The following is a 114,306-nucleotide window of genomic DNA, read 5'->3' as shown; positions in this document are numbered from 1 at the left end:
GACGAAGACCCAGCCAGGGGGGATACGAACGACTCCCGTTCCCAGAGGTGCTCACGGCGCCCACAGACCACCAGACAGCGGGGTTTGCTGCCACTTCCCGGCAGCCCCGCCCATCCCCCCACAGCCCTGCTCCCCCAAGAAAGACGCTCAGGGCAGCGGGTTCGGTAGTGCGCTTTATTCAGAGCAAGGGCCAGCAGCCCCCCGGGGCCAGGACAGGCCAGAGGGACGGGGCTCGGAGCATCCCGGCCTGGCCCAGGGCTCCTCTAGATCAGCTCCTGAGACACAGAAGGGCAGGGCCTCAGGGCGCGGCCTGGCCTCCAAATGCCTCTTGGGGCAGTGGTTAGGCCTGGGGGGTGGGGAGGCCTGTGTCCTAGCTGCATGACCGCGAGCCAAAGCCGCCCTGGGCCTCAGTTTGTCTACCTGCAAAGGCAGGGTCACCGTCCCCGAGACAGAGGGGATTGGGGGCCTGGCACCGGGTGGGACACGGGGAACCCGAGATGGCGCCCACAGGGCCTGTGTCCCCCCACTCGCCCCCCCCCGGGCGGGACGAGGGCCCAGCCTCCTCCCCTCCCTCTCCCAGCCCTGCCCGCGAGCCCCCAGCCTCATGGGTCCCCCTCTGGCAGCCCGGCGTCCCCACCCTGGAGGCCCAGGATCCAGAGTGATTTGGGGCCCCTGTCGGGGTGGGAGACTCAGCTTGGCGGGGGGCCCAGCGCAGCCCGGGGCGAGGCTCACCTCCTTCAGGAGCTCGGCGCATCTCCCTAAGGGACGGGGCGGCGTGAGGTGCGGCCGGACGGGCCCCTCGGACCCCCACCCGCCGCCCAGGCCCTGTGGCAGAGGGCAAGCTGGCCCAGAGAGGCCACGGCCCCACGTGCGATGGGGAGGGGTGCGGGACGGAGAGCCCAGGAAGGCCGGCCGGCCCCGGCTAAGAACAAGGAGGAGCTCACCCTGTGCAGCAAACTCGCGCAGCCCGCTGTGGACAAAGACAAACGTGGTCGGGGAAGCCAGGGCGCCACGGGACCGCTGGAGAGATGGGGAGCCCTGACCCAGAGGCCCGGGACACTCACTGTCCCACGTGAGAAGGTGCATGTCCTTTTCCGAGAGCCCGGACTCCCTGGCCACCTCATAGAACCTCTTCATGATGTCCTCCTTGAGTTCCAGGGTGCGGCCTGTGGGGGCAGCAGACAGGCTGGGAGAGCCCCAGATGTCCGCCCCGCCCCACCCCTCCCTGCCCAGGCCCACCCTGTCCACGCCCTGCCGGGTCCTGTCCCCGTCCCCTCCTGGCCCTGACCCCCTGCCCAGTCCCGCACTCCCCCCCGACCCATCCCCCCACCGCCCCGTGTCATCCCCCCCTTCCATCCCCCGCGGCCCATCCTGTCGCCTTCTGCCTTGTCTACCTCTCTGCTGACCTCCTCCCGAGCTGGGACCCCCCCCGGGGGGCTGGAGCACAGCTGGTGCGGCAGACCCATACCCCACCCCCGTCCGGTCCTGACCGGGGCTTACTGTAAAGCTTCAGGACCCTCTGGGCCGCTCCTTCTTTGTGGAAGGTGACGTCCATGATGGCGTAGGTCTTGTAGTCTGTGGCCAGCACCACCACGTCTTTGGCTCCTGGGACACAGAGGGGGCAGAGGTCCCAGGCTCCACCCTCGTTGCCCCTCAGCCCCTACCCCCGCACGCACACCCACTTCACACGTGCCCACACACACCCACGTGGGCACAGGGCACTGAAGCCCCCACAGGGCCTCCCTGAGGACAGTGGACGGAGCATCTGCTGATGAGGACCGGAGGACGCCCGATCAGACGTGATGTGAGCATCTCAGACAGGAGCCTGAGGACCCCCCAGAGCTTCAGGCGGCCAAGGGCAGCGTCGGGGGCTCCTGGGCAGAGCGGGCCCTGAGCCACGAGCCCGAGGGATACCGGAGCAGCCCATGGGGCCAAGCCCCCCTGAGGACAGAGAGTCCTCTCGCCCCACCAGACCGTGTCTCGGTGCCCAGCGTGGGCTGAGCGGGAGCCACGCCAGGAAGCCTCCCCCACCCCCACCCCCGATCCGGCCCATCCGCTGGGGGACCCAGACCTGCTGGGCAGCACGTGGCCTCAGGCCAAGCGGAACAGCCTGGGGAGGTAAGGGCCCGAGTGCTCGGGGCGGCACCCCTTACCGGTCTTCTTAGGGATCTTGAACTTCCCAGGGACGTCCCCCTTCAGGGCCGGGCTCTTCTCCGTCACACAGCGGCCCTCCCTGGGAAGAGCAGACGCCTGCCAGCCCGGCTGCCCTGGCCCCGAGCACGGCCGCCGTCCTGGACACGGGCAGCCCCCAGATGGCAAGACACCCTACGGTGGCCAGGCAGAAAGACCCCCCCAGTCCCCGGGGCCCCCGAAGTTGGGACGCCACCCCTTGCCACACACGTCCAGACGTGAGCGGGTCTGCTGCCGGCCGGGCCCGGAGGGTGGCCCCTGGCAGGGGTGGGCTCCGGGCAGTGGGACTGGAGGCCGAGCCCCACCCGGCACGGCTCCCGAAATCAAGGGTCACCCAAGGAACTGCCCCAGGAGAGGGGTCCCCAGCACCCCTGCTCTGAGGACCCTCCTGGGAAAAGGGTTTTGCCCCAGCTTCTTTCTGCCCCAAACCCATCTCCGTCCTGGCAGGGTGACGGTGTGGCCCGTGGGCAGGAGGGCTGGCCCTTCTTTCTAGCGCCCCACTCACTCTTCATAGGCGGCGATCAGGGCCAGCTGGCTGTCCTCCAGCCCCACCACCACGGCCCCCACCTTAGTCTCCTTCCGCAGTGAGCTCTGGGGCTCCAGCTTCGCAGCAAAGGCGATCTCGTACCAGAGGCCTAAAAACTAGGTTCACAGGGAGCTGGAGGGACCCAATGGGGCAGTGGTCTGGAAAATGCTGGAGGCACCCCACCCTGCAGACCTTACAGGGGCTCCAGACAGAGTGGGCCAGCATGTTTGGGGTGCCCCACCCCCCACGGCTGTGCCCCGAGACCCACTACCTTGGCAAAGTCAAAGTCTCTCAGCACCGGGTCCTGTGTGCCTGCGGCCAGCGCCATGGACAGCCCCAGCAGGGCCGTGAGCACTCTGCCCTTCATGTCTGGGCGGGTGGGCACTGGGGACCGGCTCCCCAAAGCCACAGGAGCTACGGCCTCAGAGCCAGTCCCTGGGCTTATATGTCTCTCCGTGGGCGCTGGGGAGGGGCCCAGGCTGGCCTCACTGAGCAGGTGAGGCAGCGTGTGGCAGACCAGCTGGCGGCCACCCACCCAGGAGACAGGCCAGCCAGAGGGAGAAGCACCCAGTGGGTGCCCAGCGTCAGTTCATGTCCATTTGTCTGCTCAGCTACCGTAGCAGCTGGGCCGTAGGCCCCCGGGAGGAAAGCCACCCTGGGCTCTCAGAATGCATGTCCCCGTGGCTGGAGGGCAGTGCCTGGCCTCCAGGATGAAGAGACAGGACAGGACAGGAAGGACGTGACCTGACACCAGGACTTAGCCACCCCCTGGAAAGCACTTTGGGAATACGTGCTGGGCGAGGCCTGCAGGCAGGGCCTGATCAGGGCAACGGGGCCAGACGGCCGCCTAGAATCCCCTCAGCTTTCTCCTTGGGTGGTGGTACTTCCTGTGGGGCCTGGTGTCTTTCCTCAGGGCCCTAGCCATGCCCCAGGCGTGAGAACAGGCACTCAAGGGCCCGCCAGCCGGGCCTGGACAGAGGACATGGAGGCCCACGCAGCACTGACGGAGAGCAGCCGGGCACAGCCCAGGGCTGTGAGCTGCCCAGAAGGGCTGGGACATCCAGACCCGGCGGCCCCTGCTGGCTGCCCGCCAAGGCCTTTGAAGACACACAGCCATCAGCAAACTGCCGGGAGCGGCGTCCTGCAGACTCAGGAGCCAAGGGCGGCCCCGCCACCCGGCTTTCTCTCTTCACCCAAACCTTTGCACCCCCGCCCCCAGCAGGGACAGTCCCCGTCTTACAGGGGAAGAGCTGAGGGCAGAGGGTGTGAGGCTCCTCCTGAGCTGACCGGGCAGGCGGGTGCCGTTGCCCTGAACCCCACCCCCACCCCCAAGGGCTATTCCCTGTCCTCACCCTGCAGTCACGAGACAGGGGGAGGTGGGGGCTTCCCACCACATGGCAGGAAGGATCCAGATCGTGAGGGGGTGATTGAGAGAGACCAGAGAGCCAGAGACCAGGAGACGGAGCCAGGGAGATGGGGCCGGGGAGGTGGGGCCGGCAGGAAGGGGACCTGCAGCAGGAAAGGGACTGTCGGGTCCCAGCGCCGTGGGGACATGGGTGCCTGGAGCCCCGCAGCCGCAGCGGCCCGTCTGATGGGGGCTCGTGAATCCACCCACCTTCCCCACGACGGAGGCAGCGGGGCCAGGCGTCCTGACCGCAGGACGTGGGGACCAGCTGGCCCAGGCTGAGGGAGGGCCGCTGCTGGGCCCCTCCCCGTGCTGGTTGTTCCCTGCTGGCCCCGGCCCCCACACCCCTCCCCCCAACCTGGCACCGGGGCTCCGTGTTTGGGCAGAGCCCGGGCCATCACCCCACCCAAGTCTTCCTGATTGTGTCTGCACTGGCTGGTGCTCTGTAAGTGAAGTGTGGGGACAGTGGAGGTCCCACCCCACCCCACCCGCTGGCGCCCATCCCCCGCCCCACGCAGCAGCCTGGGGAAGGTCTCCCTTTGTTCCTCTAGCAGAAGTGGGGTGGGGGGGGCGCCTGTGTGGCTCAGTTGGTTAAGCAGCTGCCTTCGGCTCAGGTCATGATCCCAGCGTCCTGGGATCGAGTCCCACATCGGGCTCCTTGCTCCGCAGGGAGCCTGCTTCTCCCTCTGACTCTGCCTGCCTCTCTGTCTGCCGGTGCTTGCTCTCGCTCGCTCTCTCTCTGACAAATAAATAAATAAAATCTTAAAAAAAAAAAAAAAGGAAGTGGGGGTTCCCAGCACCCGGGACCACCCGGCCCCCAGCAACCCCCAGAGCAGGGCCCGCTTGGCTCTGTCTCCACCGGACAGACGCTGGGCCACCGAGCTCCTGAGGAACCTGGCCTGTCCGCGCCGGAGTTGCAGAGCAGGGCGGCATCCCCAGGATTCGCTAGAGCCAGCCATGGCCAGGGAACCTTCCGCAGACCCCTGCAGGACCCTGGAGGGGAGCCTTGCCGTGTCACCCAGGAGACGACAGACCAGAGGTCTGCCCAGGTCCAAACACCGTTTAATGTTCTGGAACTGGAGGAGTCCAGAAGGCTCCAGCGTGGTTCCTCGTATAGGACGTCCCTCCTCGCAACCATCCTGGTCGCCCACCAGGCCATTCAGCCCACTGGCTGCCTGCTCTGCCTGGGGCCGCTCAGGCTCTCCGGGAGCAGGACGGCAGCCTGGGACGGATCGTGGGGCCCACGCACCCGGGAAGCCTGGCCTGCGGGCTCTGAGCCGGGCAGGGCTGGGCATGACCGCCAGCGGGAAGAGGGAGACGGCCCGTCCTCCTGCACCGAGCAGTGTGGTCCCCGGGCTCCCCGGGAAAGAACCAGGGAACGCACCAGAAGCCAGCCCGGCCAGTGGCCTCCCCCAGCTCAGCCCTCCCGGGACGAAGACCGGGCCGGGGGGGATACGAACGACTCCCGTTCCCAGAGGTGCTCACGGCGCCCACAGACCACCAGACAGCGGGGTTTGCTGCCACTTCCCGGCAGCCCCGCCCATCCCCCCACAGCCCTGCTCCCCCAAGAAAGACGCTCAGGGCAGCGGGTTCGGTAGTGCGCTTTATTCAGAGCAAGGGCCAGCAGCCCCCCGGGGCCAGGACAGGCCAGAGGGACGGGGCTCGGAGCATCCCGGCCTGGCCCAGGGCTCCTCTAGATCAGCTCCTGAGACACAGAAGGGCAGGGCCTCAGGGCGCGGCCTGGCCTCCAAATGCCTCTTGGGGCAGTGGTTAGGCCTGGGGGGTGGGGAGGCCTGTGTCCTAGCTGCATGACCGCGAGCCAAAGCCGCCCTGGGCCTCAGTTTGTCTACCTGCAAAGGCAGGGTCACCGTCCCCGAGACAGAGGGGATTGGGGGCCTGGCACCGGGTGGGACACGGGGAACCCGAGATGGCGCCCACAGGGCCTGTGTCCCCCCACTCGCCCCCCCCCCGGGCGGGACGAGGGCCCAGCCTCCTCCCCTCCCTCTCCCAGCCCTGCCCGCGAGCCCCCAGCCTCATGGGTCCCCCTCTGGCAGCCCGGCGTCCCCACCCTGGAGGCCCAGGATCCAGAGTGATTTGGGGCCCCTGTCGGGGTGGGAGACTCAGCTTGGCGGGGGGCCCAGCGCAGCCCGGGGCGAGGCTCACCTCCTTCAGGAGCTCGGCGCATCTCCCTAAGGGACAGGGCGGCGTGAGGTGCGGCCGGACGGGCCCCTCGGACCCCTGCCCACCCTCAGGGTCCCCAGCCTAGCACCCACCCAGAATGCCTGGGGCTCACCATGCCGGGCCACCAGATAGAGCCCCATGTCTGCAGTCAAGTCCCGGAATCTCCGGAAGCCTGGTCCGTATTCATCCTCCAGGCTCCGAGCTGCGGGGGGGCACGGGGTGGGCTGGGCTGGGCTGGGCCGTCCCCGGGGGGCAGCAGCAGGCCCAGCCCCTGACCCTGGCTTGCGCTTACTGAAATACTTGAGCACATAGTAGTCCTTGCCTTGCCAGCGGAGGGACAGCCTCAAAATGGCATACTGCTCGTAGTCCGTGTCTATCACGTGGATCTCCCTGTGGCCTGGGAGCAAGAGGCACCGGAGAGGCCGCAGGCATGCCGACAGCTACCTCGCAACCTGGCAGACCTCGGAGGCGGGGTGCAGGGTCTGACTCCATCCTCTCCGCACCCAGGGCCCGGACCCTCCCGTCATGCTGGGCAGGGCGTTGGGGGGACAGGTAGAACAGCCCTTGAAGGATGACCCACTTGGCGGTAAGAGAATGGGAGCACCTGGGGCTTGAGGAGGAGTGCAGGGAACAGCATGGGGAACAGCACAGGAAAAATAGCAAAGCAAGTGTAGCTGGTATGCAGGGCCAGAGGTCTGTAACTGTAGCGACAGGACAAGGTTTCTTACCAGGAAAAGCAAATGTCCCTGAAACGTCTATTTCTGAGCCCACTATTTTTTCTGTCTCACAACTTCCTGAGCTGAAAGACGGCAGGGTGTTCATCAGGAAAATACCAGCCTGCATTCTCTGCCAGGCACATCCCAGGCGTGCGGGGGCGGAGAGGCCCGGCAGTGTGTCTGTACCCCAGAGAGCTCGGGCCAGGGCGAGGCTAGGGGAGGTGAACAGCGGGGCCCCTAGAGAGCCCCAAGGCTTCTTTTGTGTCTTACAACCTAATGGGGCCTTATCAAAACACTACACTTCTTTTCGGGAGAATTGAAGGTCTAGGTCTACATGTAACAGCTCCAGGATCCTGGGGGTTCTGGTGTTGGGGATGGGGGTTAAGGTCTGGGGGTTTGGACACAGCGGGGCTGACCCTGTCCAGTCCCCACAGCCACAGCTGATGGAGCTGCCCCCGCCAGGCCCTCGGCTACACCTGCCTGTTCCTACTGGAGCTCCCAGGGGCCCCAGGACCCCTCACCTGTTATATGCAACCTTCACAGTCAGCTCACGTCCACTCAAGGTCAGGAACAAGGCTTCTAGCCTCTTTGGGGTCTTCAGTGCCAGGTTTTGGCTGGAGGCCACCCCAACTTCCCGCCAGAATCCTGCAATCTGGAGAGAGAAGCCGTAGCCCTGTCCTCGGTGGCAGACCCTCCGGGTGGTCCCTGAAAGGTCAGCATGTCTTTGTGGCAAAACAGCATTCACCATCCTTCCGAGGAGTTCCTTCAGCCCATTAGACAGCAGGGCGCCTTCTGTGGGGCCCGGACGCCAGGGGCAGCGGTGGTTGGAGCTCCAGAGAGGGGAAGCAGCAGCCAGCGGCCCTCGGGAGGCTTGTACCCACGGGAAGTACAGCTTCTCTGGGAGCTGGGGGGGGGGGGGGGGGCTCCTGCCTTCAGAAATGCACCGCAGCCCAGAACTTCTGTCTGAACCCGGAAACTGCTCGTTTTGTGAGAGGGAAGCACACACGTCCCCAGCGCCTGTCCTCCCTGAGCCCTTCTGAAGCGCTCCTGGCTCTGCTGCCAACACAGACCTGTGAAGAAGGGACTCGGGCAAAGCCCCCTGCGAGTTCCCCGCACTGGGAAAGTGTCCTCGGGTCGCCACACAGTGCGGCCCCATGAGCCCTGGTACAGCAGGGCTGCTCCCAGGCACCTGGCCTGTGCCTTCTGGAGCTCCCAGGGGACGGACCCCACCGATCCGGGAGCAGGAAGGATCCACGCTGAGCCCCAGACGGATCAGCCGGCTGCCCACGGAGAAGCTCAGGGAGGGCTCTGGCCCTGTCGGTCCCGGGTGTTTGCTTCCCTCCCAAGGACCGGGTGACAGCCAGGCTAGGCTCAGACCCTCAGCCACCTGCTCTGTCCGGGCTGACCTGGGGAGGGCTGGTCCTGGGGCCCCTGATGAGGCTGCTCTGGCATCGGCTGGGGGGCAGGGGGGCTGGACACTCAGGCTCCTCCCTGCCCAGACCTCCCCACGTAAGACAGAAAGGGCACCTTCTGCAGGTGCAGGTCCTGGGAGGCTGTGTGCGCCTGCACCACGACAACGCCCAGGACGACAGTGAGGAGCCCAGCCTCCATCGTGGCTTGCGGTGCCTCTGCTCCCCGGAACCTGGGTTTTTAGTGGGGGAGCGTTGCGCAAGAGCCAGAGACGGTCATCAGCACAGGTGGCCGAGACCCCTCCGGGAAGTGGCCCTGGGGACACCCACAGCCACCGGGGTGGGGTCAGCCCACACGAATGCCAGCTTCCTGGCCTGGGACAAATGTGGGCATGGCGGGGGGGGCGCCGCCTGAGCAGAGGGGGACGAGGCCCCCACCGTGGGGCAGCTGGGACCACAGCTCCAACCCCATAGGGGCGGACAGACGCACCCAGACCCACGGGCTCGGAGCACCTTCCTCACCCCGCATATGGCGGCTCTCAAGCTCTTCCTGATCAGCCTTGGGGCAGGAGAGGCTCCGAAGGCCTGGTACGGCTCACTGAGCCGAGGGGGGGAGTGAAGGCGGGGTCTCGTCTCCCTGCGGAGGTCCCTGTGGGAGAGGAAGCTTGGGAGCAGCATAGAAGAGGCACAGAGGTCCCTGGGGGGGTGGGGCGGAGGTGGACGGCCACGTCTCAGGGATCTCGGCACACACTGGGGAGCCGCCTTCCTGGGGCCCACGTTCTCGTCCACCGTCTGCCGTGACAGGACACAGCCCCATCCCCAGGCCAGGCCCCATGCCTGTCCTCGCCTGGATCACTCAGGCAGGCGCACAGCCAGGCACGACCCACCGCTCAGAAGGCTGGCCTGAGAGCGGCCCCGTCCTGCTGGCCCCTGACCTGAGGAGCAGAGCCAGGACATGAGCCAGGGCAGTGGGAGGCCAGAGCCGGCTCTTCCCCAGCCGGGGCCCCCGACAACAGTACGGCTGGGCCCCCCTCAACAGTAGATTTTGTCCCAGATTAAAAGCCTGGCAAGAGGAGCCCCACCTCAGGGACAGGGGCCCTGGCCCGACCAGCTGTGTGGCTCAGGGCAAGCCATGTGCCTTGGTTTCCCAGCCGTAATGGCCACAAAGCAGGGGGACGGGTGCCACGTGGCCAGGAGGGGTCCGAGGGTGCCCAGAGAAACTCCTGCCAGGACCAGCATTTGTGGTTCTAGACCAGTAAGAGGCAAGCCTCCCAGCTTCGGGGCCAGAAAAGTACCCCCTGGAAGGGCTCCAGGCTTGGTCCAGTACAGAGCAGCTCCCGTTCCGAAGGGAGACAGGCCGCCTCGGATCCTGGATGCTGCACTGTCCTTCCACCAAGGCTGTCAGCTTAGGGTCCGCCAGGTGTGGGAACGTCCAGGCAGGACAGGGAAGCCCAGAGTTGGCCAGCCCGCCAGAGACCGAGGGACCCACCACACCACAGGACCAGCAGCGCCCCCCCAAGGAGGCTGATCTGGGACTAGCTGATCCGAGCCCCAAGCTGGCCCAGCCCGGGTTGATGAGAAAGGGTCCCCCTGCCCCCAGTGCTTGGCCAGGCAACAGAGGGAGGACAGGAAGCGTGGGGGACGCTGTCTCTGGGTGACCAGGAGCAGGATGAGGACAGATGCCCTTCATCTGATCTGGCCGACCGCCTCCGGCTCCAGACCTGGGAAGGCTGCAGGGCACCTGTGATCAATGAGGCAGGACCCGCACTACCTTCCTGTCGCCTCCCCTGGCCCTTTACAGTGTGTGCACTGGACCGACCTGGACACGCTGAGTTCCTGTCAGGAGAGCGGCGGGCCCCCAGGGAGGGCTCTCTCCCCCAGCATCTCAAGGAGTGTCCGCATGCAGCCCAGGCCCTGGAGCCTGACCACTGGGCCTCAGCCTCAGCCTGGCCCCTCACTGGGCAAGTCACCAACTTCTCTATGCCTCAGTTTCCTGAGTAAGGAATGCAGCGAGCTCACTGTGTGTGTCCAGGGGTCCACCGTGGAGCATATGACATAGCCAAGGTCAAGGTCAGCCCAGCAGCAGGAGGGAACACCCCTGTGAGCCCTGCTTCGAGGCTCCTATGCTGCTGTGCCCCCAGCTCCTGCGGCCAGGGGGCTACATGTGCCCAGCGGAGCCCCCACGGCGAGGTGGTCTTCACAGGGCACCCTGGCTCCCTGAAGGTGCTGTGAGCCCATGAGGACCAGGACAATGGTGCCAGACACCACCTACGGGGACAGCCCCTCGCGGGTGCCAGGCTGGGCTGGAGCTTCCTGTCCCCTCGAGCCAGGAGCTGCCCAGTGGTCAGCGTCTCCCGCATGCCCACTTCCCTGCCTCGGTTTCCCCAGGAGTCCTGGATCAAGACGGGGCTCACCGTGCCCTCCCCAAGGGCCCCTGCAAAGAGGGGAGGAGCCTCTGGACTGCAGAATATGTTTATTGAGGGGAAGAGGGAGGCCCAGGGTTGGGGAGGAGGGGGTGACCCAGGAGGACGGTGGGTCCGGACAACTCGGCACGACAAGGTCTGCTGCTCCAGCTCGCCCTGCACAGACAGGAAAGGCCCGGTCACTCCAGACACCCATTCAACAAACACTCCTCGGAGCCTCTTGCTGCCCCCATCCCGGCACGCGTCGTCTGCAAGGCCAGAGCTAACTCTGCCATCGAAGCTTCCACAACTGCAGAAGCCCTCCACGGTGGCCCCAGAGGCCGGCAGCACACCGCGGCTTCCCGCGGTCCTGGGGACCCCAATACACTCTCCAGCACCTTGCTTGCTCCCTGGCCGGCATAGCAAGAAAGCCCCACAAGGGCCACTGAACCACAACTAAACCCCCAGACTCAGCCCCTGAGAGGGGGGTCCACATGGGACGCTTTACCCTGGAAGTTGGGGCGAGGCCCGCAGCAGGACCCCGGGGCTCCTACTCTCCAAAGGTAGAACCTCCCAGAGGCTGACCTGGCATGTCCCTCCCCCTCTCCTCCCACCGAGGACAAGCACCTGTGGGGCGCGGAGGGACCAGGGGTCGGCAGCAGCTTCTAGACACACGAGAAGTTGAAACAGCCCAAGGCCCCCTGGGTGAATAGCCAGCCGGGCCGGGAGAGCAGAATGCCAGGGGCGATAGTGGAGGGGGTGCTGGGGGGTGGCGGGGGGAGGCCAGGGGGGGATGCTGAAGGAGATGCAGAGGGAGATGCCGAGGGAGATGTTGGGGGGAAGGCAGGGGCATGCGGGGGGAGCAGATGGGGGGATGCCGGGAGGGATGGTGGGGCGCGCCCTTCGGAACGCAGAAGGAGCCCCCCCACACAGGCCAGGAAGGACCACAGGGCTGCCTCTGACACTCCTGTTATTTATTGTCTTACGTGGGTTCCCAAACTATTCATTGTGAACTTGGTAAGGGGCTGGACATTTTCTTAGCATCTACTTGGGGGGAGGGTGTCCCCAAGAGTCCACCTACTTCCATGTCCCGATAACCCTATAAGGGCAGGGACATGCAAGGTGGCGGCTCCCGTCTCATGGGACCCTCCGGGGGAGACCAGGTTCCTAGACAATTCCAAGGCCTAGTACCCCAGGGAGGTAGCCAGAGGCGGCAGGACACACAGCACACTGGATTGACAGCATCTCCCGGACTCACGTCCACCCAGGGCCTCGGAGCAGAACCTTCCCTGGAGACAGGGTCTTTGCGGACGTGACCAGTTAAGGACGGAGACGATGCTGTCGTGGACTTAGGGCGGGTCCGGCCCCCGTGACCGGTGTCCTCGTCAGAAGAGGGACATTTGAACGCAGACACACAGAGGGAGGACAGCCGTGTGACCATCGAGGCAGAGACAGCAGGGACAGGGCTACAAGCCAAGGGAGGCCGAGGCCCGCCTGCACCAGCAGGAGCTGGGAGAGGCCAAGGTTCGGCCCTGAGCCTCCAGAAGGAATCAGCCGGGCCCAGTCCTTGACTTTGGGCTCTGGCCTCCAGAACGGTGGCGAGAACAAACTTGTGTCATATGTGGTAATTTGTTAAGGCAGCCCTAGGAAATCAGAGGAGGCTTCCTGGAAGAGGTAGCATGTAAGCTGAGGCCTGAATCGTGGAAGCGGCCGGCTGGGCAGCTGGGTGGGGGCTGGGGGAGTGGGATCCACACATGCAGAGCAGCAGACAGAGCAGCGGCCCAGGGCTGTCCACGCAGGCCCTGGAGAACAGGACGGAGAGGCCGCCCTGCCTCGCGCCTACCTGGGAAGGGCTGAGGTGGGTCTCCACAGGTGTCAGGGAGCTTCCTTGTCCCCAGAGGAGCACGCATCTGCAGGAAGGAAGACAGAGAGGCTGAGCTCGCCGGACTGCCCACAGCTTCCTGCAGCCTGACCTCCTGGGCCCCCAAACAGCCCCAGCCCCTGAAAGCCTCTCCCTCCCGGCTGCCCATAACCTCCTCCTCAGTGTGCGCGGGCGGGAGGAGGGGGCTGCGGCCCGCCTTAGGAGAGACACCACCTGGTCTGGCTCACTCCCAGGGGTCGGGAAGGGGCCTGCGCACCTGACTTGGGCAGCATGACCATCATGTCGTCCTCGAGCCCCACCGTGGGGTAGAAGTCCCGGAAGGTCTTCACAGCTTGGGGACTTGCTTCCTGGGTCCGGCCTGAGGCAGAGCAGGGCCCCAGTGAGCTCTGTGTCCCACAGAGGTTGTGGGGTGGGTGGAGGTCTCCTGGGCTCACAGAGAGGTAAGGGGAAGGGGGCAGAGGTCTCTGGGGCTCACAGAGGTGAGGTGGGGAGGTCTTCTGGGTTCACAGAGGTGAGGGGACGGGGGGGAGGTCTCCCGGCCTCAGCGCTCTTCCTTGAGAGTTGACAGCCGGTCCATCACCCAAGACTGAGCAGGTTGTGCACTGCTCAAAAGTGCCTGCCTGGCCGGGGAATCAGGGGGACTGAAGCCGCCCGGAGGGGTGTCCTTTCCTAATCCACACAGGGTGTCTGGGAGACTGGCAGGCCTCGGGTGTTCCCCAGGGCCATGTCCCCCTGGGCCCCACACCCCTCAAGCCCCCAAAACCAGTCTCTAGCCCTCACCCCAACCTCTGCACCTCGGGGACCCCCTGGCCCACTTTGCCAAGGCCCTCAGAAATTACAGCAAAATGGAACCTCAGCCTCACTTCGGCTCTCAGGCAGCGGGGCCAGAGGGCGGCAAGGCCCCCAGAGGCCCCTCGCACCGACTCCTCCCCTCTCCGAAGAGCTGCGGAGTCCCGCCACCCCCCCCTTCTTGGCTGCCCATTGGGGTGACAGAGGAGGGGAGGCCGGGCCTGAGGGGCCGGGCCGGGGGGAGACGGGGCAGGGGGCGGCCCCAGGTGGGGCGGAGAGGCGCAGGGGGGCAGCAGCCAGCGAGGCCAAGGCGTCCGGGCGCTCACTGTAGAGCTGCACCATGGTGCTGAGGGCTCCCTCCAGCTCCTTGTAGATGTAGACCACGGCAAACGAGCTGTAGTCCGTGTCCGCGACGCGCACGTCCAGGTAGCCCAGGGCTGCAGAGGGAGGGGCAGCCAGCCGTGGGGGAGGGCCCGGGGCCTGCGCACAGACCCCCACCCACGCCGGCCTCCGCTCCGGGGCTCAAGGAAAGGGCAGAAGGTGGAGAGAAGGAGGGGTGGGGAGGAGGGGGGGCGGGGGCGTGGCCCCAGGTAGAAGGACCGTCCAAGTCACGCCATGGAAACGCTTTGTCAGGGGTCCCTGAGGGCAGGCGGGGCAGGACCTACCTGGGACTCTGAAGTGGCCCTCGGAGCCGACCCTCAGGTACTCGGCGTCCAGCAGGTGACAGCCGTCAGCCCTGGGGGGGCACAGCCCAGGGCTCACTCTCAGCTGCCGGCCTGCCCCGCCCCCACCGCCAGCCCCACCATACTCACCGAGGGAACTGCATGTGGACACTGAGGTTGCCCCCCGCCATGGCCTCGATGGTCCTAGTGGACATCAGCAGGTGGTCCTTCTTGCCCAGGAAGACCTTGCAGTCGGAGACCATGGAGACCACGTACCAGAGGCCTGAGAACTGCAAAGCAGCTCGGTGGCCGGCTCTGCCCTGGGACCGGGGCCACGAAGCCCACGGCCACACAGGCTTGTTGGACCCACGCAGCTGGGGGTCTCCGTGCTCATACCCCCGTTCTACCACCTACCTGGACAGGTCGCATGACCTCTGTTCCCCCAGCTGTGAAATGGGTCAGTAATTACCCCCACATGGTTGTTCCAGGATTAAGTGGAGAGAGGGTCCGAGGGTTGGCGGGTTCAAGGCCCAGAGCAGGTCCGCCGTGGGCCCCACCCTGTTATCCTGTGGGGCTCAGCCCCCATGTCCACCCGCGCCACAGCACAGGGGCCTTTGTTACCTTCTTGGCATCAAAATCTGGCTGCAGCAGAACCTCGGCCCCAGCCACGGACACCCAGAGCAGCAGCAGGACCTGGCCCAGCAGGACGCACTTCAAGGCCATGCCTGCCCCCCCGGCTCCCAGCGCGGGAATCCCAGCCCCAGGAGGCCAGGCTTTATAGCCCAGCGGGCTTAGCCGAGGGGCCGTGGGGCAGCAGATGCACTTGGCTCTGGAAACTCAGCCTCCATTGTCCATTGTCCTGCACAGCCACGCGAGGTCCCCCACCGGCCCCGGGGGTCATTTCCTGGAGGGCTCCAGAGAGGCGGACTCTCCCCTCTCACCTCTCCGATCCGCACCTGCCAGCCCGTCGCCGAGGACCAAGCAGAGACCTCACCTTGGCCTCCGTCCACCTCTAGACTGGCTGGGGCCGGGGGCCGGGGGCCCGGGGCACATGGGGGTGCTCCAGCTCACGGGCCCTACCCAGGGTCTGGGTCCCCAAAGTCCTCACTTGTCCATACCCCCCCACACACCGCACACAAGAGTGGAGTCACCATGGGTCAGCCCAGCTGTGACGGAGGGGACATCAGAGGCCTGGGTAACCCCTCACTCTAGGCCCCACTGCCACGCACCGGGTCTTGGGGCCGGTCTGGAGGGCGGAGCTGAGCCGCCGCTTAGGGTGGATTATGGCGTCACAAATGTCTTATCAAAGGTTGCATAAGCATGCGGGCCCGAGTGTCGCCAGGGCGGCACCGTGGGCTGCTGGGGGCTCACTGGCCAGGCCTCCCGCGTGACCTCTCCTGTGCAGGCAGATGGCGCCCTCCACGGGAGGACTACCTGCTGGCCTTGGGGCACACGACCCAGACACCTCTGATCGGGGGCGGGCGGCCCGGGCAAGGCCAGCGCTGCCAAGTGCTTGGCGTGGAGGGGCCTACAGGGCTCGAGAGAGAGCCTCACCCCCAGCGGGGAGGGAGGGGAGGAGGGGGGCTTCTGACGGCCGCCTGCGCTGGGATTCAGGGGATCCCAGCTCCCCGCCAAGTCCCATGTTTACAGAACGTGCATCTGATAAAGGACGTAAATCCTGAATCTACGAAGAACTCTCCAGATGCAATGATAAGAAAAACAAGCAATTCAACTTAAAAAAATTAAAACGAGCAAAGACTTGAAAAGCCGCTTCACCAAAGACGACGTCCAGCTGGAAAACCAACACGGGAGAACGTGATCAAGGGACGGACGGGCGAGGCGAGGCTGCTCTGAGACACGGCCCAGCTCTAGGGCTGCGGGTCGCCGTGCCCAAGTCCTCGCTGCCCAGGCATCAGAACGCGGGGCCGGGGCCCTGGGAACCCTGTGGTGGGTTCTCAGAAAGGGACACACTCATTTCCCGGACAATTTAACAATTGCACACCTCAGTGTTTACATGAGAAAAATGAAAAATTGGAAAAAACTCCTGCGCCTAGGTGTTTGGAGGGCTTTATTCAAAACTACCCGGAAGCAGAAGCCACCAAGTGTCCCCCATGGCCACGTGGATGACGAACCGTCCATGGCAGGAGGGCGTGGAAGGAGCAAACCATCCACTCAGGTAACGCGCTTGGAAAATCCCCATCGGTTCCTGGGTGAGAGAGGCCTTTTCAGGAAGACTACAGATGGGGATACCTTTCTAGAACCTTCCAGAATTCGCAAGTGCCCAGGAACAGGAAGCTGCTCGGCGGTGGCGAGCTGGGGGGTGGGTAGGCTTGGCGGCCAGCAGAAGGGCACGCGGCCACTGTCGGACCTGGGATTGTGGCCACGCATCTGTGTCTGTCTATAAACTCACAGAGCTGACAGCGAAAAAGTGAGGTCCGTGTGTGACTGAGACGTTGTTTACAACGCGTAAATCCAGGGCGCCTGGGGGGCTCAGTGGGTTGAGCTTCTGCCTTCGGCTCGCGTCATGATCCCAGGGTCCTGGGATCGAGCCCCACTTCGGGCTCTCTGCTCCGAGGGGAGCCTGCTTCCCCCTCTTTCTCTCTGCCTCTTTACCTACTTGTGGTCTCTGTCTGTCAAATAAAATCTTAAAAAAAAAATAATAAAACGCATAAATACAAGTGACAAATACGTACAAAATCTTCTCCCAAACGCAGCTCCCCGGCTGGGGGACAGGAAGGCCAAAGGAATCCGTCCCACGCCCTCCAAGGCCAGAGCTCCAAGGCCAGGGTGGGGGCAGGACAGGTGCCCCCGCCAACCGCAGGCCTGAGCAAGGCCCGGACAACCACAGCCTCGGACGGCCTGAGGAGCCCCCCAGGGGCAGGGCAGCCCCTCTACCCATGGAAAACGCACTGGCCCCCAGCACGTCCCTGCCCAGGGCCTTCACCGCAGCCCAGCCACCGTCGGCTCCCTGTGTCCTCGGCCTCACAGCGGGGGGCAACCTTAAGGAGAACAAATGTGACACGCCCCGGCATCTGGAGCCATCCCGGCACCAGGCAACACCCGGCCCGCTGGCCCCGTGGCATTTCCAGCACCGGCCCGGAGCCGGCCGCTCCCCGGGCAGCTTGTGGCTTCTGCCCCCTCCTCAAACCGCAGTCTACACCCCACTCCACCCCGATCTCTTTCCTCCGGGCTGTGAGCTTAATCTGCATATTCTTCTGTATTTACGTATTGTCTCTGCCCTGCACACTCTAAACTCCGGGACAGCCGGCGCTACCAGGGGCCTGACGGCTTCGGATTCCCCAGCTCCGGGTGCAGAAGGTGCTCGGTTCATAGCTGTGGATAAATGAGGGAGTAAGGTCACTTCGGCCTGCAGGTCCGCTAGAGCCTGGGGCCTCTCTGCTGCGCCACCACGTCTGCAGCCCGTGGCAGGGGTCTGCGTGCTGGCATGGCCTGGCTTGTCCACAGCCGCAGCTGAAACTCCGCCTGGAGTCTCGTCTGGCTTCCCTGCCTCACTGCCTCCCAGCGTCACACTGTGAAGACCAAGGGGCACAGGTGTGAGGGGCTGCCACCTTGCCCATCAGTCCCCCTGGCCAGCCCAGGGTTCTGAGCCTCCAGGAGGAGGGCTAGGACTCAGAGGCTGGTTGGCTCAGACCCAACACTTCTTTCCCTGGAGGTTCTCGTTCTGTTCCTGTTCACCAGACCGCTGAGGCTCCCCTGTACCCACTCTCTTGGTTCTCCAGCACCCTGCTAATCCAGGAGCCCCAGTATCCTTCCAGTAAACTCTCACTGGTTATGGTGGGTCAGGGCTGCTGACCACCTCTCCGCCAGGCCCAGCCCAGTCAGGTTCCTGCCCCCCCGGGGTGCTTCCTAACCCTGGGACCCGTCCTCAGGGGAGGAGAAAGAATCTCAGGTGTTCCGAGCCTCCACCTGCTGACCATGGAGGGAGCCCAAGCTGCACGGACAATCAAGGGCCCCCTGGCCCCCTGCACAGTTGGGCTCCACCCCAGGGGGCCCAGCAGGAGGTGGGAGGGGAATGGAGGTTACTTTGTGCTGGCCAGATTCCCCTACAGACCCCAGGGGTCTCACCTACACAGTTCCCCCTCTACGTGCTGGAACAGGTGTCCGCCCCCCCAACCTGGGGTGCTCTGAGCTCTAGGTTCCTGCCCCGGCCCTCGGGGTCTCCCATGTCCCACTCACGTCTGGGGAGTTGCTTTGCAAACACACTGTCCGCTTTCCCCTAATTTGCACGTGCCCTCTGTGTCCCTCCAGGGAACGGGCCAGGGCTGGGCACCTCTGCAGTGACTTCACGAAGGGCTCCTGCCCCTCAGGCAGCGTCAGCAATGTGCAGGCCAGTCAGGGCATGGCCTCCTGGGGTGGCATGTCCTGCACCTGAGGGCAGGCCACAGAGCTCTCAGTCACGTGGGCACTTACAGGGCAGGGGGGGTGCCTCAGCCGCCAAGGACCACACTTCCTGGCTCCAGTCAGCCTCTGGATGACCAGCAGCTGCCCTGCTGCAAGCTTCAGGCTTCCTCCCGTCTGCTGGGCCTCCAGTTTCATTGGAGCAGCCACAAGAATGGGACCGAGAAGAGGAAGGAGGAAGAGGAGGGAGAGTGGGACAGGGGAGGAGGCAGGAGGCGTGGAGGGAGGGGAAGGACAAGGAGGGGGGAGGAGGGCAGGGGGAGAGAGATGAAGGGGGGGGCAGGAGGGGAAGGGGGGTGGGGAGACCCCTGTCTGGGTAGGAGGGGCCGGCTCAGATGCATCAGCTTGCCCACACGCACCCCTCCAGGTGTGGGCAGGGGGGAGGCAGGTGGTGGGAAGGGCAGAAGCAGCTCATCCTGGCAAACGGAGTGTGGACAGCACAGGATGGCCTCCTTGTGCTGCCAGGGAAGGCGGAAGGGTACCAGCCTGCAGCCCACTCTCCCCGGTTGTGTGCAGACCTGAATCTAGGGCTCTGGGGGCTTGGGACAAGGCGACCATCCCCCAAGCTTGCCCTGGCTTTCCTGGCCCTCTGGGCAGCCAGACCACGGCAGGGAGAACCATCAGCCCCAGGCCCCAAGGGGAAAGATGTGCACTGTCTCCCCTACAAGAAACCGACCCCGGCCCGCACCACCCGGAGCGCTTGCTTCTCTCCAGCAGGCCTGGGTTCACAGCAACCCCTCCCACTCCTTCTCCATAAAGTACTTCCTCGTGGTCATTGGTTGGCCTCATCCCTGGTTTTGCTGTGGCTCGCATGTCCCAAATTGCAAGTCTCTGCTGCTCCCCAGTAAACTCCTGGTTGCTGGTAAAATAACTTGTTTTTCAGGTCAGTGCTACCGTCTAGGGCAGGGAGGCGGGGCGGGGGAGGGGGGGCCAGGGGCGTCTGGCCCACCCAGAATGCCCAGCCTTGGCCCCTGGACAGAGGCTGTCCCCCACTCAGGGCGCCTCATCCTCCGGACGGGAGGTAGCTGGCCTCTACCCTGTGGCTGGGGCATACTGCGGAGCTGGACCCACCCACAGGCCACGCGACGCCCAAGCCGTGTCCATTCCCAAGCCCACGCGCCACCTAGGACTTCAATGTTCTGACCGGCGACCTAAACTGATGCCCCCTCTCCCCCAGAAGACCTGGCCAGGCCCCAGCCTCATTGCCCCTCTACTTCAAAGACCACCTGAGTCCACACCGCAGACTCTCTGCCATCACTCAGACCCTCGGCCCTTCCCACCCTCTCTCAGGTCCCCCCAGCCCCGCCCCTCCTGCGAGCTCGTCCCCGCCCCTTCGCCTGTCCCGCGCAAGCTCCGCCCCTTTCGCACCCGCCCCTCCGCCCCTGCCCGCGCGTCCTGCAAGGCTCCGCCCCCTCTTCGCTCCGCCTCCCCCAGCGCGCAGCCCGCGCAGGCTCCGCCCCTGTCCACACCCGCCCCTCCGCCTGTCTCACGCGGGTCCCGCCCCCGCCCCCCTGCACGTCCCGCAAGGCTCCGCCCCCCTGCTCGCCCCGCCCCCCGCACGTCGTGCGCAGGCTCCGCCCGTCCGCTACGGGTGACCTGCCAGCCATGGTGAACCTGGGCCTGTCCCGGGTGGACGACGCCGTGGCCGCCAAGCACCCGGTGAGAAGGCCGGCCTGGCACGCGGGCCCCGGACCTCAGAAGCTGACCTGAGCGGGGCGGGTGGGGGCTCGATGGGGGGCTACGCTCCTCGGGGAAGAGAGTCGGGGGGAGGACGCTCCCGCTGTGGGCATCGGGGCAGCCTGGGTGGACCTGGAGGCAGGTGTGGGCAAGCCCCAGGGCCTCACGACGAGTGGTCCCGCTCCCTGCGGCCGGAGTGTGCCCGAGGGCGGGTCGGAGGGCCTGTGAACGGCGCGGGGACTGAGCCCTCACCCCTCCGCCGCCGCAGGGACTGGGGGAGTACGCCGCGTGCCAGTCCAAGGCCTTCGTGAAGGGCATTTTCAGCTTTGTCGCAGGTAGGCTGGGTCCAGACGTCCTGGGGTCCGGACAGACCGCACCTTCCCGTCTCACCCGAGTGCCGAGCAGGTGCCGTCCAGTCCCCTGTCCTCGGAAGCTGGGAGCCTGACGGCTGCTGTGGGCGCCCAGGCGGTAGACAGGCTGGCTGATGGGGACCTTGGCTCTGGGCAGGCACCGGCGCCGCCTTCGGCCTGCAGATGTTCATCCGGAGGAAGTTCCTGTACCCCTTCCAGTGGCATGTGCTGGTGGCCGTGGGTGGGTATCCCAGGGGCTGTGCCTCCCGCGTTGACATGCACCTGAGTCGCCAGAGGTGATGCTGGCTTTCCGGCGGGGTGTCTCCACTGGGGTGGGGAGGCCGTGGTCCCGTGCATCCCCACCTCCTGGGACGGGGTACCAGTTCTCGGTGCGAGTCCTGCCAAGCCCACAGGACCCTCTGCCCAACTGGCCCGTGGCCCCTGCTCCCCAGTCACAGGCTCGGTGGCCAGCTACTGGGTGACCCGAGTGGAGTCGCACAGATGCAGCAACCTCTGGCTCTTCCTGGAGACGGGGCAGCTCCCCGAAGACAGGGGTGCAGGTGAGAGGCCAGAGGGCAGCAGAAAGCAGGACCTGAGGCTCTGGGGCCAGAGGTTTCGACAGGCAAACCCGAGGCCCACGGTATAGACTGGACAGGGCCTCTCCCCTCTGGCCTGTCCATCCTGGAGGGCAGGAGTGGGTGGCATGCAACAGCCAGACCTTCCTGAGCCCCTTGGGCAGGAGGGGAGTGCAGAATCAGGTGTGTGGTCACCCCAAGAAGGGTGTCCAGACACCAAGCTGGCTGACGTCAGGCCTGTGTCCTTCTGGTGAGCGGCTTAGGCTGTGGTTCCAGCTGTCTCCCTTTGCCTCCTACAGATCAGCACAGCTAGGAGAGCTCCACCTGGGGCGCAGAAGACCTGGGGCAGAAAATTTCGAGCCCTCGGGGCCTCCTCACCTCAGGCTTGCCCTCCCCCCTCACACAGGCCCTCTCCACAGCCTAAGGTGACCCAACAGTGTCCCCTGCAGACATTCATGGGAGGTCTGCCAACCCTGTGCAAACCTTTGCTACTGCCCAGGTCACACCAGCGGGGCTGTCCCTGCAGTGGTTGGCCTCCCAGAGGGCAGTGAGAAACATGGTGGATGCTGAGAGCTGGAGAGCATCAGAGAGGCCCTGGCACTTGGTGGAAGGGACTTCTGCGGGCCCTGGTGCTCTGACACTCTCTGTCTGGCCCTGGCGTCCCCCACGGTCCAAGGGGACAGCTGCTGGGGGGCTTGCTGCACAGATAAATGCCTTGCCTTTTCCCAGCTGAGTTCTAAAACCATTGGGAAGGGGCGCCTGAGTGGCTTAGTGGGTTAAGCCTCTGCCTTCCGCTCAGGTCATGATCTCAGGGTCCTGGGATCAAGCCCCGCATCGGGCTCTCTGCTCAGCAGGGAGCCTGTTTCCCTTCTCTCTCTCTGCCTGCCTCTCTGCCTACTTGTGATCTCTGTCAAATAAATAAATAAAATCTTAAAAAAAAAATACAACCATCGGGAAACACGTCAAAGCAGTAAGAAAATAGGAGACACAGATCCTCTCAGAGCCATACACTGGCACTGGAGGACCCGCCAGGGCAGTTGCCAGCACAGCCCTAGAATCCAACGGTTCCACAGGCCTTCCCACGCGGGGTCTGCTTGCATACGTCCAGCCATGAGGGAGCAAAGCAGGGGTGTGCAGCCTGGTAGCGCCTGACCCCTGGGACTCAAGGCACAGGAAGTGGCCATGCCTACCTGTCTACCATTCCAAACACACCTGTCAGATGAAGTCACTTCACTCCAAGGCAGGGGGAAGTGAAGGGTGGAGGGCGGCCAGAGCTAGCTTACTGGAGTTCCGTCCACAGGGAGGGAAAGCTCTGAGTGGGCATGACTACATGCCCCACACACCCGACGGAGGGAGAGGCAGCGATGACATAAAAGCTGGGCAAGTCCATTGTCCTGGGCAGCGGCCCTCCCGGTCACACTGAAGGCCCACGACCTGGAGCCATGCTGCTCCAGCCCCAGCCCAACTCCTGCACCTCCCGGCCTAGCCGGTCATTGAGAAGAACGCTGAGCGCCTACTGTGCACCAGGGAATCGGTGAGTGGGCAGGCAAAGTCCAAGATAACCATGGTGTGAGTGAGCGAGGGTTGGGGTTTTCTTTCATGTAAGTGATCCAGGGTTGACAGGTGCTCAAGGACTCCCTCCAGTCTGCCTCCTGCTGTCCCTGCTGTCTCCTCTGCTGTGGCCTCTCTTCCGGGTGCACCTCATGGTTTCGGGAAGCTGTGCCAGCTCCAGCCATCATGCCTTCATCCCAGTCACTAGGGAAGACGATAGTTCACTCACCGCTTGGGCTTACCCTCCACCAGCCAAAATTAAGTCATGGGGTACACGCCTAGGAGGACCGCCTCGTTCTAGGCAGCCAGGTACCCCACTAAAGTTCAGGGGTTTGAGGAACAAGGCAGAACCAATACTGAGGGACAGCGAGCAGGCTTTGCCTGCGGCCCAGGGAGAAGACGGGGTCGGGGGATGCCTATGGCTGGTCCTTCCAAACCCCTGCGGCCTCAGAGGGTGGCAGAAAGTGAGCCCGTGGAGTTTTAAATGGGACAGGACTCACTTTCTTCAAAAAGTGGCAATGACCAGGAAGTGACCCCTGTGTAGGGTCTTAGCCTGCCAGCCATGGTTATGAACTGCGTGTCCCTAAATTTACACATCACAGACCTAACACCCAGGACTTGGAATATGACTGCATTTGGAGACAAAGCCTTTAAAGAAATGATTGCATTAAAATGGGGGCGGGGGCTGATCCCGTCTGGACTGTGTCCTTCTGAGGGGAGGACACAGACACGAGCAGAGGGACGAACTTGTGGGGGCGCAGCGAGAAGATGGCCGTCCCCTAGCGCAGGAGGAACCAGCCTGCCAGCACTCCGATCTCAGACTTTCAGCTTCCAGGATATGAGACAATAAATTTCCACGCTGGCAGCCACACGGGCTGTGGCTCTCTGTTACGGCAGCTCCAGCAAGTTCACGCAGCGTGGCCGGAAACAGTAACCGAGCTGGTACGCACCCCTGGGATCCCAGGCTGTCAGGGGTTCAGGGCCTACAACTCCAAGAGCAGCATGGGCTGGGGTGGCCCCTCCCAGAGTAAGTGGCACCGAAGGCTAGACCCAGGAATTCCCCCAAGGAGGCAGAGGCAAAGCAGGACGGGCTCTAGGCAGCAGGCAGAAGGCAGGGAGAGGTGGGACCTCACGAGCCAGCTCGTCCAGTCTGTGAGTCTGAGCCTGGGGTGTGCTGAGGGAACAGAGATCCCATAAGGCAGAGGTGAGACGTTTTAGGAGACTCAGTGGAGGACAGCATGGAGGTGTGGAGGGTAGGGGGGGGGGGCTGGTGTGGGTACGGTGTCAGACCACCACAGACCTTCCTGTGGAAGGCGCCTCCTCCCATACCCCTGAGCCGAGAGCAGCCACAAGACACACATCCTGGGGACAGCCCCCCAGGCTCGCTCGGGGCAGCAGGTGGGGGCAGGGCAGTCCAGGACTGCCAGGGTTCCCTGAACTGGACATTGAGAACCTTGGCCCCCATCACAATGGGCCGAGATTCCGGGGATAAGCTGAACTGCGTGCAGTTCTGCTGAGCAGGCTCAGCACAGGGAGGGCGGGAGGTGCAGAGGGTCCCGAGAGGACCCGGAGGGCCATCATGAAGACGCGCAGCGAGGCAGAGGCGGACGAGCAAATCCAGGAGCTGAAGACGATCACTCGGCTCCAGGGTGAGCCGCCCCCAGGGGACCACCCTGCCTGGCCCCTCCCTGGGCTCAGAGCTCTCAGATTTAACACAGGGCCAGTCCAGGGCATACAAGGGCTAGTGGCCACCCCCCCCAACAGACCTACGAGAAGGGACCAAAGGGACTGCCATGCAGGGGGGCTTCAAAGAGATGTGTGAGCCCTGTGAGCCCCAAAGCTAGAGGAGACAGGAAAGGACCCACCTGTTTCTCTGGCCCGTGGGTCTGGAAGGGATCCCAGGATGTGCCCCGCACAGCCACCCCCATAAGCACCGTTGAGCCAGGAAGCCCATGACCCTGAGCAGTGGGGGGAAGGACTGTGCTGTGGGATCAGCGTTCTCCTGCCTGCCCCACCTCGGACAGCCCTGGTGTGGAGCCCCCTCGGCTCGGGGACCCAGACCCACCCACATCCTGGCCCCCTGGCCCTCTGCCCCTCCGCCCCCACCCCCCACCCTAGAGCAATGCCGGGCACTGCAAATCCAAGCGGTAAAGGAGAAGACGGCCAAGAACAAAAGCACGCTGGCCCTCCTGCGCAGCGGCATCCGTCGCGGGACCCAAGACTGGGCTTTGGCCAAAAAGGTGAGCAGTCCCGTCCCCACCCTGCAGACCCCTGGCTGGGGATGGGAGTGGGGTGGGGCATGCACCTGCCGCAACAGTCCCACACACAAGTGGAGGGCAGGCGCCCTCTCTTCTCCCCCCTCCCCTGCCCTTCTGGAGCCGGCGGGCATCCTGGGGAGGGGCTTCCCAAGACCTGTTCCCCTAGCTGCAGTTACTCCCAAAAGTCTGCCGGCAGGGTGGGCCTGGCCGGGGTCCTTTTGGGGGCCTACCCCCTACAGCACGGGCCCCTCTGTCTCTCTGGCCTTGGAGGGGAGCCCTGGGCCCTCTTCTCCAGATTCCCATCACAGCTCAGCTGGAATGGTCTGGATGGGGCCTTGCTGCTGGGCTGCACAGGGTAGAAGAGGCCAGGGGAGAATGCCTGGAGGGATGGGGGTCTGGGGGTCCACACAGACCCCAGCTCAGCCACTGCCGCTCTGCAGTACGACCAGCGGACCATTTCCAAGGCTTGCAGGAAGGACGTGTCCATGAGGCTGGCCCACGGCCGCTCCACCATGGAGGTAAGGTGGCAGGGGGGACCCCTCGGCTTCGCCCAGCCAGTGCGCACCCCCCACCACCACCACTAAACGGCGCTGCGGAGCCCGTCCCGATCCCGGGGTCCCGCCACTCCAGCCCCGCCGCGCGCCGGCTCCCCGTGCGCACCCACGCGCGGGCCGTGCCCTCCCTGACCCAGGTGGCGCGGGAGAAGCTGCGGAAGTACGTGTTCGACCGCGTGAACGTACACAACGTGCTGATCCACCTGGTGCGGCGGCGGGGTCAGAAGCTGGAGAGCATGCAGCTGGAGCTGGCCAGCCTGAGGAGCCAGCCGGCCGCCACCAAGGAGGAGCTGCACCTGCTGCAGGTGGCGGGGGCGGGGCCGCGGGGGCGGGGCCAGACGAGAGACACCGCCCTCCCCTGGAAGAAGGCGCAGCCTCCAGGTGGGCACCCGGGTGCTGTGTCCCTAAGAACAGTGTGCCCTCGGGCCACCCCAGGTCATCCGCCAGCTGGAGAACAGCATTGAAAAGACCATGGTCAAGATCACCACAAGTCAGAACATCCACCTGCTGTACGTGGGCCTGCTGGATTACCTGAAGAAAGTGAGCCCCTCACCCCAGCCCCCAGCCCAGGGAAGCCATCTGGCCGCCGGCGCCGGGGGTCTCAGGACCCAGACTCTGTGCAGGGCTGGCATCTCAGTGGGGACAGGAGCCTCCGGGCAGGACCGCGCCCCCCGCCCCCCCCCCCCCCCCGCGGAGGGGAAGGACTGCAACTTCCTTCAGGCCAGTGTGCCCCAAGGACAGACCCCTGCTTTGGGACCCCGCTGAGCAGGGGCACGTGTACCTGTCTGGAAACTTGTTATTTGCTACTTCAAAAGGCACATCATGGCATGTATCAGCATTGTGTGGGTTTTCTCGCATGTATTTGCTGGCTCAGCGTTGAGTTTTGCCCCATTCTTTGTCCTTTGCCTGGCCTCTGGGGGCAAAAATGGGTCCTGAGCCCTCAACAAGTTCCCTGTTACAGAGGACAAGCCACCTCTGAGCAGGCCGGTAACCTCGAGCTTGCTCCCACTTCTTCCAAGCCGGCTGACCCCACCCGGCCCCCAGCAGAAGAGGTCTGGAGGAAGCCCCCAGGGTCCTTGAGTCCCACTGGGAGGCAGGGCCCCTCCATGGGAGGGGGAGGAGGAGGAGACAGGAGGGCCGGACGGGGGTGCCGCGGTGCTGCGAGGAGCAGTGTGGCCGGAGGGCAGGGACAGTGAGGGAGTTCTCCCCAACTCCCTCATCCTGAGGCTGGCGCTCAGGCAGCCAGGTGGGTGGCCGGCGGAAGTGGGGTGGGGGAGGAGGGTGGTGTGGGCACCGCAGCCCTGCTGGCTGGAGTCACAACCCTCTGGGTCCCGCCGGTGGCCCAAAGAGCCAGGCACCGCGGCCCTCTTGCCTGTCCCTCTGCCTGGGCGCCCTGTGCCTAGAGACCTAGCTGCAGGTCCTTCCTGCACCTTGCCTTCCTGGGCCCCTCCTCACACCCCTGCCCTCCGCTGCACTCCTGGGTCCAGCTCTCCTTCATCTGGGAGCAGGATGTCCCCCCAGGGGCATATTCTTTGCAGAACAGACACATTGTTTTCTTAATTAGGCTCCATGCCCAGCGTGGATACCAGCATAGGGCATTGGGCTTGAACTCACGACCCTGAGATCAACACCTGAGTTGAAGCAAGCGTCGGATACCAACGAGCTGAGCCACCCAGGCACCCCAGAACATAGGCATTTTAAAAAAATAACTCCCATAGTCATCTATGTTAAAAAAAAAAAAAAAAAAAAAAACCTAGCAAAGATTCTACATTGTAGTAACCAGTAACAAAATACTAAGTCCGATATATTGGGTATTTATGAACCTGGCTCTGTGCTCGATACCTCGTTATACCGTCTCAACACATTCTGACAGCTACCTTCCGAAAGAGCTGTTATCCACAGACGGGGACACTCAGAGAGGTTAAGTGGCTTTCCCGAGCTCCCACAGCCAGCTGGCCGGGGCAGCCTTGGCCTTGAGCTCCGAGTCTCTGACCACACATCTGTGTGCTGAGCCTCCCTGCCTCACTTCGGGCAGCAGCCAGTCCCTAGCAGCTCCCTGGGGTGCGGCCGCTCCTCCCACAGTGGGACACCCCATCGCCATCCTCAGGGCTCACGCAGTCTAGGGTAAGGAGTTGGGGGTCGGCATCATCCACTCTGGAAGTGCAGCATCTGATTGGCCACAGGCCCTGCTCTTCCCCCCCATTTTTTAAAAGATTTATTTATTTTAGAGAAAGAGCGTGCACGGGAGAGTGCAGAGGAGGGAGAGAGAATCTCAAGCTCCGCACCCAGCTCAGAGTCTAACTTGGGGCTTGGTCTCACGTATGACCTGAGCCAAAATCATGAGTGAGGCACTCAACCGATGGCGTCACCGGGCACCCCTGTTCTTGCCCTGTTCGATGCAGGAGCTGACCGGGTACCCCATGGAGCTGGACAAGCTGCAGAATCTGGTGGACGACTACTGCTCAGAGCTTTCAGACATGACAGTCATGTCCCAGGACGCTATGATGATTACAGATGAGGTCAAGGTGAGCTCAAGCCCCAGGGCTAGGGGTCCCACAGGGCTCCCTCGAAGACCCATCCGGCCCAGGGTCTGCAGGAACACCCCAGACCCACACAGCCTGCCATCAATGGCTACCCCATGAGCCTGCTCTGCTCACACATGATGGCCCTGGACACAGAGGGTCCCACCAGGCATGGGAGCCTGAAGGGAGACACAGGAGGGAGCTCATCTGGCCCAGGCAGGGGCCATCCCGCCGCCCAGTCTGCCTGCCAGTCAGGTATGCTTCATCCTCACGAGGGGACAGCGCACCAAGCCATCTAGCCATCCATGAAGAAATGTCACTACACCATTGGCCTGCACTGCAGAGAGAGGAGTGGGTGACGTGGGGCCATCCTGGTGCACTTACCTGCTCAGGGAGGTGATTCTTTTTATTTATTTTTTTTTAAGATTTTATTTATTTATTTGACAGACAGAGATCACAAGCAGGCAGAGAGACAGGCAGAGAGAGGCAGGGAGGCAGGCTCTCCGCTGAGCAGGGAGCCCGATGCGGGGCTCGATCCCAGGACCCTGGAATCATGATCTGAGCCGAAGGCAGTGGTTTTAACCCACTGAGCCACTCAGGGGCCCCCAGGGAGGCGATCCTTGAGTGGGGCTCTGGAGGTCGGAGATTCCCAAGCCCGGAGGATGAAGGACAACAAAGTCCTGGGGCCTCACCAGGCCAAGGGAGGAGCAAGTGGCCGGAGCAGAGAAGATGCAGAGGAACGGAGTCTGGGAGCGCAGGGAGGCGGACGTGGCGGGCGCTTAGCTCCTGGCCCCCCCGCCCAACCTGGAGCTCTGGGAGGAGACACGGGGCCATGGGATCAGGTCTGCACTTCAAAACCAGGCGTGCTCCGGCTGCAGAGACCGAAAAGAACCACAGTCCGGATGCTGGTCGCCTGGGATGGGCAAGTTGTAGCGCTTGGTTCCTAAAGTCAACCGGGCTCAGAAGTCTCTCATGGTCACCCAAAAGAGTCTGGTGCTGAGTGAGATGTGGCTGGGGAGTGGAAGAGCCCCATCCAGGACGCACAGACAGGGGCGGGTGGATGATGGGTTTAGCCACCAAAACAGGACACGTGGGAGGAGACGGGGTTGGGGGACTATAGCAGGTTCCTTCGTAGACACGTGGACTCACTCCCCGTTGAGTGAGTTCTCAGTGGAGCCCGGCAAGGCAGCGGGGAGCGCAGGCACCAAGAGAACTGGGAGCCCCGGGAGAGAGCCCTGAGAGGAGGGTGGGCGGCAGGAAGGCTGCTGAACGCTAGCAGCAGGAGCACCTTAGGAGGACGGGGGCAGCCGAGAGCCTCCAGTGCTATTCCCAGATCTGAGAGCGGGGACTGAAACTGAATGCTGGACTTCCGCCACGGGGGTCCTGGCGAGACGTGACCACGCCCCACCTCCCGTGTCCCCAGATGAACATGCGGCAAGGGGAGGCGACTTTCATCCAGGAACGCAGGGCTCGCGAGAACCGGCTCAATCAGCAGAAAAAGCTGATCGACAAGATCCACACGAAGGAGACCAACGAGAAGTACCGCCGGGTGAGTCCCCGCAGGGCCCGCAGCAGGAGAAGCACTGGGCGCCGCTCCCCAGCAGAGGGCGCTGCTCACCACCTCCTCCTCCTCCTCCTCCCCCCCTTCCCACCAGGGCCGGCGGGACCTGGACTTCCCCTCCAATCTGATGGGTACAGAGACCGTGAAAGGTGAGCGCTCCGCTCTCTGCCGCCCCCAGCCAGGGTCCCAAGAGGCCAGCAAGGGCTCAGGCCACCCAGTCAGGTCTCTGTAAGGCCAGGTGCACCTGCAGCGGCCAGGGAGAGGGAGACTCCTGCCTCTCCTGGCTCTACCTGCAGGGGCTGAGTGCCAACAGCCACAGCCCGCAGCCTTGGGCTCGCTGCCGAGGTGGCCAGGCCCCCAGCTTCTCCGCTGTTCCATGGTACCCCAGGGCTCCATCCCCCAGCGATTCCCCAGAAGAGACAAGTCCGGCCCCCTGGACCCTTGGGCTGCCTTTGAGAAGCACCGCAAAGCCCCCATACCAGGCTGTTTCTGGATGGAGTCGCCCTGGGGCACCCTGGAAGGGCCAGCTGGGGCGGGGGGGGAGCGGGACAAAAGTGCAGGCAGGTCTGATGGGTACTGCCCAGCTCTCTGGCATGCACAGACGTGATTGATGGCCTCGAGCCGAGTTCCCACGCTCTTCCTGAATGCTGGCCACCTTCCCCTCGGCTCTGACCAGTAAGAAAAAGAGAGACCTCCGAGGCAGACATCAAGTACCAGACAGATGTGACCGCTTTGGTGGAGAAAGTGAAGACGGCGGTGCAGTGCTCCCACCTCTGGGTACTGCTCCCTGGCTCTCCTGAGGGAGGGTGGGAGGCAAGGAGCCCCTGCCCCTGCCCAAGGCCGGGCAGAGCCTCCTGAAGGAAGGGACGCAGAGCCGCAGCCCCCACAGCTGAGTGGAGAGCGTGCCGGCGTCTCCGAGTCACATGCCAAGGGCCGCTCCGAGCCTGCTGGGATTCGAGGATCCAAGTGCCAAGACCCCCACCTACAATTCCATCCCTTCCCAAACCCCTAGGACCACACGAGAGGCCACCTCTGCCTGGCCCTTCCGTTTAACCTGATGTGGGTTTATCATCAGTAAGCCTTAGTTCCCGTCCTCAGCCCTGACGTGAGCGTGTCCACCCTCGGACAAGTGGCTCTGAGCGCAGCAGTCTTTGAGAGGCGGCCTCCTCGTCTCTGCTGTGGCCGTCGGCCCTCTCGGCTTGTGGTGGGGGTCCCATGCGCTGACCCGCAGAGAGCACTGGGCCCAGTGCCTGGCCACAGTCACTGTCATCCCAACCATGGGGAGGCGCCCAGAAGAAACCAGTCCCGGTCTTAGGGGGCTTGTGCCCACCGGGCCCACACCCGCTTGCCCCGTTGGCCCCACCAGGACATCGCTGGCCGGTTCCTGGCTCAGAGGAACACCGAGGAGAACCTGGAGCTGCAGACGGAGGACTGTGAGGGGCGGCGGGCGAAGCTGGAGGCTCTGATGAAGAAGCTGGAAGTGGAACAGGCGGTCCTGAAGTTCCGCGAGACGCCCGCCTCCGCCAGGTAGCCCGCCAGGCCCTGGGGCACCGGATGGGGCCCTCGAGAACAGCCTGTGTGTGTGGGCCCGGCTCGGAGCCAAGAGCGTCCACTGCCAACGAGCCAGCGGGGCCTGGCAGGTGGACTGGGGGACCCCAGCTGAGGGGCGCCGCACGCCCACATCCGAACTCCGGAGTCCCTGAATTTAGCACATCACCCGGCTCGGGGCGCCTTGGCCCGGAATCTGTGCCACCATCCTCCTCAACAGCTTCAAGTCCGTGGAGAAGAAAATGAAGGACATGCTGAGAGAAGAGGAAGACAGACTGCGGCTAGCCTACGCCAGCACGACCAAGAGCCAGAAACTGCTGCTGACCATCCAGACAGGCATCGACAACCTCTTCATCCGGCTGATTGGCATTGCCCTGCCCACAGCCCAGGTGCCAGCTGTGGGGGTGTGGGGGGGAGCTGTCTGCAGAGGCCCTGGGAGAAGCCAGAGGAGAGACGGGACCCTCCTCCCGGCCCACAGAAAGAAGTGGCGCTCTCCGACAGCCTCGACATGTTCGGCAAGCTGGCGTACTGCGAAGCAAAGCTGCTGCACCTGGCCAACAGAGTGCAGACGCTGTCCATCACCGAGGAGGTAGCTGGAGGCAGCTGGAGGCTGGGCATGCCCACCGGCCCCCCGTTCCCCTGGAGCTGACAGTTGCCTGTGCCCTGCAGGTAGACACAAAGGTGAGGGATACCCTAGAGACCTCGACTCTGAAGGAGAAGCACAACACCAGGGTCAGCTTTGAGGACCTGGAGGACGATATGATAGGTACAGCCTCGGGGCTACCCAGCCACGGGGAGGAAGGGAGGAACCAGTGGCAGATGGCTCCCTCTGACCGGGATAGCCTGGAGGCACAGGGCCCCCTGGGGGAGGGGTGCAGTGCCACAAGGACTGGGAGGGTGTATCCCCCGCACCCACGGGATTAGAATTTAGGGAAGTGACTTAGTGAGGACACAGAGAGGCTGATGCCATTGAAAGGAGAATTTGTAGCATCTCCTGACATGTGGGAGCATCACTGCCTTCGGGGAGTCCAGGGAGGAGTGAGGGAACGGCCTAGGCCAGAGCCTTTCTTGGAGTTTCTGCAGGAAAGAGCGGGTGAAGGCCAGGGCAGACAGCTTCCCAGGGGCTGAGTGAGTGATGCTGGCGGCCTGTCGGAGGGTGCTGGCGGCCTTGGCGTGCAGGGGCTGTCCCCAGTTGCCTGGTGCCCGACCCTGTGTTGATTTAGCGGGAGAATATTGGCTTGGTGTGCGAGTTTGATGAGGAAGGGGGTTGGGAGGGGCGCCTGGGGGGTGCTCAGTGGGTTAAGCCTCTGCCTTCGGCGCAGGTCAGGGTCTCGGGGTCCTGGCTCTCTGCGGGGCGGGGAGCCTGCTTCACCCTGCCCCTGCCTGCCCATCCACCTGCTTGTGATCGCTCTCTGTGTCAGATAAAGACTTTAAAAAAAGAAAAGGGGGCCGGGCCGGGGGAGTGGGCTCTGAATCGGTCTGTTTGCAAGCGGCCGGCCTTCGGCCTCGGCAAGAATGGGCCCTCCGAGTGGCAGCCTCTGTCCCCAAGCCCGTAAGGCCCCTAATGCCAGCGCACCAGGCAGAGCGGAATTAAGAGAAAGTGGCCAGAACGTGGCCCCGGGAGGCAGGCGGGCGCCCTCCTCCTCGCGCTCCGTTCCAGAAACCTTCCAGTTCGCGGACGTGGACCACAGCTACGTGCCCTCGCGCGCCGAGATCAAGCGGCAGGCCCAGCGGCTGCTGGAGGGCCGGCTCAGGGCGGCCAAGAAGAGGAGGAAGTAGCCCCCGCCCCACCCCGCCGGCTCTTCGGACTCAAATAAACATTTTTCCAGGACGGCTGGGGACACCGGGGACAGTGTGGGCGCGAACCCGGCGGCCGCGGACGTGGGGGTCGCGCTGGGAAGCGGGCGGAAAAGTGGGGCATTGGGGGTGGGTCCGGCTGAGGGGTGAGTCGGGGTGGGCCCCGCGAGGACGCGGACGGGCGTGAGGCCCACCCCGAAAGCAGGGGGACAGCTCCGAGGACCGGCCGGCCGACGTGGCCGCCCGCCGCCGCCGCCGCCGCCCGCGCCCTCTCGCGCATGCGCGCGCCCAACGCCGCCGCCCGGCCGGGGCGCTCGCCGCGCCCCTCGGCGCCAAGAGCGCCTCACTCGCGTGTCGCTGCGCATGCGCGCGCCCTCTTGTCCCTCGCGGCGCCCCGTAGCCGCGCGCCTCGTCGAGCCAGCGCCAAGATGGCGGTTCTGACAGGCGGAGGGTGGCCGCGCCGGGGGTCGCTGGGGCCGGAGCGGAGCCGCCGCGGCTGAGCCCCTGAGCCGCCCTCGAGGCAGGCGCCCGGCCGCCGGGACCCAGGACATGGTGCGATCCGCGCCAGGCCGCCGCCGCCGCCGCCGCCGCTGAGCTCGCGGGCCGCGCCGGGCTCGAACGGGGAAGCGGGAAGATGTTTTCCGCGCTCAAGAAGCTGGTGGGGTCGGAGCAGGCTCCGGGCCGCGACAAGAACATCCCCGCCGGGCTGCAGTCCATGAACCAGGCGCTGCAGAGGCGCTTCGCCAAAGGCGTGCAGTACAACAGTGAGTGCGGGCCGGCGCGCGGGCTTCCCGCCCGGGGACGTGGGAAGTGGGCTCCGAGGGCCCGGGCGGAGGACGGCGCTGCCCGCGGGGTCCGCAGGCCCGGCCTCGGCGACTGGGACTTGGCGGAGCCCAGGTCGCGTCCCCGGGGCCTCGCGGTCTGCGGGGGCTGTGGCAGGTCCTGCTCGTCTGTGCTGCGGCTCTGCTGCGCCCTTACCTGTGGCGGGTACTCTAGGGGCCTTCACTTGGGGTCGGGAGTTGACGCCGGGCCGGAGACGAGGTCCGGGAGGACCCCAGGGGTGGAGGGCGGGCGCCTCGGACCGCGGGGTCCCTCCCGAGGAGCGGAGCGCGGGGAGCAATCCGTGCGCTCCGTTTGCACGGTGCAGTGCGTCCAGGCGGTTCCCGGTGCGCTCGGCGCGGCCCTGATGGGCCCGGATAACCTCGCCTAACGGCGGTTCTTACAGAACGTGGGGAGAGCTCTGTGGTCTGTGACGCTTGAGGGGGTGGGGGGCTCCGCGTCGGAGAACCACGTGACAGCCTGCCCAGGAGCCCCGAGATCCAGCGGCCCGGGCGGTGTGAGCCTTGGGGTTTTTCCTCGTAGGCTTCCTGTTCGGTTTGCAGGGAATGTCGTCTGCGCCACATATGCCTGCCCCACCCCCTCCCCCGCCTTCGGAGCATTTGGGGGGGATATATTTGGAAAAGGCTCCAGAAGGCAGAAGGACTCTCTACTGTAGGAGACTTTTCTTCCCTGACGGAGGGAGCAGTTATTTTCAGCTGCCCCCAGAGCCCAAGACGTTTCCAGGCCTGTGATCAATTATGCAGACTGGGTAGCTCCCGGACGCACCGTTCTCTTGACCTCTTTTAAGTGTTTCCTTCTCGCTGTCCTTTCCTAGCGTTATTTAAACGCTTTTTATGTTGTTCTCGGCGTTGCTGCAAGATTTTGGACGCCTCCCTGCCCCTCCCTTTGCTACTTTAAGGGGAGCTTTTGGTCCCTGCGGTGGCCTATTTAGTCAGTAATGCACAACAGGAAGAAACCAATTAGGAGGGTCTCTGTGTGGGTTTAGAAGAGAGGTGGTTGTCGGGCGTATGTGCCCCACCGTTTTGCATGTGTTTCTTCACATTCAGAGAAGAGAATGGCAAGTCAGAATACTCACGTGTCCAAACCCGGAGGATCTACATTTGGAGTCCCTCATTCACTTTTATTACTTAACGGTATTGTTTTCAACTTGGTCCTAGTCTTGTGGAATCAGAGCTGGAAACTGAATTTTTCACCTTCTGGAAAGCACTCGGAGAGGCACATCGCCTAGCCTTGGGTGGTCAAAGACGGGTGGGGGTGCGCGGTAGACTTATCCCGGAGAAGTAAGCCCAGTCTCCGGGAGCTGGGAGGACAGGCTGTGATTCCCTAGGACTCCCGGAAAGGGGGTGAGATGGAGAGAAGTTACATTAGAGGGAGGTTGTCTCTGTAGTTGGACGATATGCAGCTTTGAAACTTTCTGATAGACTTTGTTTATTTTCCAAAATAGCTTACTTAGGAGAAACAAACCAGCAATCTGAGGACTACAGATGCAGGATTTTTGTAGGAAAGAGCTGCTGACGTCCAAGTGTAGATCCCTTGTTCTCTTGGGGCAGACAAGTCGTCTCCTTTTAAATGGCTCTGACACAGAAGTGCTCAGGTCACATGCGGGAGCCCAGCATACACATCAAATTTAGAATCAAAATCTGAGTGGAGCCCTGGACCATAGTTACAGTTTGAAAGTTACTTGCATTCAAAGTGGAAGAGTGTTGCCTAACCGGGTCTATCCTTTCTACCACCACTGGACACAATTTCTTCACCCTGTTTGGTGAAGAAGCCTTAACTGGGGCAACTTCCCAAGTGAGGAAGTACCATCCCTAATGGAGCTGGTCAGGAGTGCCCTTGCTCAGGCCAGCTTTCCTCACTCACAGAGAAAGCCTCCAGACACTGGGACAGCAGAGTCCTGGCCAGGTGGCTCTCAGCACTAGAATTTAAAAATAGACTTAAGCACTCCTTCACTAAGAAACCTTTTGAAAGGTTGATATCAGGATAAGAGCACTTTTCCAGGGTAGGAAGGAAATAGCTTTAAGATTATCAAGATTCTGTGAACAGACAAGTCATGTTTGAAAAAGAACCAAAGAGAACCTCTAGGCATGAAAACTACGGTCGTGAAAATCAAAGTCAGCAAACAGGTGCGGCAGCGTCATAACCAGTCTAAGGAGAGAGTTGGTGCTGGAAGAGAGATGTGCAAGCCCAGAAATGAAGCAGATTCCAGCACACCCAGCGGGGCTTTCAGACAGAATAGCACGAATGGGGAAGAAGCGGTATTGGAGGGAATGAAGACTGGGGATTTTCCAGAATTCATGAAATACGTGAAGCTCCCAAGAAGTCCATGTCCAGAGTTTTCAAAAACATGCATAGCTAGACACATCATCAGGCATTTTCGGAACATCAGGACGCCTGGGTTGCTCAGTTGGTTGAGCGTCTGACTTGTGATCTTGGTTCAGGTCGTGAGATCGAGCCGCATGCGGGGCCCTGTGCTCAGTGGGGAGGCTGCTTGAGATTCTCTCTCTCATCCTCCCTCTGCACTGCCCCTGCCATGAAGGAACAAACAAACAGTGTTCAGAGAGCCCGGCATCACCCTAGCTGAGACAGCGTGGAAGCAAGGGTGCTCGGCTTGCTTCCTGCACATGGTAAACTCCGGTGCCGGACAGAGGAGGAAAACGCAAGAAGCGGGGTAGCCATCCAGTCCTGCCCGTGCGCACAGACCTAATAACCTAGTGAGAGGTCAGGAAATGAGCACAGGAAAAGCATCAGAATATTAATAACAAACCATTGCACTGAGACCAAGTCAGACTCCCCAAGAACGCCAGGGTTAGGAGAGATGATAGTTTGTGCTTTACTGTGGATTAAAGGAGACGCAGCATTATAGCCTCAATGGGTCCAAGAAACAGACCTGATAAAATTCAACTCCCATTCATGATTTACAGAAAATGAGAAGAGGTTAGGATTTTATTTTTATTTATTTATTTTTTAAAGATTTTATTTCTTAATTTGGCAGAGACACAGCAAGAGAGGGAACACAAGCAGGGAGATTGGGAGAGGGAGAAGCAGGCTTCCCGCCAAGCAGGGAGCCCGACACGGGGCTCCATCCCAGGACCCTGGGATCAAGACCTGAGCCGAAGGCAGACGCTTAACAACTGAACCACTAGGCGCCCCTAAGGTTTTATTTTTAAGTAATCTCCACACCTAACAAGGGGCTCGAACCCACGACTCTGAAATCAAGAGTCACCTGCTCCACTGACAGAGCCAGGTTCTTAGTGTTGCAGACGACAGCCAGAGCCCTTGTGATGAATGTGGCTTCAACCCAGACCTTAAAGGGGCCCCGGAGATAAAGTTCCAAGAAACAACGAGCTGCCGGTAGAAGATCAGGAAACGCCCAGCAAACATCAGACCTTGGCCTCTGAGGACTTGAGGTTTCACAGAACGTCAAGTCAGTACACCATCCGAAACACTGTGACAGCTTCGAGCTGTGGCAGATGGTGGCCGCCCTTAGGGCCGGGACCTCCGAGGGTGTGTATAAACAGATGAGCGTGTGTCCGCCGGAGGCTCACGTCCTGTGGACGCTGCTTCGGTGGAAGGAGTCAGTATGCATGATATGTCCCAGAGATCAAAGAGGGCTGAAAATAAAAGCAGGAATTGGTACAAAAGGGCCAGGCAGATTTGAAAAGGAAACTGCTCCGGAAAGCGAAGAAAAGGTAAGAAACTGTGGCCGTGAAATGAGAACACGGCACTGTAGCAGGCGGAGCGCGGAGAGCACGAGGTGCGGCTCCGGCCGCTCCCAGCAAGGTCTGGGGGCTGGTGCTTGTCCTGCCCTCAGCCTGGCCAGGGTTGTCTTGGGGGCAGGAGCCTGCCGCCCCCACCCCCCCCGGGGGTCAGCTGCACGTGGTCTGTCCCCCTCATCCTCACTAAGGCCCCGGCGTCAGGGGACTCCCCGAGACCGGCATGCTTGCCGCAGGGGGTTCAGGCTCCCGCCAGGGACCCAGGACCTCCCCACAGCTGCGCTCACAGCACAGACATGTCACGTCCTGACCTGTCTCCCAGGTTCTCCTAGGTGTCTGGCTTCTGGCTGGAATCGAGTCTCGATTGCCCAGACCTTGAGGGCAGAGGCCGGGTGTGTTCTGTGTGCGGACATGACGGAAGAGGGGCAGCCCCGAGGTCTGACTGGCCGCGGCCCGAGTGCGCGCCCCGAACACGGAAGCTGGGACTCAGGGAGCCGGGCTGCACTGAGGTGGTTGGCGCCGCCGGTCTCACGGGGAGAGTACTGAGTCTTCAGGAACAGAGGGGCTTTGGGGCACTCGGGGGTGCGAGGAGGGAAAAGCCAGATGGCCTGGGGGCGAGACAGGGCTTCAGGGCAGCTCCACAGTGTCCTCGCCCAGCCCCAGGGCATGAAGCGCCATCCCCCGTCCACAGGGCTGCGCCAGGCGATCCAGGAACCTGGCAGCCCGTCCCTCGGGCTGCCCATCTGCACGTCTTCTCAAGCCAGAACCTTCCCCGGGGGCCCACCCCATCACCATGGTCATCAGTGTTGCTCCCATCCTCGCCCCTGGCCCCGCCCACCGGCTCTCCATGGCATTCCTGACTGCTGTTCGTCTTTCTAGAACAAACCGGACCATGGCACTCTTCTAGTAAATGCCATGCCATCTCGGAGCTGGCAAGAGGACCGCACCCCTGCACGGTGCTGCGGGACTGGGCCCCCACCTGCCCGGCGTCCACGCACTCAGGCGTGGTCACCACCGGGTGTGTGCACCCAGCTCCCAGGCCACCGCATAAATGTGTGCAGCAAGTAAAACCGGATTCTCCTTTGTGTCCTAACCCCGCCTGTGTGGCCTTGAAAATGGTGGCGCTCTGCGGAACTGTGCTAAAAATACCAGGGCTGTGCGAAAGTAGGTTAGAAGCGAGCTACGGAAATCTAGGGAGCCACCAAAGGAGAAGGTCGGCCGCCCCCAGCCCCTCCAGCAGCCTGACCCTGGCCCCGGGAGTCAGGAGTTCACAGGACATCCGGCTCCAGGGGAGACGACTTTCCTGCAGGTGCAAAGTCTGAGTGGGCTGTGGCTCCGTCACCCCACAGCCTGGGGGAGATGCTTCGGGGCCCCCCTCTGCAGAGCAGAGAGGGAGAGCCGAGGCCCGGGCTGGGGGCCGCGACCCCTTGGGTGTCTCCCAGCCGCTCAGCCCTAGTGCCCTGCACTTCCCTGCTCGCAGGCCACGTTCTGTGCAAAAGCGAGCGTGTGCGGCGTGCGGCTCCCTTGCCGGAGTTCGAGTTCTCTGCGGGTCTGATTTGCTTCCCTACTCTGTCCTGTTCTCAGTGAAGATCGTGATCCGCGGGGACAGGAACACGGGCAAGACCGCGCTGTGGCACCGGCTTCAGGGCAAGAACTTTGTGGAGGAGTACATCCCCACGCAGGAGATCCAGGTCACCAGCATTCACTGGAGCTACAAAAGTGAGGGCCGGCTGCGGGCGGTTGGTGGGGGGCGGGCGAGAGGCGGGGTTGGGGGGCAGGCACGGTGCCCCTCATGTGGGGTGGGGTGGGGGGTGGTTCTCATGGATCCTCCCGCGGTCTGGCTCCTTGGAGACCCTGCCCCAGTATCCCCAGCTGCGGTGTCACCTGGGACACCCTGTGGATGTGAGGGAGCCTCCTTAAACTCAGAGGCACTATGATGGGGGCACTCGCTAGAGCTTCTCCTGGGTTGCCCTCAAACCACCACCACCCCAGGGGCAGACAAGGTGGCGAGGGAGGGTCCTCCACGGCCGGAGCCGTGGCAAAGGCCCCCTCTCAATTCTAGAGACCACCAAAGGGCACAGAGTTCAGGTTTAACACGGGAGACATCTGGGGGAGTCATAGGCTGGTGCTCCCTGCTGCCACCGGCCCTGGCCCACACGTGCTCCACCAGCAGGAGGGACCCCTCAGCCCCTTCGAGCCGCAGGCTTTCCCTCTACACGATTGCCTGATGGCCAAAACGAGCCGTGTCCTGCAGCCCCACGGGCAGCGGACAGTTGCTTTGCATGTTGAGAAACCATGAAAGTAAAAGTCCTTTGAGCCATTTCAAACATCCTTTTTACTGACAAAAAGATGTAGTTGTAACAGGACACACGGGCCTGTAGAAGTTGTGACTCCCACTGAGTGATGGCCCAGCCCCATCCCAGGACAGCTGCACGGGCCAGCACCACCCCAGCTCACCAGCGGGGGGCTGGCGGAGCCTTAGGGCAGCTCCCCTGGCACCCTTCCCAGTTGGGATAGTGGCAGCGTGCTTTTGTGCCCTCAGCTTGGGGACAGGTGCATGGTGGGCCTCCACCTGCCCCTCAGAACCATGGGGATGGAGGGGTGAGCCCACTGTCCTCGTACTTGGGCCTGCCGCCAGGAGCTGTGGCACATGCCCTGGGCCCAGTGGGCTGTTCACAGGGTCTGCTCCCTGGGTCCCGGCACCTGTCCCAGTTAGAGAACCGCCCAGGAGGGTCTAAGAGTCTCCTCCCGTGCAGAGTGAGCAGAGCGCGAGAAGAGCCGGCTTCTGGGAAAGCCGGCAGTGAGCCGTCCTGACGGCCTGCGAAAGCGCCTGCCCCCCAGGCTTCGGTGGAAGCTCAGTGCCGGCAGCCGGCTGCAGAGGGCTGACCTCCTGCGGACAGAGTTGAGGCTGGGCACTGGACACGAGTCAGGCCCATGGAGGCCTGTCCCCGCACCCGGAGCCTGCTCCCCAGGCGCCCCTGCAGAGGTGGCCTCAGCTGTTGCACCCGGCTGGGGGTGAGCCCCAGAAACACCTACTGGACACGGGGAGACTGCCAGCCGCAGACAGGCCAGGGCTGTCCAGTGCAGCCTGAGGAGAAGCCTAACATAGGGCGGCACCTCATTGCCTTCCGGGGAGGGAGGCCGTGGCTGCGAAGGCCGCACGCGGCAGCCGGTGTCCTTGGCCAAGGTGCTGAGGGAGGAGCCTGAGGTCTCCTGGCGGGGGACCCACGCTGGAAGAGTGGGACCACACAGCAACACCTGGGCGGCCCCTAAGAGCCCAGGTGGGACCAGAAGGCCAAAGGTCACGTTGGACACTAATCTTCATGTCTCTCCCTATTTTAGCCACTGACGATATCGTGAAGGTTGAAGTCTGGGACGTAGTTGACAAAGGTAAATCCTGTGCGCATCATGAGTCCTTTTCCCCGATGCTTTATTCATCTGTGAGCAGAAGCCTTCCTTGCCGCCACCCCCCGAGTGTGGCCACTTTGTTGGCGCGTGTCCTGGCGTCTCCAGCACGCAGGTCTCTGCGTTCCCATCACACTGGCTGTGGACGCCGAGTTGTGCGACCAGAAGGGCCGCTCGCCAGAGCAGTGGGGCTGTCAGAGCCCTGGGCCTGGGAGCCGCGCCCTCCTGTGTCCAGGCTGGCGGGGGCCGGACGCTCAGCGAGCCGTCGGGACCACAGCCTCTGCCGTTCAGAAACACGTTCCACCCTCGGAGGCAGCACACGGCAGAGGGGCGCGGACCGGGCACAGCTGGGGGCTGCCCCCCTGCCCCCCACCGCCCAGAGCCGAGGACCAGCTTGTTGGCTTCCGAAGCCACCCCCACCCCCGGGGGCCGCGTGCCCCTCGGACTCCTGCGCTCAGGCTTCGGAGTCTCCACTCCCACAGGGAAGCCCTGGGCCTCTGGGCCCGGCCCGTGTGCGCCTGGTGGTGAGGGGCACGCGGCCTCCTTCGGCCCTTCCTACCCCCTTCACTCTCGGGCCTTGAGCCCGTGTTCCCCCCCAGGTGCGCTGTGCGGCCCCCTGTGCTGCTGAGCGTGCTCTGACCTCCGACCTCTGACGTGGGAGGCTTGCTGTCACTGCGTGTCCTCCAGTGAGAAGGACGGTGGTTGCTGGTGCAGAATGTGCCCACCCCCTGACCTCCCCGGGTTCTCGGGAGGCGGGTTTAGGTTCCCAGGACGGGTGGAGCTGCTGCCGCCGGGACGCCTTCAGCCCGTGGGGGCCTATGGGGGCCTCGTGCTCCAGACCTGGGCCCGCAGCACTCTGCGGCCTGGTTACTGCTGTGGTTTGAGGGGAAGCCTCCGTGCCCAGGGGGCCCCCCTCCTGGAGCACTGCCCGCCCCCTTCCCGGCCTCCGCTCCATCAGTTGGGGTGGGATACAGGTTTCCAGGGTGGAGTCCATACCTGGGGGACAGGGCCCCTTTCGATGAGCGTGTGCCGTCGTCACTGCTGGGAAGTGTCCTGCACTACACCGGAGATGCCGCTCGCCCCACGGGTCGTGGGTGCACCCGCCCCACGTGTGGGGACGCATGCCACGTGTGGGGATGGCAGGGGCTGGGATCGCTTGGCCTGGCAGCGCACAGTGTCCCACGGGGGCGCAGAGAGGGCCGGGGCAGGGCGGCACCGCAGTGGAATGTCCCAGGCTTGTGTGTAAGCACGCAGTGACCACCTGGTCCCCTCCGGTGAGACAGAGAAGCCCACTCCTCCCCGCTCCGGCCGCTCGCCTGCTGGACAGGGTCTGAGCGCCACACACAGCAGCAGAGGGCGTCTTTGAGAGTTGGTGGCAGCGGAGGCTGAGGTCCTGGTGGGCAGCAGGCAAGGGGGCACGAGGCGAGGCCCGGAGAGTCTTGAGAACCTGCACCCCAAAAAGAGAGAGCCCTGGGGAGTAGCCTCGCGTCGCCCGGGCAGTGGTAGCCCCGAGACGGTGGGTGGCCCTGGAGGCCCTGTGGCCCCGGAGCAGGCGTCCTCCTGGGGGCTGCTGACCTGGGACAGCCCCAGAGGGCTGAGAGGGTCAGAAACAAACGTAGTTATTGGGGGGAAGGGAGGGCTTTCTTACTTTGCCCAGGCCGTTCCTCAGACTGAGGGACCCTGGGATTCCCAGGGTGACAGACTGTCCTTCCTCCCTGCTTGGAAATACCTCGGAGCCCAGGGGCAGGGAGCACGGGTTGGGAGCCCTTTATCCTCCGGAGTTGCTAGAGCTGCCCCGGGCCTCAGCCCAGCCCAGGGAGCCCCTGTGGCCCCACAGGCAGCACCTGGGAGACTGGGCTGGGCTAGCCTGTGCCAGCGAGGGAAGGAAGTGCCCACGTTTGAATCAGGGCTGGCTCGCTGAGCACCCCGCTGAGCCCTGCTGGGCACCTTCCGGCTTAGGCCAAGCTGTTGGAACCCGTCAGGGCCTCTCTCCGGGGGTCTCGGTGGGGCTGTGGCCCCTTCCTCCACCAGCAGTGTTGCTCCAGCACCAGTTATGTGGCCGGGTCACCCCGTTAGACAGGTGTGGTGCCTGCTGGAGCCAGGAGCGGGACAGTGTTCCCCCTGGGGCTGCGGTTCCCCCGTAACTGTCGTCTGTCTTCTAACAAGGGAAGTCCAGGAGGCGAGGGGATGGCTTGAAGGTGGAGAACGACCCCCAGGAGGTGGGTAAGCTGTGTCCCCTGCCCCCGTGGGGCCCCCCGTTCCAGGAGAGGGTTGGGACTGCCCCGGGACTCTAGTTGGACCAGCTGGCCCCACTGCTCCTGGGGTGCCCTGTGTTGCCCACAGGTGTATTTTGGGGTGGCTGGGCTTGCCTGAGCTGTTAGCGGGGAAACCTGCCAGACCCCGTAATGAGTTTCACCTGAGAGGGATTTAGGTGCACGGGCCCAGTTCTGCAGCCCCAGGCACACGGGCTTGAGTGTGGCCTGAATGAGCCCTGCCGGCAGCCACCAGGCCAACACAAGTCTGAGGCAGATGGGCACCCCTTCCATTCCAGGGGAGCTTTCCCATTGTCTTCCGAGGACCCTGCTCTCTGGGTCCTCCTGCCCGTAGACCGTCTTGGGGTGGTGGGCAGCCTCCTTGCTCCCCTTTAGGGCAGGAAAGTTGGGTGACTGCCTGACCCAGGTCTGTCTGGCCCTTTCTGGGACACCGTGCTGCTGCCACCACACTGCAGCCACACCTGTCTGTGTGCTCTGGAAGGTTCTCTGCCCGCGTCTTCCCCCGGTCTGGATGGGCTTGTTGCAGTGGGGTGGTGGCTGCTCCAGCGCTCTTGTCCCTCTGAGTGCTAGAAGGCTCCTGAGGCTCACAAGGAGGCTGCTGTAGGCTGCTGGAGAAAGCCCCAGGTCAGGGGCGGAGTTGCTGCGGTCTCGAGCCTGGGCTCTTGACTGCTGCAGACCCTGCTAGGCTCAGGTTTCTGACCCCGACTCTCCATGATCTCCTTTACGTAATTTTTGCCAAAATGAAAATAGCCATCACCTTTCGGACTGTGCTTTTCAGCCTTCCCAGGGGGTAGGGCTCAGAGCTGTGGCAGCCTGCCCCGAGCACCATCTCATGCCGGTCGTGTCCCGCCCCTAGGCAGAGTCTGAGATGGCCCTGGACGCCGAGTTCCTGGATGTGTACAAGAACTGTCACGGCGTGGTCATGATGTTCGACATCACCAAGCAGTGGTAAGGGGGCGTGGCTGGAAATAGCCCTGGAGGCCCATAGTGACGTGCCACCTAGAGGGCCACCCCCACTGTCCAGCAGGTTGGAGTGACCCCAGCATCAGTGCCCGTGCCGGATAATTCCAGGCTATCCGTGGACATCGTGCACACCAGCAGCTCGGCCGCATGGAAGCCGTGCCTGGCCGTCTCCGGGCATGTCCATGAGCACAGACGGGGAGCGTGTGGAGGGCGGGCTGGGCTGGGACAGCACAGGGGCGGGGGGTGGGGTGCGGGGTGCGCACCTTCCATGGCCCCAGAGCCGTTCCTGAAAGTACCACGTAACATTTGGCAAAATCAAGTGGCCGTTTGTTTGGGGTTCCCTAAGACATCCCTGACATTTTTTTACTGAGGCGACGCAGAGCTAAGATCCCAGCAAAAGACTACAGAGCAAGCTGCAAGGGCGAATGAGGGGGTGGCCCAGTGCCAGCTCCCCCGGGGCCCTCCTCGTGGAGTCACATGCGCAGCATGACACACGTGAAGTGCCTTCTCCTAGGGCAGATGGGGACGCTCGATTCCCCAGGCCTGCCTGGCGCCAGCGCTCCCGCCTCCCAGAAGCAAGGCAGGGGAGCCGCTCCTACAGGGTGGGGAGGGGGCACTGTGGGCAGAGAGCACCAGGAGCCCCGGCCCAACGGCCGCCCAGGGCCAGCTTTCCTGCAGGCCTGTCCAGGAACAGTCGGGCCTCCCTGTGGACACTCTGGGGGCGCCGCCGGAGCAGGTGTCTTACAGAATGCCGGAGGAGGAACAGACAGCAGCCTTTGTGGAAACGGCCTATGGGGCCTTCATCCCATTGTCACTGATTTTAAATGTTTATGATTCTTGCGTGTGTAGTCCACGTTCCCCATTGCGCACGCGGTGCTGCCGTCAGACGCGCTACGTCGCTGGTGGGATCCAGCCAGGTTTTCCCCGGGATGCTCCGTGTTCCCACCTCAGTCTTCAGAGCTCTGGGGTCTTACTGCCGGCTGTATGGAATCTGCTCACGCACGGGGACCCGACAGGGCCTCCCACCAGCCATCCTGGCGCGAAGGGACGCATGCCTGGGTGCCTCCCGTTGTGGGGCGCCCGGTAGCTTGTGCAGGAGAGGCCCCGGGGTGGCGGCAGGCGGTGCGTCAGAAATGTGCAGGGCGGGGTGGGGCAATCCCGGTGGCGAGAGGGACCGTGCTTGTGCGAGAGGCAGCCAGGCGTCTCTCCTGGGTACACCAGTGTCCCTTCCACCAGGGGACTGGAGGTGGCTTTTCCTGCATGCAGTCTGCTAGAGACACTGCTAGTGGCCTTGCAGTTTCGGGCAGGCCCTCGGCATCATGGAAGCCCTGCAACCTTTGCCGACAGGCAGGAGGCTGGCACAGGGGTGCCCGCTGGGAGACACACGGGGGCTGCAGGGAGGAGCAGCAGGCGCCGGTCTGGAGAAGCGAGGGCGGACCGGGGTCCCCGCGCTCAGATGCTGGGCCAGGGGAGCTTGGAGGCCAGGGACTGTGGCCAGCAGCACACTCCATGCAGGTGGCGTCCTCTGTCTATGCTGTGGCTGAGGAGAACAGCTCCAGTGACCCCCCCAACTGATCCCCCTCGTGGGTCAGCTGGCATTCACAGGGGACAGTGCGGGCCAAAACAAGGCCTGAGCTGCTGGGCCCTGTGGGGCAGAAGAAATAGTAGAGAGACAGGGCCGGAGGGCTGACACCCCTGGCCCCTTGTTAACACTCCCAGGCGGGCGTGTGAACCAGAAACAGTCCAGCTTGCTGCCTGGGTGTGCGAGTCCGCGGTTCCTGCTGCAGCCTCCGGGGCGGAGGCACGGCACTCCCTCCCTCGCACACCATCTGGGAACCCGGGCCTGGAGAGCAAGGCTGTGACTCAGCAAAAGCGCCCCTCGGAGAGCCCCGCGGGCTGCAGCTGTGTTCCACAGGGAGGATGCAAAGACCGCTTGCCTCAGGGACCCCCGCAGGAAGGGAACTGGGATAAAACTGCAGAAGCAAGGCCTGTTCTGGAGGCTGTGGACACTCAGCCCTCGTGCCCTGGGCACCCCGGGTCCTGGGCTCAGGACATGTGACACAGTGGGGTGTGAGTCTTGAGGTTGACACTAAGGAGGTCTCTCCTTGCCTGTGCCTCCTAAGGACCTTCAACTACATCCTGCGGGAGCTTCCCAAGGTGCCGACCCACGTGCCAGTGTGTGTACTGGGGAACTATCGTGACATGGGCGAGCACCGAGTCATCCTGCCTGATGACGTGCGGGACTTTATCGACAACCTGGACAGGTGGGTGGGGCGGCCCTGCCGGGGACGCACCCCTGCCTGCCCAGCCCCAGTGGCCCCCGCAGTGAGGGTCCAGCAGGAGGACCTGGGACCAAGGACAGCAGAACCAGGTGTTGGCAGCTGGCTCCCTGGCACCCGGCAGGCCTGCGGGGGCACGGGGTACCAGGGGTTGGGCTGGTGCAGTGAGGCCCCTGCCTCTGCACAAGTCCAGGCTGGGTGTCACCTGCTGGGCCCTCAGGTGTGGGCCCTGGGGCCGCGGGGGTGCTGGCTTTAGCCTGTGGCGGGGGGAGGTTCCAGCATCAGGAGCAGCCTGGTCCAGGTGTGGCCCTTGGCGTGGAGGGACTGCGCCCCGCTGCCCACCACTAGCCACTTCCACCTCAAGCCACATGTTCCTTTTGCAAACAGGCCTCCAGGCTCCTCGTACTTCCGCTACGCCGAGTCCTCCATGAAGAACAGCTTCGGCCTAAAGTATCTGCACAAATTCTTTAATATCCCGTTTCTGCAGCTGCAGGTGAGCATCGGGTGGGGCGGGCAGCACAGGGTTCTCTGGGCCCCTCTGGTGCTGGCAGCCCCAGGATGGCCCGCTCCATCCGCACCCCTCTGCCAGGCCAGCCGGAGACCCAGGGGTCCTTCAGATGCCTCTTTCGGGCCATTTCTGACCAACAAGGCAGGAACCAGAGGCCTAGCCGTGTGGGTGACTCGGGCCGCACTGACTCCTGCTGTCACGCCCTTGTGCCCGTGGTCTTCCCCGTAGGAGCATCCTGGCTTCCTGTGGTGTGTGGCTGCTGGGGGAGCTCGCCCAGTTGCCCCCTCCGGCTGCGCAGGCGCAGAGCCCGGCGACCACGCCCACTCTGGGGAGTGATTCTAGGTGTACAGAGGCAGAGAGGTGGTGCAGGGGGCCTCTGGGCCCCTCGCTCCGCTTCCCCTGGTGGCAGTCTCGGGTTTCCCCGCGCTGCTCTCCAGACCACGGACGCAGGGTTGCCCTCCCGTGTCCCTCACAGGCCTGGCCCCACCTCACGTGGAGCGTTGGGCGGAGCCTGCTCTGGGCTGGGGGAGCGCCTCAGGGAGCCCCACCCAGGGTTTGTCCAACGTGAGACCAGGTCTTGGGCTTTCAGGGGCCAAACCACAGAAGTGGCCGCCTTTCTCATCACATCGGAACATGGGCATGCGACATCGTGGCGTTGTGTGCGTGGCCCCTCTGTGGCCCGGTCGCCGCCACTCCTCCAGCTGTGTAGGCCTGCTGGGGAGCATGGTGGTCTTCCTGCTCCGTCTTTTTCTCTCTGGAGGGCAACGGGTGCCCCGCAGACAGGGTGCTTGGTGGTGGTTTTAGCTGGAAGGCAGACTGGTGGTGGCGGCGGCCGCTGCACCCCGCTCTTGCCCTCGGGACCCTGCGTGTTGCACGCGTCCCTCTCACCGATCCCCAGAGCTCCCCGTCCACGCACAGCACGCACCCAGATCCCGAGGGAAACGCCCTGAGCTTCACGCACCCAGCAGTCAGCACCCATGTCACCAGAGGAAGCAGAGCGGTTCCTGGGTCACAGCTGTGGCTGATGCCCGTGGAAAGACATGTGCAGGGACATGGCAGAAGCCTGGTGTTTGGCCGTCAGAGCCGGACGGGCTTCTGGGAGCACCGTGTGTGGACGGCGCCGCCTCTCTGGGCATTGCTCACGGCATTGGCCCTGCCCTCGGAGCCACACTGAGCCGTGGGAGTGGCCCGCTAGCTGCTGGGTCATCCATCGAGGGCTGACCAAGTGGGGACACAGGCTGAAGGGGGTCTCTGCTTCATCCTCTAGCGAGAGACACTGCTCCGGCAGCTGGAGACGAACCAGCTGGACGTGGACGCCACGCTGGAGGAGCTGTCGGTGCAGCAGGAGACGGAGGATCAGAACTACGACATGTGCGTGCACCCCGCGGCGGCCCTCGCGTCCTCCCTGCCCGTGGGCTCTGCGGGAGGGCCAGCCTCCCTCTGGACGCCTGGAGCACAGGCCTCGCCAGCCAGCAGTGCCGAGCGCCTCCCTCCTGGGCGGACATGACAGCCTGAGTGGATCGTGTCGCTCCGAGAAACCGGAGTCGTTTCCGTCCGGGGGCGGCGGTGGGGGCAGGGAGCACAGGAAGGGGGGCAGCGTCGCTCACGGTCGGCAGGGCGCGTCCTGGTCCGCAACAGGCAGCTGCTCTCGTGTGAGGGGCCCCTCCTGGTACTCCCTGGGGCCCACTGAGCACCTTGGGGCCTTTTCAAATTGACCTGACCAGATCCCAGGGGCTCCAAGCTGATGGGCGTGCCTGAGGCCCAGCCAGGCATCTGTGCATCAGAGGTGGTCACTCTGCCAGTGCCGCTGACCCGGGACAAGTGTCAGCCCGAGGCTCTGCTGAGACTGGCTGGCCTCGTGTTTCCTGACTCGGGCTGCCATGGTTGGGAGGTCAATTTGCCCAATTATAGAGTAGGTCCTCAGAGAGCTCCTTAACCTTGGGAGAGGCTGGTGGTGCTGAAGAGTCGGGGGGTAGGGATGGAACCTTCCGGTCCTTGGTAGTGGAGGGAGGTTGGTTCCTGGCCACGCCAGTGCACTGCCAACAACAGCTGTGTAGGTGACGAGCAGGCCTCAGACCAGCCCTGCTGCCGCCCACTCCAGGGGCTCTGGTGGCCACCCCCACGGCTCCTGGGAGAGACTCTTGCTGTGTCAGGAGGGGGTGACCCTGAACTGCCCTTCAACCCTGGTGCTTCCGTTCTGTTTAGTTCCCACAGAAAGCACCTGAGTGCCACCACTGGGCACGCGGGCTCCCCCAGCATGTGTTGGTCCTAGACCTAGCCAGAGTGGTTCTGGGGGAATTTAGGCTGCGTGGCTGGTCCCAGGGTGAGCCCCACGCTGGGGGTGGGCAGCTGCCTTGCTGTAGAGCTCCTCCTGGGGTTGACTGGCTGAGCCAGAGCTCGGGAACCCAGCACTGCCCACCCAGCGTGTTGCCCCCAGGGGAGACGGTGGCCGGAGCCTGCCTTCCGCGTGCGCCCCACAGCCAACCCCGAGGCCAGAAGAAGGCAGCCCCTTGGGGGGCTTGACATGGCCGCCTCCGTGAGCTCCCTCCTGTGAGCACACGGGAGCAGCCAAAGACCTGGGCCAGGGCCGGGCTCCGCCCTCAGCCTGCCGGTCCTCTCACTCCGGCACGGAGTCCTAACTTGGAGGTGCGCAGCGTGGCTGGCTCCCTCCTTTGTCGGTCCCCAGGGAGCCTGGGTGGCGAATGGGGCCCCTGTTAGTTCTACACCTTCTGTCGGAAAGCCCGCCCCACGGACAGTGGGTCTTGTCACCGAGGCCCTCAGCATGGCAGGTCCTGTGCCTGCTGATGGATGGAGCGCCCCGGGGGTGGGTGTGGGGCCAAGCCTGCCTATTGGCACTCACCAGTCCCTTCCCTGGTGGGACCGTCTGCTTGACGCTTGGGCGTGTGGGCCGATGAGCCCGAGGGTCAGGACACGGCCACCCTCATCTCAGAGGAGGAGACTTCAGGGAAGGCGGACTGCTCACTGCCTGCTCTGTGTCCCCCTAGCTTCCTCGAGATGATGGAGGCGCGCAGCCGTGGCCACGCGTCCCCGTTGGCAGCCAATGGACAGAGCCCATCCTCAGGCTCCCAGTCTCCAGTGGTGCCTCCCAGCACCGTGTCCACAGGGAGCTCCAGCCCCAGCACGCCCCAGCCAGCCCCACAGCTGCCCCTCCACACCCCCTCAGCCTGCCCCCCACCTCCCACAGAGGCCCCACTGCCCCCTGCAGCCCCTGCCCCGCGGCGCAGCATCATCTCCAGGCTGTTTGGGACCTCACCAGCGGCTGAAGCAGCCCCTCCGCCCCCAGGTGAGCCCCAAGAGCAGCTCCTGGGAAGGGGGTTATGGGTGGCCCAAGCAGTGGAGTGCCCTGTCTCACTGGTCCCTTGAGCTTGTAAACCGCGACGGGGCCCACCTCCCTCCTCTCGGGCAGACACCCCACAGCCCAGTCCCATGGGTACCACCTGGATGGGCCCGGCGGGGGTGGGCGCTGGACACGTGGGAAGCGGCCTCTCTCCTCCCCAGAGCCAGCCCCTGCTGCAGAGGCCCCGGCCAAAGTCCAGAATGTGGAGGATTTCATTCCTGAAGAAAGCCTTGACCGAAGCTTCCTGGATGACACAGGCCCCCAGGGGGACGAGAAGAAAGTCGGAGTCAAGGTCCTGCAAGACAGTGACAGGTAAGAGCAGAGGCCAGGTGGGTCCCCAGTCTTCCCCGCACCCCCAGCCCTGGGTGAGCCGAGGGGGCGGGCCCCACCAGATCCGCAGCGAAAGGCTCCCTGAAGCCCCTGCCCAGGGGACGCTGGGAGAGAGAGGCTGGTCCGACCCCACGTGTCGGTGCCCATGACTCACTGGCAGCACCTTCTTGGGCTTAAAGCTTATGAGAGCATGGGCACTGGCAGAAGCCTGGGGGCCTCCCCGTGACGTTGGGCAGACGGGGCGGTTCAGGCTGGGCCTCCCGCCTCCACTGCGGAGCTGGTGAGGGGTGAGGATCACCAGCTCCCGGGCCTCCCCATGTGCTCCCCAACGCCCTGCGGAAGCCAGGTCAGACCTGCTCGTCCCCGCATCCCTGGGTCCCTTCAGAAACGCCCAGCAGCGGAACGGATCCCAGCCCCAGGTTCCTCCCGCAGTACGAGAAACATCCCCAGCCCATCCGCACCCACGCCCTGCACCCCACTATCAGGGGGGACAGCACCCCCTTCCCACATCAACAGCAAGCCCCACCGTGGCTTCCTGCTGTTCTTCTCCTGGGCCCCCACCTCACACCCCCTGCCCCCCTCGCTGGCCTGTCCCACTGACCAGTGGGCTCCTTTGCAGAGGGGCCCCCAAGACCTAGACCGCCCTTGCAGGAGGCCCCCATTGTGCCCCCACAATGTTGAGTGCCAAGGGTAGAGCTGCCCCTCGGTCAGTGCCCACGCTGGGTCCAGGACACCTGGTGTCTGTGGTGCCAGGGGTCTGGAGCGCAGGGTGGGCAGCAGGCTCTCTGTACCTCCCGGTGACCTCTGACCACCCTGCCCCCTGCCCCGCAGCGATGGGGAGGCCTCAGGCGGGAACCCGCTGGTGGCAGGCTTCCAGGACGATGTGGATGTTGAAGATAAGCCACCCAGCAGGCCGCTGCTGCCCACAGGCCCCGTCCCCAAGGACAACATCACTTCTTCCAGTGAGGAGGAAGCACAGGAGGTGGCAGGGCCCCCCAAGGCCGCTGCCCCGGCCCCCCAGAAGCACCCTGAGCCAGAGACCAGACGGTATGTGGATGGGATCCGACCGGGGGACGGGGGCACAGTCAGGAGCCCCCTGACCTCTTCCTTGTCCCCAAGGCCCTCCACAAAGGCCGCGAAGCTACACAGGGGTGCGGCTCCCAGGGCGGCGGAGTCCCGCCGACCGGGTGTTCCCAAGTCCCCTGCCGAGGGCCCCGCTGGAGGGCGTGAGCAGGGGAAGGATGAGCAGGCGGCTTCTTCAGAGAGTGACCCCGAGGGGCCCATCGCCGCCCAGATGCTGTCCTTCGTCATGGACGACCCTGACTTCGAGAGCGACTCGGACTCTCAGCGGAGAGCGGTGAGGAGGGGATGGGCCACCCGCTCGGCCTGGAGGCCCAGGGGACGGTCTTGGGTGGGAACCGCAGGAAGGAGAAAGTGCCCAGCGACATCTTCCTGGGGCAGGCGTCGCCGATCAGCGTGTGACACCAGGCAGGTGCTACAGCATCCTGTCCGTCACAGTGGACCCTGCTGGCTACCCTGACCCCAGGGTGGGTGTCCAGAGCTCTCAAGGTGGCCTGTCACCTGCCTGAGCGATGCAGGGGCCTTCCAACGGGTCCCACGCTGGAGGGCGCTGGGGAGGGCACTGGCTGCCCAACCTGGCTGCTCCTTCTCCAGGACGAGTTCCCAGTGCGAGAGGACCTCTCTGACGGGTCGGACGAGGATGCCGGTCCCGCCCTGCCGCCCCAGCCGCCCCTGCCGCCCCAGCCGCCTGTGTCTTCCTTCAGACTGAAGAATGACTCAGACCTCTTTGGGTTGGGACCGGTGGAAGCAGGCCGCAAGGAGCTCAGCGATGAAGGTAGTCTGAGGGCCGGGGGGTGTGGGTCACGGGGTGCGTGCCAGGACCACGCTGGAAGGACGGGCGGCAGGGGGCGCCTGGCCCAGTATCTGCACAGGTGGCATTTGGTGGCCTGGCAGCAGGGCTGCGAGCCGGACGGACTTGGAGTCCTGCCACCCCAGGGAGGAGGTTCATGGTCCGCGGGCCCGTGGAGCACTCGCGGCGCTGTGTCGCCCCAGGCAGCTGCACGGCCCCCTGTCCCCTTCCCCGCCCTCTCTCCTGAGCCCCTTGAACCCAGCCGAGGCTGACCAGCTGGGTCACATGAGACGTGTCCCAGGGGTTCCTTGTCCCCAGAGCGGAGAGGGAAGGACCCCCCGGCTCGTGCTAGGGTGAGGTGTATCTGCCTGGCATCGGGTGCGGGCGCTGGTCCCTCCAGGTCGCTGCAGCGTCGCCGCGGTGCGCCTTCCTGCCACCGTGCGCCAGTGACAAGGACGGGCCACGCTGCCCACTGGCCAGCCGGGGAGTCACAGGCCCATGCTGTGTCTTCTCTCTGCAGATAAGGAGGGCAGGCCTCCCACAAAAGAAAAGAAAAAGAAAAAGAAGAAAAGCAAAGAGGTAGGCACCCTGCCTCCCGCCTCCCACGCGCCGGCTGGGGCTGTGGGGCCCTGGAGCCCCCACGACCTGAGGTGCCCCCTTCCCAGGAGGAAGAGAAGGCCGCGAGGAAGAGGAGCAAGCGCAAGAGCAGGGACAGGGAGGAGGGCCGGCAGGAGCGGCGGCGGCGGCCCCGGGCCCCGGAGAGGACGGCCGTGGACGAGCTGGAGGCCTTCCTGGGGGGCGCAGCCTCAGGCGGCCACCTCCGCGGAGGCGGGGACTACGAGGAGCTGTAGGCCTAGCACCGCCGACCGACTGCTGGGGTGCCCCGGAGGGCGACAGGCCCACTCCACGCTGGCGGGGGGTGCTGTGGGGTTGGGGCCCACCGTGCAGGGAGGGGCCTGTGGGCGGGGCTCTGCGGGCAGCTGGCCCCCAGCGCTTCTCAGGGATGGGACTGAGGCCCAGGAGGCCGCACGGCTGTTTACAGGGCGGGGTGCGTCCTCGTCACTGGCCTGGCTCCTGCTTGCCCCCAGCCCGCGCACTCGCTCTCCCAGCCCCCCCCCCGCCACAGGTGGGCTCCGCTTCCTGCCCCTTCTGGCATGGGGGGCAGACGCCAGGCAGCACTGGCACCTTCCCCGCGGTTGGCTCTCCCCCGGGGGCCCAGGGGCCAGCTCTGCACCTGCGCTGGGCTTGCTGCCGACCAGGCCGGGGGGTCCTCACAGTTTCTCTCGTTCTCCAACGCTCCACTCCGACTATAAAGCTCTCCTGTTTTACTGTGTGTCTGTGTTGCTTCTCCCTGTCCACGGCTCCTGCCCCCGCCCCATCTGTCTCAGGTCTCCCCGGGTGGGTGGGTGGGAAGGTCCCGAGTTCCCTGCCTCCCCCCGAGGGGCAGCTGCCCCCGGACAGGAGGCCCAGGGAGGGCGTCCACAGAGGCCTTCCCAGCAGGCTCAGCCCCAGGTGTGCCTTGCCTCGTGCAGGCCGGCTGCCCGAGCCGTGGCCTGGCGCACCTGTCCCAGCCCCCCTCGGTCAGGGCTGGGCAGCGGTGCCCAGGAACTCCTGTGGACTCCCGGCCTTCCTAGGGCAAGTGTAGCTCTGCTCTACTGTCTACCCTACTGGCCTCCGGCAGGCGCTGCCCTGTTCCAGCCACCCTGCCTGTTGCCTTCAGCCCAGCATCCTCTTGAGGCCCAGCCGGCGCCCAGCCCCCACCTGCCACCTCCACAGTTGCCAGGAGAACCATGCACTCAGGGGGAGGGGGGGTCAAAGCCAGGCCTCCCTGCTCAGTCCGGAGAGCCTCCCCTTCCCCAGCCCCTGGGCCTAGGCCAGACAGTTCTGTACCCTGGAGGATGCAGGACAGCAGTCCCAGCTGAAGGCCAGGCACCCAGAGGACCCCTTAGGGACATTAGCCCCCAGCCTAGGACATCTGCCTGTCGGAGGCTGCTCACCATGGGGGTGGGGGGGGGGGAGTCAGGCCGACGGGAGGTGAACCTGCTCAGGGCCCTGAATCTAAAGGACCCACAACAGGGCAGGTTCTGCCCATAGGAGCCAAGGGCATCCATGACTCCAACCTCTGCCAAGTCAGATTGTGTCCCGGCTCAGCATCGTGTCTGGGAGGGGCTGGGCGGCTAGACGTGGATGTCACCCTGTGGTTCAGAAGTGGGCCACGTGCAGACCTGTGCAGGGTGGTGACAGCCCTCCACTCACCCAGACACTGGCCCCCAGGGAGCCAAGCAGTGTACCCTTGTCCCGGAGAGTCTGAGCATGCTGGACACTGGAGGCTGCGGGCCACGCTCCGCCGTGCCCATCTGGCCCCAGGTACCTGCCAGTTTGGCGCCTCCGGCTCGGCAAAGCAGAGGCCAGCGGGGCTGGGAGCAGCCCATCTGCTCCTGCAAGGGCTTGGCGGAGGTGTGAATTCCGGGAGCTGTCAGCGGCCCCAGCCAGAGCCTGGGTCTCCTCCAGGCCGGGCTCCAAGGCCACCATCGAGCCACCAGCTGCCCGGGTCGGGGGTGGGGGGTGGGTATACGGCTGGAGGGCGGGGCTAGCAGGGCGCTCCTGGGTGCAGCCACCCCGGTTGGACCCGAGGTCTGCACCTTGGACGTGAGGGAGAGCGTGTCACCCGGCACTCAGCACCAACACAGCTGCTGGGCCCCACGGGTCCCAGGCCCACCGTACGGCCCCTTTAAGTGCAGCCCCGCCGGCCACCAGCGGGGGCAGCACTGAGCGGCCGGCGGCCTCCGCGCCGCTGCCTCGAAGCTTCTGCCGGTGCCGGGGACGCCGCGGAGCGGAGCCGGGAAGGCGGAGCAGGCGGAGCGGGCGCAGGCCTGCGCAGCCCACCGGGCGCGCGCGGCGGGGAAGCAGCGCCCAGGTAAGGGGTCGCCGGCCGCTGCCCCACGGGCGCTATCACGGGGCGGGGGGCACCCGCAAGGCTGGGGGCCCGCCCCGGAGCTACACCAGCGGGTCCCCACGCGAGGCGCTCAGGGCGGGGGCAGGGCTGTGCGGCGGGGAGGGCCGCGGGAGGGGCTCGTTGGGCCTGGGACCCCCGCAAGGGCCGACCGGCCCCATGACCAAGGGGAGGGGCGTCACCCAGTCCAGCTCCTCACCCCCCGCAGCAGCAGAGCTGGGCTGTCACTTCCCTGGGGCAGAGCGTCATGCCGTGTCATCAGACCCCCAATCCCGGCCTGGCTCTGAGCTTAGGATGGAAAGGGGTGAGAAGGGGACAGTCCTGTGGACAGGGACGGAACAGCGGAGGGCGCAGGGCTAGGATGGGACAGACACCGACGCCCCGTGGCCCTGACCCAGAAGAGCAGACCTGCAGGCAGAAAGCCCCTGGGACACAGAGGGTCGACCTGGCGGCCAGAGATCCTGCCAGGTGAGCACCCAGCCCCCTGCTTGCCCTCACTCAGCCTGGGGCACGCTTGCCCGTTGGTGTGAGGAAGGGGCCGCCAGCATCGCCAGAGACCTGACCCAACCGGGCCAGCCCCCGGGGGCAGCAGCTGGGCCGGTGGCCCAAGCATGAACATTAGCCCAGTGCATAGGGTGGACCCTAGCCCAGCCCCCACTGCGGGGGTAGAGGGACCTCAGGTTGCCATGGAGCCTTCCTGAGCCGCTGTGGAGAGGGCCCTCTCCCGAGAAGCAGTGAACAAGGAGGGGGGCTTTACCCGCCCACCACCCTGCCTCCCCGGCTTGCGGGCTGGCCTGGTGCGCCGCTCAGGGGAAGAGGGGCGGCCATGAGCTCGTGGCTCACGCCCCCACGTGGTCCTGCAGCCGGTTCCTGGCTTCCCAGCTGCAGGGCACAGGCTGCAAAGCTGCAGGGGTTGGGGGGGTACTCTCCAGTCCTTGTCGTGACAACCCCAACAAGCTTGGTGGGTTTCAACCACCCCAAGATACTGCGGATCAGACAAGGTTTCTGCAAAGGAATGGGGGCTTTCAGGCCCAGGTACGCCCTCTGTGGGACATTATCCTGGCCTGGGCACACACAGAGGGTTCAAAGTGGGGCAGGTCAGAACCTGCTGGGCCCACATGAGTGCCCACTGGGGCCTCACGCCTGGGGTTTGGCTCAGGCGACCATTCCCAGTGCAGCAGCCACTGCGGAACTGGAAGAGGGACTCCATGGCCCACCTGGCCAGCCAGTGAGTAGGGAGCCTCAGCAACTTTGTGCAGAGCCAATGAAGTCTGGGGCCCCGGGAGTCCCCCTCGCCTGCCCCATCAGAGGGCCTGCTCTGCGCTGGGCACTAGGAGGGGCTTCAGTCACCAGGGTCTTGTGAAGCCAGCTCCTCCGAAGAAATCTGTAAATAAGGCTTCACATGAGCAGTCATTCCAGCTGGGACCCCTCCCTCCTTCCTGCCCCAGGAGGAGGCTCTCTACCCCAACCTGCCCAAGGGTCACTACTGGGAGCAGAGGGACCATCCAGGGATATGGGGGCAGGAGCTTGGGGACCGCAGCAACAGCATGGCCTTTTTGGCTGACTGGCTCCATCCCAGCAGAAAGTGGCCCCGAAGGGAGGGCCCAGGGGCAAGCGGCAGGACCTGAGTGGCTGGACACCTGGGTTCCTGCAGGTGCTCCTGACGCCGGCATGGAGCAAGAGCCTGCGGCCTCAGCCAAGGCCGGCAGCCAGGACTGCTGCGTCCACTGCACCCCAGGTAAGTGGGGCCGTTGCAGGGGTGTCACCTGGCCTGGGTTGCAGAGGGGCCACCCTGACCCGCATCTCCCACCAGGGCTAAAGTCCCCCAAGGCAGAGTAAGCGGCAACCGCCAGCCTGGGGACCTCTTTTAAGATGACCCGCACGGACCCGCCGGACCTGTTGGTGTCGACCGTGTACCAGGACATCAAAGTGGCGGCCCCCGGGCCCGCGTCGCGGCACTCGCCATGTGAGCGCCCGCCTACTGCGCCCGCGCCTTTCAACAAGCGCCACTGCCGCAGCTTTGACTTCCTGGAGGCGCTGGACGGGGCGCCCATGGAGGCCCGCACAGAGCCGCTGCCCCCAGAGCCTGCGGCGCCGCGCACCCGGCCCCGCGACGGCGAGTCCCGGCGCCGCGCCCGCTCCAAGAGTGCGCCCCGCGTGGCCCCGGGCCTGGCGCCCGCGCCCGCTTCGCCGCCGGTGCTGCCGCGCCGAGGCCGGGAAGCCCAGCGGACGGCGCGGGCAGAGGCATCGCCGCACAGGGAGCCTGCGTACCCCGCGCTGCGCGCGCTCGCCAACGAGCTGCACCCCATCAAGCTGCAGCCGCAACGGGGCGGCCCCGGCCGCATGGCGCCCCTCTGCGCCACCACCGGCCGCTGCGCGCCCCCGGAGCCGCCCGCCGGGCCCGCGCCCCATGTCCGCTGCCGCCTGGACATCAAGCCTGACGACGCGGTGTTGCAGCACACCGCCCGGGGCTCTCGGTCCTGCGGGCCCGCGGAGACCACGCCCTGGGCACGCGTCGCCCCCCAGTTCCACGGCCTCACCGTGCCCGGGCCTCGCCACATGGGGCTCTCGCGCACGCCCACCCCCAGCGACACGTACTGCGCGGACCCCCGGGCGCTGTACTGTGACGGTCCGCTGCCTGGGCACCGGGACTACACGGAGCGCCGAAGCCTGCCCTTCGCCACGCCGCCGGGCCCCACCCAATTCTTCTACACCGAGGAACCCGAGGGCCACCCTGGCGGGTTTCCTGCCAGCCCCGGGCCGCCGCTGGACAGCTACTACGTCAGGCCCTTCCCGTCCGAGGAGCCCCCTGTGCCCAGTCCGAGGCGCAGCGGGGGCTACTATGCGGGGGAAGTGCGCGCCTTCCCGGTCCAGGAACCGCCCTCCCGTTCCTACTATGCGGAGGCGGCGCGAGTCTACGGCGGCCCCCGCTATGCTCCCGAGGAGGCCCGGGCTCACCCCCCTCTCCGCCCCTTTTACACAGAGGACTTCGGACGGTACCGCGACCGCGACGCCCTGGCTCGGACTTACCCCCACCCACGCAACAGCGCCGCCTGGGGTGACTGGGGCCTGCGGCCTTACCGCACCCTGCAGGTCGTGCCTCCCCAGGACTCTGGCGCGGTGCTGGCCTCTTGGCACGGCGGCACCGGCACCAGCCCGCCCCGGCTGGTGACCGACAGCCGCCACTACTCTCGCTCCTGGGACAACATCCTGGCGCCCGGGCCGCGCAGGGAGGACCCCCTGGGCCGCGGCCGCAGCTATGAGAACCTGCTGGGGCGCGAGGCTCGGGAGCCGCGGGGCACATCCCCCGAAGGCCGGCGTCCGCCCGTCGTGGTGAACCTATCCACCTCGCCCAGACGCTATGCCGCGCTGTCCCTGTCGGAGACGTCACTGTCAGAGAAGGGCCGAGCGGGCGAGGGCCTGGGCCGCAACTGGTACGTGACGCCGGAGATCACCATCACCGACAACGACCTGCGCGCCGCCGAGCGTCCGACTGCCAGGGGCTGGGAGCTGCCTGGGGGGCGGCCGCGGCGGTCCCCGCCTGCCGCCCCGGAAGGCCCCACGGGTGGCCGCCAGCGCAGCCTCGAGCAGCTGGACGAGCTCATCACCGACCTGGTCATCGACTCTCGGCCCCCCGCCGGCCCGGCCCCCGACCCCGCGGCTGACGGCCTGGGCCGCCACCTGCGCCGCCTGCTGGACTCTCGGCCCGCCGGCCCCGGGGCGCCCGCGCTGGCGCCGCGCTCACCTCCCGCGTCGGCCGGCAGCGCCGAGGAGCCCGCGGGCCAGGGGCAGGCGGCCGACGCGTCCCCGGAGCCCAGCGCCGACGAGGACGACCTGATGACGTGCTCCAACGCGCGCTGCCGGCGCACGGAGACCATGTTCAACGCCTGCCTCTACTTCAAGTCGTGCCACAGCTGCTACACCTACTACTGCTCGCGCCTGTGCCGCCGCGAGGACTGGGACGCGCACAAGGCGCGCTGCGTGTACGGCCGCGTGGGCAGCGTGTGCCGCCACGTGCTGCAGTTCTGCCGGGACAGCGGCCCGGTGCACCGCGCCTTCTCGCGCATCGCGCGCGTCGGCTTCCTGTCGCGCGGCCGCGGCGTGCTCTTCCTGGGCTTCCCGAGCCCGGGCTCCGCAGACAACTTCCTGCGCTTCGGCCTCGAGGGGCTGCTGCTGTCGCCCACCTACCTGTCCCTGCGCGAGCTGGCCACGCACGCGGCGCCCCTGGGCAGCTATGCGCGCGAGCTGGCGGCCGCCGGGCGCCTCTACGAGCCGGCCGAGTGCTTCCTGCTCAGTGTGTCGGTGGCCGTGGGCCCCGGCGCCGCGCCCCCCGGCGCCTCCGGCCGGCCCGCGCCCGCGCCGCGCAGCCCTGGGCCCACGGTACGCAAGTTCGCCAAGGTGGCGCTGGCCGCCGGCAGCCCCGCGCGTCCGCCCCCGGCCCGGGGTCGCGAGCCCGACATGGAGACGCTGATCCTGACTCCGCCGCCCGGCACCGCCGGCCTGGACCAAGAGGGCGAAGCAGGCCGGCGCGCGCGCGAGGTGGCCTTCATCCACATCCAACGCGAGCTGCGGCTGCGCGGCGTCTTCCTGCGCCACGAGTTCCCGCGCGTCTACGAGCAGCTCTGCGAGTTCGTCGAGGCCAACCGGCGCTTCACGCCCACCACCATCTACCCCACGGACCGGCGCACCGGCCGCCCCTTCATGTGCATGATCATGGCCGCCTCCGAGCCACGCGCGCTGGACTGGGTGGCCAGCGCCAACCTGCTGGACGACATCATGTGAGCCTCGGGGTAGCGCCCGGGCTCCGTCCAGCCCGCTCAGGGCCCGCCCCCTCCGACCCCGCCCAGTCCACGTGGGGCCCACCCCCGAGCGGCGCCCCGTCTACTCAGACACCGACCGCCCGGTCCACCCCAAGCCCACCCCGAGCCCCGCGCAGTCCACCGAGGGCCTGTCCCCGAGCCCCGCTGCCTACTCAGACCCCGCCCAGCCCACCGGGAGCCCCGCCCAGCCCCTCAGGCCGAGCCGAGCTCCCCGCCAGTCTTCCACCTGTTCGCCACAAGCTCCGCCCAGACCCCCTCCCTTTGGAGGTCACAGGCCCCGCCTTGCCCTCCCCCTCCCCCAGCTAGCCCTGGGGCCTCCCCGGAGGCCGGTCCTCGGCCCCTTGGTGCTCCCCGCTGGGAGGCGGGGTGGGCCTGAGGGCCGCCCGGCCCTGCCTTCAAGAGGACGGGTCACTACTGCAGACCCCACCGCAGAGATCCGGTCAGCCCATTCCCTGACGCCCACGATGCCTCCCGGGAACCTCCCCAGGCCGGGTAGATCAGAGCCTAATCCCGTCCTTTTACGTGCCTCCACCCGTTTCCTGTGGTTTGGGGTCTCCCCTTGCTCGGAGGCCGGTCCTCTCTGGAGGACACCCTGACTAGTCCCGGTGTGTTCGTGTCCCGAGCAGAAAAGGCTAGTGGGGGCCCTGCACGGCCCGTTCCCGCTGGCTCAAGCCCGGGCTAGAGAGACCACAGCGGGACCCCGAGCGCGCACCTTGGCGGCGCTGCCCGCCCTCCGGCCGCCCTGTCGTGGGCCCTCGCAGGAGAGTTTGGGACAAGCAGCAATGGAGGGGTACCCGGAGGTCTTCAGGCGTGGCGCAGGACACCAAGACAGAGGAGGGGACCCCCCGGGAGGGGGAAAGAGGACGTGGGTGCGGACGCCGGCAGGATCCAGCCGAGAGCGGAGTCCTGGCAGGGCGTGAGTCAGGCTGTCTGTCTGCCCAACACGGACAGGAGGCTCCTGGCTGGGTGCCGGGGCAGAGTGGGAGGGCGGGAGAAGACGCGCAGGGTGGATGAGCGGGAGGGACCGCAGAGGCGGACCAGAAGGGGCTCCGAGCCGCCAACGTAGGGAGGACAAAAAAGATTGGACGTTCCCCGTTCGGAGCGGGCGCCGTACCGAGCTAGTTGACCAGGGCGGAGTCCACCGGAGGGATGGGGGTTTGACTACACGGACGCCCCGCGCGCTTGCTCTGGCCTCGCCCGATGCCGTGCGCTGGAGACGCGAGGCTGGCGACCCGGCTCGGCTCCGGCTCCGGCTCCGGCTCCGGCTCGGCTCCGGCTCCGGCTCCGGCTCGGCTCCGGCTCCGGCTCGGCTCCGGCTCCGGCACCGGCTCCGGCTCGGCTCCGGGAGCGCACACTCGTTGGCCCACCGCCCTGGCTCCATAAGGGCGAGTGATCGTAGTCCCCGGGCCTCGCAACAGCCCTCCTGGGGCTCCCAGCACCCCCGTCGCGGCCAGAAGAGACCATCAGTTGAATTGCGAGCGCCCCCTAACCCCTGTTCCCGGCTCTCGCCCCCGCCTCGTGCACTCCCGCCCATCCCCCCACAACGCCCGCGCGCCCGCCTCGGCCCGGCGCGTGGGCACCGGCCACGGGCCCAGCTCGCCCCACCCGCCTTCGCGGCCTGCCGGGCCCGGCCGCCGTGCCCCCTGCCCGCGGGCCCCAGCTTTCCGCCCGACGCCCGGGGGCTGGCTGGCCAGGAGTGACCCTGGACAGGGATTATGTCCAGGGCCGAACGCTTTCGAACCAAGTAAAACAACTCAAATGTGGCAGCGCTTGCTCTTTGGGGGCGGGGGAGGCGTGGGTGGGACCGGGAGGGCGGCCCGGGTGGGCTGGGCGCCGGGGAGGAACGGGGAGGGCCTTGGGGTGCGGCGGGAGGAGGGAGAGGGAGGACTCGGGACGCGGTGGGGGACGGGGAGGGAGGCCTTGGGACACGGGCGGTGAGGGGACGGGGAGCGGTCAGGGCCTCGCGGGCCGCCGAACCCCCGTGGAGGAGCCCGCCCCCGAGCCCGCCGCCCACGCCGCCTCCCAGGCCCCGCTGGAAAGAACTGCCCGCTTGGCCGGGTTGCACCCCCACCCACTCCGGGTTCGCTGTTCTCCTTTAAGAGGGACCCGCGTGGCCGCAGAGGTGCAAGGAGCTAGGTTGCCATTGGCCAGGCCGTGCTGCAGGTGGGCGGCCCGATTGGCTGAGGCTCTGGGCCCCAGCACGCATGCCCCCGCGCGATTGGTCCCGGGCTCCCAGAGCCCGCCTCCCGCGGGGATGACTCAACCCGGGCTCGCGGGGGGAAGGGCCGCGGCCGGCAGGGAACATGGCGGCGGCGGACCTCGCCCGGATCGCCGATGTGGACATCGATTCCGACGGCGTCTTCAAGTACGTGCTGATTCGAGTTCACTCGGCGCCGCCCTCCGAGGCCCCGACCGGGGAGAGCAAGGAGATCGTACGCGGCTACAAGTGGGCCGAGTACCATGGTGAGGGCGGGGCCGGAGGGCGTTTGCGGGGCGGGGCCAGCCGGCTCGGGGGCGGGGCCGGGGCGGGGCGGGGCGGGGCGGGGCGGGGCTGACGGCGCGAGGCGATCCTGTGCCAGGTCTGACCCTGAGCTGGCTCAGGGGAGTCAGGGTCCTGGAGGGCAAGGGGCTGCCGTGGCCCGACCCCCGTCTCCTAGTGCCAGCGCCCTTGCCCGGGTGCACCCCTTCCTCCGTCTCGTGGCGTCCCAGCGTGGAGGAGCTGCTCTCCCGCGGAAGGAGCTGCTCCCAGCCGGAGCGTCCGGTGCCCTGGCCGCCCAGGGGCCGCGGCGGGTGCTGAGCTGCCTTCCCTGTCCCAGCTGACATCTATGACAAGGTGTCGGGCGAGATCCAGAAGAAGGGCTATAGTTGTGAGTGCCTGGGAGGCGGGCGCATCTCTCACCAGAGCCAGGACAAGAAGATCCACGTGTACGGCTACTCCATGGTGAGCCCCGAGGCGCCCCGGGTCCAGAGACCAGCTCTCACCAGCACCCACTGCCCTACCCCCAGGAGGCCTGCAGGGCTGGGGTCTCTGGGCTGTGTCAGCTGCTGACTCCTTCCTCCAGTGTCCTGCCCATTTCCCACGTGGAGTGGGAGGGAGGCCCCTGCCTGCCCCTCAGCCCTGGGGGGCCGTCCTGTTCCTACACGAGGCCTGGCTGGGCCGTCACTGTCCCCCAGCTCTTGGAGACACTCCACGTTTTGGCGTGAAGCACAGCAGCCTCTCCCTCTTCCTTCTCCAAGCCGCAGTGGTGACTCCATCTGTCTCGTCACCTGGGACAGCGCCCTGGCTCACCATGGCAGCCACCTTTCTGCAGGAGAGCTCCCCGGGGCAGGCAGGGAGGGATGGCTGTGTTTGGCTCCACCCAGGGATGCCCCCCAAGCCGGCTGCTTGGTGTTGCTGTTGATGGACACCCAGAGCCAGGACGGGTCTGTAACATTGGCTTCTCTCTCCAGGGTTATGGTCGTGCGCAACACTCCATCTCCACTGAGAAGATCAAAGCCATGTACCCTGATTACGAGGTCACCTGGGCCGATGATGGCTACTGAGGCCTGCCCAAGGGGCCAGCTGTACTCCCTGGCCAGGACACCAGCCTGGCCCAAGTGCCCCACCTTACCTCACCCACAGGAATTAAACATGTTATCACCGTGCTGTTGCCCAGATGCTGTGTGTCTTGATTTTTCTGTTTTGGGGTGTGTGGCAGAGAGCCGGAGGTGGCCCTGGAAACAACAGGGCCCCTGCAGGCTGCCCCTCACCTGGCTCCACATCTGGGGGCCCCAGGGAGTGGCAGTGCACACTCAGCCCTTTGTGGTCTGATAAGGGGGCCCTGCACTGCTGTCCCTCTTTATGGCCTGATGACTCGCATGTGGCTCCTACGTCCAAGGACATTTGGGAGGAAACTCTGAGCCCTTGCGCAAGTAAGTAGCACCAGGTCCCTCAGGGCCAGCGGACATCAGTGTCTCCACATGATCTGCCGCTGGCAGTCACACGTGACGTGACCCAGGACCCCTTCCAAGACCAGGTCCCAGGGCACCTGCTCAGCTCCTTCTCCAAGTAAATGGCTGAGGCCTCAGAGTTGGAGCTGGGAGCCCCCCTCCCGAGACCGCCTCCCCTTCTCCCTGTGCAGGGCTGTGGGGCACCAGCTGTGGCAAGCAGATATGGTATCGGGTGGGGAGGGCCAGGTACCGCTGGATGTGCCCGTCCCCTCGGCTCCCTGTGAGCACAGGTGCCATCTCATGGCGCATGCCCTCTGTGAGCCCACGGGAGCCTCAGGGTCGCCGCTCCGGGCAGGGGCTGTTGTGACCACACGTCACCGATGAGGAGACAAGCTCTGGAGGTCTCACCGTGGTTGATGGCAGCCAGATGCCGGGGGCTGTGCCTGGCAGCGCCCAGCCACACTGCCTGGAACATTCATCGGATCAGTGACTGTCATTTATACATGGCTAAGCCATCTGGAAGCCGTGGACTGAGTTACGGAGGATGAAGCCCCTGGGTGCTTGGGGCCAGGGACACAGTTGGCACACGCTGGGCTCCCCCTCTGAGCTCCAGGAGACCTCAGAGCCTGACAGGGTCGGCGATGTGGCCGCAGCCAGAGCCACTGCAGCCCGTCCCACCCCTGCCGGGCCTACACCAGGCAGGCCTGGGCGGCGGTGGGCACAATGACTGTGGCCCGACCTTTGGTCTGAAGGAGCCAGGCAGGTGGGAGCTAACCTCGGCCAGGGGCCCCTTTCCTGGACCCTTTTACAGCCGGATGTTCATCCTCCCCCACACGGGGTGGGGCTCTCTGATGGGCAGCAGGTACAGAAGGGGCCCAGGCCCCACTGCAGGCGGCACAGTCCGTCCGTGGGGCCACGGGCAGATAACCGGGCAAAAGGGCCACAGGTTGCCCAGGGCGCACACCGTCTGTTCCCACTGGCCCGGCCATGCCTCTGCCCGGCTGCTTCCTGCCTGTCCTGGTCCTGCTTGTGGGTGAGTTGTTGGCTCCGGCTGCTAAGGCAGAGCCGGGCACAGGTGCTGGGCCTGCAGGGGAGGAGGGGTACTAGGCCCCGGGTGAAGCTGGTGGGAGAGTGCGCAGGCCAAGTCGTCGAGAAAGGGGCAAGAATTCTGCTTCCTCTGGCCCCACTGTCCGTAGGTCCCAAGGCAAGACCCTAGTCCACCACTCCTAGACACACGGAGGCTGAGGAGAGGGCGGGGGCCCCTCCTGGGAACTGCTCCAGCCCCCTCCTCGGCCGCTGCCCCCCACTGGGGGCCCTTGGCCCTGTGCTCCCATCGCCCTACGCAGTCACCCTCTCCCAGGCCAGATGGACTCTGAAGGGCCCGGCTGGGAGCCCCAGGTGGCCGGACCCGCCCTCTCCCCACCTGACCTCTTGACCCGAGGCCCCAGAGCAGGCGAACAGCATCGCAGGTTTCCCTGGGACTGGGGGGCCACCCTGCCTCCAGCCACCCAGCTGTCTCTCTGTCGGCAGCTGGGCCCCTAGGCTGGACTGGGGTCCCCAGCAACTGCAGGGCCCCCCGCGAGGCCACATGCAACTTCGTGTGTGACTGCGCAGGCTGCTCCGACGAGACCCTCTGCGGTGAGCCAGGGCCGAGCAGGGGCGGGCGGGCGGGCCCACGACAGGCAGCCACTGACCTCCCACTCTCCAGGTTACCACGGAGCCTCGCCCACCCTGGGCGCCCCCTTCGCCTGCGACTTCGAGCGGGACCCGTGCGGCTGGCAGGACGTCAGCACCTCAGGCTACAGCTGGCTCCGAGACAGGGCAGGAGCCTCCCTGGAGGTTCTGGGGCCTCGCTCGGACCACACCCTCGGCACGGACCTTGGTGAGGCCTGGCTGGGTCCCCAGAGCGCCGCCTCCCCTCTTTCTTCCCAGCCCCGTGTCCTGACCTCTCTGCTGGGCCAGGCTGGTACATGGCTGTCGGCACCCATCGTGGCAAAGAGGCCTCCACAGCTGTCCTGCGCTCCCCTGTCCTGCATAACGCAGCCCCCACCTGCGAGCTGAGGCTCTGGTTCCACGCGGCCTCTGGAGGTGGGTGCCCGGGACCCTACTGCCGGGTGGGTGCTCTGAGGGGAGAGACCCAGAAAGGAAGGAAGGCTGCTGCAGAGCCTGGGAGGGCCCCAGTAGGAGGGACAGCATCGGAGGGCTGGACCCAGGGAGCAGCCCTGGGGCCTGAGTTGCCCCAGGGACCCCCCATCCCCCATTCCAGATGTGGCTGAACTGCGGCTAGAGCTGACCCACAGGGCCGAGACCTTGACCCTGTGGCAGAGCTCCGGGCCCTGGGGCCCAGGCTGGCAGGAGCTGGTGGTGGCCACTGGCCGTATCCGGGACGACTTCCAGGTGAGCTAGGGATGGTCTGGGTACTGGCGGCAGCAGGGAGGGTCTGAGCCTGGACTTAAGTCCTAAGGGCCCCACTCTTTTCAGGTGACCTTCTCTGCCACTCGAAATGTGACCCACAGGGGTACCGTGGCCTTGGATGATGTGGTCTTCAGGGGCTGTGGGCTGCCCAGTAAGGCCCCCCTGCCATGGGCCCACACTGGGGGGGGGGGCTCACCTGCTCACACCCAACTCGGTCGGTCTTGAGCCTCTCCCCCAGCTGCCCCGGCCCCTGCAGTTGGGGGTCACGGTGAAGGGCTGCCCCTCGCCCATCTCAGCCCCCCAGGCACACTGCCCTCTGGGGCATCACCATTGTGGAAACATGGCCTGTGTGGAGTCCCACCAGTTATGCGACGGAGAGGACAACTGTGGGGACAGCTCGGACGAGGACACGCCCATCTGCCGTGAGCTGGAGGGGCTGCTGCGGACCATCCAGAGAACATGGGGTGCTGGGGCGCGGGGGCGGGTCACGGAGAGGCCCTGCTGACAGTCTGAGCGCCCCGCCCCTGTCCTCCAGGCCACCACACCACCACCGACTTTGAGACGGGCCTGGGCCCGTGGAACCACTCGGAGGGCTGGGCCCGGAACCGCAGTGCGGGCGCCAGGCACCCAGCCTGGCCACGCCGGGACCACAGCCAGAACAGCGTGCAGGGTGAGGCCCGCCGGGGAGCGCCGGTCCTCACCTCCCGGAGCCCCGCCAGCCCTGCCCACACCTGTCTCTGCCCAGGCTCCTTCTTGGTCTCCACGGCCGAGCCCAGCGCCCCCGCCGTCCTCTCCAGCCCCGAGTTCCAAGCATCGGGGGCCCACAACTGCTCGGTGAGGCAGGGGACACAGGGTGGCTTGTCCGGGGGGCCTGGGCTGGCAGGTCTGCCTCACCTTGCACGGCTTCTTCTCAGCTCACCTTCTATCACTACCTGCACGGGTCCGTGGATGGCTCCCTGCAACTCTTCCTGCAGACTCGGAGCCCAGGCTCCCCCCAGGTCCCCGTCCTGCTGCGCAGGCGCCATGGGGAGCTGGGGGCCGCCTGGGTCCGAGACCGGGTGGACATCCAGAGCCAGCACCCCTTCCGGGTGAGGCCAGAGAGAGCAGTGGCTGGAAGGGGGAGGGTGGGCACGTGGGAGGTGCGGGGGGCCCCCAGAGCTTGAGCAGAGGAGCTCGGGGGGCAGGGTGCTGGCCCGGGTCCCTCCAGGCTGCCGCAGCAGAAGGCTGGTCCGCTTGTCAGTGAGGTCATCCTCCAGGGAAGGAGCCGTCATGATCACAGCCCCTCTTGTGGGGCTGTGGGAGGGCAGTGACCAGAGACGGTGTCCGGTGACATGGAAAGTAGAAGACGGGGCGCGGGCTGGAGGGAGCAGCGCTGGGGACGGTAGAGGGTGCTGGGGTGTGCCCTGAGCCGCCTCCGTGCCCTCAGATACTGCTCACTGGGCACACCGGCCCAGGTGGCGTTGTGAGCCTGGATGACCTCATCCTGTCGGACCACTGCCAGCCAGTCCCAGGTGGGCCCGTGAGCCCCTCCCTCCCCAGCAGGAGCGCCACTCCGGTCCGCCTGACCCCTGCTTTGCCTCCACAGACATGTCCAGTCCGCCCCCTGGGCTCTGGGCCCCGGCCCCTGGGCCCCAGCTGTCCAGCCTGCGGCCCCAGGACTTCTGCGAGCCGGGACATCTTTCATGTGGGGACCTGTGTGTCCCCCCAGAGCAGCTCTGCGACTTCCAGCACCAGTGCGAGGCGGGCGAAGACGAGCAAGAATGCGGTGAGGGGCGCCCCGGGCGGCGGGAGGCGGGGCCCGCCTTCCTCCGCACCCTCCCGCTCAGCGGGCCACTGTTCCAGGCACCTCGGACTTCGAGCCCCCCGCGGCCGGGGGCTGGGAAGACGCCAGTGTGGGGCGGCTGCAGTGGGGGCGTCTCCAGGCCCAAGAGAGCGGAGGCCCGGGTGCGGGCAGCAGCGGGGCCGCTGCGGGTGAGGCCCGAGCCCCCTGCCCACGAACCCTGTCCCCACGGGGCTCCTTGCTCTGCCTCTTCCCACTAGGGACCGTGTCTGCGGTGGGGGTCCCTGGCAGGAACTGGCTCTGAGCAGCCTCGCTCTTCCTCAGGGCACTTCCTGTCCTTGCAGAGGGCCTGGGGACAGCTGACGCCAGAGGCACGGGTCCTCACACCTCCCTTGGGCCCCTCGGGCCCCCGCTGCAAGCTCCGCATGGCTTACTATTTCCACGGTGACCCCCAAGGTACCACGCGGGGGCTGGCGAGAGCTCCCCAGTGCACCCTGTCGGGGGGGAGGGGGACGGGGGGGCGGGCCGGGTGGATCCACCAGGACCCCCTCGCCCAGGCTTCCTGGCACTGGTCGTGGTGGAGGGTGGCCGCCGGGAGCCCGTGTGGCAGGCCCCAAGCAGCAGCGGCGACTGGAAGGCGGACACAGTCCTTATCGGGGCGCGCCGCAGGCCTTTCCGGGTGAGGAGGACAGCCTGGGGGGGCGGCGCTCACCAAGCCGGGCCTGATTTAACAGCCCCTCCCTTGTGCTCCTGCCTCAGCTGGAGTTCGTCAGCCTGGTGGACTTGGATGGCCCTGGCCAGCAGGGTGCTGCAGTGGACGATGTGACCTTGGAGGACTGCAGCCCCGTGACGGCCACCGAGAAGGACTCAGGTCCCAGTCCCTCCCCAGGGGCCTCCCACCCAGACCACCCAGACGGACCCCTGGGAGCCCTCGCCCCCTCAGGACACAGGAGGCGCCTGGTGGTGCTGGGCTGTGCTGACCCCCCCGGTCCCCCCAGAGGTCTCCTGTAACTTTGAGCGGGACACTTGCGGCTGGCACTCCGGCCACCTCACAGATGCCCACTGGCGCCGAATCGAGAGCCGTGGGCCTGGGTACGACCACACCACAGGCCAAGGTAGGGTGGGGGCACCCAGGCCTGGGGAGCAGCTCTCAGAGTCAGGGAGCGGGTGGAGGGCAGTGCGCCCATCCTGGCCAAGCCCATCCCGGAAGCTGGCATCTTTGCGGCTCAGACCGGTGTCCCTATGGCAGGCTACTACTTGCTCCTGGATCCCACGGACCCCCCGGCCCGGGGCCCCGGGGCCCACCTGCTCACCCAGCCCCAGGCCCCAGCAGCCACCCAGGAGTGCCTCTCCTTCTGGTACCACCTCCACGGGCCCCAGATCGGTGAGTGATCCTCGGGCTGGGCGAGGGCTCCTTCTTCTGCCTCTCCAGAGCCCTGGAGGAGAGGCAGGAAGCCACCAGGAGCCAGACTCTGGCCCTCTCCCCCCGCCCCCTGCATCTAGGGACACTGCGCCTGGCAGTGAGGCGGGAAGGAGAGGCAGAAACCCTCCTGTGGTCGCGGAGCGGCACCCATGGCAACTGCTGGCACAAGGCCTGGGCCACCCTGCACCACCAGGCTGGCTCCGGCGCCAAGTACCAAGTGAGGCCCCACGCCTGGGGGGGCGGGGAGGCCAGGCAAGGCCCCCCGCCGCTGACACCCCTGGCCCCCAGCTGCTGTTCCAGGGCCTCCGAGATGGCTACCACGGGACGATGGCGCTGGACGACGTGGCTGTGCGGCCTGGGCCCTGCTGGGCCTCCAGGCGGTGCTCCTTTGAGGACTCGGCCTGTGGCTTCTCCAGCAGCGGCCAAGGCCTCTGGACACGACAGACCAATGCCACGGGCCATGCCTCCTGGGGCCCCCGCACCGACCACACCACAGAGACGGCTCAGGGTACGTGGCAGGGGTCAGGGGTGCCCGGGGGAGTCAGACGCAGGCTGACATTGGCACCCCCCAGGACACTACATGGTGGTGGACATGAGCCCACATGCCCTGCCCCGTGGCCACGTGGCCTCCCTGACCTCAGAGGAGCACCAGCCTCTGACCCAGCCCGCCTGCCTGACCTTCTGGTACCACCTGAGCCTCAGAAACCCAGGTGAGGAGCGGCAGGGGCTGCCCAGGAGCCCCCAAGGGGCTATTCCTTGTGGCGGCTGCTGACTGGGCTGGCCATGTGCTGGCGGCAGGCACCTTGCAGGTCCACGTGGAGGAGGCCGGGAGGCAGCAGGTGCTCAGCCTCAGCGCCCACGGGGGCTTTGCCTGGCGCCTGGGAAGTGTGGACGTGCAGGCGGAGAGGGCCTGGAGGGTGAGTGTGGGAGGCAGGGGGCCTTCTCCCCTTCGAGGGCGGTCCGGACCCCGGAGGCGGCTCCCCCCCACCCCCCCGTGCCATGCAGGTGGTATTTGAGGTGGTTGCCGCTGGTGTGGAGCGGTCCTACATCGCACTAGACGACCTGCTGCTCCAGGACGGGCCCTGCCCCCGGCCAGGTGGGAGCACCTCCCCTGCCCAACCCTCGCACGTGCTCCAGACCAACCCCAAGACGCCTGGTCCGGCCCTGGACCAGAGAGGGGAAACGGGGGCAGCCCTGCTGACCTGCCCAGGTCTCTCGCAGCTTCCTGTGACTTCGAGGCCGGCCTGTGCGGCTGGAGCCATCTGCCCTGGCCCAGCCTGGGAGGGTTTAGCTGGGACTGGAGCAGTGGGGCCACGCCTTCCCGGTACCCCCAGCCCCCCGTGGACCACACTCTGGGCACAGAAGCAGGTGGGTCTGAGATGCGGAAGGGGCCCCGGAGCCACACACAGTGCCAGAGGCACACGCCCCACCTCACCGTGGGCCAACGAGCCCAGCCGGTCCAGGCTCCCACCCCCGTCGGCGGGGTCCACGCCAACCCATCAGCTGGCCTGGAGCCCTGCCCTCTCTCATTTCCAGGCCACTTTGTTCTCTTTGAAACCGGTGTGCTGGGCCCAGGGGGCCGGGCGGCCTGGCTGCGCAGCCAGCCTCTGCCTGCCACCGAGTCCTCCTGCCTCCGATTCTGGTACCACGTGGGTTTTCCGGAGCACTTCTGTGAGTGCAGCTGGGCCTCCAGCGCCTGGGTGGCAGGAAGAGCTGGGGCCAGGAGCAGCCCTGACCTGCCCTGACCCCCGCTTGCAGACAAGGGGGAGCTGAGAGTGATCCTGAGCAGCACGCAGGGCCAGCTGGCCGTGTGGAGCGCCAGCGCACACCGGCGGCACCAGTGGCTGGAAGGCCACGTGGAGGTGGTCAGTGCCGAGGAGTTCCAGGTGAGGCCTGGCGGCCCTTGAGCCTGGAGATCCCAGAGGCCTCCGACAGGGCCAGCCTCCTCTAGCCCACACAACCCCTTCTCCCTCCCGGTCAGATCGTGTTTGAAGCCACACTAAGCGGCCAGCCGGCCCTGGGGCCCATTGCCCTGGACGACGTGGAGTATCTGGCCGGGCAGCCCTGCCAGCGGCTCACATCCAGCCAAGGTGAGCCCTGCCCAGGTCCGCCAGCTCTGTTCGTGCTTGGGGCCCCCGTCGGGCACAGCAGCTCATGGCCCACGTGGCTGCCAGTGGCAAGGCTTCCAGCCCAAGAGGCCAAGAAAGTCACCAAGATCGCCCCCCCCCCCGTCCACTCCCTTTTTTAAAGATTTATTCATGTGCGGAGAGAGAAGGCTCCTGTGGGAGAGCGGGCGGGCGGAGGAGGGGCGGAGGAGGGACTTTCAAGCCGACTCCCAGAGCAGGGAGGGCAAGCCGGGTGAGACCATGATCTGAGCTGAAGTAAGACTCCACACGTAACCAAGCCACGCAGGCACCCATCTCCTCTCCTTCTGGGCTGGGCCACCCTGGTCCTTGGTCCCTCGGGAGCCCAGCCAGGTCTGCGTCCCCTTCCTGGACCGGCACTGCATGCCCTCACTCCCGCAGAGGGGGCGGGCGCTGCGCAGACCCTGCAGCAGGTGCCCCGTTCCACCAGAGACCATCACCAGCCTGGTTGTGGAGCTCTTGCTGGCTGTCTCTTGGTGACAAAGAGGCGGGTCTAGCTTGGGGCCATCTGAACAGAGCAGCTACCTGCCAGGTCCCTGGCCTCAGCCTGGCGCCCCCCTCCAGCCTGCTGGGGCCTCAAGGACGGGCCATCTCACGTGTCCTCAGCTGTCGGGGCAGGGCTGATGGGCAGGGCTTGAGTCCCAGGGCTCACATGCCCACGGCACACAGGGGACACAGCACTGGCCGCATCGGTGCCAACCATCGTCGGCAGCGCCCTCCTCGTGCTCATCGTCCTGGTGCTGATTGGACTTGGGGGATGGCGCTGGTTGCAGAAAGAGAGGAGTTGCCCCTCCCGGGCCGAGACAGCAGCCATGGCCCCGGGCTTCGACAACATTGTCTTCAATGCGGTAGGCACCCCTGGGTGAGGCCAGCGGGCAGGGGAGACTGCGGGGAAGTCCTCCTGGCCTGGCCTGGCCGGCTGGGGGTGCCTACATCCCTCACCACTCAGAGGCTCCCTTCCTTCCATCTAGGATCATGTCACCCTGCCGGCTTCGCTCACCGACCCCCAGTAGATGGCCCAGAGACTGGCTCCCCAGATAAGCACCCCCCGCCAACCGCAGTCCTGTCCAGGGAATAACACCTGCCTTTCCCCCAGGATCCCTGGAGCCCCCAGGCTGTGACCCTGCACAGAGACTGCCACCCACGTGCCTGGGGACGGTCCTCACCCCAACAATAAATGCCCTGGCCTGTGAGGGCAGCCCCCACTTACTGGCTGAGGTCCGTGCCTCCTGCCGGGTCAGCCGCAAAGAGGGCTCCCAGGGCTCCGCAGCTGAAAGCATGTACTTGGGGGTGCCTCCCACGCATCTCAGGGACTCGGTGACCACACCAGACAGGACCCGGGGCCAGAGGCACAGAGACACACAGACACACACAGTGCACCGTGATAAGCCCGTGCCCCAGGCCCGGCAGTCACCCCAACACTCAGGTGGCCCAGCCCATGGGATCCTGACCCAAGCCCCGTCCCTGCCTTGCTGGGTGTTTCCGCATCTGACTTAGGACAGGGAAAGACCCCCACAGTGCAGGCGACGGACCGAGGAGCAAACGCTTATCTGGGTATAAGGGGCCACAGAGTGGGTCTGGGTGGGGGGGCGATGCTCTGCTGTGTCCACGATTCTAAATAAAGGTCCCACGTCCACTGTCCCACGGTAGAGGTCCTGTGTCTTAAGGGCCCCCATGTCCACCATCCCATGGTCAAGTTGAAGTGGTCCCCAAAATGATGTGTCTCAAAACACAGGTCACTCGATGCCCTGTGATGCCGCTGAGGTCACTGGCAGGCCAAGCTGAGGTTCCTGCCGTCCTCACAGGCTCTGAGAAGGAAGGCCACCCCTGTCTCTGAGCTGTTAGAGCCCCTGGTGTGCCACATACCCTCCCTAATAAAACGGAACAGAATCTCTCCAGTCCAGGAAGGGTCCTCCTGGCCACCCACACAGCCAGGTGCTCTCCGCCTACCTGCAGGAAGGCCCCCCCCCTTGCCATGCCAGGCCACTGGGGAGCCCAAGCCAGGGGAGCACATGGGTCTGGTGCCCCGAGGCAACGCCCACAAAGCGTCCCAGCAAAGGGTGACAAGGAAACAGCGCTGCAGAGTGACCTTCACGGTCCTCAGGCACCACCCCCCACCCCCACCACGGCATGTCACAAAACCCGTGTCCTCCTATGCTGGGGGCCAAAGTGGCGCGCTGAAGGCGTGGCCGACCGCACTAGACAGACCGACTCTCCACCAGCAGGAAGCGCAACAATCGTTTATTGGCTTCCCTGAAGGCCGGACCGGAGACAGCATCTGTTCTTCCCATCGGGCCGCCCCACCCCACAGCCCCCGCCAGCGTGAGGTGGTCCCACTCAGAGCCCCCCGGGGAGTCACCCCAAGACTGGGCAGACACTGGGGATGAGAAGGAAAGAAGATCAGGAGAAGCAATACTTCGCAAGGTTTTGTGTGACAGCAGGTATGGACAGAGGGAGTTCCTGGGCAGGGCCGGCGCCCCGCGTCCCGCTCGGCCGTGTGAAGAGACCCGCGCTGGCGCGGGTGGTCAGGGGAACCGGCCGGACGAGACCAGCCGGAACGCACTGATTTCGAGGCTTTGCGTTCATTTCGCCCTTGGCCCCTTCTCAATCGGCTTCCCGATGTCCTTCCCCCGGAGCTTGAGGCCTGAAAGAGCCATTGGCCCACTCACCGCCGCGGCGGCCACTCCAGGACCGGAGAGGCGGGACAGCACACGGCGCTCCCAGCCATCCCCCCAAGGTGGCAGCAGCACCCACCCCACCCTGTGAGCCCCAGCCCCGTCCTCCACAGGAAGGAGCCGCGGAGAGAGCATGGGGGCCAAGGACCGCCCCCTCCGGTCCTGGCTGGGCCCAGCCCACAGTCCAGGCACCGGCTAACCTTCCAGGGTAGAGGGCAGCTGGGCCCTCCCAGAACTAGGGCTCCAGTGCTCTGGGAGCTCCATGTGCTCGGTGCCACACCGACACCACGGCGCAGCCACTGAGCCTTCTATCCACAGGCCGGAGGGCGCTGGCCAGCAACAAAGCAAGGGCATAGCGGAAACGTGAAAGCCGGGGGGGGGGGGGATGACACTCAGACAACACACTCGGGAGTTTCTTAAGGGTCTGGAGAATTCCGCAGCCTCGGGGGCCTTCCTGTGCTCGGTAGTTGCCCTGTACCTGGTCAGGCAGCAGCAGCAGGGACCCGACAGAGGACCAAAGGACACTTACCGATAGCTCTCTCAATTTTGCCCAGAACCTGGTTATTAGGAATGGCCCGTCCACTCTCGTAGTCTGCGATGACCTGCGGCTTTTCGTTGATTTTCTAAAGAGACGGATTTTGCCCATGACAACTCCAACAACGGCAGGTCACAAAATGAGCACACAGCCAAGGGAGTCGCCACGAGCACCACCTTCCGTGGCAACACATGGCCAAGGGCCTTCCTAGGTGCCTGCCCTCAGAGGCCCCGGGGTCTGCACACGATGGAAGCCATGCCACATTCAGGAGATAATGACAGCTCGGCTGATACAGCTTCCCCAGGGGCTCCCAGGGCCAAGCGCCACTAAAAGCCACCCCCAGCCGTGCAGCGGTGCGTTCGGACCACCGACCTCCCACCTGCCCAGCCGCAGCCTGGGAGGAAGGGCCCTGCCGTGCTCACCGTCGCCAGGTCCTTCTGCGTCAGCCCCTTGCTCTGCCGGCCCTGCTGGATCACCTTGCCCACCTCCAGGGTCACGCGGTCGTGGTGCAGCTCCTCGGTCTCCCGGTCGAGCTTGGCCGTGTTCTTGGTGATCGAGTGCTGTCTGTTCTGGCCGGCGGCCCCTGCACCGGCGAAAGCAAAGCACAAGGTTTGCCACGAACCCCCAACAAAGCCATTTCAGAACAGGAAGCGGGCCCACAGGCGGCCTGTGCCACGGTGACCCCGGAAGCCAGGCACCGGAACACAGGGAACCCCACAGGCTGAAGAGCACGGGGCGCAGAACCTCGTGTGAGTTCTCGCCTGACTACGCCCAGCACCGCTGCTCTGCTAAGACCCCAGCCCACCTCCAGCCCCCCGCAGCCGTCCCGACACCCCGGGGGCACGGCAGGTGTGCGGATGCCTGGTGCAGAGAGCGCCCGACGGCACCCGCGTCTGGTGAGGAAGCACACTACTCACATTTCTTGGACGTCTCCACATCCTCTCCACGTCTCTGAGCCGCCAAGATGGCCTAAAAACGCGAACACAGTTTCCGGTCAAAATCCGATCTGCAGACACCAGCGCCGGCTGCTGTGGGCCGGTCAGTCCGCTGTGCACGTCCAGGGCCTGTGCAGCCCAGGGAGCCTGGCCCGCAGCTCGTGTCCTGAAGCTCTGTCCAAGCCAGAGGAGCAAGGCCGAGTCGACAGCCCGAGCTCTGCACACAAAACCCTCCGCCCTCCGGTACCGCGAGCTGACGACGGATCTTCCGCAGAAGCAGCAAGGGACAAGGGACGCCCGGAGCTGGCCGGCATCAGACTCGGCCACTCCGACTCCTAACACGAGAGCCACGGCCCACGCCCCCAAACGTCGCCAGCAAGACCAACACCCTGTGACCTCCACCCGCCAAATGTTAGGAAGAGGTACTTCCCGACTGGAACGCCTCACAGAGGCCACGGGGCCGAGACAGCGGTGGCACGTTCAGAGACGCTTCCAGCACGTGTCCACGTGACTGCTAGCTCGTACTGCTTAGCTTCCTCGGGGAGAAAGGACAGTGGGTTTGGTTCTGACCCCGCAAGCGAGCAACTCAGGGCAGGTCAGGGAATGCCAGTTCCCGGGGCTGCAGCTAATCCTGACCCAGACCCGGCCGGCGGGTGTAGGCCCAAGACCCCCGAGGGTAGAAACTTAGCAGGGGGGCACTGACCAGCATCTCCACACTTGCATCGGACTCACACGTGAACTGGGGGTAGATAAGCCAAGCTAGGAACCTTCTCTCCCTCCAGAGCCTGTCACCTTCGCTCCAGTGACCCAGAAGCAGAGTCCACCTGTGCCCTGGGTCTCTAGGCCACCCCGGTGCAGGGACAGGGGCTGCCCGCATCCCAAAACAGGCCTCAGTGAGGCTCCACAGCCAGCCTTGGGTGGGCCAAGCACTGGCAGAGGAGACCCTGAGTGCACCCAGGCGGCGGCCCCCTATCTGCGCCCCAGTCCCTCGGGGGGTACTCCCCCTCCCCCGGGCCCCTGCTCACCCCATCCCCGCTGTCACTGGCCACAAGCCCACCCGGGCCGCATTCAGAGCCTCCACGACCTGGGGCCTTACCTGGGCCTCCCCACCACGCACGCATCACTGGCCCCAAACACTGCTGGACCCTTCCACAGCCCTCCCGGCCCAGCGGTCCACGCCCCCACCCCCGTCCTCCCCCGTCCTCCCCCCACCCCTCCGGCCCCCCCACGCTCTGCGCCCAGGCCCTCCCTCTCCCTGGCCCCTGGCCCTGGCCCCCACCCGACCTCCGTCGCACACCGTCTGCGCCCGGCCGTCTTCCCTGCCCCGGTCTCCGGCCTCCCGTCCCGGGCGCCACGCCCTCGCCCCCGGCCCTGGCTGGCCCAGCGTCGTCCTGGCCCCCGCAGCCCCGGTGTCCAGCCTCGGCCCCGCCCCGCCCCCCGCCCGCGCCCGGCCCCGCCCCGCGTCCTCCGCCCGGCCGCCCTGAGCCCCGAGGCCCGCCCGGCGCCGCACCTGCTTGGACTTGGCCTGGGCGGCCGTGGGGCCCTTCTTGCGCAGCACCGTCACCGTGTCCCAGTCGCTCTCGGCCATGGCGGGCGGGCAGGTCCGGCGGTCCGTCCGGCGGCTCCGCGGCAGCTGCTGGAGACCCGGCGACGCGACGTCCCCTCGTCGCTCGGCCGCTTCCGGCGCCGGCCGCCCGCCCGCCCCCGCGTCCCCATTGGCCGGCGGCCCGGGGGGGCGGGCACTTCCCGCGGCTCCCGCCCAATCCTCGCCCGGCTCGTCCCCGCGGGCGGCGGGCGGCGGGCTGCGCGCGACGTGGGGCGGGAGACGTCGGGGCCGTGCGCTGTCAGGGCGCGGAGGGGCGGGCGGGGAGCGGGGAGCGGGGAGTCCCGCCGCGGAGCGGGGGCCTCGGGGGGGGCGGGGCGCCGAGGGGACGGGGGCGCGGGTAGGGGAAGGGAGGAGGAGGAGGGGTGCGGTGCGGCCGCGCAAGGGAGAGGGTGCGGTGGGAGGGGCCGGTGCTTGGGACGCGCCCGGAGGACGGGACCCCCGGAGCCGCGGCCGGTGCAGAGGGGGCTGCGGGGGAGCTGCTGTGGTCTCGGACGCAGGGTGCGTGCTCTGTGCGGCCGCCCCGCGTGCGCCCTGCCGTCGGGTCCGCGCCGTCGGGTCCGCGCCGTCGGGTCCGCGCCGCAGCGGGGCTGGGGCGGGCCTCGAGCCTGTGCACTTGGAACCGCTGAAAACACACGTAAAACCGTAAAAATAAGGTGACAAAAGGTTACAAAAGAGTATTCTTCCGTAGCGTGTGTCGCTCGTGTGACCTTCGAAACGCGCCTCCCTTTCCCTACAGTAGTGGACAGCCCTTTGCGGTAACGGATGGACAGAAGGTCTGACACGCACCACAGGCATCACAGAATTTGAGAAAAAATAACATTCGTGTGAATTAACAAGTGCGTCTCCTTCACGCTTTTGCTTACGTTTTCGGGTGTATTTTCCTTGGACGCCGGGTCATGGCTTTCCAGAACTGTTCCTGTGAAAAACCGGGACTGCTCAGACACTTCCCCAGGGCGCTTGGTAGGATCTGGATCCGATGCTGGTCCTGATGTTGGTTTGGGTGACACCTGGGGCTCCGCACAGAGCTCCTCCAGGATGTCTGATGAGTGCGGTCCCCACCCAGACAGAAGAAAGGCGAACGGTGTATTAGGTCGTACCTACTGGTCAACGAGCCACTCATCAGCGGAGACGGCTTCTGGTTTACCCTGCTGTTGAGGGGAACCAAGTCCTCCGCTCGCAATTCACAGACTGATTTCTGGTTCACACCACAAATCTTGTGGCTTCCTCACGTCCACGGGCTTATGCTGTGCAGGGGGTAATTGGCAGCCACAGAACACTACCCACCCCAGGAAAGGCAGGCAAGACTGAGCATCATAAAACATCCCATAAACCCCAGCTAAGCACATCCCCACTCAAGGTTGCCCTAGTGGGGTCCCCAAAGCGCTTGTGATCGGCCAGAAAGAGAGACGAAGGAACAACCCGTGTGAAAAGAGGCTGCGTCTTAGCTAACGGTGTTTAAATAAGTCCAGGAGCTTCACCGGCATTTGGCCGTGTGACCCCTGCTGAGCTCTCAGCAGGAGCCGGTGCATCGGAGTGTTGCAACCCTGGTTGGCTCAGACCCAGAGAACAGTTACCTAGACCTCCGTGTCCTCTGTCTGTGCGGGGGTCTGCCATCTAGCCTTTGGTCAGGATGCCAGGCCTGAGGCTGCAAAGACTTCCAGTGCCTCTGTCCTTGTGGCACTCTCTCTGACCAGGACACGGGTGATGCAGGGGTCTGTACCCCACCCCCGACACCTATGCTTACCTGTGCACACCCTCCCCTGGCCCTGGGAGCTTCCCATTTCCTCAGCGTCCCGGGACGAGTAGCCTCAGGCTTGCAGCTGCAGCAGCTGTCAGGAGAACCAGCTCGAGCAGCTTCCATCTTCCCTCCAGGGGCGCCTCGCCAGTCACGGTAGTGACCCTTCTGCCCGCGCCGTTCGCAGTAAGCAGTCTACCGGTGCTACCCACTCACCTTCATACGTGGAGACGAGCAAACAGTAATGGCGCCTTCCGGAAGGCAAAAAACGGAGCCGTTTCTGTATTTCTAATATAAAGTTTAAATATTGTATCCCTAATGAAAAACGAACACTGTTACCAACTAAAAACTGTCTAGTAAAATGTCACGAATGTGAGAGTCTGCATACCTCAAGAGGGAAGGGTTATTCACACATCTCAGGACTATTCACGGTTAGGGCGGCAGACAGACGCTAAGGTGTTTCTGTGATTCCCCCTCCTGGCAGTCCAGCCTTTGTGCGAGCCCCGCCCCCTCTAAAATATCTTTTTTTACTGTAGTCAATACACTTAACATGAAATTACCATCGTCACCATTTTGAGCTTACAGCTTAGTGTTAGATGTACTTGTGCTGTTGGGAAACCGTCCCTATCCGTCAATGCCATGACTTCGTTTCGTAGAACAGAACTCTGTCCCCCTTCGCTAACTTCTTATCCCGCATGCCCCCCCACCCCACCACAAGCCCTCGGCAACCTCCATTCTATGATTCTGCGATTTCAGCTCTTCTAGGGACCTCCAGCAAGTGGAATCCTACAGTATTTGCCCTGTTGTGACTGGCTCTCTTAGCAGTGTCCTCAAGGCTTACGGGTCTTACAGCAGGTGTCAGACCCTCCTTCCTTTCTGTGGGGGACACTATTCCGTGGCCTGTACAGTCCTCGTTCTGTCCCTCTGTCCACTCATGGGCACCGGCTGCTTCCCCCATTAGCTCTTATGAATAGAGGTAGAATTTCATGATGTGGTTTTCTATCCCAATCATTTGCTCAGCACTTTGGGCCTTCTGAGTTTAGAAAATAATGCTCTTTGGTTTGGGGATATTTTCTTGTGTTATTATTTTTTTTTTTTTAGATTTTATTTATTCATTTGACAGAGATCACAAGTAGGCAGAGAGGCAGGCAGAGAGAGAGGAAGCAGGCTCCCTGCTGAGCAGAGAGCTCGATGCGGGGCTTGATCCTAGGACCCTGGGATCATGACCCAAGCCGAAGGCAGCGGCTTAACCCACTGAGTCACCCAGGCGCCCTCTTTTTTTTTTTTTTTTAATAACATCTTCTCTCTTGTCAGCTTCCACTCCCAGGAACCCCTAAGATGTTAGAGTCCATTACTGAGACCCTAATGTTCTTGTTTCTATTTTTAAATTCCCTTTCAGGGACACCCAGGTGGCTCAGTCGGTGAAGCATCTGCCTTTAGCTCAGGTCATGATCCAGGGGTCCTGAGATCGAACCCCTGATCAGCGGGGAGCCTTCTCTCTCTCTCCCTCTGCCCCTCCCCCGCTTGTGCTCTCTACTGCTCGCTCTATCTCTAATAAACAAATAAAATCTTTAAAAAATAAGAATTAAAAAAACAAAAGAGGGCGCCCGGGTGGCTCAGTGTGTTAAGCCTCTGCCTTCGGCTCAGGTCATGATCTCAGGGTCCTGGGATCGAGCTCCTCCACATTGGGCTCTCTGCTCAGCGGGGAGCCTGCTTCCCCACCCCCACCCCCCGCCTGCCTCTGCCTGCTTGTGATCTGTCAAATAAATAAATAAAATCTTAAAAAAAAAAAAAAAAAGAGAGAGAGAGAGAGACCACATCCATGCGGTGGCAGCGTCTGAGTGACTTTCCAGCTGCGGAGATGTCTGAAAGCCAGGAGGACGGGCTGTGTTTATGGAGACACGGGCTGAAGCACAATTTCTAGAACGCGGTGGAAGCTGCACCTCTGGGACCCCTGCTAAGCGTATCTTTCATAAGGTCATCCCTAATCCGTGGCTTTGTGTGTAATTACCAGAATGCAGTTTAGTAAAAAGTGTCCTTTGACCAACAATGGGCAGAAATAGATGGCACATGTGGCTGGCCGTGGACTGAACGTGACAAGGAGAAAAGGATCGATCACGACAAAACCGTTGTCAAATTTGCAGATGTCGAGCCTCAGAAACAGAGACTGGGCCCTAACACTCACTACTGTGGAAAAACTTACGTGTTGGTATAAGTATTCCCTTGTTTTTGAGAAAATACAACAAAGTAAAGAAAGTTTTAATCCATCATTTTTTCCTTGTTTATACTTTGTTGACTGCATCGCTTTTTTTGCTGGCACAGTTGTGTACGTGAAGTTCAGACAAAGCACATTTTTCCTGCTTTGTCTTCCGGCCACTGTCCTCCCTGAACACGCCTGGTGGTGTGGAGGGGGCGCCGAGCAGGACCCGTCCATCCAGCCGTCAGTGAGGACTGGGGAGGCCCGTGTGCGGGAGAAGGCAGGGCTGTGACCCCGGGAGGGAGCGCGGGCCACCGGACGGGGCACCGGGGAGCGACTCGCTTCAGCCCCAGTCAGGCTCCGCAGAGATCCGGCGGGGCAGGCGGGGCATCGGGGAGGATCCCCGGGAGAGAAGGGAGGCCCGCGGAGCGGGGGTGCACATGGGTGTGGCCCGGGGTCCGGGAAGCAAGGAGGGCCGGCGGACAGGCGGCAGGGCCAGCGGCGGGGGTGCCAGCCGGGCCCAAGCAGGCTGAGTCCGGGACCGGGGTTCGAGCCCCAGGGCGGAGGCAGCGGCGGGGGCCCAGGCGAGCCCGCGTGGCAGGGCGGACAGAGGCCCCGAGGGCCACTTGGAGCCTCCCAGACACCGGGCTGGGGGCCTTGGCCAAGCGACCGCCTTGGCGGGTCCGGGTGTGAGAGCAGCGGCGCACGCACGGCTGGCAGGTGTGAAGCGAGGCGGCGCCCGCAAAGCCCCCGCGGAGAGCAGGTGCGCGGGGCTCCGGGCCCGGCGGCAGTTCCGGCGGAGGCCGGCAGGCGGCGAGCGCAGACCGGCGGCGGCGCCCGTGTGGGCGGGGCGAGGAGGGCGAGGACCGGGGCTGGGCGGTTTGGCGCCGCCAGTGGCCCCTGGGACCTGCGCTCCGTCCAGCCGTTACCGACCATGCCTTCATCTATCCAACAAGAACAAGCCAGGAACTGAGCCCCGAATGAGGCCAAAGAGACCACCGACCTCCAGGGACCCACATCTGGGGGAGGAGAGAAACTCGGCACAGACTGTAGTCACATGGGGCATAGGGAGGGGAACCCTCTTAACACAAGGCTGCCAGGGGAGAGACTCATCTTTATCTGGAGACCTGAGGACCTCCAGAAGCCCCAGGCAGATGGCAAGTACCTGGGAGAGGCAGGGAGCTGGTCCATGGCAGAGTCTGGCTGGTGCAAAGGCCCCGGGGCCAGGTCTGCCTGGTGGGCAGAGGCTAGGGATGGCCTGGGCATTTTTCTTTAGGTATCCTACACGCAACATGGGTCTCAAACGCACAACTCCAAGATCAAGAGTCACATGCTCCACTGACTGAGCCACCCAGCTGCCCCGAGACTGGGCATTTTTATAAAATTCTGCATGTGAGGCTGTTGCCTGGGCCTTTGGCTTTGGAGTATGGTGCGGCATTTGTGTTCTGAGGTTGGCTGAAGGGAGGAGTGCGTTAAATGGAGTAGGGACGAGCTGCTCCTGGGTGGGGGAATTTGGGGTGATCTTTGTTTTCTTCGTGGTACTTTCCTGTGTTTTCCAGAGCTTCTGAAGTCAGCTTCTGTTGCTTAAAACACAAATGTTTTTCAATCAGCTATAACACCAGGTGGGGGGGTGTGTAGTGAACACGTCCCGCCTCTTCTCTCCTTCAGGACTTTCTGCGCATCTCTCCAAGTCCACAGAGCACGAATGGCCATGGAGACGGTGATCCATGTCTGGCGGCAGAGGACGCTGTGTCCCACGGGTGTTGGTCACCACCATGCCTTCTCCATCAGCAGCACTTAGGAGGCCGCAGGCCAGGTGTCGGCCGCAGTGTGCGTCCCAACGTGCAGCCAGGTCCATGCCTCTCTCGGGGCAGGGGTGCGCTGAGGCCCAGAACAGCGGCCCTCTGTTGCCTCTGGACCCCAGCCTTCAGGGAGCAGTGGAAGCACGAGGTGGGCCCTCCTAGTCTGCTTGGGGCTGCCCCAGGCCCTCCCCAGGCCCTCCCACTGCAGCTGCCTTGGGCGGAGTTTTGCTTTCTTTTTGGCAGGAAGGAACCTGAGTGGGAATCCCCTGAGCTGCCTGACGACCAGAGTGAGTCACCCCTTTCCAGCCAGCCAGGACCGAGGTGTCACCCGGACTGAGCGGGCCGTGGGGGCGGGTGGGCCGCTTCCCAGTCTGGGCGAGGCTGGGGCGTCAGCTCCCGTTCTCAGCTCTGCATGCCTCAGAGGCTTGTCATCAGAATCAAATTTTTTAAAATGTGTGTATGTGAAAATCCTTGGAAACAGCAAAGTCAAAGAGCATTTTCCTGCTGAAACCAATGGCAGGTCCTTTAAGATCGGCCCAGCCCTGCAGGCGCTGAGGTCTATAGGTGGCAGCTGGACCAGGAGGCAGGAACTTTGCCAGAGAAATCTCTTCTGGACTCGGGGCCAGGCCGAGGTGGCCACACGGTCCCGCATCCTGGAAGAGCAGGGTCGGACACTTTCTGGGAGCCGCTGCGGAAGGTAGGTGGACAGCTTCCTGATTTCACCCTGAAGGAAGGGGCGGGGGGACACTGCTGCTGGTGAACCTCCTCTTTGTAAGAAGCATTTCCTTCCCAGCTGCGGGTGGTTCCCGGGACAGCCTTGGTGTCCCAGATGCCGGGAGGAGCCCCGTTAGTTACGGGATTTGGATGAAACCTCACCGAACCTGTAAGTCGGCCTGGGGAGGTGCTTGTGGCAGACTCAGGCCGGGAGTTCGTGAAGCCACCGCCGGAGTTCAGACAGAGGCAGGGTGGCCTAGTGGGTGGGTCTGAGGACGTGGTTTGTAAAGGGGCGTTCAGACTCCAGACCGAGTAGAGTAGTGTTGACGCACCATGTCGGCACTTGCGGACCAAGCGCAGAGCCCTTACATCACAACACTGCAAAGCCTGCCTCTTTTTCGGGTTTGTTTTGTTCTAAAGAATTTATTTATTGGACAGAGAGAGAGAGCGCGTGTGCGCACAGCAGGTGGAGTGGTAGGGAGAGGGAGAAGCAGACCCCCCACCCTACAGAGAGGCAGGGAGCCCGCCGTGGGGCTCCATCCCAGACCCTGGGATCATGACCCCAGCCGAAGGCAGACGCTCAACCACCGAGTCACCCTGACCCGCGTGTTCTTCCATGCGTCCTTCCCAAGCGTTCCCGTTGCTCAGATGATCTCTCAGAGAGGGGTGCTGAACGTGCCGGGTGGCTTGGGGTAAAGACTCTGACCTGAGTTTTCATTTCTCTTCCTGCAAAGTGCCGGGAGCAGGGGCGCCTGGGGGCTCAGTGAGTTAAAGCCTCTGCCTGCGGCTCAGGTCATGATCTCAGGGTCCTGGGTCTCTGCTGGGCGGGGGGGTAGCCTGCTTCCTCCCCTCTCTCTGCCCGCCTCTCTGCCGACTTGTGATCTGTCTGTCAATTAAATAAATAAAATCTTTAAAAAGAAACGCAGGGAGCAGCTGCCACCCCCGAGCCCTGCTACGAGCGGAGACGGGATTCTTCAGGTGCCCAGCAGGACCGTGCGCGGGGGATGGTCTCCTCTGGCAGGTCCGGAGCGGCCTGGTCTCGGGTCACACACGCAGGGGCAGCGACCGGCCCGCGCTCAGCTCCCTTCCTGCGCCCGCCGCGGTTCATGGGTCTGCGTTTCCGATGGGCGGAAAGGTTCGCACAAGTAACCCCCCACTTAAAACCACGTTAAAAGGTGCAGTTTCGCGGCCTTTGAGCATTCCCGGCGGGACTTCCGGACCGGGGGCCGCGGTCCGTCCCGCTGCGCGCGAGCGCGGGGCTCCGCGGACTTCCCGCAGCCCTAACGCTCGCTGGGGCCTGCGCTGGGCAGCGCTGCGGGGAGCGGCAGGCGCTGCCGCGGCGCCCACGGGCCCGGCTCTCGCGAGCGGAGGCCCGCGCCCGCCCCCGCCCCCGGAGGACGGCGCCGAGCGGCCCGCAGCAGCGCGACGACTGCGCGGACCGAGCCGGGGCCCGACTTAAATGCTCCGGGCGCGGCGGCTCCAGCCAATCGGCGCCCGCTGCGGCCTCCGGCGCGCTCCTGATAGGGTCTGGCGTCAGTCCGTCAGGGGGCGGGCCGAGGCGGAGGGCGGAGGCGAGACCTGGCCAATCGGCGCCTGCTGCGGCTCGCTGGGCGCTCCCGGTAGGCCCCTGCGCCCGTCAGTCAGGCGGGCTCGGGGGGGCGGGTCCGCGGCGGCGGCGGCGGCTGGGCGGGCGCGCAGTTCCGGGCGCGCGGCGACCGTTGGTGAGTGGCGCTGTGGGGGTCGCGGGTCGCGGGTCGCGGGTCGCGGGTCGCGGGGGGGCGGGGCCGGGGCGGCGGGCGCGCGCTGCGCCGGGGAGTCGGGGCCGGGGCCGGCGCGCGGGGTCGCCGCCCCGCGGGCCCGAGGGGATCTCGGAGCCGGGCCGCCCGGAAACCGAAAGTCGCAGCGCGGCCGGCGCTGGAAAGTTCGCGAACGCCCGCGGCGCCCACGGCGGCTCCGGCCCGGGTGCGCAGGGGTCGCGGCCTGGGGCCGGCGCGCCGCACGCCCCGCGCCCCTGACCCGGCCCCCGGCGGGGCTGCTGACCTGGTGCGGGGACCCGGCCCTGCGCCCGCGGGGCTCGCCTGGCCGCCCCGTTCCCGCCCCCGCGCGCCCTCGCCCTTCTCTGCCCCTCGGGTGCCCCGCCCCACCCAGCTCCTGCGGGGCCTGGAGGCCCGTCTGGGTCCGTGGCGCTGCCCGGGACCCTCGAGCACCCGCGGGCTGGACGCCGAGCGGGGCGCGGGGGGCGTCCTTCTGCTCCGGCCGGAGTGCTTCCGAGCGCCGCTGTGTTCGCGCCCTCCGACGGCCCCCGCAGCCCGCGGCGAGCAGGGAGCGCTCGGACTGCGTTCCGAGGTCGCGCGTGTCGTGCCCGCGTCCTGACCGCCGGGCAGCCGGAGGGGGACCCGGGATGAACGCGGGGAGGGAGAGCGAGCTCCCTGAGGGCCCCGGGCGGTTGGAGAGCTGTGCGTCCCTGCGGTCCCGATCACCTGCGACGTCCCGGGTCCGTCTCAGCCCCAGGCATCCTGCTGTCCCTCGGGGAAGGAGGGGTGTCCCGTGTGTCAGTGGGAGCCAGGTGAGCGTCCCGAGGCGGGTGGTGAGGACGCGGAGGTGGCCTTGGGCACCGGGGTCCAGATCCTGCCGTGGGGCGACCTGGAGCAGCCTGTTCGGGCGTCGGTGGCAGTGGAGAGCCCAGGACAGCAGCTGACACCCTGCGCGGAGCCGGGCAGCTCACCGGGGGCTGGGAGTGGGTGGGCCGTGGCCTGTGTCCGCTCAGTGGGGCTTTAGGTGGCCGTCTCAGCCAGCCTCGCGGTGTTGGCCGCACAAGTGCAGTACGGCTTCGCTTCAGCCCTTCGCGAGCTCCAGAGACCGTCACTGCTTCTGGCGGTGGCTTCTCCACGCCGCGCATCTGGGCAGCCCCTCTCCCTGGGTGCTTGGTTCCCAGAAGAAAGCCCAGCCCCTGAGGCCCTGGCTCCTGAAGGCATGCACTGGCGCTTAGGGGCTCTGTGCAGGCCCTTTTTTTCTTTTGGTAACGTTTATTTATTTGAGAGCGAGACAGTGTGGAGCAGGGGTGGGGTGGGGCAGGAGAGAGTCTCCAGCAGACTCCCCGCTGTCAGAGCCTGACCCAGGGCTCAGTCGATCCAACGACCCTCAGGTCATGACCTGAGTCAAAAGCAAGAGTCCACACCCCCCACCCCAGGGCGCTCCTGGTGTAGCCCTTTTGGCTACAGGTGCTTCCCGACATGGCTAGTCTGTGCCACGTATCCTTCCGGTGCCCCGCAGTGTCACGGATCGGTGTCCTGTGGCCCCATTGTGCTGTGTGGTGCCAGCCCACCCCTACCTCGGCGTCCTCAGCACCAGGCACGGCGCAGGGCAGGAGCCTGTGAAGACCGGTGCGGCGGGAGGTCGGGGTGAAGGCTGTGTGTGCCTCCGTGCCGCTCTGCCGTGCTGGCTCCCTCAGGGGGGTGGGGGGGCTCCGAGCCCAGCGGGCTTTCAGCTGGGGGTTCTCTCAAGTGGGTTTTAAATTTCCTGAGGCGGTAAATGTAGACACCATTTCTTTGGGGACCTGAAGGAGTGGGTTACAGCAGTGCTTGTAATTTGGGGACTAGAGCACAGGACTCAGCCATGGTCACTTGTTCCTGGGGAAAGCATCGTCTCCAGGAAGATGAAGGCCTTTTCGGTGCGTGTTTTGAGAGTCAGATCTTGGAAACTTCCAGCCCCCGTCCTCCCAGCGGCATGATCGGTGCACCAGCAGGACGCCACAGATGGGGAGAGGCGAGGGCCAGCAGGTCCAGAGAAGAGAATCCGGGGAGAGTCACCCGCAGACTGTACATGTGATGCCAGGAATGCGGTGCGCACCTGTCTTCGCTGCGTGCTGGAGTCCACGCCTGTGCTTGGGGCGCTGTTCTCCGTGCGCTGGGTCTGCTCCCTCGTGGAGAGGAGTGGGGACCGCTCTCTCGGGGGCTGGCCCTTGTATTCACAGGGAAGACATGCCACGGTGTCACCACAGTCTCCTGCCCCTGGACAGAGGGCCTGAGCCCAGGAGGGGCATGCAAGAGGCAGACTCCGCGGAAACCGTCCAGGGTCTGCGCAGGAACAGGCTTGAGGCCACGTTCCCGGCGGGGACCTGGGGGCATTGGAGCCCGGGGTCTCATGACATGCTTGTGGCTTAGGAAGGCGAGAACTCAGCAGGGCTGGGGGTAGGGAGTAGGATAGGAGGTGCCTCGGGCTGGCTCATGCGGGATCAAGGATCGAGGTGCCCCATTTGGACTGGTGTGGAGGAGAGGCGGGACTAATGGACAGAGGCGTCCATGGAGGAGCGGCCAGTCGGGGAGACATGGCCTGGGTCTCTCCTGCCCTCCCAGTCCCTACCTGCTGGTGCCTAGCTTACATTCTAGAAGAGACCAGCCTGTGCGGCGCGGGTTTCCTGGCCGCTGAGAGGGAAGGCCTTGTGGAGGAAGCCCAGCCCTCGGACCGGCAGGGCGGTGGGCGGAACCATGGGGCAGGCCCCTCTGGCTGCCGGGAGGGCCGGTCACGGGGGTGGTGGCCAGGGTCTGGCCATAGCAGTGTGCTCCGATTCCAGGTGTTGGGGCGAGTGCTGCAGGATTCACTGACACGCTCCGGTGGGTGGGTGAGAGACAGCGGTCTCAGAGAATGTGGCTGCAGCAGCCGAAGGCGGGGGTGCTTCTTGGCTGAGATGGGGGCCCAGCTGTGGAGGGGGCGGGGGGAAGTGCGGGCACTGATACCTAGAGGTCAGGGGGAGGGGCAGGGGAGCAGGGCAGTCACCTGGGCCAGGAGGACTGGAGAGTCGCTGCACCATGACCAACAGATCACCCTGTCCCTACCGAGAGCCCCGGTCTTGAACCACAGACGCTGAGCTTCAGGGTGGCAGTTGCGTGAAGACGCGTGAGCCCACACCTGGACCAGAAGCACCCGCACGGCGCTGGCTTGCGATGCCGATGCGGTAGTAGGAGCAGGTGTTGGCCGTGAAGTTGGTACCGGGCTGCTCTCTGGCAGTACGCCGAGCCTGGAAAAACGTGAACTACAGTAGAAACTTATAATTTTACAGTGGATTTCCAGTCCCGGCGGAGGGGGCGGGTCTTGGGCTTCCCCTGCTGATTGGAGCTCTTGAGCACTGCCTCGGCGGGCTTCTCGGCCGGGTTCGGACCTGGGTGTGGGCAGCTGAAGTGGGACGTGGAATCTTGGTGTCGTACAAAGTGGAGCTGTCAGTGGGCACGTGAACTTGGAGAGCTCGGTCCCTGGCATTCGGGTGTCATCGGCTGAGGGTTGAACCCGCGTGTCTGCTGGCGGCATGGTGATACCCCCCTTCCTGCCCGGCAGCCAGGCACCCCCGTGGCTCATCTGTTATGAGTTTGGGCAGCGCCTGGTTGTGGGAAGGAGAACCTGTCTCTCGGGGACCCACGCCACTGCCCTGTGCTCATGCCCCAGGCTGGAATGGCAGGGCAGCTGCCCTGTGGCCTCCGGCTCAGCTGGCGGTTTCTCACAGGGACGCCCCTTTCCCTGGGTCCTTGTGCTCCGCACCCAGACAGGACCTGAGCTTGTCCAGGGGCTGGATGCCCCCCGCTCTCTGGGGGGCTTCTTCCAGGTCAGAACCTGGTTTTCAGGTTGCTCTGCCATTTTCAATATTACGAGACAAGGTTGTTTTGGAGAGGATTCGGGATTTATTAGGGACTTAAGGCCCTTTTAGACTCTTTGAGAATAGAAATCCCATCTTTATAAAAATTTTTTTTTGAAGTTGAGGTATATGTGTGACAAAATGTGTGAGCCCTACGGACACGGCGAGAGGTGCGCGCTCAGCCGTGTGTACGGGCACTTCTGGCGCCCCAAGAGGCTCCCTCTTGGTCCCGTTGGTTGGTGTGGAGGCCCTGACCCCCTGAATGGAAAATGGCTGTTTCTCTACTCATGGTCCTTCTGACACCAGATATGTGGTTCCTGGGACCCCATCCGTGGGCTCCGTGGTTTCTGGAGCGGCTCAGGGAACTCCCGCAAACACGGATTCAGGAAATTGCTGATGGGACAGACACACAGGGTGAGGCGTGGGGCGGGGACGCGAGCTTCCGTGCTCTCCAGCACACCGCCTCTCAGCACCGTGACCGTCCCCAGCCCGGGAGCTCTGAGCCTCACTCTTCAGGGCATTCGGGGGCTCGGTCACAAGAGCAGGATTGATTAAACTATTGGTCGTTGGTAATGAGGTCAGGCTCCAGCCCCTCACCCTCCCTGGCCTTGGGGTGGGGGTGGGCATACAAGGGGCTTATGAATAACAGAGAGGCCCCCCCTCCCTGTGGCTCAGGAAATCCCAGGGGTTTTAGGAGCTTTGTGCCAGGAACAGGGAAGAGGACGGAGTATCTGGCAGGGTACAGCCCCATGCCGCCCAAGGGGATTGCCTCCGGCTTCTGCTGTCCCAGGGTCAAGCTTCGGGTAACTGGAACCGTTCTGGAAGTACTGTTTTGTGTCTGGTAGAAATGCTCTTTTTTTTTTTTTTTTTTTAAAGATTTTATTTATTTACTTGACAGAGATCACAAGTCGGCAGAGAGGCAGGCAGAGAGAGGGGGAAGCAGGCTCCCTGAGCAGAGAGCCCGATGCGGGGCTCGATCCCAGGACCCTGAGATCATGACCCAAGCCGAAGGCAGCGGCCTAACCCACTGAGCCACCCAGGTGCCCCTAGAAATGTCCTTTTAACCAAACAGAAATCTGTTCGTTGTAGGAGCTTCGTGCACTCATGTCTGCAGCCTGGTGTGAGGGAACGAGTGAGTGTGAACTCCAGGACACGCGAGTCAGAGTGCTTGTTCCCGCGTGCCCGCAAGCCGCTGCAAATGGGGCAGGTCATAGCGCACTTCCCCGGAAGAGGATTTGGAAGCTTGACGGGACCAGTAGGGTGTTCTGGTTTTAGGTTGGGTTGCTGTCGACTCCTGCACGCGGTAGCTGCCCCCCCCACCCGCCTGCCCGGGCCTGTGTCCGTGCGGCGGGCCGTGCTGCTCATCCAGGGAGGCCCCCAGGCCCACGGCATTTCAGATGGTTGGGCGAGGGCAGACCACCTAGACGTTCCGAGGTTCAGGGTCAGAGACAGGGAAGTCTTCTGGGGCTGAGGCGAGCATCGCAGCGGGACTTACCGTGGTGACGGCCTTCAAGGTGTTACTTTTTCTTTTTTGTAATTTTTGTCAGAGAGAGCACAAGCAGGGGAAGCGCAGGGAGCCCGATGTGGGGCTCGATTCCAGGACCCTGGGATCATGACCTGAGCCGAAGGCAAACGCTTAACCTACTGAGCCACCCAGGTGCCCCTCAAAGTGTCACATTTTGGAACAACGCTTTAGAGTTTTCAGGATGTCTTTCATTGCAGTTCTCGAAAGTTCAGATGTGTTTACGAATGAGATTTGAACAACACGTTTAGGGACGGAAGCTGGGAACCCCGCAGGCACAGCATGGGCGGCGCTGGGACCCCTGGGCCAGTGTGAGGTGTGGCCAGGCTCCTCGGGCTCTCCAGGGCCGCTTCTCCACGTTCAGAGCAGGAGCACAGAGCATCACCGTGTCCGCCAGCCGGGGCCACTGAGCAGCCCATGTTGGTGAGGTCCTGGAGGCCTGGCTGCGCGCCGTGTGGTCTTTTACCTTCCTCATCACTCAGAGAAAGAGGCCATTCGTGTGGTTCTTCTAGAGCTCGCGGGAGTCCGTTGGTGGTCAGTGCAGTGAGTTCAGCCGGCCAGAGAGCCGGCCCGGCTTCCAGCGGATGGAACGCCCACGCCGAAGCGGGAGGCCCCGACTCCCGGCGCTGAGGGCGGCGGCTCATGCGGTTTCACGAGAGAAAAGCGTCACCATAGCTCTTGTACCCTGTCATGATGGGGTTCGTTTCTCTCTTACTTTGTCCGTCCGTGTGAAACACGGCTGTGAGTCTGGAGTCCTTCTCATGTGTTCTGTTTCGCTTGTCGAGTTGAACATGAAACAGGCGTGAAGTGTCTCATTGCTGTGGTTGGTGTTACTTAAAGGTAAAAGTCTCCGTCTAACGTAGTCCGTAGAGCAATGACCGTCAGATTGTTGATGGGTCCTGAAATCGGTTTCGTAGCGTGCCCCGAAGAAAGGCGGGACACGCGGGATGTCTCCCCTGAGAGTAAGTGCACGTGGACGAGTCCTTTGTTTGCTCAGTGCTTGTCACACAAACGTGCCCTTGAAGACTGTGGGCTGAGGACGTCCTCCACCTCGGTCGCCCTGGCCAGCACCATGCGTGCACCGGTGAGCTCTCAGGCTCTTGGGTTAGCTTTTCCACCAGAGGGCCTGTTGCTGGTACCTTCTAGTGCCCACGCATGTGTCCTAACGGCTGGAAAGAATGACTTCCCCCAGTCGTCAAAGGGACTGATGGATGGTGCGGGGGCCCAGACACACCCACACATGCTGACGGCGTGTGACCAGCGCGAGGGGCTCTTGGCGTCCTGCTGAGCGGCCGTGGGTACCCTCCCGCCCCCTGGTCTGTCCAGTGGTTGGAGGAGTAAAGGCGGGTTACAGAGCTGGAACATGTGTGCTCTCGCTTGCCACCCCGGGCAGGCCTCACAGACCCAGAAGCCTTCACTGGAAGGGAGTTTGCCCAGTAGACGGGAGACAGGGCCACACTGTCACTGCTTCCTGTGCTGTCCGGACAGCTCAGGACAATGAAGACAGACTTACAGGCGTAGGAAAGAGGCCTGTTCTTTCAGAACGTCCCGGTTTGAAAGTTGGCGTGTCCCCATGCACATGTGAGAAGACAGGGATGTGTTTCCGGGGGCATTTGGGGAAGGAAGCTGCTGGGAGCGTTGGCGGTGGGGCTGGGCAGCTCGGAGTGAGCACGGATTCACGCCAGGGTTGCTGGGTCCTCGTGCTTTTCTCAGGGTCGGCGGGGCCAGTTGATTTTGAAATACTGGACGTTGGACAGTGTGTCCCGTGGAAGGCCGTAGATGTCTGTCCCTTTTCCAGCGCGTGCGTCCTAGCTGCTTTGCCCTGGTGGCCTTGCCAAGGCCTGGGGGCTAGCAAAGGGCAGCTCCCAAGGGAGAGGGACCTTGCTGACGGTGGCCAGAGAGCAGAGCAGTGGTGCCAGGCGGGCTGCGTGCCTCCTCTCGGGGGTGACATTGGAGAAGCCGACGTCTAGGGTGGCTGCCTCCTGGCTGCTGCCTCGGACCGAGCACGGGCAGGTCAGGATTTCCTGCCGGGCTGACTGCGGGATGTTTGGGCTAGTCAGGAAGGCACAGGCGTCAAGGACTGCGGATGGCCGGTGTTGGCGGGAAGGTGGCATCCGGCACTCGCTCTGCCCATGGGTCACAGCGGAGTGGGCCGGGTGACCTTGAGGGCGGCCGGTGGGTCTGGAGGCTCCGGGTGGGCGTGCTGAGCCTCGGGCCCGTGTGTGCGGCGGTTGGGCCGGCGGCTCCTGGTTCCTGCAGAGTGCTGGGTGCCGCTCCTCCCTCCACCGCCGTTCAGCCCGGACCCCTCACTGCCGGGCAGGGCTGTTGCCCCACAGTTGGGGCCCGTCCGAGGACCCCCGCCCCGCCGTGACCTGCTCTCTGTTCTTCTGCAGGGCGCGGTGGTGCGCGGCTCTCATGGCTGCAGCCGGCGCGACCCCTCCCGGCTCCCTAGACCTGTTGCAGCCCGGCTTCTCCAAGACCCTCCTGGGGACCAAGCCGGAGGACAAGTACCTGTGCTCGGCCTGCAGGAACGTGCTGCGCAGGCCTTTCCAGGCACAGTGCGGCCACCGCTACTGCTCCTCCTGTCTGACCAGCATCCTCAGGTACGGCGGGGCGCCTGCACGTGTGCTCCGGGGCTGTCCCTGAGGGCAGAGGCGCGGGCTCATGACAGCGTGAAGTCCGGGACCGGGGAGGCGGGGCTGCCTGGTAACTGGGCACTGCGGCCGCGGGGAGCGACATACACACTGATCCCGGCCGCCTCCTGTGGGTCGCGTGGGCGCAGGACCGCTCACCGGCCCCCGACTGGCACGGGCATTTGCACGGGCTGCGCCGCTCTAGTGGGTGGACACGTACGCAGGAGCCCCTGGCGGCCGCTCTGAGCGGCCCGTGGACGCAGGGGTGGGCGCAGAGAGCCCCGGTGTCTGCAGGGGAGGGGGTCTCGCGGTCGGAGGGTGCGGGTCGTCCCCCCAGCTCAGAGATCTTCAGCGCGGAGCCTGTGTACGAGCTCGCGAGGGGACGAGGGCCGGGCGGGAAGGCGAGAACACAGCGGGGACTGCGCGTGGCCGGAGACGCCCGCGCCCTCTGCGTCGTGTGACGGCCGGCCTTCCCCTTTGCTCGCTAGCTCCGGGCCTCAGAACTGCGCCGCCTGCGTTCACGAGGGCATATATGAGGAAGGCGTCTCGATTTTGGAAAGCGGTTCGGTAAGTGAAAAGTCTTCGAGAAAAAAACATCAAAGTGAACAGAAAATGTTCTGGTGTTTTTCTAACACCCCCGAGGGCCGCGTGGTGCCAGAACCGCTGGGATGCGGCCCTCCCAGCCACGGTCACGTCCAGAGCTGGGAGCGGCCGCGCCAGAGGCGTCTGGGGCCTGGGCCTCGGCCTGGGAGCCTCGCTGTCCGGTGGCGGGGTCGGCGGCGGGCCTCTGGGAGGAGGAGGCCTGACCCTCGGAACGCTTTCCTCAGGCCTTCCCAGACAACGCTGCGCGCAGGGAGGTGGAGAGCCTGCCGGCTGTCTGTCCCAGTGACGGCTGCACCTGGACGGGGACCCTTAAAGAGTATGAGGTGGGTGTCCCCTGTGCGGCCTCCGAGCCTGAGCCCCACCCCCAGAGCAGTCGTGCGGGGCCTGCACGGGCCCGCTGGGGAGCCCGTGGCTGCTCGCCGTCCAAACGCAGGGTCTCACGGGGGTCGTGCCTCAGGGGAAGATTTTCATGGCCGGGCCCAGTTGTCCGCTCGGCGGGATGCCATGGCAGGGTGGCTGCAAGGGGACAGAGGTCATGCTGGCTCTGAGGGCACCGTGGCCACATCTTCCGGAACATGCAGGAAAAGAGCTTTTTTGCTTGGTGGGTTCTTTCTGGGTGTTTTCAGACAAGGGCTTTCTTACTTAGAACCGCGTGGACGTTGGGAGTGGCAGGAGGATCCCGCATGTTCCGTCTGTGGCCACAGAGAGGCCCTGGCCAGTGACAGGGCAGCGGCTGGTGTGCCCGTGTCAGTGGGCAGGGCGGGCTTGCGTCCCCGCGTCAGTGTGCGTGGCAGCTGGCGGGCAGACCGGCGCAGCCGCCGTGGCTCGCTGCTGTGGCTATCCCCGCTTTGTAACTAGCGCGGCTCTGACGGTCGCCCGTACGCAGACGGCATGGTAGCCGGGTGTCCTCCACCTGAGGAGGAGACGAACCGTATTTGGTCCGTCCACACTGTGGACCAGTATTCAGTCATACAAAGGAAGGAGAGAAATCCTAACATGGGTGGACTCGGAGGCTATTGTGCTCAGTGACGTGAGCCCGTCCTAGACGGTTGGTCCTGTGGGAGCCACTCCTGCGAGGGCCCCAGAGCAGCAAAACCCAGAGAGGCAGGAGGGGGCAGGGCGACCACCAGGGCGGGAGTCCAGGAGTCGTGGCGAGTGGCGGGTTGGCCTCTCGCGGTGGGCAGCCCTGTTGGTGAGGCCGGATGGGCTGTTGGTGTGGAACCCTGGCTCTCCAAAGCTCAGGCACACTTCTGCCCCAGGCCCTGGGATAGCCCCTGTCATAGGGCGGACACTGGGCACTGCGTCGTGATGGTGGTGGAGGGCCCGTTGGGGCTGGAAGTGGGACCTGAGCTTCTAGCAGGCTTCTCCCTTCCGGCTCCCGGCCTGTGTGCCGAACTTCCCTTGTTTTCTTCTGTTTTAAAGATTTTATTTATGTATTTGACAGAGATCACAAGTAGGCAGAGAGGCAGGCAGAGAGAGGAGGAAGCAGGTTTCCCGCCGAGCAGGGAGCCCGATGCCGGACTCGATCCCAGGACCCTGGGACCGTGACCTGAACCAAAGGCAGCGGCTTCACCCACTGAGCCCCCCAGGCGCCCCTTCCCTTGTTCCCTTGACCAGTCAGACTCCCTGGTCTCCGGGCTGTAAGCCATGTGTTTCCAGACAGCAGCTTGGCTGTGTCTAGGGAGGAGGCTCTGGTGGGGCAGGCTAAGAGATGCACTTTCCGTCTGGCGGGCACCTGGGTCTTCAAAGTGGAGCAGCTCTGGGCCCCCCACGCCCTTTCTGGTGCCTCCCAGACTCCCAGGATTGAGACCCAGAGGCCCCCGGGTTGCGTCATGCAGGCAGAGGTTCTGCTCAGCAGAAGGGGCAGCTCTGACTGCCCGGGGGTGTCCGGAGAGGAGACCGTGGGTTTGTGGATCTCTCTTGGGGGGGGTGGAGAGCCTGAGCAGGCTCTGGTGCTTGGGTGGGTATAGGAGGCCCTGTGGGGCATAGGGAGTGGGCACGGGGAGCTGTGCTACCTTCTGCAGGGACCCAGAGACGCCCTGGGCACAGGTGGAATCACCCCCACCTTCGAGTCTGAGAGGCTGGTTTCTGCTGCCTCCAGGCCCATAGTGTGGGCGGGTGGTGGCTTCGTGGGCCTTGGGCATCGGGCCAGGGACCGCAGCCAGCCTGTGGGCTCGGCCACGGCTCTGCAGGCATGTAGGCTGGAAAGTCCCTGGCTGGCCCGGAGAGCCCCGGAAAGTCCCTGAGAGGGTGGGTTTGGTCATGTGGGAGGGCGGGCGCTGCTCTGGGACGCTAGGCCTGGCCCTTTGGTAAAACCTGTCCTTGGCTGTGAACGTCACAGGCCTGAGTGAGATCAAGGCCTCCACGTACACCCGCCCTCCACTCCGAGCCAACCTGGCTGCCCTTGGCGGAGCTCGAACTCGTGGTGGCGTTGTGAAATGCTGGTGCCGTGGCTGAGCTGTTCACAAGTTCCCGGTTAGCCTTTGAATGAGATTTTCCTTTGCAACAGTGTCTGATGTTTTCTAAGAAGGCAGTGACTTCAATCTCCAGTTCGGGTCAGAGACGTCTGTGGAGCGCCTGCCAAGTGCCAAAGGTGGCCCCGAGTGGGCGCAGGCCTATGGTGGCGGCGCGGGAGGGCCTGGCCGGTCGGGGAAAGGCTCTCCGCAGAAGCGCCGGAGAGGGACACAGGTCCCTGGAGGCCACAGTTGAAAGGCGAGGCCGGGGCAGGCGTGCTCCGTCCCCCCACACGTGCCAGCAGACTCCGAGGCGTCACAGCGCTGCTTGCGGAGGCAGCTGGAATTCTGCTGGAACAAATACCGATTTCTCCAGGGTGTGCTTCTCTCTGATGCCACGAGGGTGGGGTGCCCCGCACCTGCTCCGAGGCAGTCCTGGGGTGACAGATGTGCACGTGTCCAAGGTCGGACCCGCTACGGATGGCAATCCGCAGAGGGCTGTGCCCCTTGCCCGTCTCGCTGGTGCCAGCTCGCTCTGTTGGGGGCACCCCCGCAGCGATCCCCAGGTGTCCTGCCGTGCGGTCAGCGTCCTTAACTAACTCCGAGCAGCCTGTCTGCGGGTATCGTATTCCGTCTCGTGAGCCGTGATCACTTCTGGGACTCCTCCCGGGTGCATTGTGACTGTTACGAAGTTGGCGTAGCCCAGACGCTGCCTACCGTTGGTTCACGGGGGCCTGCGTGGCGTCCGTCTGCCACAGCCCTGGGGATCCTGGGGGTTTGGCGAAGGTGGGCTCTGCTGCAGTGCAGGTGGGTTGCGGGGGCTAGGCCACGTCGGCCGGGAGCCAGGCTGAGGTGACTGCGTGGGGCTGGCCCTCTGCTGGGCCATCGTGCGGCACGGCGTGTCCTAGCCAGCCAGCCTGGTGTGCAGCCTTCCTACAGCGGGACTTCGCGTGGCAGCCTGTGGGATGCTCAGTTGGGCTGCGGCGGCTAACCAGGGAGGCCTGCTGGGAGCGTGGATCTGGTCTGGAGTGTGTCCCCGTGGGAGGGGAGAGGACGGGTGCCTGCTCCAGGAGCTTGTGGCATGGGCGCTTGCGAGGAGGTGTGGGCCCCACCAGACGTGTCCCTGGAGTTCACTCGTGACTTCTGCTCCCTCTGTAAGTGCTGGGCTTTTGCCCCAACAGCCAAGCCTGTGGCACAGGTTGGAGACATGGCCAGCATGTTCTCCGCCCCGGAACAGCACGTCTCTGGCACCCCCTGCTTCTTTCAAATGCGCCACGACCAAGCTTGCTGGGGAAGCCCTGAAGACCCAGTCCCCCGGGAGGGCATCGCGCCCCGTGGCTGCTCCAGCCCAGAGCTCTGTGCAGATGCTGAGCCCACAGTGGAGGGCTTCCTCCTGCTCTGGGCCAGTCCAGGACTTTCCTCTCACAGTGATCTCGCCTCCTTCCCTAGCAGGCTCCTCGTCGCCCCCAGTGTGCCCTAGTGTGTCCTGCCTAAAACTTCTTATGTGGTGCCGAGTGAGGTCGTCCCGGCACAGAAGGACCCATTCTGTGTGTGAGCAGAAACTCGCTGGAGGACGGAGGCATCGGACCCACAGATGCGGGGGTTCGGGGCAGGGTGGGGCCGGGCACAGGGTTCAGTGGGACAGAGTCCAGTGTGGGCCGAAGACCTTGTTCTGCGGACAAACGGAGGGGACAGTGCCCCACAGCGGGAATGTGATTGGCGCCCTTAGAAGCAGTTAAGATGGTAAACTTCATGTCGTGTATGGTTTACCACGATGAAAGTCCCGAACAGCAAACAAACCTGGAGCCCCCGTTCCTCTGCCCTGTGCCCCTCTGCTGTTCCCCTTCCTGGCAGACTTGCCACGGGCCTGCAGGCTGTGCGGGACCGTGGGCTCCGGGCCCTGCAGGGCCGGCCTGGGACAGGCCTCGGGTCCTTGCCCCTGCCCTGCCCCACCTTTGGCGCCGACCCCCCCGCCCCGGCCATGTCCCGCTGTCACTCAGGAAGGCCGGCAGCTGAGGTTCAGCCGGGTTCCCGCACCCACCTGCGTGGTTCTGCGGCTCCAGAGGGGCAGCGCCTGCCCAACCTCCTCCCTCTACCTCTGCCGCGCCTCCCCGCACGTTCCTCCCCGGGGCAGGCGGCTGGAGGGCCCCAGGCTGGGCCTGGCCTCCCGCAGCCACCACACGCCCTCCCCGTGCACGCTGCCTGTGCGGGCTGTCAGAGAGGGACGTGGCACGAGCTGCGGGCTCCCGGTCCTTCGCTGCTCGGTCTGGCCGCGTGGCCTGTCTTTCCAGCACGTAGACTCTCGTCACTCCCGGGCCTCTGGTCCACTTAGAAGCGGCCCTGCTCTAGGCCCTCCACCCGGGGCATGGGCTCTGCCGCCCGTGGAGCGCCCTCTGCTCCTGCTCTCTGCACCCCACGCCGTCGCTGCCCTCAGCGGCCCCTCTCGCTATCTGGACCGTGGTCCTCTTGTCCTCGAGTGTCACTCCGGAGCATCCCCAGGGAGGAATGCTGTGGGGTATCCCGTGGGCGGGGTGCCGACAGCTAGACTTGAGTCCTCCTCGCCTCTGACCTGGAGCACAAGTCCTGCAGCGGATGAGATCCGGGCACGCGGGGCGGCACCCCTCACCTGGCACCTGTGGGGTCGGCACAGGTCCCAGTGGGCCTCAGCAGGGTGGCCATCTCCGAACGCACATGGGGCCCGGTGATGGCGGCCTGTAGTGTCCCCTGTGCGCCGTGTTGACGCTTTGCTGCCTTTGTTGCCAGAGCTGCCATGAAGGACACTGCCCGTTCATGCTGACCGAGTGCCCGGCGTGCAAGGGCCTGGTTCGCCTTGGGGAGAAGGAGCGTCACTCGGAGCACGAGTGCCCGGAGAGAAGCCTCAGCTGCCGGCACTGCCGGGCGCCCTGCTGCTGGGCGGACATGAAGGTGAGGGTGCCCGGCCCCGTGGGGCCGTCACCGCACCGCTGCGCCGCGCCCTGCGCTGCTGTGGCCAGTTTGGCGCTTCGGCTGCGTGCCCCCAGCCCTTCCCTCCCAGCCACGAGGTAGAAGGTTCTGGGTGGGGAACTGGGTTGGGGATGAAGGCAGAGCGAACGCGTTTTAAAAAGCTGTTTGAGTGTAGCAGGTTGCACCCGTACGGCGGCCGTGCAAGGGCCACACCGCCCTCACTCGCCCGTGTCCGTGTCCGTGCGTCCCAGGCTGCGTCAGGGTCCCCACGCTTACCGCATGGGTCCCAGGCTTTGTGTCATTCTCTCTCAAAATTCTTGAGTCTCTGGAGAGCTGTGCGCGCTGCTGTCATTTCCGAGTCTTCCTGGCGACTCGCCGCCTTCCCGCCTCACTCGGTGTCCGCGTTCAGTGACGTCTTTGGCGCCTGTCCCCACACTGCTTCTCGATGACGTGTCTACAAGGTCTTTTCATCTGTAATGGTGTTCTGGGGGTGTCTTTCTTTTCTTTTCTGCCTATTTGTTGTAATAGCTGGGCTGTAGTGTTGGCCGATGGCGTCCCCGGGGTCCCCTGCTGCGTTCCTCAGTCCCCTCATCTGGAGCCATCTGTGTGGAGGCCTCCTGAGGGCCAGACTGCCTTGGGGCGCCTTGGGGGGGCTCCCGGAGGCATTCCCGCCCCCGCAGGGCCGTGGCCTGTCCTGCTGGCCTTGCTCCTCGGGGCCAGAGAGGCCACTGGCACCCTCCATGGCCCGGTTTCGGGGTGACCAGCAGCAGTGTCCCCCCGAGGCACCACCGGTGGCTTGTCCTTCCTGTGGTGTCCTGGAGCTGCCAGATGAGGGGGCGGCTCTGACCTCCGGTGCTTCTGAGCGCCTGCAGGACCCACCCCATTGGGGGTCTCAGGAGCTGCTGCCCCAGAATGCGGCCATGAGTCGGTACGGGTGACCTCATGCGCGCCTTGGCCCCCATCTGCTGTCTTTCAGGCGCATCACGAAGTCTGTCCCAAGTTCCCCTTGACGTGCGACGGCTGTGGCAAGAAGAAGATCCCACGGGAGAAAGTAAGCGGCTTCCTGGGACCGGGGCTGGGGGAGCATGTGCTTGTGCCCATGGTGTGGGGCTCTGACCTGGCCCCAACGGGGAAGTGTCGGCTTGTGGTGAGAGCGTTGGGTCACCTGTGGGCCATTGTGTTGTCACGCGGAGGCGGAAGTGACCCAGCCTGAGAGAAACGACACATGCCCCAGACCCTGTCCCAGCGCCTCCCCCGGCGCCACTGTCCGTCTACGTCTAGAACACCTCAGTGGCCGGGGTGGGGACTCTGCTTTTGTTTTTAATTTGGTCTTCTTGAGAGAGAGCGTGAGCACGGGGCAGGGTCGGGTAAGGGGCAGAGGCAGGGGGACAAGCAGACTCCACGCCGAGCAGGGAGTACGACGTGGGGCCTGAGCTCAGGCCCCGAGGTCATGACCTGAGCCGAAACCCGGAGCCGCTGAGCCACGCCAGCTCCCCTCGCTGTTCCATTTTAAGAGAGGCCGCGTTGTGGGCTCGGACTGGCTGTCGCGGTTACGATTTCTGCCCGATTCCGTGTCAGCGGCCTGACCTGCTGCAGGGCGTCTTGGTCCCTGCTAGTCTCAGCCTGGGGGGCGTGTTGGTGCTGGCGCCCCGGACGCAGCCCCTGCGCTGCACACGCCAGCAGTGACGCTGTGCTGGTGGCCGGTCTCCGGCTCCTCTGGCGCTCGTGCGACACGCGGTCGGGCCCCGCGTCTGCAGTCCAGGAGGCGGGCTCTCGGGGGTGCGCCGCCATGCGTCTCTCTGCTTACTGGTCTCTGAGATCGCCCTTCAGGACCCAACGGTCGCGGATGTGGATAAAACGGCTGTGTGGGTCCCGAGTGAGAACTAGGGCAAGTGTGCTGACAGGTCAGAGCCCAGGTCCCAGCCCCAGCAGTGGGTGGGGTGACACCTCGGGGCTTGCCCTGCAACAGCTGAGAAAGACCATCCCCGGAGTTTCCGTTTGTGGTTCTCAGATCACGAATTCGATGGGCCTTTGGGTTAGGGTTCACCTGCATTTCTCCTGCTGGGCACCAGGGACCCCTGGGGATGGCTGCCCGTCTCCTGCGGTGGGGAGAGAATCTTAGTCCCTCTTCTGTCTGCTTCCAGAACTTTGTCAGGTAGCTTGGATCCCGGTCCTTTGTCCTTTTACTTAGTTCGGCGTTCTGTCTGTCATTTGGCACTCGTAGCCCTGATTGTCATTCTAGGCCCCGGAGGATGGAGGCAGACGGACTGTTCTTAAGGGGTCCCGTGGCCGCCTCTTGGCCTTGCCCACCTCAGAGAGCAGCGTCCACCCCGTCTTGGCTGGCAGGAGGGGCCGCTGGCTCCGTGGCCGGCACACGTGCTGTCGCTCTCTCTCTGGCTTCTCCCACCTGTGCTGCTGGGCAGTGCGGTCGTGCGCCGGCGCCAGGCTGGGTCAGTGGTGGGCGTCTGGGCCCTGGCCGGGCCGTCCTCCCTTCTCCCAAGGCCCCGGGCCTCGGACAGCACGCGGCGCTGAGGCCCGAGTGCAGGACCGGGCCGCTGCGGGTGCTCGGCCGCTGGCCACGGTGCAGGTCCCCAGGCCGCACACTCCCCTCCGCACACCTCCCTCTGTTGACGCCCGCAAGCTGCGCGTGTGCGTGCGTGTGCGCGTGTGTGCGCGCGTGTGCGCCTTGGGCTCTCCGACTGGGTCGTCAGAGTCCGTTCGGTGTGAGACGGAAGAGGCCGGGCAGGGAGGGCAAAGGAGAGGCGCTCACGGCGACCTTCCGTGTAGTTCCAGGACCACGTCAGGGCGTGTGGCAAGTGCCGGCTCCCGTGCAGGTTCCACGTCGTCGGCTGCCCCGAGTTGGTGAGTCCCACTGGCCGTGGGTCCGCTGGGGCCTACGGCAGCTCCCTGTCTCCCGAGGGGGGCCCCGCGGAAGCACGCTGGGTGCCCTCTTCCCCAGCGCGGGCCTTGCTGAGCCTCCGGCCTGGCCTCCTGGTCTCCCTCCCACCTCCCCTGAGTCCTCCTCAGCCCTCAGCTGTCCTGGCCTCGGCTCGGGCTCTGCTCCGTCCACTTGTCCTCGTGCTCACTCAGGGCCCCACCTCTGACCACCTCCCTCTGCTGAAACTGCCCCGGGCTTTGTACCTCCCTGATACCTCGTGGGCATCTCAGGCCTCCGCTGCACTCGGACCCCGCACCCCAGCCCTCCCACCTGTCCAAAATGGGCAGCTTGTGTCCCCCCAGGGGTGCCAGCAAAGCCCAGCAGTCAGTGTGGACCTCCCCCGCCTTCTGCGCTGCGTCCGGTCCACCCGGGGAGGTCCGTGCTTCCTGCAGACAGGTCCGGGACCCCACCTGCCTCCCCTGTCTCGGTGGCCTCTGTGGCCCTGGTGGGTCACTGGCCTGGCTGTCCTCACGCACACGGACCTGTTCCCACCCCAGGACCTTGACCTGTCGGCGTCTGTGCTGCTCGCTGAGGCTTCTGCTGGCCTCTACCCTTCTTTCCCCGACTGCTGTGTCCCCGGGGGTGGGAGGTGCAGCCCCGGCTTTCGGAGGGCCTGGGGCACGGCTGGCGCGCTGCTGCCCGCGGACCCCCTGGCAGTCCTTCCGTGGCGGTCGTCGCGGGGCTGCTGTTCTTTGGAGCCCGGACACCTGGTCTCAGGTGCGGCCCCAGGAACGGCCCCTCCCACCGTTCTTTGCATTTGGTGACGTGGCAGAGGTGGTGTTCCCAGCCGTCGCGCTGCCGGCGGCCTGCTGTGGGCCCAGAATGCCGCAGACGCAGGCTTTCTAGCCAGTGGAGCCAGACGTACCCCGAGGCTGAAGGTGGTGTTGGGCTCATTGCTCTGACCCTGACCTCAAGCCCCTAGCCCCGTGTTACGCACGCGCTGCCCCCCCCCACCCCTGGACCGCCAGGGGACCACCTGTCCCAGCACCACTCGGGATGAGCTCTCAGGGCACTGTGTCTCGTGGACTTTGTTGTTCGAGATTATCTAACGTTTTTATTTTTATTATTTTATTGTTTTTAAAATATTTTATTTATTCATTTGATTGACAGCGAGAGCAGGAACACAAGCAGGGGGAGAGGGAGAGGCAGACTCCCCGCTAAGCAGGGAGCCTGATGCGGGGCTCCATCCCAGGACCCTGAGATCGTGACCTGGGCCAAAGGCAGAGGCTTAACCCACTGAGCCACCCAGGTGTCCCTATTTTTATTTTTATTTTTTATTTTATTTTATTTTATTTTTAATTTTTTCAAAGATTTTATTTATTTATTTGACAGACAGAGATCACAGGGAGGCAGAGGAGGAAGCAGGCTCCCCGCTGAGCAGAGAACCTGATGCGGGGCTCGATCCCAGGACCCTGAGATCATGACCTGAGCCGAAGGCAGCGGCTTAACCCACTGAGCTACCCAGGCGCCCCGATTTTTATTTTTTCAAAGATTGATTTGAGAGAGAGCCACGTGCAGGCCTGTGGCAGTGGGGAGGGCCAGGGGAGAGAGACTCTCAAGCAGACTCCGCGTTGAGTGCAGAGCCGGACTCAGGACTTGATCTCACAGCCCTGAGATCGGACCTGAGCCGAGACTCGGAGTCAGACCTTAACCAGCTGAGCCACCCAGACGCCCCTGAGAGTGTGTAACATTTTAAAATTTGGGAACATCTGGGTGACTTAGTTGATGAAACATCTGCCTTCGGCTGGGGTCATGGTCCCAGGGTCCCGGGACCGAGCCCCGCGTCGGGCTCTGCTCCGCGGGGGGTCTTGTTCTTCTGGGCTTTCTCTTCTCCTTTTCTCTCTTCTTTTCTCCCTCTCAAATAAAGTTTAAAAAATGTTTTAATTTTTTTTTTTTTTAAGATTTTATTTATTTGTTTGACAGACAGAGATCACAAGCAGGCAGAGAGGCAGGCAGAGAGAGAGAGGGAAGCAGGCTCCCCGCTGAGCAGAGAGCCCGATGCGGGACTCGATCCCAGGACCCTGAGACCATGACCTGAGCCGAAGGCAGAGGCTGAACCCACTGAGCCCCCCACGCGCCCCTCAAAAAAAATTTTTTTATTTGTTGTGAAGTTTAGGAGAAACTCAGATGCGTGTGATAAAGAATATTGAAGACTTTGGGAAAGGTTAGCTTTACGGGTCTCCTCTCCGCCTGGGCACCTTCTTACACGCGTGTGCTCCTCCCTGTTATGTCAAGTACAAGCAGAGAAGTTACTAGGACGGTCTGTGCTTCAGAAGGTAGCGACTCCAGGTAGCAACAGGTCACACGCGGGGACATGTCCCTGCCCTGCCTCACCTTGCAGCCCGTCCACGGGGCTCGGGCAGGGCTGAGCCCCCGCTTCTGTCCGCAGGTGGAGAGCGAGAAGCAGCCGCAGCACGAGGCCCACTGGCTCCGGGAGCACTTGGCCATGCTGCTGGGCGGCCTCCTGGAGGCCAAGCCCCTCTCTGGGGCAGGAGACCCCTTCCTGAGCCAGAGCGAGATGGGGGGCTGGGAAGCCAGCACGCTGCTCCCCAAGGCTGCGGAGCTGCAGCAGCGGTGTGAGGCCCTGGAGAGGAAGACCGCCACCTTTGAGAACATCGTCTGCGTCCTGAACCGAGAGGTGGAGAGGGTGGCCATGACCGCCGAGGCCTGTGGCCGGCAGCACCGGCTGGACCAGGACAGGATCGAGGCCCTGAGTAACAAGGTGTGGGCCTGCGGTGCTCGGGGCTAGTCCGGGCGGGGTCCGGGGCATCGCGGCGCCTGAGCGGGGATTTCAAGGACGGCCCCTTGCTTTCTAGCACAGCGTTCTTTCTGCTTGTGCCTCCTCTGTTCGTGAGCTCTGCTCACTGGATGGGCCTCACGTGGGCGTCCCAGCGGCTGCTCCGAGGCAGCCTTGTCTCTCTGGCCTGAGGGGGTAGAGGTGGCCGCAGGGCACGGGCCTCGTGGTTGCTGTGGGCGCTGCGAGCGTGTTTCCTGCACTTGAGCTAGGAGCTCTTGACCTTGGGCATAGGTGGGGTTGGGCATCTTGTGGGGACGGAGCTCACTCGAGACAAGCTAAGCCCAGTGAAACCTTGGGGGCCGCTGGGGGCTGCTGTGCTGCCCGAAGCTGGTGGAGAGGTGGGTGTGGGGCACTGCCATCGGCACCTCCCCGCGAGGGGAGCCCCGCCCGCCGGCGCCCGGGAAGCCCCACGCCCTCACAGGGCCCCCGTGCCCCCAGGTGCAGCAGCTGGAGAGGAGCATCGGTCTGAAGGACCTGGCGATGGCGGAGCTGGAGCAGAAGGTCCATGAGATGGAGGCGACCACCTTCGACGGCGTGTTTGTCTGGAAGATCTCCGACTTCGCCAGGAAGCGGCAGGAGGCCGTGGCGGGCCGCACACCCGCCATCTTCTCCCCAGGTGCTGGTCTGGAGTCCGCCTCAGAGCTGCTGCGGTCTGAGACGCCAGCGCCTCCCCGAGAGGGCGAGGGGGCGGGGGGCTGCCTGCGGAGGGCTTCCCCGCGCCTGCCACCGCTCCGCTGGGTCTTCAAGGCTGGAGCCGCGAGCGGGTGCTGGGAGCAGGGGCCTCTGCTCTGCCTTGGCCGCGGTGCTCCGCAGCCCTTCCCGGGGCCGCCGTGCCCCTACGTGCCCGGGCCCCCTGCATAGACCTGACCCCCTCTGACGGAGAGAGCCACACGCGTCTGTTACTCCCGCAGCGCCTTCAGAGCTGCGGGCTTAGCGTGTAGGTCCCTCTCCTGCGGGCGGCCTGGGGCGGGCCGGGGATCGCAGCCCGTAGGCAGGGCTGCTGTGTGGTCCTGCCGCGTCTCCTTGGCCCGTCCGGGACGGAGCACACGCTCTGGCTTCCAGGGGGTGGGGGTGGGGGGCAGACTGTCTGGGCACCGTCCTCTGGGCTCTGGACTCCGGCAGGCCCGTCCTTGCTAGCGCGTTCCCGGAGGAGCAGGGTCACCCCTGCCGACGGGAATCTCTCCCGAACCGAGCTCTGACAGAAGCGGGCCGAGGGCAGGGGGTCAGGCATGCGCCCTGGCTGGAGCCCCCCCTCCCACGCAGCTGGAGCAGAGCCGGGTCCAGCTCCTGGAGGTGCGAGCAGGAAGGCAGGGAGGTCCGCTAGTGGGCGTCTCCGGGCACCCTGCTGGGTGTTGGCCGCGGCCCCTCCAAGCCGGGCTCAGGTCGACCAGCGCCGAGCTTCACGGCTGGTTCACGTGTGGCCGTGGTGGGCTTGCATTTGGGGTTCTTAGAAAGGTTTTCCTAATTAGTTGTTTTTGCTTCGGGACGCTCGTGTCTGTGAGGAGCTAAGCGTCCGGAGTCGGAGGACGGGTACGCGCCCCCAGACCTGGGCGTTTTCTGCGTCTGTGGGTTTCTCAGGGAGCCCTCGGCATGGGGTCACGGGCGCCGTCTCCCCACAGCCTTCTACACGAGCAGGTACGGCTACAAGATGTGTCTGCGCATCTACCTGAACGGAGACGGCACCGGGCGCGGGACACACCTGTCACTCTTCTTCGTGGTGATGAAGGGCCCCCACGACGCGCTCCTACGCTGGCCCTTCAACCAGAAGGTGCGTGAGCCTGTCCCAGCGGCTGTCCTGGGGGCCACGAGGGCAGTGAGGTAGTCAGGACAGGCCCTCGGGCTCTGCCCAGTTGGCTCCCAGGCTTCCCGGCCCCTCGGGGCCAGCGGTTAAAGACGCTGCCTCGGAGTCGGTCCCCGAGGACGGGTACAGCTGGAGAGCCTGTGCCTTTAGGGGTTACGGACGTCTGAGACCCGGAGTCGGCTCCTGGTGGAGGGATTGAAGGTGCCGGCGCCATCGTCCTTTCCGTCCACCACGCTGGGCCGGCCCCGTGGGCTTCCTGGTGGAGGCGGCGCAGCTGTGGCTCCTGACAGACACAAGGACTGTCCCTTCTGGAGGGCAGTGGGTGCTCTGCGAGCTCTTCCGTATGAGAGCCTCTGTCACGTGACTGCGAGTTGGCAAGGCGCCAGCCAGCATGGCTCCGCAGTGTCCCCTGCGGCCTCAGACCCCGGGGCCCGAAGGACAGAAAGTGCCGGAATGGACACCGATCACCCAGACAGGGAGCTGGGGCTGGGTGGGGCGTGACTCGGTGTCGTCCCTGTGCGGCCACTCTCTTCCAGGTGACCTTAATGCTGCTCGACCAGAACAACCGGGAGCACGTGATCGACGCCTTCAGACCCGACGTGACCTCGTCCTCTTTCCGGAGGCCGGTCAGTGACATGAACATCGCCAGCGGCTGCCCCCTCTTCTGCCCCGTCTCCAAGATGGAGGCCAAGAACTCCTACGTGCGCGATGACGCCATCTTCATCAAAGCCATCGTGGACCTGACGGGGCTCTAGCTGCCTCCCCCCGGGGTCAGGTTGGGAGTCAGGGACCGCGGGGCCAGTGGCTCGGTGAGGAGCCACCACGCAGGGCCTGAGCCTCGCAGCAGGTGGGCACCTGCTGTGTTCACGTCCCACTGGGAAGGGGCCGCCCTGGGAGAGGCCGCTCCGCTCAGGCCCCGCGGGGTGGGCTGCAGGCCTGCCAGGAGCTGGCGGAGGGCCGGCCGTGCGGGCGCTCGGGGCAGGGGGAGCCGAAGTCGAGGGGAGCCGGCACCGCGTCCCGGCCCAAGGCCTGGAGAGAAGGGACGTTCTCGGGCCTGGCCGCTACTCTGAGGAGAGGTCCTGCCGTGCAGGCCTGGCCAGGCCAGCGGGCGGGAAGGGCCCTCTGTGTCCTCAGGGCATCCTGTCGGCTGCCCCTGTGGCAAGTGTGGGGTGCGCACTCGGCCCTGCGGCGAGACAGGATGGGTCGGCTGCCCTGTTGGGCTGCGGAGAAGTCGTTATTAAAGTGTTAAATCTCTGGTGTGTGGTGTCCGTCTGCCTCTGGCCTCAGTGGTGGTCACCTCAGGGCTGTCCTGGCCCTCTGCCCTCCTATGGCCCCTCCCCACAAGTCACCAAGTCCTGAGAAATTACGTGGCGTCCGACACAACAGCTCGTTCCCGCGCGCCCTGCTGAAGCCGACTCCTCTCTCCTGGCACGTTCTTTGCTGGCTCCTGGCCTCGGGCCTCCCCGGGGTGCCTCAAGAGCAGGTGCCCGTGTGTCCCCACCATCCACGCAGGGACCTCTGGCTCAGGAAGAGCAGCTTCTTTGGCATTTGCCTCCCCCGAACCAGGACTTGTCCCGACGCCAAGCATGTCCTCCTCCTGGCGCAGGCCTGAACCTCTGTGGGACCTGGGTCAGGGCCTCTGCCCGGTGCCGTGAGGGACCGGGGCAGACTCGGGGTCCTGGCCGGTGGCCGTCTGCACTGTGTGGGGGACCCCCTCGTTTGTTCGCGGGACTGCCTGTTCCAGAGGGCCCGGTCGGGGGCAGCCCGGGCGTCTTTGTGGAGAGCCCATGACACATGCGACCTCGCCTGACCCGACTCACTTCCCTGTGTCGAGAGTTAAAGGGACAGAAAAGCCTGAGGAGGAGGAAGCGAGCCCCCCCGGACGCGTGCCGTCACCGTCGTGCTCGGAGAGACGCGGCAGGAAGGTGAAGTGCTGCCCGGCCCTTCCCTCCAGCTCTCCCGGCCCCGGCCTCATGAGTTTCTGTCCCGCGTTCCCACCAACGGGACCACGGGGTCCTCGCAGAGCTGGCCCAGGCTGGCAGCGCCCGCCCGTCGTCCCCATCCCCCACGCCACCCCCGTCGGGCTCCTGGCCGGGGAGCACAGAGGCCTGCTGGGCCGCGGAGCCCAGAGACTCGTCTGCCCGCCCTTGGCCGCCTGTCCCCAGGGTTGTCGGTCCTGGTTTCCCGTCGCAGGACCGGTCCGTAGTCGAGTCTGCGCTGTGCTAGTGCGGGAGCCTGGAGCAGGCAGGACACGCCCGGTGTCTGCTTCCTGGGGACTCTGCCACTGACCACTTAGGAAGTGCCAGGTCTCCCCAAGAAAATACTTTTGGGTTTTTTGTGAGGTTTTTAAAGCTTTTTCACATTGGATTTTTACTTTGGGAATTTGTGTGGGGGCGCGTTTTCTTTCCCATTAGGTCAGCTCGGATAAACCAAGGACATGAGTGAATTCACTTCCTTTCCCTTAAAACAGAGCAATAGTGTGAGAGGGTTGGAAAAGTTTTGGCCGACAGGGCAGAGTGGGGGGAGAGGAGTCAAGAGCGGGAAGATGCGCCCATTCGAGAGGGGGAAGGAGGGGTGGGGGGGCCGGAGCGCGAGGAGGGCCCGGACGGGGCTGCCTGCCAGTCGGCCCTTGCTCTCCAGGGCAGCGGGCCTGCAGGGGCTCGGGGCTCTGGGTCTGGAGAGCTTGCTAGAGGAGTGCCGCGGGCAGAGGAAGGCCATCCGGCTCCAGGAGGAGTGGGGAAGGTCTGCACCAGAGCCAGGGCACCAGGCGCCGCCCCTGTGGGGAGCCCGAGGGCCTCTGGACACAGCAGGGGCTCTAGAGACAGGCCCTATGACAGGTCTGTTCCCGTCCCTTGTCACCTCCCAGAAGGCAGCAGGCCCTGCCCCCGGCTAGCTCTGCCGCTCTCTGTCCCTGGGGACTCTTCTGGATGCCACCTCTGGTGGCACAGCGCGGCCTTCACGCCTGGCTCGAGCGGGACAATTCCAGACTCCGGAAGGGGAATCCGGGCTCCTGGCTTCCGAGGGCCGGACGACACCCCAGTTACCACATTTGGTTGATTTGTCCGTGTACGGACTTTCAGGCTGCCCCCACGTCGGCTGTCACGAGTTGTGTCCTGGCCGGTTCCCTTGCCGCTGGGGGAGGTGACAACCGTGTGGGGGTGTATTTGAGGAGCTGCTAGCTGCGCCGGTGACATTCTGCGCAGCGTGACTTCCACTTTGGCCTTCACTGGACCTCCTGCTCCCTCTACACATTCTCTAGAATTTCAAGTCCATATTAGTTTTAAACACAAAAAACACTTACTAGGGGGCTCCCGGAGGGCTCGGTCATTAAGCATCTGCCTTCAGCTCAGGTCATGATCCCAAGGTCCTGGGATCGAGTCCCAGGTTGGGCTCCCTGCTTGGCGGGAAGCCTGCTTCTCCCTCTGCCGCTCCCCCTGCTTGTGCACCTTCTCTCTCTCTCTCCCTCAAATAAATAGAATCATCTGAAAAAAACGCTAAAAACCATCAACAGCAGCCAGGGCACCCACACGCTGCTTTGACTCACTGTTGCCTTGTGCCCCCTGTGGCCGCCGGCTGCACTGTCCTGCGGGCCTCTGGCTCCCCACGCCTGCAGTTGGGTGTGTCCCACCTTTGCTTTTGGTTCTGTTTTGGGGGGAATGTGTGGGGAGGGGCAGAGGGAGAGGGAGAAGCTCCGTGCCCAGCTGGAACCTGACACGGGGCTCAGTCTCACGACCCTGAGGTCACGACCTGAGTCGAAATCGAGAGTTGGACACCCGACTGACCAAGCCCCTGACCGACCGGGCCCCCCAGGCCCTGACTCTAGCCTTGGGTTAGATGTTGACTGGGTTTAGAGTCCTGGGGCGACGCTTACTTTTTCTGTGCATTTGGAACCACGCCTGCGGCCTCGCCTGGGCCCCTGGTGGGCACGTCGCCGGCACTTTCTCCAACAGCCCCTGTGATTCGTCCTGGGGAAGTTGGGTTATAAGTGTTTCGGATGCGGCTCCGACCATCGGCTCACACTTACGGGAGCACGTGAGCAGCTCCTCCATCTCTGGGCCCCGCCCTGAGCCCCCAGCCGGCGTCCGTTCTCCGGCGCTGCCGTGGTTGAGGGCCGCTGGGGCTGGAGCCGCAGGTGCCGCCTTCTGAGGCCCGGCCCTCCGTTCCCACGCGGACGCTCAGCACCGCGGACAGCGCGCTCGGTTCCGGCTCCCGGGAGGCGCCGGCGCTCCGAGTCCGCACCTGCTGGAGGGCGTCTGGGTGGTTCCCAGTCTGGGTCCCGCGCAGCTGCTCTGAGCGCTTGCTGGTGTGGAGCGCCCTCGCGCTGTCCCCGAGCAGTGGCGTTGCTGGTCGCTTGAATGCCAGAGAACATGTGCCATTTTCCAGAGTAGCCGTGACAGCCTGAGGGGGGGTGTGCCCCCCGCCCCCTGAAGTCATCGGCTGAAACCCAAGCCTGAGGTGAAGGTGTTGGGACACGGAGCCTTTGGGAGGGGATGACGGGTCACGGGTGGGGCTCGGGAGAGAGACCCCAGGGAGCTCCACCACCCACCCCGCCCGCCGCCTGCGGCCGCAGCGCAATACTCAACTGGGGCCCCAGCCGGTGGCCTGGTCTCTGCCTCGGACCTTCACGACTGGGCGACACAGCTGTGTGTGGCCGCTGACGTGTGGCGGAGTGGGGCGTCCTGTCACACAGCCTCGCAGGCGGACAAAGCGGCCGCGCCCTCTGGGCTCCCCACAGCCCAGGGGGTGTCCCGTGCCCCCTGCCCCGCAGCCGCGCGCTGGGCTTCTGTCGTGGCGCGAGTGTGCCTTTCCCGCTTGTGTGGCGCGAGCGTCTTCTCCGGGCGGGGCGGCTGCTGAGCCAGAGAGCCGTTGCCGGTTCCAGCGACGCTCCGTTCGTCCGCCGTGTGACCACAGGCGCTTTCCTCTGATTCGTCTTGGCCATGTCTCGGGCCGGATCGGTAAGTTCCAGTGTGCCATGGGCCAGGCTTTCAGGTCGCGTCTGGGAGCCTCCTCCTCCCAGCAGATACCGGAGGTGCGCCTCCGTCCCCTCCTGCAGTCGCGACAGGCCACGCCTAGGCCTCTGATCCATTTTGAGTTGATTTTGGCAAAGTCCGGGAAGTTTAGGTTAATTTCTCTGCATCTGGCTGGCCGTGTGTGGAAATGACTGTGTGCTGTTTGCCTCACAGACGGCCGTAGCCTCCCTCTGTCCGCTCACTCGGGCCCTTCGTTGAAGCCGCCGCCACGCGTGTGCGACCTGTTGCCCCCACCTGCGTGTGCTGCACCAGCGCCGTCCGTCCGTCGCACGCACCCCGGCGAGCGGTAGCTGCAGGGCTGGGAACCCTCTGCTGTCCTCCATGTTGCTCAGAGGGTCTCCAGCGGTTTCTGTCCGTCGCCAGAACGGGTGAGTCTCGGGATCCCCTGCCCGTAGCTACAGGAAGCCCTGCTGCGCACGGGTGGGAGTTGTCCTAAATCTAGGGTCAGTTTGGGGGAAACTGATGTCTGTGTTGTCTTCCAACCCAGGAACATAATTTGTGTCTTTGCTTTTTCTCCGAGTCATCGTTCTGTGGCGCCCAGCATGAAGGCCTGCTTTCTCAGGTTGCCGCCCAAGCGTCTCCTTCATCCTTGAGCTGTCGTAAAGCATTGTATTTCTTTAAAGATTTTGTTTATTTGTTTACTCAGAGAAAGCTAGGGAGCAAGGGGCAGAGAGGGAGTCCCGAGCAGACTCCTTGCTGAGCACGGAGCCCAGCGTAGGGCTCCATCCCAGGACCCCAAGATCACGACAGAATCAGGAGTTAGACGCTCAACTGACGGACCCACCCGGACGCCCCACAAAAGTTCATTTGTAAGTTTTGGTTTCCAACCGTATATCCCTAGTGTGTAGAAACAGTTGTTTGTGCGTTCTCTTTGTATCCTGTAAGCCTGATAACTCACTGGTTCTAGGAGTGAACTGGTTGTTTTTGTAGCTTTTGGGGAACTCCCCACAGGAACGCGCTGTTGTCTGTGCGTGAGGACACGCTCACGCTTCTCCGGCTGTGCGCCCTTCAGCCGTGGCTCATTTACACACCTGCTCAGTGTCCCCCTGTGAGGGGGCCCGGAGCAAAGGAGGGGCTCCCGGACCGCCCCTGGCCTTGGGAAGGTTCCCTCTCCCGCGAGGGAGACGCAACCAGCAGATGGTGCCGGCGCCTTCCCCAGGCTGAGCAGGTCCCCGCTCCTGCCCGATGGCCATGGGCTTCGGCACGGCTGGGATGCTCTGTGAAGCACTTTTTTGGCATCAGGAGATGAGTCCATGTGGTCCCTGCCCCGCGCTCCGTGCGGCTCCCGCGTCTCCACATCTAGTACCGGCCTTGCGTTTCCAGATTGAGTGCCCTGGGTCGCAGCGAGCACCTCAGTTTGTGCCCTTTCTGGATTTGGGCTAACTGTCGCTCGAGGATTCTGCATCTGTATTCGGCGGGCATGTTGGTGTCCTTCCGCGGTCTTTGGTTTCAGGGTCGGGTCGCAGGGGCCGTATGGAGAAGGAGTTTGGCCTGAGGTTCGTCTCTCAGCCATATTCCCTGTGCCGCGGAAGGGAATGTGTCTTCTGCCCTCGCGAGTGGACTGCTGCTGCGCAGCTCGGGGAAATCCAGTCGGTTGGCAGATCCTACACGTTCAATCACATCCCCCAGAGAGATACGACGACACCCGAATCCCCAGGAACTCAGAACATGCCCTTTCTGTGTAGTGTGATCTAGTTACAATGAGGCATAGGGTGGGCCCAGGCCCATAGGAGGGGAACCTTTTAAAAAGGGGAGATTTGGGCACAGAGGGACAATGATG

The 114,306-nt window shown here is 64.7% G+C and overlaps 9 protein-coding genes across 26 annotated transcripts; 7 read left to right on the top strand and 2 right to left on the bottom strand.

Moving 5' to 3' along the window:
• Positions 1-10,883: 10,883 nt before the first annotated feature.
• Positions 10,884-34,398, bottom strand: LCN15 (lipocalin 15). 3 transcript variants are annotated; one of them, XM_059142535.1, is made up of 8 exons: positions 15,104-15,186; positions 14,784-14,855; positions 14,313-14,452; positions 14,166-14,236; positions 13,827-13,937; positions 12,968-13,069; positions 12,673-12,739; positions 10,884-11,006 (listed from the first exon to the last, which is right to left on the bottom strand). In XM_059142535.1, the coding sequence occupies exons 3-7, from the start codon at positions 14,423-14,425 to the stop codon at positions 12,705-12,707; spliced, it is 432 nt and encodes a 143-aa protein (XP_058998518.1). In that variant the 5' UTR covers positions 14,426-14,452; positions 14,784-14,855; positions 15,104-15,186; the 3' UTR covers positions 10,884-11,006; positions 12,673-12,704. The 3 variants fall into 3 exon arrangements, with proteins under 3 accessions (XP_058998518.1, XP_058998517.1, XP_058998516.1); XM_059142534.1 differs by lacking the exons at positions 14,784-14,855; positions 15,104-15,186 and adding an exon at positions 33,953-34,398; XM_059142533.1 differs by lacking the exons at positions 14,784-14,855; positions 15,104-15,186 and adding an exon at positions 14,577-14,775.
• Positions 20,117-22,130, top strand: TMEM141 (transmembrane protein 141). The gene is made up of 5 exons (XM_059142538.1): positions 20,117-20,240; positions 20,527-20,593; positions 20,766-20,849; positions 21,061-21,168; positions 21,483-22,130. The coding sequence occupies exons 1-5, from the start codon at positions 20,187-20,189 to the stop codon at positions 21,494-21,496; spliced, it is 327 nt and encodes a 108-aa protein (XP_058998521.1). The 5' UTR covers positions 20,117-20,186; the 3' UTR covers positions 21,497-22,130.
• Positions 22,256-33,231, top strand: CCDC183 (coiled-coil domain containing 183). Its single transcript, XM_059142532.1, has 14 exons — positions 22,256-24,383; positions 24,853-24,974; positions 25,433-25,510; positions 25,684-25,851; positions 25,982-26,086; positions 27,949-28,071; positions 29,492-29,617; positions 29,724-29,778; positions 30,306-30,406; positions 30,996-31,156; positions 31,398-31,566; positions 31,656-31,766; positions 31,847-31,943; positions 32,838-33,231. The coding sequence occupies exons 1-14, from the start codon at positions 24,314-24,316 to the stop codon at positions 32,954-32,956; spliced, it is 1,605 nt and encodes a 534-aa protein (XP_058998515.1). The 5' UTR covers positions 22,256-24,313; the 3' UTR covers positions 32,957-33,231.
• On the top strand, positions 33,381-53,460 carry RABL6 (RAB, member RAS oncogene family like 6). 2 transcript variants are annotated; one of them, XM_059142522.1, is made up of 15 exons: positions 33,381-33,738; positions 39,115-39,249; positions 40,873-40,920; positions 43,102-43,154; positions 44,065-44,156; positions 46,295-46,435; positions 46,838-46,943; positions 48,226-48,329; positions 49,964-50,262; positions 50,478-50,628; positions 51,478-51,693; positions 51,766-52,003; positions 52,321-52,501; positions 53,037-53,095; positions 53,182-53,460. In XM_059142522.1, exons 1-15 carry the CDS (start codon positions 33,609-33,611, stop codon positions 53,365-53,367), a joined length of 2,139 nt encoding a protein of 712 aa, XP_058998505.1. In that variant the 5' UTR covers positions 33,381-33,608; the 3' UTR covers positions 53,368-53,460. The 2 variants fall into 2 exon arrangements, with proteins under 2 accessions (XP_058998505.1, XP_058998506.1); XM_059142523.1 differs by lacking the exons at positions 33,381-33,738; positions 39,115-39,249 and having other exon boundaries at positions 43,102-43,158.
• A 1,740-nt stretch (positions 53,461-55,200) lies between these two features.
• AJM1 (apical junction component 1 homolog) lies at positions 55,201-60,438 on the top strand. Of its 9 annotated transcripts, none has more exons than XM_059142514.1 (4): positions 55,202-55,433; positions 55,763-55,937; positions 57,124-57,207; positions 57,283-60,438. In XM_059142514.1, exon 4 carries the CDS (start codon positions 57,342-57,344, stop codon positions 60,249-60,251), a length of 2,910 nt encoding a protein of 969 aa, XP_058998497.1. In that variant the 5' UTR covers positions 55,202-55,433; positions 55,763-55,937; positions 57,124-57,207; positions 57,283-57,341; the 3' UTR covers positions 60,252-60,438. The 9 variants fall into 9 exon arrangements, with proteins under 9 accessions (XP_058998504.1, XP_058998497.1, XP_058998496.1 ...); XM_059142513.1 differs by having other exon boundaries at positions 57,052-57,207; XM_059142515.1 differs by having other exon boundaries at positions 57,049-57,207.
• Positions 60,439-62,201: 1,763 nt separating this feature from the next.
• Positions 62,202-63,946, top strand: PHPT1 (phosphohistidine phosphatase 1). The gene is made up of 3 exons (XM_059142537.1): positions 62,202-62,752; positions 63,106-63,230; positions 63,740-63,946. Exons 1-3 carry the CDS (start codon positions 62,593-62,595, stop codon positions 63,830-63,832), a joined length of 378 nt encoding a protein of 125 aa, XP_058998520.1. The 5' UTR covers positions 62,202-62,592; the 3' UTR covers positions 63,833-63,946.
• Positions 63,947-65,206: 1,260 nt separating this feature from the next.
• On the top strand, positions 65,207-73,257 carry MAMDC4 (MAM domain containing 4). Its single transcript, XM_059143014.1, has 29 exons — positions 65,207-65,252; positions 65,750-65,857; positions 65,928-66,101; positions 66,182-66,307; positions 66,486-66,616; positions 66,701-66,785; positions 66,931-67,056; positions 67,170-67,304; positions 67,380-67,468; positions 67,549-67,722; positions 68,061-68,145; positions 68,220-68,399; positions 68,477-68,605; positions 68,739-68,870; positions 68,972-69,093; positions 69,174-69,285; positions 69,413-69,529; positions 69,664-69,798; positions 69,918-70,054; positions 70,126-70,345; positions 70,410-70,547; positions 70,636-70,754; positions 70,843-70,933; positions 71,059-71,205; positions 71,374-71,508; positions 71,596-71,723; positions 71,819-71,927; positions 72,651-72,829; positions 72,953-73,257. Exons 1-29 carry the CDS (start codon positions 65,207-65,209, stop codon positions 72,992-72,994), a joined length of 3,651 nt encoding a protein of 1,216 aa, XP_058998997.1. The 3' UTR covers positions 72,995-73,257.
• A 949-nt stretch (positions 73,258-74,206) lies between these two features.
• On the bottom strand, positions 74,207-77,828 carry EDF1 (endothelial differentiation related factor 1). The gene is made up of 5 exons (XM_059142536.1): positions 77,637-77,828; positions 76,109-76,160; positions 75,614-75,774; positions 75,186-75,279; positions 74,207-74,625 (listed from the first exon to the last, which is right to left on the bottom strand). Exons 1-5 carry the CDS (start codon positions 77,712-77,714, stop codon positions 74,564-74,566), a joined length of 447 nt encoding a protein of 148 aa, XP_058998519.1. The 5' UTR covers positions 77,715-77,828; the 3' UTR covers positions 74,207-74,563.
• A 6,197-nt stretch (positions 77,829-84,025) lies between these two features.
• Positions 84,026-108,753, top strand: TRAF2 (TNF receptor associated factor 2). 7 transcript variants are annotated; one of them, XM_059142527.1, is made up of 12 exons: positions 84,026-84,163; positions 84,260-84,349; positions 93,722-93,931; positions 94,450-94,528; positions 94,789-94,887; positions 99,781-99,942; positions 100,937-101,011; positions 102,748-102,822; positions 105,288-105,620; positions 106,134-106,311; positions 107,315-107,463; positions 108,033-108,753. In XM_059142527.1, exons 3-12 carry the CDS (start codon positions 93,744-93,746, stop codon positions 108,249-108,251), a joined length of 1,557 nt encoding a protein of 518 aa, XP_058998510.1. In that variant the 5' UTR covers positions 84,026-84,163; positions 84,260-84,349; positions 93,722-93,743; the 3' UTR covers positions 108,252-108,753. The 7 variants fall into 7 exon arrangements, with proteins under 7 accessions (XP_058998510.1, XP_058998511.1, XP_058998514.1 ...); XM_059142528.1 differs by lacking the exon at positions 84,260-84,349 and having other exon boundaries at positions 84,032-84,163; XM_059142524.1 differs by lacking the exons at positions 84,026-84,163; positions 84,260-84,349 and adding an exon at positions 85,143-85,315.
• The last annotated feature ends 5,553 nt before the right edge of the window (positions 108,754-114,306 follow it).

Source organism: Mustela lutreola, chromosome 12 (assembly GCF_030435805.1).
Source record: "Mustela lutreola isolate mMusLut2 chromosome 12, mMusLut2.pri, whole genome shotgun sequence".
Taxonomy (NCBI): domain Eukaryota; kingdom Metazoa; phylum Chordata; class Mammalia; order Carnivora; family Mustelidae; genus Mustela; species Mustela lutreola.
Note: the sequence above shows the minus strand (reverse complement) of the source record. Positions and strands in the feature narration are given on the sequence as shown.

What these genes read in the sequence shown, in the direction of transcription:
- EDF1 (XM_059142536.1), bottom strand. Translation starts at nt 77,714, where the DNA reads ATGGCCGAGAGCGACTGGGACACGGTGACGGTGCTGCGCAAGAAGGGC. An exon ending in CCCAGGCCAAGTCCAAGCAG is followed by an intron (nt 76,161 to 77,636) that starts GTGCGGCGCCGG and finishes TCGCGTTTTTAG; the next exon opens with GCCATCTTGGCGGCTCAGAG. An exon ending in TGTGGAGACGTCCAAGAAAT is followed by an intron (nt 75,775 to 76,108) that starts GTGAGTAGTGTG and finishes TCGCCGGTGCAG; the next exon opens with GGGCCGCCGGCCAGAACAGA.
- LCN15 (XM_059142533.1), bottom strand. An exon ending in CACCATGGTGCAGCTCTACA is followed by an intron (nt 13,070 to 13,826) that starts GTGAGCGCCCGG and finishes GCTCTGCCTCAG; the next exon opens with GCCGGACCCAGGAAGCAAGT. An exon ending in GGTCATGCTGCCCAAGTCAG is followed by an intron (nt 12,740 to 12,967) that starts GTGCGCAGGCCC and finishes TCCTTCCTGCAG; the next exon opens with ATGCGTGCTCCTCTGGGGAC.
- PHPT1 (XM_059142537.1), top strand. Translation starts at nt 62,593, where the DNA reads ATGGCGGCGGCGGACCTCGCCCGGATCGCCGATGTGGACATCGATTCC. An exon ending in CAAGTGGGCCGAGTACCATG is followed by an intron (nt 62,753 to 63,105) that starts GTGAGGGCGGGG and finishes TCCCTGTCCCAG; the next exon opens with CTGACATCTATGACAAGGTG. An exon ending in ACGTGTACGGCTACTCCATG is followed by an intron (nt 63,231 to 63,739) that starts GTGAGCCCCGAG and finishes TTCTCTCTCCAG; the next exon opens with GGTTATGGTCGTGCGCAACA.
- RABL6 (XM_059142522.1), top strand. Translation starts at nt 33,609, where the DNA reads ATGTTTTCCGCGCTCAAGAAGCTGGTGGGGTCGGAGCAGGCTCCGGGC. An exon ending in CATTCACTGGAGCTACAAAA is followed by an intron (nt 39,250 to 40,872) that starts GTGAGGGCCGGC and finishes TCCCTATTTTAG; the next exon opens with CCACTGACGATATCGTGAAG. An exon ending in TCCCGTTTCTGCAGCTGCAG is followed by an intron (nt 46,944 to 48,225) that starts GTGAGCATCGGG and finishes TTCATCCTCTAG; the next exon opens with CGAGAGACACTGCTCCGGCA.
- TRAF2 (XM_059142524.1), top strand. Translation starts at nt 85,185, where the DNA reads ATGGTCTCCTCTGGCAGGTCCGGAGCGGCCTGGTCTCGGGTCACACAC. An exon ending in TCGTCGGCTGCCCCGAGTTG is followed by an intron (nt 102,823 to 105,287) that starts GTGAGTCCCACT and finishes TTCTGTCCGCAG; the next exon opens with GTGGAGAGCGAGAAGCAGCC. An exon ending in TCGAGGCCCTGAGTAACAAG is followed by an intron (nt 105,621 to 106,133) that starts GTGTGGGCCTGC and finishes CCGTGCCCCCAG; the next exon opens with GTGCAGCAGCTGGAGAGGAG.
- TMEM141 (XM_059142538.1), top strand. Translation starts at nt 20,187, where the DNA reads ATGGTGAACCTGGGCCTGTCCCGGGTGGACGACGCCGTGGCCGCCAAG. An exon ending in CATTTTCAGCTTTGTCGCAG is followed by an intron (nt 20,594 to 20,765) that starts GTAGGCTGGGTC and finishes GGCTCTGGGCAG; the next exon opens with GCACCGGCGCCGCCTTCGGC. An exon ending in GCATGTGCTGGTGGCCGTGG is followed by an intron (nt 20,850 to 21,060) that starts GTGGGTATCCCA and finishes CCTGCTCCCCAG; the next exon opens with TCACAGGCTCGGTGGCCAGC.
- CCDC183 (XM_059142532.1), top strand. Translation starts at nt 24,314, where the DNA reads ATGAAGACGCGCAGCGAGGCAGAGGCGGACGAGCAAATCCAGGAGCTG. An exon ending in GACGATCACTCGGCTCCAGG is followed by an intron (nt 24,384 to 24,852) that starts GTGAGCCGCCCC and finishes CCCCCACCCTAG; the next exon opens with AGCAATGCCGGGCACTGCAA. An exon ending in CGCTGTCCATCACCGAGGAG is followed by an intron (nt 31,767 to 31,846) that starts GTAGCTGGAGGC and finishes TGTGCCCTGCAG; the next exon opens with GTAGACACAAAGGTGAGGGA.
- MAMDC4 (XM_059143014.1), top strand. Translation starts at nt 65,207, where the DNA reads ATGCCTCTGCCCGGCTGCTTCCTGCCTGTCCTGGTCCTGCTTGTGG. An exon ending in CCTGAGCCTCAGAAACCCAG is followed by an intron (nt 70,548 to 70,635) that starts GTGAGGAGCGGC and finishes TGCTGGCGGCAG; the next exon opens with GCACCTTGCAGGTCCACGTG. An exon ending in GGGTTTTCCGGAGCACTTCT is followed by an intron (nt 71,509 to 71,595) that starts GTGAGTGCAGCT and finishes CCCCGCTTGCAG; the next exon opens with ACAAGGGGGAGCTGAGAGTG.
- AJM1 (XM_059142521.1), top strand. Translation starts at nt 57,342, where the DNA reads ATGACCCGCACGGACCCGCCGGACCTGTTGGTGTCGACCGTGTACCAG.